At 46.3% G+C, this 133,909-nt stretch overlaps 12 protein-coding genes across 12 annotated transcripts; 7 read left to right on the top strand and 5 right to left on the bottom strand.

The window, feature by feature from the left end:
• Nucleotides 1–2,814: 2,814 nt before the first annotated feature.
• LOC130490025 (sulfotransferase 1C2-like) lies at nucleotides 2,815–5,418 on the top strand. Its single transcript, XM_056863818.1, has 7 exons — nucleotides 2,815–2,983; nucleotides 3,112–3,240; nucleotides 3,333–3,430; nucleotides 3,787–3,913; nucleotides 4,170–4,264; nucleotides 4,794–4,974; nucleotides 5,271–5,418. The coding sequence occupies exons 1-7, from the start codon at nucleotides 2,818–2,820 to the stop codon at nucleotides 5,381–5,383; spliced, it is 909 nt and encodes a 302-aa protein (XP_056719796.1). The 5' UTR covers nucleotides 2,815–2,817; the 3' UTR covers nucleotides 5,384–5,418.
• Nucleotides 5,419–7,342: 1,924 nt separating this feature from the next.
• LOC130490023 (sulfotransferase 1C2-like) lies at nucleotides 7,343–10,681 on the top strand. The gene is made up of 7 exons (XM_056863816.1): nucleotides 7,343–7,514; nucleotides 7,643–7,771; nucleotides 7,864–7,961; nucleotides 8,783–8,909; nucleotides 9,183–9,277; nucleotides 9,658–9,838; nucleotides 10,488–10,681. Exons 1-7 carry the CDS (start codon nucleotides 7,343–7,345, stop codon nucleotides 10,598–10,600), a joined length of 915 nt encoding a protein of 304 aa, XP_056719794.1. The 3' UTR covers nucleotides 10,601–10,681.
• A 4,768-nt stretch (nucleotides 10,682–15,449) lies between these two features.
• Nucleotides 15,450–20,570, top strand: LOC130490024 (sulfotransferase 1C2-like). Its single transcript, XM_056863817.1, has 7 exons — nucleotides 15,450–15,615; nucleotides 15,725–15,853; nucleotides 16,173–16,270; nucleotides 16,662–16,788; nucleotides 17,069–17,163; nucleotides 19,150–19,330; nucleotides 20,458–20,570. The coding sequence occupies exons 1-7, from the start codon at nucleotides 15,453–15,455 to the stop codon at nucleotides 20,568–20,570; spliced, it is 906 nt and encodes a 301-aa protein (XP_056719795.1). The 5' UTR covers nucleotides 15,450–15,452.
• A 3,154-nt stretch (nucleotides 20,571–23,724) lies between these two features.
• LOC130490006 (sulfotransferase 1C2-like) lies at nucleotides 23,725–31,751 on the top strand. Its single transcript, XM_056863798.1, has 7 exons — nucleotides 23,725–23,896; nucleotides 24,006–24,134; nucleotides 24,227–24,324; nucleotides 24,905–25,031; nucleotides 30,716–30,810; nucleotides 31,005–31,185; nucleotides 31,639–31,751. Exons 1-7 carry the CDS (start codon nucleotides 23,725–23,727, stop codon nucleotides 31,749–31,751), a joined length of 915 nt encoding a protein of 304 aa, XP_056719776.1.
• An 8,857-nt stretch (nucleotides 31,752–40,608) lies between these two features.
• On the top strand, nucleotides 40,609–48,190 carry LOC130490004 (sulfotransferase 1 family member D1-like). Its single transcript, XM_056863797.1, is given in 7 exon segments — nucleotides 40,609–40,750; nucleotides 42,889–43,014; nucleotides 43,151–43,248; nucleotides 44,763–44,889; nucleotides 45,954–46,048; nucleotides 46,626–46,845; nucleotides 48,059–48,190. Coding segments are annotated over 7 exon segments (909 nt in total). The 5' UTR covers nucleotides 40,609–40,620; the 3' UTR covers nucleotides 48,172–48,190.
• A 4,082-nt stretch (nucleotides 48,191–52,272) lies between these two features.
• LOC130490003 (sulfotransferase 1 family member D1-like) lies at nucleotides 52,273–60,597 on the top strand. The gene is made up of 7 exons (XM_056863796.1): nucleotides 52,273–52,423; nucleotides 53,905–54,030; nucleotides 54,171–54,268; nucleotides 56,700–56,826; nucleotides 57,805–57,899; nucleotides 59,411–59,591; nucleotides 60,484–60,597. Exons 1-7 carry the CDS (start codon nucleotides 52,273–52,275, stop codon nucleotides 60,594–60,596), a joined length of 891 nt encoding a protein of 296 aa, XP_056719774.1. The 3' UTR covers nucleotide 60,597.
• Nucleotides 60,598–63,523: 2,926 nt separating this feature from the next.
• On the bottom strand, nucleotides 63,524–69,551 carry SGF29 (SAGA complex associated factor 29). The gene is made up of 9 exons (XM_056863547.1): nucleotides 69,476–69,551; nucleotides 69,113–69,188; nucleotides 68,441–68,513; nucleotides 67,479–67,543; nucleotides 67,214–67,343; nucleotides 66,976–67,122; nucleotides 65,757–65,792; nucleotides 65,511–65,673; nucleotides 63,524–63,706 (listed from the first exon to the last, which is right to left on the bottom strand). The coding sequence occupies exons 1-9, from the start codon at nucleotides 69,548–69,550 to the stop codon at nucleotides 63,590–63,592; spliced, it is 882 nt and encodes a 293-aa protein (XP_056719525.1). The 5' UTR covers nucleotide 69,551; the 3' UTR covers nucleotides 63,524–63,589.
• Nucleotides 69,552–79,430: 9,879 nt separating this feature from the next.
• NUPR1 (nuclear protein 1, transcriptional regulator) lies at nucleotides 79,431–83,007 on the top strand. Its single transcript, XM_056863882.1, has 3 exons — nucleotides 79,431–79,558; nucleotides 82,008–82,165; nucleotides 82,889–83,007. The coding sequence occupies exons 1-2, from the start codon at nucleotides 79,456–79,458 to the stop codon at nucleotides 82,154–82,156; spliced, it is 252 nt and encodes an 83-aa protein (XP_056719860.1). The 5' UTR covers nucleotides 79,431–79,455; the 3' UTR covers nucleotides 82,157–82,165; nucleotides 82,889–83,007.
• Nucleotides 83,008–85,576: 2,569 nt separating this feature from the next.
• LOC130490455 (uncharacterized) lies at nucleotides 85,577–95,568 on the bottom strand. Its single transcript, XM_056864283.1, has 12 exons — nucleotides 95,431–95,568; nucleotides 94,705–94,816; nucleotides 92,585–92,678; nucleotides 91,874–91,928; nucleotides 91,175–91,315; nucleotides 90,570–90,730; nucleotides 90,323–90,421; nucleotides 89,997–90,142; nucleotides 88,365–88,539; nucleotides 86,269–86,381; nucleotides 86,068–86,152; nucleotides 85,577–85,633 (listed from the first exon to the last, which is right to left on the bottom strand). Exons 1-12 carry the CDS (start codon nucleotides 95,552–95,554, stop codon nucleotides 85,577–85,579), a joined length of 1,362 nt encoding a protein of 453 aa, XP_056720261.1. The 5' UTR covers nucleotides 95,555–95,568.
• A 4,142-nt stretch (nucleotides 95,569–99,710) lies between these two features.
• Nucleotides 99,711–105,002, bottom strand: LOC130489423 (sulfotransferase 1C2-like). The gene is made up of 7 exons (XM_056863144.1): nucleotides 104,831–105,002; nucleotides 104,376–104,504; nucleotides 103,563–103,660; nucleotides 102,583–102,709; nucleotides 101,620–101,714; nucleotides 101,014–101,194; nucleotides 99,711–99,823 (listed from the first exon to the last, which is right to left on the bottom strand). Exons 1-7 carry the CDS (start codon nucleotides 105,000–105,002, stop codon nucleotides 99,711–99,713), a joined length of 915 nt encoding a protein of 304 aa, XP_056719122.1.
• A 1,970-nt stretch (nucleotides 105,003–106,972) lies between these two features.
• On the bottom strand, nucleotides 106,973–112,943 carry LOC130489424 (sulfotransferase 1C2-like). Its single transcript, XM_056863145.1, has 7 exons — nucleotides 112,772–112,943; nucleotides 112,530–112,652; nucleotides 112,338–112,435; nucleotides 110,939–111,065; nucleotides 110,068–110,162; nucleotides 108,982–109,162; nucleotides 106,973–107,093 (listed from the first exon to the last, which is right to left on the bottom strand). The coding sequence occupies exons 1-7, from the start codon at nucleotides 112,941–112,943 to the stop codon at nucleotides 106,981–106,983; spliced, it is 909 nt and encodes a 302-aa protein (XP_056719123.1). The 3' UTR covers nucleotides 106,973–106,980.
• An 11,650-nt stretch (nucleotides 112,944–124,593) lies between these two features.
• LOC130489422 (sulfotransferase 1B1-like) lies at nucleotides 124,594–130,723 on the bottom strand. The gene is made up of 7 exons (XM_056863143.1): nucleotides 130,543–130,723; nucleotides 128,724–128,852; nucleotides 128,338–128,435; nucleotides 127,954–128,080; nucleotides 127,234–127,328; nucleotides 125,606–125,786; nucleotides 124,594–124,706 (listed from the first exon to the last, which is right to left on the bottom strand). Exons 1-7 carry the CDS (start codon nucleotides 130,721–130,723, stop codon nucleotides 124,594–124,596), a joined length of 924 nt encoding a protein of 307 aa, XP_056719121.1.
• Between the last annotated feature and the right edge of the window lie 3,186 nt (nucleotides 130,724–133,909).

The raw sequence follows: 133,909 nt of genomic DNA, 5'->3' as shown, positions 1-133,909 counted from the left end.
TAAGGCCACACAAGACATCTGTGGCGGAAGTGGGAATGGGTGCCAATCTCTGCGGGCCATTCCAGCTCACAAATGTGTGTTTTCCAGAGCTAAGCAGGGACCTGCCTTTGTTAACGTAATATAAGAGGGAGCAATGTAGACTATCTCCCAGGTCACCCGAGTTCTTCTTTGTGAGGGTATATCTTGAAGACAGTCACGGCATCTGCTGAAGAAGCTGCAGTTCCCTGGCACAGGATACCCCTCTGACAGGTATATCTTGAAGACAGTCACGGCATCTGCGGAAGAAGCTGCAGTTCCCTGGCACAGGATACCCCTCTGACAGCCTGAGAGGGCAGTAAAATCAGTTAAGTGGGCATGCTTTTTATACTAGTGCCCTCAGGTGGCACCAGGTAGTGGAGGGAGGGCGGAAAACTCCCCCCTGTGGAAGAAGCTGCAGTCCTGGCACAGGATACCATTATAAGGGCTTCATCCATTATGAAATTTGTCTGGTGATCTAAAGGGAAGGCCCTGGCAAAATGCCTGGCCCTGTTGTGCAAGATACCTCATCCCCGTGTCCGCCCCTCTCTGCTCCTAATCAGATACATTCAACCTGTTTCATAGGCCCTGTGCAAACCAGAAAAGGATCCAGGAAGCCAGAGCAAGAAAAACTAGAGTAAGGAACATCTGACTGCCTGAGAGGGGAGTAAAATCAGTAAGTGGGCACTGTGGTTTCAAACTCTGGGTAGGGAAATTCCTGGAGTTTTCTTTTTTGGGGGGTGTAACGGGCAAAGTTATAAATTCTACATAGAAGCTTATAGAAATACATGGAACAGATGGATTTGTAGAATTTTCCTCTTTAAAGTTAATGAAACACCATTAGAGGCTTGCTTTTATTTGTAACTAGGTAAGCCTAGACATGCCTGACTATGTAACTCCTTTTGGAATACAAGCCAAGAGACTCTTTTAGAGGACTCTTTTGGAATTCAGACTCTTCTGCAATCCTACACTTTTTGGAACACCAAGTTTCTGGGATCCAACCAAGTTTCTGGAATCCAAGATGTTACGAGCTATGATAGCATAGAGCTGGAAATCCACTGCACAGAGCAGTGACTGATTTAAAACATTATCAAACCGTATTGTATATGTTATATTGTGTTTTAAGTTTAAAAATGAATAATTACAGTAGAATATATTCATGTTAGTATACTCTTTGAAAGATGTAAAATGCTGGTATATTTATTCATTATAAAGGTATAATAAGACACAAACTGTTAAGCATATGTAGTTATGACCAGTAAGAGGAAGTCCTTATACGGTATCCTGGATTTACTGGATTCTTACAGCAGTTGTGCGCAAACTCAGAGAATATCTCACAGATCCGATCAGAGATGAGAAATCAGGAAAACCACATCTCAAAAACATATAAAAGAAGGGCTCTTATAGCCTAGAGTGAGAGTGTTTCTAACAGGTTAGTATCCTCTGGCCTAAATGGATCTCTCCATCCCTTGCATGGGATGTAAGCCCTCAGACCTTGATCCTTGCGTGAATTGAGGCTCTTAGAGCTTTACAGTCCTCATGGACTGATGGAGCTTAGACCCTTCCGAGTCTTTGTGTAGACATGGAGGTTCTAAGAGCTCCCTATAGATCTCTCCATCCCTTGTATGGAGGCACTGAGATCTCCTTACTGGTAATTCTTTCATGGATTAAGGAGCTTTCACTAAGATCTATCTGGCCCTTACATGGACACTTCAGTCCTTATAGACATGGAAGTTCTTAGACTTCCCTTAGACTCTTGCACAGAACTCTTTAGTCTTTGCATAGATTAAAGATTCATGGAGCTTTCTAGCTCTTGCCTGAACTAAAGGTTCACACACAGATCTCTCTAATATTGGCAAAAACAGAAAGACTCCTAGACTCAGTCCTCTCATAGGCTGAGAACACTCAAGAGATTTCTCTATAGTTTCATGGATCTGGTCCTGGCATGGACTGAAAATATGCACTATAGGTTCATGACTTCAATTCTTACATGAACTCATAGAATAATCAGAGATTTCTCTAGCTTTTGCATACACCAAAGATACTTAAAGACTCTATAACAAATAGAGGACCTTAAAGGTCTATTCATCCTTAACATGGATTGGGAACTTTCAGATCTCTCTAGTCCTGCTGTATTGGGGAGGTTCACAAATGATTTGATTGGGTAAAGTATGCCTACTTATTCTTATGATATTCTAGATATTTTGAATTAAGATACTTTTAACTAAATCAGATCTTATTTACTGAAATAACAATTTTTGCAAGATTTCTGTAACTGTTATATTTTCTGAATGAAATATTATTACTGTTTTAAGGGTTGAAACACTCATATAGAGGTATAGAGATTGTTTAAGATTGCTTGCATACATGAACATGTTTAAGACTCATCTGAACTTTTGTAACATTTTAAGACTTTGTAACCATCTACATGCATATATACTTCATTGTGTTAATACTGTACATACATTTACACATTTATTTTATTGTGGCAATTCAGTAAAAAGCTTTCTCCAGTAAGAAAGCAGTTGAGTCCTGCTTATTAGGTGTCTAACTGAATGACATAGTGCTTCTCAGGAAGGGGTTGATTCTAAGAGCATAGGCACTGAAACGCATTGACCCGCGACAGTGGGGTGGGGTCTGGGGAGGGCAGGGTTTAGGTTGGAGAGGGAGCTCAACAGGGTATATTGCTATTAGGGTTGCCAGCTGTGGGTTGGGAAATACCTGGAGATTTTGGTGGTAGAACTTGAGGAGGGCAGAATACTCTCATTATTCATATTATCTCTTTTGTAGGCCCTTCAGGCGATGGATCTCAAATCGGAGCAGGAGGTTTTGTCCTTTATCAAGCGTTCAGAACTAGTGGAGGTTGAGGGAGTCCCTTTCGCCAAGGAAACAGAAGAGAACTGGAGTCTCTTGCAGGCCTTTGCAGCCCGGCCAGACGATCTTCTGATCTGCACTTATCCCAAAGCAGGTAGCGGAGCTAGACATGAAACCTGAGGGCCTGGCAAAGCAAAAGGTGGTGGGCTACAGAGCTGAAGAAACCGAAGGCCAGGGGTTGAATTACAGGGTCTTCATGTCTCTTCCCCTCACCTCCAACAGGGACCACCTGGATCCAGGAAATTGTGGACATGCTCCGACATGGAGGGGACCCACAGAAGTGCGCTCGGGCCCCAACACACAAGCGAATGCCCTTCATAGATTTGTTCCTTCCCAAACCCTTGACTTCAGGTGAGTAGGGGGTGCAGTTTCAGGGAACGGGTGTCAGGTTGTGGGTAACGGTTTCTCAGCGTGAGGCTGTGTCTTGCCTGCTGGTGTTTCAGGCCTGGAAGATGCAGAGGAGACGCCTTCTCCGCGCACAATCAAAACTCACCTCTCGGTTCAGCTCTTGCCTCCTTCCTTCTGGGAACAGAATTGCAAGGTCAGGACAACTGGGATGAAGGTGCTGGTGCGGGACTGAATCGGATTAATCTCTGGGACCTCTTCTGATTATCAGGGCTCAAGGGTATAACAGCTGCAGTCTTAACAAAAGCTACGAATGCCTCTGAGCATATGTAGAGTACAGGGCTTAATTTGGCCCTGGTCTCAGCCTTGGAGTTATGCTCTAATAAATGCGAAATACTCTGTCTGGGACTGCCTTTGCAGACTTCGAGAGTAATATAATCCCGGAACAGATTTCCAAACTGAATGATTAACTCCTTTGTTCATAGTGAGAACATGGAGGAAGGTGGGGGGACAGGTGCTAAGTCTCTCTTGTTTCTCACTGCATTTCCGCAGGTCATTTATGTGGCTAGGAACGCCAAGGACAATGCAGTGTCCTATTTCCACTTCCACCGCATGAACCAGGGAATGCCGGAGCCAGGAAACTGGGACCAATTTCTAGAAGATTTCCTTGTTGGGAAGGGTGAGTGGAGAGGCTGGAGCTGGAAAACAGGAGGGCCAGTCTCCCCCACCCCGAGTGCCACCTCTAGATATAGTAGGGGTATATGGTTTTCTGGGAGGGAAGCTGGGGTTGCCATAACTGGGTTGCTACTGGATGGTTCTTAATTGCAGATAGGTTTTACCCAGGAACCCAAAAAGCTATGGACTTCGACTGGTAGTGAATGAAGTAGGCAAATGGGAATCCAACAAGTCTCTCACTCTTCACCTTGTGTCTGCAGTTATGTGGGGCTCTTGGTTTGACCATGTCCGTGGTTGGTGGGAAGCCAAGGACCGGCACCCAATTCTGTACCTCCATTATGAAGATATGAAGGAGGTGAGAAACTCCCTCTCCCTGTCTCACACACACACACACCTCTGTAGGCAGTCGTTTTACTTACCGACAAGCTCTGCTGTTAGAAATACCTCACTGCAGTGACCTTCTCGCAGCAGTTCCTCCATTGAGCAAGAAACAATTGCTTGAGAACCAGTGCGGTGTAGTGGTTGAGAGCCAGCGTGGTGTAGTGGTTAAGAGCGGTGGTTTGGAGCGGTGGACTCTGATCTGGAGAGCCGGGTTTGATTCGCCACTCCTCCACATGGGTGGCAGAGGCTAATCTGGCGAACTGGATTTGTTTCCCCACTCCTCCACATGAAGCTGGGTGACCTTGGGCTAGTCACAGTCTCTCAGCCCCACCTACCTCACAAGGTGTCTGTTGTGGGGAGGGGAAGGGAAGGGGATTGTAAGCCAGTTTGATTTTTCCTTAAGTGGTAGAGAATGTCAGCATATAAAAAACCAACTCCTCTCTTTCTCTTCTCTCTCTCTTAATGGCAGCCTAACCTTCCCCATCGGTCTTGTCTCCTCCTAGGACCCAGCCCGGGAAATCCAGAAAGTAGCCCAATTCCTTGGTATAGAAGTCACAGAACCAGTTCTGAAACGGATTGTGCAGCACACGGCGTTTGAGAGCATGAAAACCAACCCGATGGCAAATTACAGCACCATCCCCTCTTTAATTCTGGACCAAACAGTGTCGCCTTTCTTGAGAAAAGGTGGGTGCCGCAGGCCGTCTTCTGGTCTCAGTTCCGCGAGGGCAGAAATGTCCTTTCTGGGAATCGCTGGACTTTTGGTTCACTGCTTCACATGAACGGAGGGTTAGTCCCAGAATGCCCCATAATCCTTTGAAATGCTTGGGCATTTGCGGGGCAGAAGTGGCAGGAAGTGGCAGAGAAATGGATTTAGAATGAAGTCCACTGAATGTCAAAAGTTTCAGACCCACTAAGAGATGAGGAAAAGAGGAAAGCAAATTGTTCATTTCTTTTTGGATTGGTTTTTCCCTCACCTGCAGGCACCGTAGGAGACTGGAAGGAACATTTCACAGTGGCTCAAAGCGAACGGCTAGATGAAGTCTGTGCCCGGGAACTGGGGGGCAGCGGCCTGACCTTCCGCATGGAGCTGTAAGCCCACCTTTGTGTTCCTTGGCGAAACTTACACCAAAATGTGGCTGGACTGTTCCTGTTGCTCGTGCTAAATAAAATAAGCCCCAAGCGATGACCAATCAAGCTAAATTTTGTGTACAGATATTTTTTCAAATGTCATTTCTCATAGTTGTGAGTTTTTCTTGTCGTTTGTAAATGGATTTCAATGACTGACAAAATCTAGCTGTATCATTGTTAAACCTATGCAATCCTATCCTATCCTATGCATTGTTATGTAACTATCATTGTTAAATCCTATGCAAATATTGCATTACTATCACTTTTGGAATTTGGTGAATTAAGAGTGCAGGATATAAATGTTTTAAATAAATAACTCACAATGAGACAGAATCCCAATCAATATTGTCAGAGCCTTTTTTAAAATTCCAAACCTCTATCTAGGTAAGTGACTTTCAATTTTTCCAGACCCGGGACATATTGAGAATGGGATTCACCGCCTGCAAGCATGTGACAGCAAGTCACATGACATCAGAGTAATGTTGCCTGCTCTGGGTTGGGAAAAACCTGGAGGTTTTGGGGGCGGAGCCTGAGGAGGGTGGGGTTTGGAGAGAGGAGGGACTTCAATGCTATAGAGTCCAATTGCCAAAGCGGCCATTGTCTCCAGGAGCTGTTGGCTGGAGATCAGTTGTAATAGCAGGAGATCTCCTGCCACTACCTGGAGGTTGTGCAACACAAAAACGTTAGCTTGCTACAGAGTGTGTTGAGAAAATTAAGCAGCAATAATACAAAGCCAATAGAAGAAATTGCGTGTAATTAACAATCAACAGACAGGTGTGAAATCACCTATAATCACATGTGCAGACATATAAAACACAACAATACAATTATTGTGATTCTTATTATTCTAAATACACAAGTTACTAATATTATACAAAGAGAAAGTTTTTTTGCTCAAGTTGGACCTTTAATTCATAAGTGCTTGATCTTAAGGTCATTCAGTTATGTAGAGTAGAGTTCATATCTTAAATAGTTCATCTCATGTGCTGCATCCTGAGTAAGTACTGAGGACCTGAAAGCCCAACCAGGTCAATCAGCTCATGAAGCAAAGCAATCGAGCAAAGCTCTGGATGCAAGCAGCCAGTCGAACGAACCGGCCAAAAGCCCTTCGGACAAGCACAGCAGCGGGTGACACCAACCGGCAACACTACAGGGATCCGGATAAACCCGTTTTGACCTTGTCTTCTTCAGGGATCAACATTGGCAGCTATCTAGCCTGCTCCTGTGATGTTGGGAACATGATGGAGCCTGAGGAGGGACGGGGTTTGGGGAGGGGAGGGACTTCAATGCCACAGAGTCCAATTGCCAAAACAGCTATTTTCTCCAGGCGAACTGCTATTGCCTGGAGATCAGTTGTAATAGCAGGAGATCTCCAGCTAGTACCTGGAGGTTGGAAACCCTAAGCACAGATAGGAAGCCTTAACACACACACACACTCAATCCTCCCTGGCCACTATCTCAATCTGAATCCGGATCCTGGGTCCCTGCTGTTTAAAAAGGGGAGGGTCTTGGAAGCAAAGTCAAGGAACCCTTCCAGCTTCAGGTATGGTTTGGCCACACAAGGGGTCTGTGGCAGAGGTGGGAATGGATGCAAGTCTCGGTGGGCCATTCCAGCTCACAAATGTTTGTTTTCCAGAGCTAAGCAGGGACCAGCCTTTGTTAAAATACTACGAGGGAGCAAAGTGCAGACTATCTCCCAGGCCACCGAATTCTTTTCTGCGGGTGTATAGCTTGAAGAAAGTGACGGCATTTGTGGAAGAAACTGCAGTTCCCTGGCACAGGATACCCCTCTGACGGCCTGAGAGGGCAATAAAATCAGTAAGTGGGCATGCTTTTTATACTAGTACCCTCAGGTGGCATTGGCACCAGGCTGTGGAGGGAGGGCAGAATACTCTAATTATTCATAGTCTCTCTTTTGTAGGTGATGGATCTCAAATCGGGGCAGAAAGCTTTGGACTCTGATCTTATCAAGCGTACAAAACTAGTGGAGGTTGAGGGAGTCCCTTTGGCCAGCAATATAGCAGAGAACTGGAGTCTCTTGCAAGGCTTTGCAGCTCGGCCAGACGATCTTCTGATCTGCACTTATCCCAAAGCAGGTAGAAGAACCAGATGTGAAACCCAAGGTCTTGGCAAAGCAAAAGGTGGTGGGCTATGGAGCTGAAGAGACTGAAGGCCACGGGTTGAATGACAGGGTCTTCATGTCTCTTCCCTTAACCTCCGCCAGGGACCACCTGGATCCAGGAAATTGTGGACATGCTCCAACATGGAGGGAACCCGCAGAGGTGCGCTCGGGCCCCAACACACAAGCGTATGCCCTTCATAGATATGATCCTTCCAAAATCCATGATTTCAGGTGAATAGGCGGTGCTGTTTCAGGGAACGGGTGTCAGGTTGTGGGTTAAGGTTTCTCTGCATGAGGCTGTGTCTTGCCTGCTGGTGTTTCAGGCCTGGAAATCGCAGAGGAGATGCCTTCTCCGCGCACAATCAAAACTCACCTCTCGGTTCAGCTCTTGCCCCCTTCCTTCTGGGAACAGAATTGCAAGGTCAGGACAACTGGGATGAGGGTGCTGGCGGTGGGGCGGGATAGAATAGGATTAATCTCTGGGACCTCTTCTGATTTTCTGAGCTCAAGGGTAGAACACCTGCAGTCCTAACAAAAGCTGAGCATATGTAGATTATAGGGCTTAATTTGGCCTCAACCTTGGAGTTATGCTTTGGCAAATGTGATATAATCTGCCTGGGACTGCCTCTGCAGACTAGTAATCATAATCCTGGCCAGGACTTCCAAACAGACAGACTAACACCTTTGTTCTTAGACACATGAACACATGATGCTGCCTTATACTGAATCAAACCCTCGGTCCATCAAAGTCAGTATTGTCTACTCAGACCAGCAGCGGCTCTCCAGGGTCTCAGGTGGAGGTCTTTCACATCACCTACTTGCCTAGTCCCTTGAACTGGAGATGCCGGGGATTGAACCTGGGGCCTTCTGCATGCCAAGAAGAGGCTCTACCACTGAGCCACGCCCCCTCCTCACAATTAATCATTTGTGAGAACAATGAGGGAAGTGAATCTTGCAGTCCAGGAGGGAAAGGAGAGGTAGGGTTGCCAACCTCCAGGTACTAGCTGGAGATCTCCTGCTATTACAACTGATCCCCAGCCGATAGAGATCAGTTCACATGGAGAAAATGCTTTGGCAATTGGACTTTATGGCGTTGAAGTCCCTCCCCCCCAAACCCCACCCTCTACAGGCTTCGCCCCAAAAACCTCCCACAGGTGGCGAAGTGGGACCTGGCAACCCTAAGGTGAGGGGGCAGGTGGTAGGACTTCTGTGCTCCCTCTTATTTCGTTTGTATTTCCACAGATCATTTATGTGGCAAGGAATGCCAAGGACAATGCAGTGTCCTTTTATCACTTCCACCGCATGAACCAGATGCTGCCAGAGCCGGGAAACTGGGACCAGTTTCTAGAAGATTTCCTTGTTGGGAAGCGTGAGTGAAGAAACTGGAGCTGGAAAACAGGAAGTGTTTGGTCGGGGGGGAGAGTTGCCCCAGGCGCAGCATCTATCTATAATATTAGTATAAGGTTTACCTTACAGGAACTGGTTGGTGTTGGTTAGCAGAATGTGAAAGGAAAATGAAATCAATCTGCAGAACTGTTCATTATTTTCTTTGCAACCCTGCAAAAAGTTAGAGATTTCAACTGGTTATGAATGAAGTGGGTAAATGCGAATTCTACAGCTGTCCACCTTTTTGTGTCTGCAGTTATCCGTGGGTCTTGGTTTGACCACGTCCTTGGTTGGTGGGAAGCCAAGGACCGGCACCCAATTCTGTACCTCTTTTATGAAGATATAAAGGAGGTGAGAAACTCCTTCTCTCTGTCACACACACACACCTCTTTGAGTAGGTTGCCAGCTCCAGGTTGGGAAATACCTGAAGATTTTGGGGTGGAGCCTGAGGAGGGCGGGGTTAGGGGGAGGGACTTCAATGCCAAAGAGTCCAATTGCCAAAGCGGCCGTTTTCTCTAGGTGGACTGATCTCTATCAGCTGGAGATCAGTTGTAATAGCAGGAGATGTCCACCTAGTACCTGGAAGTTGGCAACTCTAACTTTAAGGTAGTTATTTTACCTTCTGATGAGCTCTGCTGCTAAAAAAGACCTAAGGAATTACTTTCCTGCATTGAGTTCTAACAGCCGTTTAATGGCAGCCTAACTTTCCCCTCATCGGTCTTGTCTCCTAGGACCCAGCCCGGGAAATCCAGAAAGTAGCCCAATTCCTCGGTATAGAGCTCACAGAAGCAGTTCTGAAACGGATTGTGCAGCACACGGCGTTTGAGAGCATGAAAACTAACCCGATGGCTAATTACAGCAGCTTACCTTCTTCCATTCTGGACCAAGCTGTGTCACCTTTCATGAGAAAAGGTGGGTGTTGCAGGCTGGCTTCTGGTCTCAGAAGAATGTCCTGTGTAGGAATCACTGGATTTTGGTTCAGAAATGTCAAGTGGCTTCATTTTTGTTCGTGTTTCCGAAGCAACAAAAGTAAGCTGTAAGCTTTAGAAACGTAAATAGTAATTTTGGACTCCGAACATTGTCAAGGGAGGTGGGGCTGGGGCTTCATCCCTCAACGAAGCAGTAGTGAGAGTCAGGTGTGTGGGAATGCCCTGATGACACCTGATCTATAAGGTGGCTTTGGCACATAATTCTGAGTGGCTATGGGCAAACAAAGTAGAAGGTCCCTCTTTGCCACTGGCGGGAGGTTTTTGGGGTGGAGCCTATGGAGGGCAGGGTTTGGGGAGGGGAGGGACTTCAATGCCATAGAGTCCAATTGCCAAAGCAGCCATTTTCTCAAGGTGAACTGATCTCTGTCAGCTGGAGATCTGTTATAATAGCAGGAGCTCTCCAGCCACCACCTGAAGGCCACCCCTATTCCACTTTGCAGGGCAGAAGTGCAAGGAAGGGGCAGAGAGATGGATTCAGAATGAAGTTCACTGAATGTCAAAAGTTTCAGACCAGAAAAGGAGGAAACCGGATTATTCGTTTTTATTTCGATTCGTTTTTCCCTCTCCTGCAGGCACCGTAGGAGACTGGAAGGAACATTTCACAGTGGCTCAAAGCGAACGGCTGGATGAAGTCTGTGCCCGGGAACTGGGGGGCAGCGGCCTGACCTTCCGCACGGAGCTGTAAGCCCACCTTTGTGTTCCTTGGAGAAACTTACACCAAAATGTGTCTGGACTGTTCCTGTTGCCTGTGCTAAATAAAATAAGCCACAAGCAAAGGCCAATCAAGAAAAATTTTTGTGGGCAGTGTTTTTTGAAAAGTGATTTCTCATGGTTGTGGGTTTTTCTTTTCGATTGTAAATGAATTTCGATGACTGATAAAATCAAGATCTGAGATTAACTATCATTGTTCAATCTTATGCAAATGTTGCATTACTATCACTTTTGGAATTAAGTGAATTATGAGCGCTGAATATAAATATTTTAAATAAATAATTCACAATGGACAGAACTACAACCAATACTTTCAGAGACTTTTTTTTAATACCGAAAATCTGTCTAGGGAAGTGTTCAAAGGAAGAGCCAGCGTGGTGTAGTGGTCAAGAACGGTGGTTTGGAGCGGCGGAGTCTGATCTGGAGAACCGGGTTGGATTCCCCACTCCTCCACATGAGTGGCGGAGGCTAATCTGGTGAATTGGATTTGTTTCCCCACTCCTACACACAAAACCAACTGGGTGACCTTGGACAAGTTACCGCTCTGTTAGAGCTCTCTCAGCCTCACCTACCTCACAGGATGTCTGCTATGGGGAGGGGAAGGGAAGGTGATTGTAAGCCCGTTTGAGTCTCCCTGAAGTGGTAGAGAAAGTTGGCATATAAAAACCAACTCTTCTTCTTCAACATTTCCAGACACATGACTCACTGAGCATGGGATCCATACCTGCAAGCATGTGACATGGGATCCATGCATGTTTATGACACATTATTCCATACGTGTTTTCTTCCACCAAAGAGGGAAAAAAGCTAAATAAATGTGGGTAGGGCCACAAGACAAAATTTAGCAGTGTCTATGGGTAGTGTCTGAAGAGGGGGGGGGGTCTGCTAGATTCCCTGTTCTGGCGCAAGAACTTTTTAACAACCCCAGAGTAGCAAATAGAAATTCTAAAAGTGAACCAAAAAAATGAACTCACTGCTTTCAGGTTTGAGAAAGTAACTGGGGCTTTGTGCCTTAAACTTAATTGACAGCTCCTATTTTACACATCCTCCCTCCTTGCAAGCTGGAGGGTGTAGAGTGTAGATTATGTTCCTCAAGATGGCCACTAGTGAGTGGACTTTCCAGCATTTCATGGTGAAAATAGGGTCATGCTTGTAACACCCCACCTGCAGATCAAGCGACACTTTGTGAGTTCCACAACTTCCACTACTGAGCATTGCTGAAAGGGTTTTACTCCATGGCAATAAGCTGCACTCTTGTACCCTGCATAGGGTTGCCAACCTCCAGGTACTAGCTGGAGACCTCCTGCTATTACAACTGATCTCCAGCCGATAGAGATCAGTTCGCCTGGAGAAAATGGCTGCTTTGGCAATTGGACTCTATGGCATTGAAGTCCCTCCCCTCCCAAAACCCTGCCCTCCTCAGGCTCCGCCCCAAAAATGTGGTGAAGAGGGACCTGGCAACCCTAACCCTGCAATAGGCCCATTCTACACAGATTTAAATGGCAGGATATTGTTAGTTCTTTTGGATAAAGTTATGCTAGAAAAATATAATTTGTCCTTCTATATGTTATGGATAGTCCAATAACAGCAGATCCTGTGTGTGAAATGGCAGGCTGTAAATTACACAATGCCTTAGTGTTCATGCACCCGCATAGACAGATTTGGATCAAGTCTATGACGTGAGTGGAAGGGGAGGGTTTAGTTTTCCTTCCCAGTTCTGTTTGCCCAATCTGAAACAACCGTGGTGAATCACCATTTGTCTGCTGAGGAAACATTACAGGTATCCATAGCAAGACCTGATCAGAACCTTTATTCGCCCTAGTAAGACCAATTCATTTTGGAAAAATAGCACAGATAGGGAAGCTTAACACGCACATGCCAGTCCTCCCTTGCCACTATGGGCGAAAATGCAAGGTTGCTTTAGCCTCCTTTATTCCCTGTTTCAGCCAGGATTCAGCCAGGATCGAATGCATGCATTTCACCAAACGTGCGTTCGATCCTGGCTGAATTCTGGCTGAAACAAGGAATAAAGGAGGCTAAAGCGACCATACGTTTTCACCCTATCTCAGTCTGAATCGGGATCCTGGGTCCTTGCTTTTTAAAAATGGGGGGGATGACTTGGGAGCTAAATCAAGGAACCCCTCAAAGTTCAGGAATACTTTGGTCCTAAGGCCACACTGAGGCTATTGTATTTTGGTCACATTATGAGAAGGCAAGAGTCACTAGAAAAGACAGTCATGCTAGGAAAAGTTGAGGGCAGCAGGAAAAAAGGAAGACCCAACAAGAGATGGATTGACTCAATAGAGGAAGCCACAGCCCTCAGTTTGTAAGATCTGAGGAAGGCTGTCAAAGATACAACATTTTGGAGGACTTTCATTCATAGGGTCGCCATGAGTCGGAAGTGACTTGACGGCACTTAACAAACACACAAGGCTACACTAGAGGTCTGTGGCAGAAGTGGGAATGGAACCCAATATTTGTGGGCCATTTCATCTCCTAAATGTGTGTTTTCCAGACCTGCCTTCGTTAACATAGTATAAGAGGAGTTAAATTGCATACCATCTCCCAGGTCACCCGAATTCTTCTTTGCAAGTGGATATCTTGGAGAAAGTGACACCACCTGTGGCAGAAGCTGCAGTTCCCTGGCTAGGGTTGCCATCTCCAGGCTGGGAAATACCTGGAAAATTTTGGGGCAGAGAACTGAGCAGGGCAGGGTTTGGGGAGGGAAGGGGCTTTGTGCCTTAAACTTAATTGACAGCTCCTATTTTACACATCCTCCCTCCTTGCAAGCTGCTGGAGGTTGTAGATTCCAATGGCCAAAGCAGCCATTTTCTCCAGGTGAACTGATCTCTATCAGCTGTAGATCAGTTGCAACAGCAGATCTCCCGCTAGTACCTGGAGGTTTGGAAATCAGCACAGGAACGAATATAGTAACAAAGTGCAAAAAGTGTATAGGAAAGCTACACAATTATACAATGAACTATACTATACAACCTAATACTAATGCTATATCTATCCTAAACTAAAGTGCAATCAAATTTACGACAATGACATTGAAGTCTATACAATACAAAGTTAAAGTACAGTATCCATAGAGGTAAGGAAGTTAATAGTATCCATGCTGGTAAGTATCCAGATTGGTAAAGTAGGATGTTGTCTCTTCTGCTGTGATACCTCTTGGAAGGATCCTTGTGAATGAAAAATAAGAACAAATAGTTACATCAGCATTGTACTTTACCAATATGGATACTTACCAGTGTGGATACTATTAACTTCCTTACCTGTATGGATACTTTAACTTTGTATTGTATAGACTTCAATGTCATTGTAGTAAATTTGATTGCACTTTAGTTTAGGATAGATATAGCATTAGTATTAGGTTGTATAGTATAGTTCATTGTATAATTGTGTAGCTTTCCTATACACTTTTTGCACTTTGTTACTATATTCGTTCCTGTGCTGATTTCCAAATCTCTGTGATATATGCACAGTGGTGTCTATTTTTCCAGCAGTACCTGGAGGTTGGCAACCCTATCCCTGGCACACGATACCATTATGAGCCTACTGGCTTCATCCATTATGAAATCTACCAAGTGGCCTGAAGGGAAGGCCCTGGCAAAATGCCTGGCCCTATCGTGCAAGAGACTTCATCCACGTGTCCGCCCTCTCTGCTCCCTCTCATAATGAGATACACCCAGCCTGTTTCATAGGCCCTGTGCAAACCAGAAAGGGTTTCAGGAAGCCAGAGCAAGAAAAACTAAAGTAAGTAACACTGACAGCCTGAGAGGGGAGTAAAATCAGTAAGTGGGCACTACGCTGTAAACTCGGGGGGGGGATTCCTGGAGATTTGGGGGGGCTGGGGAGGGCAGGGTTTCAGTTGGAGGGGGAGCCCAGTAGGGCATACTGCCACACAGTCCACCCTCCAAAGCAGCCGTTTTATCCAGGGGAACTGATCTCTGCCGTCTGGCGATCAGTTGTAATTCCTGGAGATCTCCACGCCCCACCTGGAGGTTGGCAAGGGGAGGAGAGTCTCTGGGCGAAAACGCACGGGAGGTTTTGCCTTGGATTTGCCATTCTCTAAATGCACATTTCCCCCAGCCAAATTCTCAAAACTCAAAAATAAGCCCCCCGTGTGGAGTTTTGATCATTCAGAAGGGGGAAATGTGCATCTAGAGAGCGGCAAATCCAAGGCAAAACCTCCTGTGCGCACTGTTTCTTTAGAAGAGGAGAAGGCAGAGTACTCTTGAAGGAGAAACAGCGTGTTGGCTAAAACAGATATCTTTCTTTCTTGCTCAGCTGAAACAATGAACTATGGCACAGTGGAATTGGCCAACTCCCACAAGCTGAGTACAGTTTTTTTCTGGAAGCTAAGACCCTATAGCTAAGACTACAAGAATGTGAAAATAAGCCTCAGAGGTGCAACAATTAACTATTCAAGCAGCAGTCACACCCCAGGATGCATAGACCATACTGGTCATGAATGTACATGTGCTTCTCATTAGGAAAAGATCTAGTCTAAATATTGTAGGAATAATCCATTCTGCCTGAATCATATGTGCAGTTAATTTGTAACTGAAGTGCAAGCTATAAAAGGAGTGCTCCATTCTTTTTTCGAAGAGACTCGCTGAAATCTAAAGGTTCAAATGTGATTCTCCTGGCTGATCTAATGCAAGCGAAGACAATGCTTTAATGAAGTTTTTCTTCTGCTCTACTCTGCTTGGTGTTTCGACCCCCAGCTGGTGAACCCAGGGGGACTGATCATTATCAGCTATTCCCCCCCCCCACTCTCATTATTCAAATTATCTCTTTTTTAGGCCATCTAGGTGATGGATCTCAAATCGGAGCAGGACTCCAACTTTATCAAGCGTTCAAAACCAGTGGAGGTTGAAGGAGTCCTTTTGGCCAGAGGAACAGCAGAGAACTGGAGTCTCTTGCGGGCCTTTGCAGCCCGGCCAGACGATCTTCTGATCTGCACTTATCCCAAAGCAGGTAGCAGAGCTAGACATGGAACCTGAGGGCCTGGCAAAACAAAACGTGGTGGGCTATGGAGCTGGTCGTATAACAGGGTCTTCATGTCTCCTCCCCGCACCTTCACCAGGGACCACCTGGATCCAGGAAATTGTGGACATGCTCCAACAAGGAGGGGACCCAAAGAAATGTGCTCGGGCCCCAACACAGAAGCGTATGCCTTTCATAGACTTGTTCCTTCCAAAACCCATGACATCTGGTGAGTATGGGGTGCTGTTTCAGGGATGGGGTGTCAGGTCGGAGAGGATGGATTTCTCACTATGAGGATGGGTCTTGCCTCCTGGTGTTTCAGTAGGGTTGCCAACATCCAGGTTGCAGCTGGAGATATCCTGCTATTACAACTGATCTCCAGATGACAGAGATCAGTTCACCTGGAGAAAATGGCAGCTTTGGAAGGTGGACTCTATGGCATTAATACCCCCTTGAAGTCACTGCCCTCCCCAAACCCCACCTTCCTCAGGTCCACCTCCAAAATCTCAAGGTATTTCCCACCCAGAGTTGGCAACCCTATGTTTCAGGCCTGGAAGATGCAGAGGTGATGCCTTCTCCACGCACAATCAAAACTCACCTCCCAGTTCAACTTTTGCCTCCTTCCTTTTGGGAACAGGATTGCAAGGTCAGGACAACTGGGGCGAAGGTGCTGTTGGTGGGGTGGGATTCAATAGGATTAATCTATGGGGCCTCGTCTGATTTTCTGAGTTTAAGGGTGGAACACCTGCAGTCCTAATAAAAGCGGAGAGTGCCTCTGAGCATATGGAAGGCTTAATTTGGCTCTGGTCTCAACCTTGGAGTTACGCTTTGGTAAATGTGAAATAATCTGTCTGGGACTTTGCCTGCAGACTTCCAGAGTAACATAATCCTGGCCAGGACTTCCAAACTGACAGAGTAGCACCTTTGTTCTTAGTGAGAACATGGAGGGAGGGGAATCTTGTAGGCCAGCAGGGAAAGATGAGGGGACAGGCAATAGGTCTTCTGGGCTCCTTCTTGTTTCTGCTGTGTATCCACAGGTCATTTATGTGGCTAGGAATGCAAAGGACAATTCAGTGTCCTATTTTCACTTCCACCGCATGAACCAGATTATGTCAGATCCAGGAAACTGGGACCAGTTTCTAGAAGATTTCCTTGTTGGGAAAGGTAAGTGAAGAGGCTGGAGCTGGAAAACATGAAATGTTTGGTCTGGTGGAGGGCAGTTCCCCAGGTTCCGCCTCTAACTATATTATCAATATAAGGTTTACCACAGGAACTGGTTGGCGTTGGTTAGTAGAATATGAAAAGAAATGGGAAATTATATCAATCTGCATAGCTGTTTACTATCTTCTTTCTAACCCTGCAAAACGTTATGGCCTTCAATTGGTTATGAATGAAGTGGGTTAATGCGAATTCTACAGCTCACTCACTCTTCTTGTGTCTGCAGTTTCGTATGGGTCTTGGTTTGACCATGTCCGTGGTTGGTGGGAAGCCAAGGACCGGCACCCAATTCTGTACCTCTTTTATGAGGATATGAAGGAGGTGAGAAACTCCCTCTCTGTGTCACACACACACACACACACACACATACACCTCTTTGGTCAAAAACGCATGGCTGTTTTTTCTTGCGATTCTCCCGTGACTTTAGCGAATTTCCGCTGTCAAAATGCATGGTCATGTCCTGCCTGTGGGATCAACCCACCTCCTTCTGAAACTTCCCCAGGTTTTCCAATCCCAGCTTTTTCCTGATTTAAAATAAAGAATAACAACAGTTGCGAGTGTTTGCTGGTGCGTTTCAGCATTCGGGTAGACTTCCCTTCTTTCCAACACTCCCCTATTCCACTTTCCCCTCCCACTTCTCCTCCCACTTCCCTCTCAGTAGAACACCGGAAAATGTCCGCCTTCGCACGAATGGCCATACATCTCAGTGCTCCTTCATTCCCATATTTTAAAATGATTTTTTGGCCGGTATATCACTTTACCAAAGTATTTTAATGGCGGGGCGGGTGGTGCTTCAGTTTTTGATAAGACACAGCAGCAAAAAGAAACATGGAAGTGAAGCGTTTTTACTGGGAGTTCTGCCATTGCTCCAGCAGAGGCTGGGGCGCAGAGAAGGGGCACACGATGCAGGTAAGAGAGAAGGCTTCCCTCTCTCCCTGCTGTCCTCCAAGCCTCCTCCCTGCCATCCGTGCTCGTTCGCCAGCCAGGGTCACCCACACCTGCCTGCTCGTTTGCCTTGCTGCACCCTGAAAATCATGGCACCAGCTGTTTTTATTTTTGCAAAGGAAGGGGGAAATCTAAAACCCCCTGCTTGCTTTAAAAAAGAGGGTTTAATTTTAAAATGATGGTACACCGTTAAAAAATATTTTAAAAAACCCTTGTCATTAGGTCAGCTCTTAACCGGCATCAGCAATTCGCAAAGCACTGACGAGAATGATGAGTATTTCCCTACTATCCCACCTTTCTGATTTTTGCAGGATTGAGTTCACCATGCGTTTAATTTTTGGATCGCAGGATAAAAAAGCGTGAAACATGAGAGGGATAATCGCAAGAGAAAATGATCATGTGTTAATGGCCTGTGAGGTAGTTATTTAATTTGTTTGTTCAATTTCTATCCTGCCCTCAATCCCCGGCCAAGGCCCGGCTCAGAGCGGGTAACAACAGAAGTAAATAGCATACATATAATAAAACCATAAAAATACATTACATCTACATTAAAGTTCTAAAAATACAAAGAAGTTAATAAATAAATCAAATACAACATACAACAAAATGGCGCTCATTCAGACCATGTCAGATACTGAAGACCGACGGAGCAGACAGCGTCCCCCACATAATCCTATTCCAAAGAAGAAGGGAGATAGGTAGCTCTGCTGCTAAAAATGCTCTGAGGAACTACCTTGCTGCATCGAAACTTAACCCAGCTCTACCATCCATCTGTTCTCCTGCGGCTTTAGGCCTTAATAACGATGTGGGTAAAATGGCTAGGTATTTGGATAATCTAGAGGTACCTTCTCAACGCCGCGTTTTTTAATTAGCTAGGGTTAACGCATTCCCATATAGGATGCTCTCAGGCCGATATCTTCAGATCCCCAGGCACGAACGCTTATGCCCATGTGGTTTAAATTTGCTTGATACAATTGATCACATCCTCTTAGATTGTCCCCTTTATGTGACTGCGGGATAAATTGTTATTTACTTTGCTCCGTCTATGAGATACAGGAGCAATGAAGTGAAATGTAAATTTCTCTTGAGTGATCAGGATCCTAAAATTACTGTGGCTGAATTTCTTACAGGAGTTCTTAAAGAACAAGAAAAGTTTTATTAACCCGAATTGTGAATTATATGTATTGTCCTTTGGAGGTATATTGTTGTTTTATTTTTGTTCTCTGGCATGCCAATAAAGGTTAATGATGATGATGATGATACCTTGCTGCATGGAGTTCTAACAGCCACACCTCCGTTGAGCAAGAAACAACCATTTAATGGCAGCCTAACCTTCCCCTCAGAAGTCTTGCCTCTTCCTAGGACCCAGCCCGGGAAATCCAGAAAGTAGCCCGATTCCTCGGTATAGAACTCAAAGAACCAGTTCTGAAACGGATTGTGCAGCACACGGCGTTTGAGAGCATGAAAGCCAACCCGATGACAAATTACAGCACTTTACCTTCTTTCTTTCTGGACCAAGATGTGTCACCTTTCATGAGAAAAGGTGGGTGCCGTAGGCGGGCTTTTGGTCTCAGTTCTGAAAGGGGAGGAAAGTCCTTGGTGGGAATCGCTGGATTTTTGGTTCAGAAATGTCAAGTGGCATAATTTTTTGGCGATGGCCCTGAAGTCACAAAAGTAAGCTGTAAGCTTTAGGAACGTAAACAGTAATTTTGGACTCAGAACGTTGTCAAGGGACGTGGGGCTGGGGCTTCATTCCTCAACAGAGCATCAGTGAGAGTCAGGTCTGTGGGAATGCCCCGACGACACCTGATCTACAGTGTGGCTGTGGCATATAATTCTCAGTGGTAACGACAAGTAAGGGCAAGCTTGGAAGTACCTTTCCCTTCATAGATATTGCTCCATACACCTTTCCTTTAGAGAGGAGCAGAAGGTGTGAGGAAGTCGTGCTAAAGAACTGCTATTAAGGACAGAGGCGGTGGATGGTCTAAATAATTTAAAATAAATAGATAATAGTTGAGGTATGGGGATAGATCAATGTGTCACTTAGGGTTGCCAACCTCCAGGTACTAGCTGGAGATCTCCTGCTGTTACAACTGATCTCCAGCTGATAGAGAACAGTTCACCTGGAGAAAATGGCTGCTTTGGCAATTGGACTCTATGGCATTGTAGTCCTTCCCCTCCCCAAACCCCACCCTCTTCAGGCTCCACCCCGAAAACCTCCCAATGGTGGCAAAGAGGGACCTGGTAACCCTAGTGTCACTGCTAAGGTTTCAAATGTGTAAATGAACAGCAGTGTGATTCTGATTACAGTTGTCATGCTTAGAGAGGAACACAGAACAGCAAGGGAGAACACAGAGTTTGTGTAATGTGTATTGCCTAGAGTGTTTGTTGAGCAAGGCGGGCTAGAAAGGCCACAGGGAAACCCAGCAGTGAGGCCCAGGAGACCCCAATGGAGCAGTGTTTCACATGAATGGCGGGTTTGTCCTAGAACACTCCCATAATCCTTTGCAGCGCTTGGGAATTTGTAGGGCAGAAGTGCAAGGAAGTGGCAGAGAAATGGATTTAGAAGTTCACTGATTGTCAAAAAGTTTCAGACCCATTAAGAAATGAAGAAAAGAGGAAAGCAAATTGTTCATTTCTTTTTGGATTGGTTTTTTCCCTCACCTGCAGGCACCGTAGGAGACTGGAAGGAACATTTCACAGTGGCTCAAAGCGAACGGCTAGATGAAGTCTGTGCCTGGGAACTAAGGGGCAGCGGCCTGACCTTCCGCACGGAGCTATAAGCCCAACTTTGTGTTCCTAGGAGAAACTTGCACCAAAATGTGCCTGGACTGTTCCTGTTGCCTGTGCTAAATAAAATAAGCTACAAGCAAAAGCCAATAAAGCTACATTTTGTGTTCAGGTTTTTCTGAAATGTGAGTTCTCATGGTTGTAGGTTTTTATTTTCGTTTGTAAATGAATTTCGATGACTGATAAAAGCAAGATCTGATAGTAATTATCATTGTTAAATCCTATGCAAATGTTACATTACCATCACTTTTGGAATTAAGTGAATTAAGAGTGCAGGATATAATTTTAAATAAATAACTCACAATGGGACAGAATTCCAATCAATATTTTCAGATACCTTTTTTAAAATACAGAAAATCTGTCTAGGGAAGTGATCTTCAACCTTTCCAGACACGCAACTCACTAAGCATGGGATCCATGCCTGCAAGCATGTGACAGAAAGTCACATGACATCAGAGTAATGTGATAGGAAGAGGAGGAGCCAGAGTTATGATGTCATCATTGTCAAGGCCCAGACGATGGGCAGCCTACCAAAGCAGATGGGTTCAGGAACCTCAAACTGAGCACCAGGAAGTATACAATAATGTACAATCCAAGGATCAGATTCTGGAAGAAATCCTCTCCACATAGTGACTTCAACTCCCCAACCTGTTGTTCTTCTCTAATTCAAATTACATGCATACCTCAGAGATATTGCGAGTTCAGTTCCAGACCACCGCAATAAAGCGAATATTGCAATAAAGCGAATTACACGAATTTTTTTGTTTCCCGGTGCCTGTAAAAGTTATGTTTGCACTATACTGTAGTCTAGTAAGCTTGCAATAGCATTACATCTTAAACAATGTTTACTATAATAATAATGAAAAAGTTGGAAATACTGTGAGAATTACTGAAACGTGACACAGAGTCACAAAGTGTGTTCACGCTGTTGGAAAAATGGCAATAAATAGATCTGCTTAAAAGCATAATATCTGTGAAGTGCAGTAAAGCGAAGCACAATGAAACAAGGTATGCCTGTATATTAATGGAGAATGATCTTGATAACATCTTACAACAGACATGCCTGATGTCATTTTGCTGTATTATGCATAAGTCACATGTCATAGTCAATATTTTTAAAAGTTTGCAGGGAAGGGCATGCTGAATCTTCCTTTTGGCTACCACTCTGATCCCCACAATCCTCTTCTCCTCTATTGGGCTCCTAAACCCCTTTGTTTCCAGTCAGTTGAAAAGTGGCCAGACTTATGGTGATCCCATAGGGTTCTCAAGATGGGAGACGAACAGAGGGGGTTTGGCATTGCCTGCCTCAGCTTAACGGTCCTGGACTTTTTCGGTGGTCTCCCACCCAAGTACTAACCAGGGCCAACTCAGCTCAGCTTCTAGATCTGATCAGATTGGGCTAGCCTGTCCTATCCAGGTTGTGGGCTTAGCCTGGAGTAACTCTGCATTGGATTTGTTTCGGTGGGCTTACACTGGACTAACTCTGCAGTGATTTGATCTCACAGCATGGGATGAACTGTCGGGGCAGACTGGATTTTGAAGCCACAGATGTGTGTCGCCATGGGCCTTTGAATCCATACCTATTTCTTTTGTCCCAATTTCCTTTGGATCCATACCTATTTCTTTTGTCCCAATTTCCTTTGGATCCATACCTATTTCTTTTGTCCCAATTTTACTTTCCGTTCAACATTTGTTTGCAGTCCTGGGAACAATTGAAAAACCCGAGGGTAGGACCAAGTGGAACTGTGAGTAAGGTTGCAAGCTCCAGGTTGGGAAATACCTGGATTTTTTACAATTCTGGGAACAATTGCACAATCTTTGTGGGCCATACTATCTCCTAAATGTTTTCCAGAACTAAGCAGGGACCTGCCTTTATTAACATAGTACAAGAGGAGGCAGACTGTCTCCCAGGTCATCTGAGTTCTTCTCTGCACGTGTATATCCTGAAGAAAGTGACAGCATCTGTGGAAGAAGCTACAGTTCCCTGGTACAGGATACCCTTATGTGCCTACTGGCTTCAACTCTATTATTCTATGATTCATCTATTGTAAAATCTACCAAGTGACATGAAGGGAAGGCCCTGGCAAAATGCCTGGCCCTCTCTTGCAAGATAATTCATCCACGTGTCTGCCCTCTCTGCTCCCTCTCATAATCAGATACACCCAGCCTGTTTCATAGGCCCTGTGCAAACCAGAAAAGGTTTCAGGACGCCAGAGCAAGAAAAAACTAAAGTTGGGAAATCTGACTGCCTGAGAGGCGAGCAAAATCAGTAAGTGAACATGGTTACTAGGGTTGCAAATTCTGGGTGGGGAAATTCCTGGAGATTTGTGGGTGGGGGGTGGAGAGGGCAGGGTTTAGGTTGGAGGGAGAGCTCAACAGGGTATACTGCCATAGAGTCCACCCTCTGAAGCAGCCGTTTTATCCAGGGGAACTGATCTATGCCATCTGGCAATCAATTGTAATTCCCGGAGATCTCCAGGCCCCACCTAGAGGATGGCAAAACTAGGTGGCACCAGGAAGGGGAGGAGAGTCACTGATTATGTAGAAGAAGAAGGCAGAATACTCCTGAAGGAGAAATTGCATATCAGCTGAAACAGACATCTTTCATTCTTGCTCAGCTAAAATGATGAACTATGGCACAGTGGAACTGGCTAAATCTCACAAGCTGAGCACAGCTTTTTCTGTAAAAGACCCTATAGCTAAGACCACAAGAATGCGGAAATAATTCCCAGAGGTGCAAAAACGAATAACTATTCAAGCAGCAGTCACACAACAGGTTGCATAGATCAGGTACTGGTCATGTATGTACATGTGCTTCGAGTTAGCAAAAGATCTAGTCCATGTATTGTATGAATAATCCGTACTGCCTGATAATATGTGCAGTTAATTTGTAACTGAGCTGCTAGCTATAAAAGGAGTGCTCAGTTCTTTGTTCGGAGAGACTTGTCGAAATCTAAAGGTCCAACTGTGATTCTCCTGGCAGTACAGACGCAAACGAAGGCAATGCTTTAATAACGTTTTTCTTCTACTCTACTCTGCTTCGTGTTTCGACCTCCAGCTAGAGAACCCAGAGGGGCTGATGATTATGAGCTATTTTCACCGACACTCTCATTATTCATATTATCTCTTTTGTAGACCCTCTAGGTGATGGATCTCAAACCAGGGCAGGAAGTTTTGAACTTCAACTTAATCAAGCGTTCAAAACCAGTGGAGGTTGAGGGAGTCCCTTTGGCCAGAGGAACAGCAGAGAACTGGAGTCTCTTGCAGGCCTTTGCAGCCCGGCCAGACGATCTTCTGATCTGCACTTATCCCAAAGCAGGTAGCGGAGCTAGACATGAAACCTGAGGGCCTGGCAAAGCAAAAGGTGGTGGGCTATGGAGCTGGTCGTATTACAGGGTCTTCATGTCTCTTCCCCTCACCTTCACCAGGGACCACCTGGATCCAGGAAATTGTGGACATGCTCCAACAAGGAGGGGACCCACAGAAGTGTGCTCGGGCCCCAATATATAAGCGTATGCCCTACATAGATTTGTTCCTTCCCAAACCCATGACTTCAGGTGAGTAGGGGGTGCAGTTTCAGGGAACAGGTGTCAGGTTGTGGGTAACGGTTTCTCAGCGTGAGACTGTGTCTTGCCTGGTGGTGTTTCAGGCCTGGAAGATGCAGAGGCGATGCCTTCTCCGCGAACACTCAAAACTCACCTCCCGGTTCAGCTCCTGCCTCCTTCCTTCTGGGAACAGAATTGCAAGGTCAGGACAACTGGGATGAGGGGGCTGGCGGTGGGGCGGGATTCAATGTGATTAATCTCTGGGACCTCTTTTGATTTTCTGAGCTCAAGGGTGGAACCCCTGCAGCCCTAATAAAAGCTGAGAGTGCCTCGGAGCACATGTAGAGTTCACGGCTTAATTTGGCCTTGGTCTCAACCTTGGAGTTATACTCTGGTAAATTTGAGATAATCTGTCTGGGACTTTGCCTGCAGACTGTGTGTGTGTGTAAAGTGCCGTCAAGTCGCAGCTGATTTATGGTGACCCCTTATGGGGTTTTCAAGGCAAAAGACTAACACTGGTTTGCCAGTGCCTTCCTCTGCATAGCAATCCTGGTATTCCTTGGTGGTCTCCCATCCAAATACTAACCAGGGCTGACCCTGCTTAGCTTCTGAGATCTGACAGAGTAAAATAATCCTGGCCAGGATTTCCAAACCAAAAGACTAGTACCTTTGTTCTTAGTGAGAACATGGAGGGAGGGGAATCTTGTAGGCTAGCAGGGAAAGATGAGGGGACAGGCAATAGGACTTCTGGGCTCCCTCTTGTTTCTGCTGTGTATCCACAGGTCATTTATGTGGCTAGGAATGCGAAGGACAATGCAGTGTCCTATTTTCACTTCCACCGCATGAACCCGATTATGCCAGAGCCAGGAAACTGGGACCAGTTTCTAGAAGATTTCCTTGATGGGAAGGGTGAGTGAAAAGGCTGGAGATGGAAAACAGGAAATGTTTGGTCTGGGGGGCGGTCAGTCCCTCTAGCTATATTATCAGTATAAGATTTATCACAGGAACTGGTTGGTTAGCAGAATATGAAAAGAAATGGGAAATTATGTCAATCTGCATAGCTATTGACTATTGTCTTTCCAGCCCTTAAAAAAGTTATGGACATAGGGTTGCCAACCCCCAGGTAGCTAGGGAGAATAAACAGCACCACAGCTCATATAATTAATAGTATGCAATACAATTCTTACAGTTTTTAGAATTAAACTAATAAACAACCAAATGCAGAGAGACAAGTTCTATGACTAATTTAATGCAAAAACAATATATATATGGCTTGAAGTAAATATCAGCCTAAAATAAATTGAGGAGTCCAACAGAAAACTGGTTGAAATTCACCAAATAACTGTCCAATAAAGCTGGTTAACATTCACCAACAGTTCCTCCTGGCAACACAGTTGCTTTTCCAGTTCTTCAATCTAAATAATCAGATTCCAAGGCTCCAAAATCAATCATAGAAGGTCCATATGAAATAAATATGAATGTGAAGAGTAACGAACAACAAAACGCCACTTCCGGAGTCTGTGTACGTTTCGCAAACTTGCTTCATCAGTTGTGCATTTGTTTGTTAAGGAACAATATTTCTACGGGTACAAAGACCTCTGAAAGAAAAACATTACATGAAGGAAACAACAATCGCGGAAAGAGCTCAGCATTTATACTTAAAATACAAAAAAATGGCATCAGTTCTAGCTTACCAATAAGCTGACCAGCGACCCTCACGGGTATCACACTTAACTCTGAAGGCTGGTAAAGCAGTAAATCTGCTTCTTAGTTTTAAAAGGTATTCTAGCCCTGCCAGCTGAGGAGAATCTTATACTTTACAAAAAGCTAGATAGGTCGAACTCATTGTTCAATCCTGAGGGGGACAACGTCTTAAAGAGATAGATGTACCTTAATTCTTGCTGGTGTAATATTTTCATAATATTCTCCTGGTAGTATCGTCTGGATCGATACTGCCATAGTGCAAAAAAGCGAATGTCATTTTCAGAATGACCGAGTTTAAGATAATGTTCAGTGAGCGGAGCCTCCATTATCTTAGAGCGGATCCTCGTACGGTGTTCATTAATACGTATTTTTAATTGGCATGACGTTGAGCCAATGTACATTTTTGAACACGGGCAAAGGACCGCGTAGACGACGTTTTTAGACAAGCAATTTGTAAAATTTTGGAGAGTAAACTTGAAATTATACTGTGAGGCACTCAGTTCTTTAATAGGAAGACTCAATGGACATAAGGCGCATGCGCCACATCTGAAATGGCCCCGGATGTTAATTCTAGGTTTCTCCACTAGCCTATCTGTCCTAACTAGATAATTACGTAAAGACTTAGTTTTTCTTAGGCCAAATGTTGGTAAAGCTGTACAGCCCGGAACACCGTCCAAGATATGCCAATGACGGCGAACTATTCGTTGTATCTCATGCGTAAGATGGTTAAACTGTAAGGACGCAAAAATGCCAGTAGATCTCGGGTTTTCTTTTGCAGATGGCCGAAGTAATAATTCTCTCTGTTGGCTGTCAACTTTATCAATGGCCATAGAGATAGTGGCCTCATCATATCCTCTCTGCATAAGATTAGAACACAAGTCCTGTGCAGCTACACGAAAGTCGTGCGGGTCAGTCGAATTCCTTTTTAGCCTCAATAGTTGGCTGTATGGTAAATTACGCCGCAAGTGCAGCGGATGACAGGAAGTAAAGTGGAGGCCAGCTCCAACATCAGTTGGCTTCCTATATGGCTTTACGGCAATGGTATCTGAGTCGGTCCTAAAGACCATCAGATCTAAAAAAGAAATCGTCCGTGCATGGTAGTTCCCCGTGAATTTGAGGTTAGGGTCCATTGAGTTCAGATGAAGCAGCAAAGTATTATAGGCTTCCACGGAGTCAATCACACAAAATAAATCATCAATAAACCTGAAAAAATATAATACATGATCCTGAAAGATCGCATCTTGAAACAAAAAATCCTTTTCAAAAGAAATCATGTAAGTATTTGCCACAGACGGGGCGCAGGCGGCGCCCATGGCTACCCCCCGTGTCTGAAGATAGAACTGATCACGATATCTAAAAAAGTTGTTCTCGAAAATGATATCAACTAAACTTAACAGAAAATGTGTGGGCACACTCTGGTCCGGTCTCTTGTGGAGGAGTTCCTCAATGATATTCCGAGCCTGCTCTAGGGGAATGTGGGTATAAAGAGAAGTAACATCAAAGGTGGCAAAGATAGCTTCTGCTGGAATTTCTTTGTGTTCAATTTTATTGATAAAATCTCGTGAATCCTTAATGTAGGAACTAGTATTCTTGCTAAAGGGTTGCAGGAAGTAATCAACAAATCTGGAGATAGGTTCCAACATACTACCAATTGCCGAAATAATTGGGCGACCCGGTGGGTTAGTCAAAGACTTATGCACTTTTGGTAGTGAATAAAAAATGGGAACCCTGGGATACTGTACTATAAGAAAATCGGCCAGAGCTTTGTCAATGTAATTAAGAGATAATCCCTCAAAGATCACAGTCTTTATTATCTTCATGACCCTACTGGAGGGATCCATAGGCAAAGGTTTATAAAAATTACTGTCTCCCAATTGTCTCAAATTTTCTAAGTCATAGGACGACGAGTCCAAAATCACCAGGGCTCCGCCTTTATCAGCCGGCATATAAACAATAGAAGGATCCACAGAGATTGTTTCCAATATTTTAAGTTGCTGTGCAGTTAGATTCAATTTATCATTATGCCACCTCCTTCTTTTCTCAAGCTTATCGACGTCTCTCAGCACAAGGGACTGAAAGGTGTTAACCAAATGCCCAGGATTTTTTGGTAAAAAGGTGGACTTATTCCGAAATGAACTGAACTCCTTAGAACCTCTGTCTTGCCCCTTAAAAAATTCCCTAATCTTAATATTGCGAAATAATTTGTATAGGTCAACCCGCGTCTGAAAACCTGAATAAATGGGTGTAGGGACAAACCCTAACCCTAAATTGAGAATCTTCATTTCGTCAGTGGAAAAATCACGTGAAGATAGATTAATCACGAAGTTATTTGCTGTTTCCTTCGCGGACCCCGTTGCGGTCCCGGGGCATAAGAAAAATCCCGTCGGCCAGACCTTAAATGGTACGAGGAGGAGCCAAAGGATCCGCCACTCGAGATACTTGATCCGCCTCTTTCTCCAGAGGAACCTTCTGAGTCAGACTGTCTATCCTGGACCCCACCCTTAAAGGGACGGGGTCTGTTCTCCTTATTGGTCCAAAAGTAGACCCTATCCTTCAAGTAGTCATCCTTGTCCCTAAGTAGTTTCCGTTTTTTGTACATTTCAATATCTGAACTATATTTACCCAAATCCTTTTCTATCTGTTCTATTTGCTCAGTAAAAACCTCCTCAGTGACAGAGGTCTTTAATTCGTTTTTAAATTTCTCAGCCTCCATTCCAGCAATATCAGCTTCTTTAATAGACCTTTCGATAATTAACATCATTAGATCATAAGAACATTTGTTTAAAATTGCCATCCATTTACTATTGAACTCCTTATCCCCACGGTATAATGCCGGTGATTTTTGAACTCTTAAACCTCTAGGTATAATCTTATTTTCAACATATTCAGAGAGTGTTACAGCATGTGATTCAGATCGGATTTTGCGTTTCAAAGAATTCCAAACTTTGGTCATATCTACATTTGCAGTTTTTTGTGCCATGCTTTTTTTAGGTAACATTTTAAAGATTCTATCTTTATCAGCATCTGAATAACTAAACATTTCCATATTAAAGAGCCAAAGTATAGATATACTAAACAATTGTTACGTATGCTGAAAAACGTTAGTTAGGGAGAATAAACAGCACCACAGCTCATATAATTAATAGTATGCAATACAATTCTTACAGTTTTTAGAATTAAACTAATAAACAACCAAATGCAGAGAGACAAGTTCTATGACTAATTTAATGCAAAAACAATATATATATGGCTTGAAGTAAATATCAGCCTAAAATAAATTGAGGAGTCCAACAGAAAACTGGTTGAAATTCACCAAATAACTGTCCAATAAAGCTGGTTAACATTCACCAACAGTTCCTCCTGGCAACACAGTTGCTTTTCCAGTTCTTCAATCTAAATAATCAGATTCCAAGGCTCCAAAATCAATCATAGAAGGTCCATATGAAATAAATATGAATGTGAAGAGTAACGAACAACAAAACGCCACTTCCGGAGTCTGTGTACGTTTCGCAAACTTGCTTCATCAGTTGTGCATTTGTTTGTTAAGGAACAATATTTCTACGGGTACAAAGACCTCTGAAAGAAAAACATTACATGAAGGAAACAACAATCGCGGAAAGAGCTCAGCATTTATACTTAAAATACAAAAAAATGGCATCAGTTCTAGCTTACCAATAAGCTGACCAGCGACCCTCACGGGTATCACACTTAACTCTGAAGGCTGGTAAAGCAGTAAATCTGCTTCTTAGTTTTAAAAGGTATTCTAGCCCTGCCAGCTGAGGAGAATCTTATACTTTACAAAAAGCTAGATAGGTCGAACTCATTGTTCAATCCTGAGGGGGACAACGTCTTAAAGAGATAGATGTACCTTAATTCTTGCTGGTGTAATATTTTCATAATATTCTTCTGGTAGTATCGTCTGGATCGATACTGCCATAGTGCAAAAAAGCGAATGTCATTTTCAGAATGACCGAGTTTAAGATAATGTTCAGTGAGCGGAGCCTCCATTATCTTAGAGCGGATCCTCGTACGGTGTTCATTAATACGTATTTTTAATTGGCGTGACGTTGAGCCAATGTACATTTTTGAACACGGGCAAAGGACCGCGTAGACGACGTTTTTAGACAAGCAATTTGTAAAATTTTGGAGAGTAAACTTGAAATTATACTGTGAGGCACTCAGTTCTTTAATAGGAAGACTCAATGGACATAAGGCGCATGCGCCACATCTGAAATGGCCCCGGATGTTAATTCTAGGTTTCTCCACTAGCCTATCTGTCCTAACTAGATAATTACGTAAAGACTTAGTTTTTCTTAGGCCAAATGTTGGTAAAGCTGTACAGCCCGGAACACCGTCCAAGATATGCCAATGACGGCGAACTATTCGTTGTATCTCATGCGTAAGATGGTTAAACTGTAAGGACGCAAAAATGCCAGTAGATCTCGGGTTTTCTTTTGCAGATGGCCGAAGTAATAATTCTCTCTGTTGGCTGTCAACTTTATCAATGGCCATAGAGATAGTGGCCTCATCATATCCTCTCTGCATAAGATTAGAACACAAGTCCTGTGCAGCTACACGAAAGTCGTGCGGGTCAGTCGAATTCCTTTTTAGCCTCAGGTAGCGGCTGGAGATCGCCTGCTATTACACCTGCTCTCCAGCCGACAGAGATCCGTTTACCTGGAGAAAATGGCCGCTTTGGCAACCGGACTCTATGGCATTGAAGTCCCTTCCCTCCCCAAATCCTACCCTCCTCAGGCTCTGCCCCAAAAACCTCCCACCAGTGGCAAACGGGGACCTGGCAACCCTATATGGACATCAACTCGTTATGAATGAAGTGGGAATATGTGAATTCTATAACTCACTCACTCTTCATCTTCTTGTGTCTGCAGTTTCAGGTGGGTCTTGGTTTGACCATGTCTGTGGTTGGTGGGATGCCAAGGACCGGCACCCAGTTCTGTACCTCTTTTATGAAGATATGAAGGAGGTGAGAAACTCCCCCTCCCTGTCACACGCCCATACTTCTTTGAGGTAGTTATTTTACCTACAGATGAGTTCTGCTGCTAAAAATGCTCTGAGGAAGTACTTTCCTGCTATGAGTTCTAACAGCAATGCATGGAGCAAGAAACTACCTTTTAATGGCAGCCTAACCTTCCCCTCATCGGTCTTGTCTCCCCCTAGGACCCAGACCGGGAAATCCAGAAAGTAGCCCGATTCCTCGGTATAGATCTCACAGAACCAGTTCTAAAGCGGATTGTGCAGCACACGGCATTTGAGAGCATGAAAGCCAACCCAATGACAAATTACAGCACTATACCTTCTTCCTTTCTGGACCAAAATGTGTCGAATTTCATGAGAAAAGGTGGGTGCTGTAGGCTGGCTTTTGGTCTCAGTTCTGAGAGGGGATCCCTTGGTGGGAATCGCTGGATTTTTGGTACAGAAATATCAAGTGGCTTAATTTTTTGGCAGTGGTCCTGAAATCACAAAAGCAAGCTGCAAGCTTTAGAAACATAAACAGTAATTTTGAACTTAGGATCTTGCCCAGGGAGCTGGGGCTGGGGCTTCATTCCTCAACAGAGCATCAGTGAGAGTCAGGTCTGTGGGAATGCCCTGAGGACACCTGATCTACAAGGTGTCTGAGGTGCATCATTCTGAGAGGAAACGGACAAGTAAAGGCGAGCTCAGAAGTACCTTTCCCCTCATAGGTAGATGAGTTGTAATAGTAGGAGATCTCCAGCTGGTACCTGGAGGTTGGCAATCCTAAGGAAAGCAGATTGTTCATTTTTATTTGGATTGGTTTTTCCCTCACCTGCAGGCACCGTAGGAGACTGGAAGGAACATTTCACAGTGGCTCAAAGCGAACGGCTAGATGAAGTCTGTGCCCGGGAACTGGGGGGCAGTGACCTGACCTTCCGCATGCAGCTGTAAGCCCACCTTTGTGTTCCTTGGTGAAACTTACACCAAAATGTGCCTGGACTGTTCCTGTTGCCTGTGCTAAATAAAATAACCCACAAGCGATGGCCAATCAATCTAAATTTTGTGTGCAGGTATTTTTGAAATGTCATTTCTCATGGTTGTGCCTTTTTCTTTTCACTTGTAAATGTATTTCGATGACTGATAAAATCAAGATCTGATAGGGGTTTAACGCACAGCCAATTTGTCTCACCTTTTTGCCTTAAAAGTAGCGGATCCCCATGGTCCACACACATGACCGTCCAAGGGCTGCGCATAGGACCCACCTTAGACGCGAATTAAGGCAAAAAAAAAAAACGGGTTAAGCAATCCCTGGTTTCTAGCGATCTTTTCGGTGCTAAACCGCTACTTTTTTTTTATTTCGCCACATTACCGGAACGCCGACATGCGTGTAATGACTCAACTAGCTCTCTACTAATGCCCCTTACCGGTCTCCTCCGTCCCGCCCCCTTTCCTGCACGAGCAATTGGTTGAGACAATGGTATACCTGAACGCTGGTGTTCCAAGAAAAAAAAAGGGGGAGAATCGCCCTTTGATTGGATAACTCCTCAGCCAATCCTTGGGCGATGTCACTCCCCTGCTATCCCACATTGCGAACTATCCCACATTATATGGTTGGTTCAAATGCAGGGAGCCTCCAGCAGCTACTTGTTTCAGACTTATAGTGGGATGGGCTGGCGTCATGCGTTTGATTATCTAGTCTTAAATATTGTGGGATTAAAATATTGTGAGATAACAGAGGAGCGAACCAGGAACATTCTGCCCATGTGTTAATCCCCATAGTAACTATCATTCTTAAATCTTATGCAAACGTTGCATTACCATCACTTTTGGAATCAAGTGCATTAAGAGTGCAGGATATGAATATTTTAAATGAATAACTCACAGTGGGACAGAATCCCAACCAATATTTTCAGATATCTTTTTTGAAATACTGAAAATCTGTCTAGAGAAGTGATTTTCAATCTTTCCAGACACGCAACTCACTGAGCATGGGATCCATGCTTACAAGCATGTGACAGGAAGTTTACATGACATCTAGGGTAGCCAGGTCCCTCTTCACCACCGTCAGAAGGTTTTTGGGGTAGAGCCTGAGGAGGGCGAGGTTTGGGGAGAGGAGGGACTTCAGTGCCATGGAATCCAATTACCAAAGCAGCTATTTTCTCCAGGGGAACTGATCTCTATCGGCTGGAGATCAGTTGTAATAGCAGGAGATCTCCGCCGCTCCAAACCACCGCTGTTATCCACTACACTGCACTGGTTCATCACTTCCTGTCCATATGCACAGTTTTATGATGTTTAAAGCCTAGTTAAAGCCAGTAAAACCCTCTCACCTGCTTGAGCACCTATGAGATTTTTATACATGACTTTAAAGCAATGTGACCAAAGTTGCACCCTTGGCTAATCTCCCTCACTGGTGTTTATCCAGCCTTGCCCCAGCTGGGTGATCCATGACTATTAAACTGAAAACAGGTTCACATCGCAGGGAACTGTACCAACCAGTAGCAACTTGTGGTGTATGCCTGCATCAAGCACCAGGTGCGGCAATGCAGGGATTTCCAGCCTTGTTGGGCCGGCACTTTAGGGATTTTGGGAAAGGGTCATGGATGCTACCCCCAAATGGCTGCTATGGAGGGCAAGGCCAAAGGTCTGCCATGGGGGGGGGGGTAGGGTTGCCAGCTCTGGGTTGGGAAATACCTAGAGATTTTGGGGGCGGAGCCATAGGAGAGAGGCATTTGGAGAAGGGAGGGACTTCAATGCCATAAAGTCCAATTGGCAATGCAGCCATTTTCTCCAGCTGAATTGATCTCTATTGGCTGGAGATCAGTTGTAATAGTGGGAGATTTCCAGCTGTTGTGCCCATGTATAAGGGCTAATATAGCACACACACCATGAATATTTGGGAAAGTTGGCATCAGAAGACTATAAGCTGCAACACCTTTCCTGTCTGGTAGGGCCCCTCGCAACTTAAGCATATCCGTCCTTGGGTTAGCGAATGGATTCTCTTATCTGTAGTTAGGAATGTAGTTTCCGGTTTCCTCTTTCTAAGAACGCCTTCGGGCTACATTATAGGCTATGCTAATTAATGTATTCAGGTATCTAATTGTGTATTGGCTCTTTTGTCTTTTTGTTATATGAACTGTTTCTTTGTAAGGTGATGTACCTGCCCCTGATCCTAAGGCATAAAGGATCCTTCCCCTCCTTTGTTTTCTTGTGGTGGCTCTCCTCTCTGGTATTAGCGGTTAGCCCACCCGGCTCGATTATTTAGCTAAATAAAGAACTGACTGCTTTAATTCTAACCTCCTCCTAATTATCTGTTTATTGGACTATACGGACGATTAGGCACTTCGCAGCCACCACCTTGGGGTTGGGGACCTTAGGGTGGGGTCATCACAAATGGCAGCCACTGAGGCATGGGGTGTGTGAACTCAACTCTTTGCTATTTGGTTTTAGTTTCCAAAGACAGGGCAGAGGGTTTTCTCCCTCCTAGGATTGCCAACCTCCCGGAATTACGTGAACAACTCTATGTGAACAACTTATTGTTTGTTTGTTTGAAACATTTATTCCTCTTCTCCTGGAGACAATGGCTGCTTTGGAAGGTGGATAGCATAGCCTTATACCCAACCAAGATCCTTCACCCTACTCTCCCAGCCTCTATCCTCAAATCTCCTAATATATCTGAACCCAGAGTTGGCAACCCTATGAGGGATTGCTGAGCTCAGAAACACAGGAAGTCTGTGTCTAGGGTCAAGCAGAAGGCCATGCTGTCCCTTTTCACTGGGGGAGTGGGGGGGGAGGTAGATGTGAATTTCCTCCATTGTGCAGGGGGTTGTTGACCCTTGTTGACACTTTCAGCTCTCCATTTCTGGGTTTCTATGTTTTTTTTAACCTGTCAATCAGGTGGTAGGGAATGACCCTGAACTCCCTGGATCTTTTTTTCTGGTCCTTCCAAGACAATTTAGGAATTTTTTTTGCCATAACTCAAGAAGAAAATGGACTTCAGGAAATGTATCAGTGAGAACCATGGTCCCTTTATGTGCCATGCTGGGAATTGATCTAATATTCCATGGTTGAAAATAAGGACACTGCTATAACCTGGTAACATTCCTATTGTATTGGAAAGAAAATTGCAAGACCACGGTTACACAACCCGGATAACCTACAAGAACCAATTCCTATTCTCTGATCAAAAAACATGGCCTGGGCTCTCATTCTGTTATTGTAACATAGCTGAAGTCTCTTTTTCTGGCCCTTTCTTCATTGACTTTGCAAAGGCTTGTTCTTGGTTTGACTTCTAAAGCCTTGAGTGGTAGTCAAGTGACCCAAACAATTTCTTAAGAATGCTCAGCGGAATGCTTGGCCTCTCGATTGATCTCTTTGAACTTTTTAATACTAAACACAAACTAGGGTTAAGAATGTCAGAACATAAGAAGAGCCACGCTGGATCAGACCAAGGCCCATCGAGTCCAGCAGTCTGCTCACACAATGGCCAACCAGGTGCCTCTCTAGGAAGTCCACAAACTAGACAACAGCCAGCTCTGGTTTGGGAGATACCTGGAGATTTGGGGGGTGGAGCATGGGGAAGGTGGGATTTGGGGAGGGGAGGGACCTCAGCAGGGTGCAAGGCCATAGAGTCCAGCCTTCAAACCAGCCATTTTCTCCAGGAGAACTGATCTCTGCCATCCGGAGATCAATTGTAATACCGGGAGGTCTTCAGGCCCCGCCTGGAGGTTGGCAACCCTAACAAACACACATCAAACCAAATAAAACACAAGACATCACTTCATCTCTCTATCTGTTATGTTTATTTTTATTTATTTACTTAATTTATTATAGCCCGCCTTTCTCACTGAGACTCAAGACTGATTACAACCAGAGCTCTCTCTCTCTCCCCAGTGTGCGTGTGGGGGGTAGGGATGCCACGTCCCTCTTTGCCATTGGCGGGAGGCTTTGGGGCAGAGCCTAAGGAGGGTGGGGTTTGGGGAGAGGAGGGAATTCAATGCCATAGAGTCCAATGGCCAAAGCGGCCTTTTTCTCCCGGTGAACTGATCGGCTGGAGATCAGTTGTAATAGCAGGAGATTTCCAGCTAGTACCTGGGGGTTGGCAACCCGGGGAGGGGGCAGTATTAATTGGTACTGAGTACCAGCACTTTTTTTGAAGGCTACCCAAAGTTGTGATGGGGGAATTGGTGGAAATATATATATGAGTACCAGCACCATTTATTTTGTACCCCCAAAAAAGCACTGAATACAACCATATATATGAGTACCAGTGCAACCATATATATGAGTACCATCACCATTTATTTTGTACCAAAAAAAAAGCATTGAATACAACTAGAAACCATGCAGAAAGCAGGAGAGAGCATACAACCAACAGTTACTCCATAGCAATAGGTAAACAAATTAGAGAATAGTTGAACTAAAAAAGAGTATAAAACAGATAATAAAGCAGGGGTTGCAAGACTAGAGAACCTTGCAGTAAAACAATATATTACATACAATAAAATGTGTAATAAAGCTATAATGCAATAAACAGGGCAGCATACACATGCAATAAAGACTGCCTACAATTTCATAGACATTAACTATGACCTATAACTTGTTCCCTTTATAAAAAGGCCTCCAGACCGATTCTATTTGATACGTTCTGCAGGAATATGAGACTGTGGAGACCTTCCTGATGGGAGGTAGGGTTGCCAGGTCCCTCTTCGCCACCGGCGGGAGATTTTGCGGGCGGAGCCTGAGGAGGGTGGGGTTTGAGAAGGGGAGGGACTTCAATGCCATAGAGTTCAATTGCCAAAGCGGCCATTTTTCTCCAGGTGATCTGACCTCTATTGAAATGCCTGAAATCATTATGTGTTATTGAAAATATATTCTTTCACTGAAGAAATGTATTCATTCACTAAAAATGTATTGGAAACGTATTCTCTGGTTTGAAATATATTCTTTGTACTCAATAAAGTATATCTGCACTCATGAACATGCCACACTCAGCATATTAGAGGTGGCTTGTATAGTGACACCAAGCACTTGCATATGTTACAGGTCTCAAGTATAAGAGGCCCACTGTTGCTCCTTAGTTAGAAGCTAATTAAAGAATCCATAGATGGCCTTAGCATGCTTGCATAAGCTGGTTTTCCAGAGATAAGAACCAGCTAGGAACCCTCTTAGTTAGCCTTGGCAGCTTCCAGGGTCCAAGATAAGAAGAACTGCAGTAATTTAGGATCAAATAGAGAAGCACCTGGGAATATGGGTCTTCACTGCTCATTAGTGAGAATGAGATCACCATTTCTATGTAACGCCTCCAAATCTCTAATAGGGTATTCAAATCCTTAAATATCTATTATTGGTGCTATGTACTGACGCCATGTATTTCGTCTTTTGTACCTCCCATTACCAAAGATTATATCCGTGCTTGCACTCCTTTGATGTTTGTGTGAATTGTTCTGCGCATTTTGGGCAATTTTCACCCGGTGTGTATATTGGGCCTAATAAAGAAACTGATTTGAACTATCATCCTCCTACTGTGTTATTGTCATTGGGAATTGATACAATAATACAGGCTTATCACTATCGGCTGGAGATCAGTTGATTAGCAGGAGATTTCCTGCTACTACCTGGCAGTTGGCAACCCTAACGGGAGGCCATATGAGAGAACAGAGATTTATGAGGGAGAACTATTGATTTAGGTGCCGATGGGGATTGAAGGAAGGCAAGAGGGCCGCATTGCCCTCTTCTCTTTCCCTGGATGTGTTGGCTGAGTGATTAACTCAACAGCGGTGCACAAACTGATCAAAGGAAAGCTTTATTCGGGAATGAACATACTTGATAGCAAAGAGTAGAGATTAGAGACAGGTTTCTAGCTACATCACTAGCTGAGGGAGAGAGATGGAGAGTACATATGAACATATGAAGCTGCCTTCTACTGAATCAGACCCTTGGTCCATCAAAGTCAATACTGTCTACTCACACTGGCAGCGGCTCTCCAGGGTCTCAGGCAGAGGTCTTTCACATCACCTACTTGCCTAGTCCTTTTAACTGGAGATGCTGGGGATTGAACCTGGGGCCTGCTGCATGTCAAGCAGATGCTCTACCACTAAGCCACAGCCCCTCCCCATCTAGGGTTGCCATCTCCGGGTTGGGAAATACCTGGAGATTTGGGAGGTGGAGCCTGAGGAGGGTGGGATTAGGGGAGGGTAGGGACTTCAAGGGGGTATGAATGCCACAGAGTCCACCTTCCAAAGCGGCCATTTTCTCCAGTTGAACTGATCTCTATCGCTTGGAGATCAGTTGTAATAGCAGGAGCTCTCCAGCTACTGCCTGGAGGTTGGCAACACTAACTGACAGCTGCAGAACTTTAAAGAAGAAACAAGATATTGCCCTAAGAAAGAAATCTGGAGACAGACAAGGGATGATGCTTATCAGGGAAGAAGATGCTTCTGACCACACTACCTTCTAACTGGCTTTTCCTCTTGCTGCCTGGGAGGACTTCATGTACAAACAAACAAACAAACAAACATCTTGCCTAGTTTGGGCCAGAATAAGCCAAGAGACTTGTTTTGGATGTCTTTGAATATAGAAACTAATAATACAGAAAACAGCATTCCTGAGCATGCACAGAATGCATGTCTTAAGTGAAAGAGTCACGTTCAGAGGGGATATCTTCCAGGCAGCTGAGATCCCTGGCGCTTTGTAGAAAGGCAGGTTTGGCCCACACACTCCCTAACCAAGATTGCCCTGAAATATCGCGGAATGTGAGTGTTTCACAATGCAAGATTGTCCTGGCAACAAATCCGAAGAGTTGAATTAATGCCAGCAGTGCTTCGGCAAACAATGTTCCTTCCCCCCTCTGCCTATCAACTTTCCACAAACTCTTTCTCCACCCACTTCTGGCCAGAGCTAGTTAGGGAGAGAGGCTTGTCCTTTGGCACCCAGCTGCAAAGGTCCCCAGTCAGCCAACCTCTCCAGGTAAGTGCCGTGACACCTCTGGGAAGCAGAAGAGCTGGGGAGGAAGGTTGCCCCCCTTCTGAACAGGTTTCTAGGGCTGTGCCTTTAACAGCAGGCAGTGAGCCCGGGTGATGAAGTTAGCTGCATGCTCTGAACAGCTTCACGGGCGGATTTCTACACAAAGGAGCAGACGTGGATGGGTTTCGTGCTGTTTTGTTTTGCAGGTTAGGTCCAGGGAGGAGGCAGGCGTGACTCTAGAGTGCTCTAGGAAAGCCTGTTGTGTGTGTGTGTGTGGGGGGGGGGGAGAATATAGTCCCATTCTTTCCTTCTTTAAAAAAAAAACGTATTTTACATCATATTCTGCGATACAGGTTTACAAAACTTAACTACATCTGTCAGTCATCCTACAGGATGTTGACATTATAGCAAGAGGAGTCACATTTCATCTACCCAAACATAGCATGAAATAGCTCTGTGTGTGCTTGCGCTGTCAAGTCACAGCTGGCTTATGGCAACCCTGTAGGGTTTTCAAGGCGAGAGTTCAGAGGTGGTTTGCCATGGCCTGCTTCCGCATGGGCTGAGAGAGTTCTGAGAGAACTGTGACTGGCCCAAGGCCACCCAGCAGGCTTCATGTGGAGGAGTGGGGGAATCGAACCCGGTTCCCCAGATTAGAGTCTGCCGCTCTTAACCACTACACCACGTTGGCTCCTATGAAGTAGCTAGCATACAGTATATTGTGTGTGTATGTGTGTGTAAAGTGCTGTCAAGTCGCAACTGACTTATGGCAAACTTAGCAAGGGGCTTTCAGGGCAACTGGGAAGCAGAGGTGGCTTGCTATTGCCTTCCTCTGCAATCTTCATTGCTGGTCTCCCATCCAAGTCCCAACCATGCTTAGCTTCTCAGATCTGACAAGATCGGGCTATACCATGCCGCCTTCCCTCCATACAACATATTATCTACAGCATGATGATACAGTTTTACATTACTTTTTGGAAGACTAGGTTTCAGTCCTCTTTCTCTATTCCTGGTTCACTCTTATTTCATCTCCCCACCCCACCAGTTCCCAGCCCCAGAAGGAATTTCTTTTTAAAAAATGCAAGAGGTTTTACTTTTCAGTTGTTTCCTAACAGGTGCTCCCCTTGCCGATATCCATTTCAAACATGCACTTCCTGAACAAATTTTAGCTGCTGATGTCCAGGGGGGAGGGGAGGTTTGCTAGGCTGCAGTTTGCTAGGCTGGCTCAAAAATGTTCAGCCATCCTCTTTAACTCTTTCTGTCAGGATGAAGCCAGATAGGGTTGCCAGGTCCCTCTTCGCCACCGGCGGGAGATTTTTGGGGAGGAGCCTGAGGAGGGCCGGGTTTGGGGAGGGGAGGGAATTCAACACCATAGAGTCCAATTGCTAAAGCAGTTTAGAGCGGAGCAGCCTAGCGGGCGCATGAAATTTAGTAATTTTGTGAAACTTTGTATTTCATCTGAAGGAGCTTTGACTCCAACTTGAAAGGAGAGCTGATGAAGCTGCCCACGTGGTAGTGAAAACGCGAAGCATCCGGACAGCGTTCCTCTCCATTTCTCTCCAGTCTTCTTCTTCCTGCACCTGTGGGATTTATAAGCATATGAACTGTACATAAGTCCTAAGGGACTACAAGCGATTGAATGAGATAAGAACTGAATCCTTGCTTGTCGTATATTGTCGTATTGTGTTTGTACTCTTAGCATTTTGTAAGTTTCCTTTTGTTAATTTTTGTAGTTTTCACTTTGGCACTAAATTCACTTTTTCATTGAATACTCGTTTGTGTACAATCTTTTTAGAGCCATTACTGCTCTTTTCCTTCAACTACCTGGCAGTTGGCATCCCTAAAGCCAGAAGAGGAGATGGAGCGGCCCCCTTTGGTTCCCATTAAAGGCATTCCCATGATCAAGTACTTCGCTGAGGTCTGGAGTGAGGTGGAACCCTTCGAACCGCATCCAGATGATTTGCTCATCTCCACGTATCCCAAGTCTGGTGAGTAAAGTCTGGGAGCTGCATCCGTCTGCCAGGAGCTCGAGTGTGGGCGTGGGGTGCATGTGTGTTTCTCACTCTCCCCTTCAAGCTGTGAGAGGTTCCAGGACAGCTTTACAATTTGCCAGAGGAGAAGTGGGGGGAAAGGACGAGTGCTTCAGGATTTCCCCATGGTCTGTTCTTCTGCACAAAAACCACCCCTTTCCAAACTGATTCCTTCCCACAGAGTTAGATGAACTCCACATACAGAGATGCAGCTATGTGTGTGATTTTTGAGTGGGAAAAGTACCAATGGGGAAAGAGTTAACCATCCCTTCCTTTTTACCCTGTAGTAAAGGTAAAGGTCCCCTGTGCAAGCACTGGGTCATTCCTGACCCATGGGGTGACGTCACATCCCGACGTTTTCTATGCAGACTCTGTTTACGGGGAGGTTTGCCAGTGCCTTACCCAGTCATCTTCCCTTTACTCCCAGAAAGCCGGGTACTCATTTTACCGACCTCGGAAGGATGGAAGGTTGAGTCAACCTTGAGCCGGCTACCTGAAACCGACTTCCGTCGGGATTGAACTCAGGTCCTGAGCAGAGCTTGGACTGCAGTACTGTAGCTTAACACCCCTGCACCACGGGGCTCCTGTAGCACCATTCAAAATTACCTCTTCAGAAGGGTGCTTTTCAACAGGACAGTCCTCAAAATATCTTCATCATCTATTTCAGACGCATGGAAGAGTCGAAGAAGCTTCTTGTCATGAGGAAGTTCAAATGATTGTTTTTAATAATAATAATAATAATAATAATTCAGATAACATTTTAATAAAAACTAAGGGTTTACCCCTCCAACCAGAAACAACAGGAAAGTCTCCATTTCTGTATACTCCTTTTATTTCACAGAGGACAGTGATTTGGAATTCCTCCTTCCCTGTATTTTCCCCTACAGACTTCTCAATGGTCTCAGCGACTGAGCAGGCCAATTTAACTGCCTCTGAGTGGCTTTTAACTTTCATCAGGCTGTTTGGGGTTTTTAAATGTTTTCAGCACGGGAAACCTCACCTGGCCCGGACACAGAAAGGACTGACAGATTGATAGCGCTTTCTCAATTCTGTGGGTGGTGGTGCACGGCCGTTCTTAGTTGGTGGAGTGATTTGTCTGGTTAATTCCAATAACGAACGAGACTCTGGCATGCTAACTAGTTAGGTGACCCCTGAGCCTCTGTTTATCTTTTTCCACCTTGAATTCTCCGAGGTTCTCCTTGCACCCGATGGATACGCTTCTGTGGACCACAACGGGTCCCTCTTCAGGTGTTATCGCAACTTCATTTGAGGCTTTGTGCCCATGAACTATTGTTGTGCTGCTATTGAATTGCAATTCTGTATATCTTTTTGGTTGTTATAATGTATGTATATATATATTTTTTGACTTTGCATTTTGGTTCATTCTAGGGCATGACGTTAATGCCTAGTAAATATTCTTGAATGTTCTATGACTACGCGGTGTATGTCAGTTTTTGCACCGTGACTAATACTAGAGCCTTCGTGCTGTTTATTTCCTAAACTAACCTAACCTCCAGGTGGTGGCTGGAGATCTCCTGCTATTACAGCTGATCTCCAGCTGATAGAGATCAGTTCCCCTGGAGAAAATGGCCACTTTGGCCATTGGACTCTATGGTATTATTCCTCCCCTCCCCAGACCCCACCCTCATAGAATCATAGAGCTGGAAGGGAACACCAGGGTCATCAAGTCCAACCCCATGCACAATGCAGGAAATTCACAACTACCTCCCCCCCCCCACACACACCCTTGTGACCAGAAGATGGGCAAGATGCCCTCCCTCTTATGATGCCCTCCTCAGGCTCCGACTCAAAAATATCCAGGTATTTCCTAACCTGGAGCAGGCAACCCTACCTGACCTACATTTTAAAAGATCTGGGCCATTCCAGGCAGGTTCATGCAAATAGGCAGTTCAAAAGATCGGTAAATATTCCTCTTTAGAGACTGTAGGGATGACTCCCTCCAAGAGTCAGAGTTAAAATGCATGGTGGGGGGATGAAATTGAAGTAGGTATTTGTGAGAACCTGGTCTCAGACTGAGTTTTCCTCTTGGACCACCATTTTGAAGTGCCCAAGACTGTCGATCAACATTTTTTCAGGAACCACCTGGATCAGCGAGGTTATAGACATGATCCTTAAGGAGGGTGACACAGAGAAATGCAAACAAAATCCCATCTACGCCCGAGTTCCTTTCTTGGAGTTTAAAGTCCCTGGAGTCCCCTCAGGTAAGACACCCACACCCTTGCTCGCCATGCCAGGTAATGAGGAGTCGTTGCGATTTGCTCTAGGGCTTCTGTGGGGATAAAGAAGGAATGGGAAAGGGCGGGAGAAACCCCTTCACTGCCTCTGTTTCCCCTTCAGGTATTGAGCTACTGAGAAAATCATCCCCCCCACGTATGATTAAAACCCACCTTCCTGTCCAATTGCTCCCTGAAGCGTTCTGGACCAAGGATTGCAAGGTAAATACAAAAACTACCCGTCCAAACCTTGTCGGTAGTACCTCACCAGCCTGGGTGATTTTAATACCCCTGTCCTGTTCCTGGACCCTGGAATTCAACCCCCTAGTTGTGCATTTTGTTCTGTTTGTATTTTTGCTTATTTCACCTTTTCACTTTCCACTTTAATATATTTATATTTATATCACATTGTTCTTGCGTGCTGTTTCTGGTTTGCTTAACCTTCAGGTACTAGCTGGGGATCTCCTGCTATTACAACTGATCTCCAGCTGACAGAGATCAGTTCACCTGGAGAAAATGGCCACTTTGGCCACTGGACTCTATGACATTGAAGTCCCTCCTCTCCCCAAACCCCGCCCTCCTCAGGCTCCACCCCAAAAACCTCTTGCTGGTGGCAAAGAGGAACCTGGCAACCCTAGGCTCTCCTCACATTCAACAGGATGTTGACTCGAGTTTTATTATTTGACCAAATACTCTGTGTAACCTTTGATATGTTTAGATAATGGGTTCACAACAGGGGGGGAATTCCCCCTGGGGGGGTTAGGGTTCAAGGGGGGGATTGGGTTCACCATTCAGCAAAGTGTGATGTCCTGTAGATTATGTACAATCTGTAAAATTGTAGGGGTTTTTTTATATATAGTTAGACTATCTTGGGAAGAGGGGAATTATATTCTGAACAATGGTGAAAGGGGGGAATGGAGCAAAAAACGTTGATAACCACTGGTTTAGATGGATGCATTTGGGGATGTTTATCTCTTGACAGTAGAAAAGAGCAAGGGTCCAGTAGCACCTTAAAGGCTAACAAAATATTTGGCAGGGTATGAGCTTTCGTGAGTCACACTCACTTCTTCGTATCTGAAGAGGTGAGCTGTGACTCACTAAAGTTCATACCCTGCCAAGTATTTTGTTAGTCTTGAAGGTGCTACTGGACTCTTGCTCTTTTCTGCTGCTACAGACAGACTAACACGGCTACCCATCGTGATCTATCTCTTAACAGTATCAAAAGTGGGAACAGGTAACAAAGATTTTCGCCTTTGCAGTCCATGTAGAAACATCTAGTGTTTCGGCATTTGGAAATGTTCGTTAAAAAAATAAAAAAATAGGTCTCTAGTCCTTCCAGCTGAGAAAACAAGCTTGAAAGTGTATGGATAATGCCTGGTGAAATCTGAAAAGCCAGAGGAAAGGGCTGACTTGGATTGGGTTAGGGTTAGGGTCCATTCATAAGAACATAAGAAAGGCCCTGCTGGATCAGACCAAGGCCCATCAAGTCCAGTAGTCTGTTCACACAGTGGCCAACCAGGTGCCTCTAGGAAGCCACTAACAAGACAAGTGCAGCAGCACCATCCTGCCTGTGTTCCACCGCACCCAAAATAATAGGCATGCTCCTCTGATACTAGAGAGAACCGGGTTTCAGGGGACCGGATTTCAGATCCTCCTTTGTTCCTCCACAGAATCCACGAAGTTTTAATAAACTATGCAGAGCTACTTAATTTGCATAACCTTCTCCACCCTTACAGATGATCTATGTGGCCAGAAACGCCAAAGATGTGGCCGTCTCATATTATTACTTCTACCAAATGGCAAAAGTGCACCCCGAACCTGGAACCTGGAATGAATTCCTGGAGAAGTTTATGGCTGGAAATGGTAAGGACTGAGCAGTGAAACATGGGGTGATATTCCTGTAGGGCTTCCTCAGGGTCTTCTCAACACCAGTGATGTGATGCCTACCCCCAGCTTGCTTCACCAGATCTGGTTTACCTTTGGAAAGAAGGTTCACAGGGGGTGGGGGCCATGCTCCTCTAGTTGCCCATCTTGCTGGGGAGGGAGGAAGTTGTGAGGGATTGGAGCCCATGAACAGTGTGAAGCTCCCTTATTCTGAGGACCCAGCTGGGCAAGAGGTGAAAGATGTGTTGGGGAATAGATAGCGAGCTTCGTTACATGTCAGTCAGACAAGGGTTAAAATGGATTGTATTGATGCTGACCAGTTCAAGAAGGTGATGTAATCTCCAATGCGTCAATTAGCTATTGGTCAGTAAGGATCAGTTGTTACAGCTCTTTCTTTGTCTAAGAAGGAAGAGCAGTATCAGTTACCTTTTGGATCTCAACCAGAGAGGATGGGGCAACTCTGTATTTTAGAGATGCCATGTGCTTAAGTTTAGATTCCTGCCAGTTCTTTTCTGGCATGTTTAGGAAACTAGAGATGTAGTAAGGATTTATTGTTTAAAACTCAAGTTTACCCTACCCTATTTTATAGTGAGTAAAGTTTTGCTTTTGCTAAGACAAAGGACTTTGTCTATTCATTGTGTACGTGTACTTTAATTGACTTTCACCAGCCATAATCATACAATTCATAACCTCTGATAAAAGAATTTTCCTAACAAGATGTAATCAGGATCTTCCACATATTTTAGAAGTTAAAAGGAACCACGGGGAGGAGCGGGAGTGGAATGGACATAAAGATTTCTACAGGTGTCTTTTAAGTTTTCACTGTGGTGTGGGATCTTATGAGCACATGAAGCTCCTTTATTCTGAGGGCCAAACTTGATGAGATGTGAAAGATCTGCAAATCAGGATCTTCCACATATTTTTAAAAAGTTGAAAGGATCTGTGGCTGCTTTGGCTCAGCTGCTTTGGCCTAGGCAGACCATTGTCTATTACCCTGGCTTTCCCCCACAGACCTACTATTATCTGGAAATTTCTCTTCTCAGTTTCTTTTGGATCCTGGTACGATCACGTCAAAGGCTGGTGGGACAAGAGGGAGGAATACAGGATGCTCTACCTCTTCTATGAAGATCTGAAAGAGGCAAGACTCTTCCTCTCCTCAGCTCCCAATTCTCTGACCTTTCAGTTCGGCTTGTTTCCCCTGTGCCGGCACCACTATGGCTCAAACCATCTATTCGAGAGCCAGCATGGTGTAATGGTTAGGAGTGGTGGACTCCTGGATCTGGAGAACCGGCGGGTTCAATTCCCCACTCTTTCACATGAAGCCTGCCTGGGTGACCTTAGGCTAGTCACAGTTCTCTTAGAACTCTCTCAGCCCCACCTACCTTACAATGTGTCTGTTGTGGGGAGGGGAAGGGAAGGTGAATGTGAGCTGCTTTGAGACTCCTTAAAGGTGGAGAAAAGCTGAGTATAAAACCCAACTCTTCTTCTTTTCCCAATATTAGCCATCCAAACACTTGTGGAAGCTCACAAGTAAGAGGAAAGAGAAACTGGTGCAAACCTAGACCTACTGTTTCATTTCTCTAAATGGGGTAGTCAAATTGAACCTGCCAGCATTCAAAATTTGGTCTCATCCCTAATTTTAAACACCCAGCAGGACAGAAATGTAGAACACTTGACACCACATTATTCTCCCCTGCCTCCCTTTCTCAATCTAGAAGCCGGGTTTTAATCCCCACCGTTACTTCCCCTTCTAGGATCCACAGAGGGAGATCCGGAAGGTCATGGAGTTCCTGGAGAGGTCCCCTGACGCCCAGCTGGTGGAGAAGATTGCCCACCACACCTCCTTCAAAGAGATGAAGCAGAATGAGATGGCCAATTATAAGACCATTCCCACCTCAGTCATGGACCATAGTGTCTCCCCTTTCATGAGGAAGGGTGAGCTGGGTAGACAGCTGGAGGGGTGGTGTGGTGGTGGGATTGCTCTAGTGCCAAGACTAAAGGCAGAGACGACAGAGGTGACCATCACAAACTTAGCAGAACATTCGGTATCTCATGGCTCTGCCTCCTAACCCCTTATGTGTGAACCAGGCCTGAGTGTTTCTCCTTATCCCATATACAGCTTCTGGGCTGGGAGATAGGATGCAAGCATCCTCTTCTTCAGGGCCCAAAGGTTTCTGGTTGTTTGGAGGAACAAAGAGGAGAACCAGCACTGGAAAACCAAGTCTTGCTGTTGAAGGTTAAGTGGTGTAGTTTTTAAGAGCTGCAGACTCTAATCTGGAGCTCTGGGTTTAATTCCCCACTCCTCCACTTGTGCAGCGGACTCTAATGTGGTGAACCCGGTTGGTTTCCCCACTCTTACCCATGAAGCCAGCTGGGTGACCTTGGGCTAGTCACAGTTGTCTCTGAACTCTCTCAGCCCCACCTACCTCATAAGGTATTTGTTGTGGGGAGAGGAAGGGAAGGAGACTGTAAGCCAGTTTGAGTCTCCTTAAAAGGTAGAGCAAGTCTGCATATGAAAACCAACTCTTCTTCCTCTGTTGTTTAGCCTAATAGCAAGAGCTAATCTCTCTTCACCTGATGTGAGTCACTGTTGTCTCTGAACTCAGCTCCACCTACCTCACAAGGTGTCTGTTGTTGGGAGGGGAAGGGAATGTGATTGTAAGCTGCTTTGAGACTCCTTAAACGTAGAGAAAAGCAGAGCATAAAAACCATCTCTTCTTCTTCGGTGGAAGGGAACCAGGAACTCTTTATTCCCTCTTCCCTCAAATGTGATAGGTCTTCCTTTCCCCTCTCTGAGCCCTGCCTGGTTGGGAATGAGGGCAGGCTATAAATATTATAAGTAGATAAATAGGGAGGGTTTTTATAAACCTCGTCCTTAAGGTTGCCATCCTTCAGGTGGGGCCTGGAGTCCTCCTGGAATTAAAACTTATCTCCAGAGTAAGAGATGAGTTCCCCTGGAGAAAATGCCGGCTTTGGACAGAGGATTCTATGGCCTCATATCCCTGCTGATCCCAATCTCCTCTGCAAACTCCACCTTCCCCAAGCTCTGTCTCCAAATCCCCAGGAATTTCCTAACCCAGGGTAGCCAACCCTCCTTGGCCTTGTTCCTATTTAGTCATCGTTGTCTTGTCTCTTCTCTTCCACTCAGGAATCACTGGCGACTGGAAGAACCTTTTCACAGTGGCTCAAAATGAGAGGTTCGATGCACATTACAAGAAGGAAATGGAAGGAACGACCCTCCACTTCCGGACAGAGATCTGATCGCTCCAGCTTCATATGGGCTATTTTCAGACTCTGCCATCTTATTAATTTTAGCTTCTTTAAATCCACCCACTCAGGTTCCCATCGGATGATTAAATTTTCGGCTAAGACATTGGAGAAGAAGTGAAAAATGGAAGCGAAGATTCCTGGATTCTCTCACATTCAACTGCTTCTGCACACACAACATTGCTGCTGCGAAGACAACCATGCATTGCTCGTGTGGATCTGCATTCACCCGTTTTTGGACAGACACACGTACTCCCAACCCTCCACCCCAGCAGAGAAGTTACTGATTCTTTCTGTTTTCTAGAAGAGCTGGCTGTGTTGAGTGTTGATTGGCTGGCCCTTGTGGCAATCATGGAGCCGCTGCCACACTGTGCAGAGTTCTGATTGGTTGGCCTCCAACAACAAAACCCCTCCCCTTTTTCAGAACTCTGCTTCCAAGTGTTTTGTTCAAATGTCAAAACAGAGAGAGACAGTGTGGTGTACTGGCTAGAGTCACTGGAGTCAAACCCCTCGTTTAGCTATGAAGCTAATTGAATCTTTGGCGAGTGATCCAGCTTAGCATACATTACATGGTTGTTGTGAGCATAAAATGGAAGACGAGAGAACTATGTATGCCACACTGAACTCCTTGGAGGAACATGGGATCAAAATGTATGAGAGATAAATTGAAATAAACATTGAAGTGGATAAACATACTAGACTCTTGGAGAAAAGGGCTAAACAAAGCCCTCGGCCTTCTTAATAGGGTTGCCAGCTCTGGGTTGGGAAATACCTGGAGATTTTGGGGGTGGAGCCTAAGGACGATGGGGTTTGGAGAGGGGAGTGGCTTCAATGCTGTCGAGTCCATTTGACAAAGTGGCCATTTTCTCCAGGGGAACTATCACTGTCGCCTGGAGATCAGTTGTAATAGCGAGAGATCTCCAGCCACTACCTGGAGGTTGTGTGAAATAATAGTATCAAGCTCACTAAGTTATATGCAAAAGTGTGATTATATTATATACAAGTGCAAGGAGCCAACAATGATAAGGATACATACATGAACATATATACAAAGATAAGGATACATACATGAACATATATACAAAGATAGAATGTAGCTAGCAAGCTACCAAACAAGATGGTCAGTTTCAACAATTTCAACAGTTTCAACAATTGTCTTTCAAAGGTAAGTACAATGTATTCTATATATTTCTTTCCAGGGAAGAAGATGGAGCCTGGAGCACATCAAAGCTGGAAGCGCCCTCCAGATGGTTTCAACGCTTTCACTGTCAAAAGACAGCTTCCTCAGCCAAAAGCCTCAGGACGTTTCTCCTTATAATCACAATGTATTCTTAAAACGAATATAATATAATATAATATAATATAATATAATATAATATAATATAATATAATATAATATAATATAATATAATATAATATAATATAATATAATATAATATATAATATAATATAATATAATATAATATTAATATAATCACACTTTTGCATATAACTTAGTGAGCTTGATACTATTATTTCACACAGTTGTCTATTTAGTATCGGTGCTTTATTTTTGCTAAACTACCTGGAGGTTGGCAACCCCACTTCTCAAAGCAATGGCCAAGTGGCTAAAATCTACATTTGCCATTTCTGGGTTGGGAAATTCCTGGACATTTGAGGGTGGAGCCTCAAACGTCAGTGAACTCAGTGAAGTATAATGCCGTAGAGTTCATCCTCCAAAGCAGGCATTTGATCTCTGTAGTCTGGAGACCAGTTGTAATTCCTGGAGGTTGGCAACCTAAGTCAAAACCACATTTATGTATCAGAAGTCTTCCCTCTGCAGCAGAGAAACTCTCAGCCACTACTGAAGTGCCACAGTCTGTCTTCATCTAACTCAGTGGTTACACTTTCTTTCTCTTCGCTGTTTTGAAGAAATGAAGGCTTGGCCCACACACTTCCTAACCAAGATTGCACTGAAGTATCACGGATAGTGCTCCCCGGTCCCTCTTCCCTACCGGCGGGAGGTTTTTGAGGCAGAGCCTGAGGAGGGCGGGGTTTGGGGTGGGGTGGGACTTCAATGCATAGAGTCCAATGGCCAAAGCGTCCGTTTTCTCCAGGTGAACTGATTTCTATCGGCTGGAGATGAGTTGTAATAGCAGGAGATCTCCAGCTAATACCTGGAGGTTGAGGAAATAAATAGTACTGGGCTCTTGCAATGCAAACAAACATCTATTATACAAAACTGTGCAATAAGTGAAAGTGCAAACTCTTACAAACGGAACAACAACATATACAATACAGCTCCAAAAGGCTGCTCAATGTTCTACAAGAATTATCACAGAAGTGTTGTAATCCGTCAAAATTGACTTGAATTAATACGTAAATTATCTCGAGAATGAGCGCAAGACGAGAACGCGGCCCGGATGACCCTCGCGTTTTCGCTGCTGCGATAGCAGCTTCTTCAGTCATTCCTCTTGAATTTCACATGCAGTTGCTTCTTGACTATAGAATAAAAATTCTCAAAAATTGGCTCTGCTCTCTCTGCACCACAAGGCTGCTCGCTTCCAAAACGCTGGTACTTGTGCCTATTTCTCCAGTTTAGTACCTGGAGGTTGGCAACCCTACTTACGGAACGGTTTCGTAATCCAAGATTGTCCTGGCAACGCATCCAAAGAGTTGAATTAAGTGCTTCGGCAAACAACGTCCCTTCTGCCAATCAACTTTCCACAAAGTCTTTCTCCACCCACATCTGGCCAGAGCTAGTTAGACAGAGAGGCTTGTCCTTCGGCACCCAAAGCGGAGCCAGCTGCAAAGGAAGCCAGGCAGCCAACCACTCAAGGTAAGCGCAGTGACACCTCTGGGAAGGAGAAGAGCTGGGGAGGAAGGTTGCCCTCCTGGGAAAGCCTGGAGGGGGGAAGGGGGAGGGATACAGTCCTGTTCTTCTTCTTTTTCAAAAAACGTATTTTACATCATATTATTCAATACAGGTTTAGAAAACTTAATTACATCTGTCAGTCATAATACACAGGGTTGCCAGCCTCCAGGTGCTAGCTGGAGATCTCCTGCTATTACGACTGATCTCCAGCCGACAGAGGTCAGTTCACCTGGAGAAAATGGCCGCTTTGGCCATTGGACTCTATGGCATTGACGTCCCTCCCCTCCCCAAACTCTGCCATCCTCAGGCTGTGCCCCCAAAATCTCCTGCTGGTGGTGAAGAGGGACCTGGCAACCCTAATATTACAGGATGTTGACAATATAGCAAGAGAAGTCACATTTCAACTACTCAAGCATAGGATGAAATAGCGGTGTGTGTCATCGAGTCACAGCCGATTTATGGCGACCCCGGAGGGTTTTGGAGGCAAGAGGCGTTCCGAGGTGGTTTGCCACGGCCTGCCTCCCCGTGGGCTGAGAGAGCTTAGAGAACTGTGACTGGCCCAAGGCCACCCAGCAGGCTTCACGTGGAGGAGTGGGGAATCGAACCCAATTCTCCAGATTAGAGTCCACCGCTTATAACCACTACGCCACGCTGGCACCTATGAAATAGCATACAATATATATATATTGTGTATGTGTGTGTGTAAAGTGCTGTCAAGTCACAGCCGACTTATGGCGACTCCTGCGAGGGGCTTTCGAGGCAAGTGAGAAGCAGAGGGGGTTTGCCATCGTCTTCCTCTGCAGTCTTCCTTGGTGGTCTCCCATCCAAGTCCCGACCCTGCTTAGCTTCTGATACCATGCCTCCTTCCCTCCATACAATATATTATCTACAGCATACAGTTAGTTTTCCATTACTTTTACATTACTTTTACATTTACATTACTGTAGGCTTCAGTCCTCATTCTCTATTCCTGGTTCACTCTTTCTTCGTCCCCCTCCCTCCCAGTTTGGGGCTGGGGCCCGAAAAGGGATTTCTTTAAAAACAAGGCAAGAGGTTTTACTTTCCAGCTGTTTCCTAACAGTTAGGCGCCTCCCTCGCCCTGATCTCCATTTCAAACATGCACTCCCTGAACAAATTTTAGCTGCTGATGTCCGTAGGGGGACTGTGGCATTCAGTCTTTTTGCGGTTTGCTAGGCTGGCTTTAAAATGTTCAGCCGTCCGCTTTAACTCTTTCTGTCAGGATGAAGCCAGAAGAGGAGATGGAGGAGCGGCCCCCTTTAGCTTCCATTAAAGGGATTCCCATTGTCAAGTACTTTACTGAGGTCTGGAGTGAGGTGGAACTCTTCGAACCGCATCCAGATGATTTGCTCATCTCCACGTATCCCAAGTCTGGTGAGTAAAGTCTGGGAGCTGCATCCGTCTGCCAGGAGCTCGAGTGTGGGTGCGGAGTGTGTATGTGTGTGTTTCCACTTCAAGCAGTCAGAGGTTCCAGGACAGCTTTACAATTTGCCAGAGCAGGAGGGGAAAAAGGAAGAGTGTTTCCGGCTCTGCGCTTCTGCACAAAAACCACCCCTTTCCCAACGGATTCCTTCCCACAGGCCATTTTTGCATGGTCAATTTTGATGCTCACTCAAAGCTCTTTTTTAAAATGCGACTTTAAAAATGCCTTTTTCCCCCCCATGCAAAAGGAGAAGTTCTACTCCCCCACTCGCCTGCTCCTTTGTTCCTGTTTGCATAGCCATTAGCATATGAATAGCTAACGCGCCTCTGTTGTTTTGCATGGTTCCTTGAGGGGGATTCTTTGCGGCAAACACCAAAGGTCTTGTTAAATGGGCTCTTTTGTAATGAGAAGCAGGTATGCGCTGGCTTTGTAGTCACTTCCGGAATGACAATTCACGGTGCAAAATTCAAAAAAATATGCGGAGCAATTCAGCCAGGAACGTGCTGCTAATTACCATGCAAAAATGGCCAATGAGTTAGACGAACCCCATATATAGAGATGCAGCTATGTGTGTGGGTTTTTTTGAGTGGGAAAAGCGTCAATGGGGAAAGAGTTAAAGCATCTCTTCCTTTTTTACACTGTGCACCATTCAAAATTACCTCTTCAGAAGGCTGCTTTCCATCAGGACGGTCAAAATACCTTCCCCTCCATCATCTACTTCAGACATATGGGAGAGTCAGAGAAGCTTCTTCTCATAAGGAAGTTTAAATGATGGTTGAAAAACACAATAATTCAGATATCATTTTAATAATAACCGTTTTACCCTGCAGCCAGAAACAAGGGGAACGTCTCTGTATACTTTTATTTCTGCATACTTTTATTTCACAGAGGACAGTGATTTGGAATTCCTCCTTCCTTGTATTTTCCCCTACAGACTTCTCTAGGGTCTCAGGGACTGAGCAGGCCAATTTAATTGCCTCTCAGCTCCTCTACAACTTTCTGTGTTTTCTAATGCATACTCAGTCTTCATCGGACCATTTGGGTTTTTAAAATATATTCTTCTTTCGTTAATTTACAAAGTCATACTTTTCTGCATGCGTGGGGAGTTCCCCAGTTCTCTCAAAATCCCTGCCTAGTCTGTGGATCGCTAGGTTTTGTGGCTTCAAAGCACAGGCCATACATTTTACTATTAAGCATAACAATGGCGATACTTCCCTACCTGACCTACATTTTAAAAGAGCTGGGCCGTTGGGTAAATATTCCACTTTAGAGACCGTAGCGATGACTCCCTCCAAGAGCAGGAGTTAAAATGCATGGTGGGGTAATGATACTGAAGGACGTAATTGTGAGAACCTTTTCTCAGGCTGAGTTTCCCTCTTGGATGATAATTTTGATTTAAAGTGCCCAAGACTGTTGATCAACATTTTTTCAGGAACCACCTGGATCAGTGAGGTTATAGACATGATCCTTAAGGAGGGTGACACAAAGAAATGCAAACGAAATCCCATCTATGACCGAGTTCCTTTCTTGGAGTTTAAAGTCCCTGGACTCCCCTCAGGTAAGACACCCACACCCTTGCTCGAAAATGCCAGGTAATAAGGAGGAGTTGTTGCGATTTGCTCTAGGGCTTCTGTGGGGATTAAGAAGGAATGGGAAAGGGTGGGAGAAACCCCTTCATCGCCTCTGTTTCCCCTTCAGGTATTGAGCTACTGAGAAAATCATCCCCCCCGCGTATGATTAAAACCCACCTTCCTGCCCAGTTGCTCCCTGAAGCCTTCTGGACCAAGGATTGCAAGGTAAATACAAAAACTACCTGTCAAAACCTTGCTGGTAGAACCTCACCAGTCTGGGTGATTTTAATTCCTCTGTCCTGTTCCTGGACCCTGCAATTCAATCCCACTTTAAAGTAGCCATGGCCAAGTCTGGGTTGGACCCTTGCAAACAGCAGAACCACACCTGTCAAAGATTTAGACTCAGATAGAAGCAGTATTCAAGTAATTTGGTGTAGTAAACATAAAAAAATCTAACTCCTAATACACACATAAGAAGCCCCGTGGCACATAAGGAGCCCCGTGGTAAGTTGCAGTACTGCAGTCAAAAGCTCTGCTCATGACCTGAGTTCGATCCCGACAGAAGTCAGTTTCAGGTAGCCGGCTCAAGGTTGACTCAGCCTTCCATCCTTCCGAGGTCGGTCAAATGAGGACCCAGCTTGCTGGGGGTAAAGGGAAGATGACTGGGGAAGGCCCTGGCAATCGACCCAGTAAAACAAAGTCTGCCTAGAAAACGTCGGGATGTGGCGTCACCCCATGGGTCAGGAATGACCTGGTGCTTACACAGGGGACCTTTACCTTTAATACGCACATACATGAAGATAAGCATACATAAAGTCACATGGCTTCAATGTGTGTTAGTGTGTGTGAGCAAGAGCTGTCTTCTTGGTTCACTCTGCCTGTCTTATAGAAAAAGGCTGCCCCATCCCCACCCTTTTGCCATTTAGTCTAGGTCAGAGGTAGGCAAACCGCAGCTCAAGAGCCGCATGTGGCTCTTTGGCCCCTTGAGTGCGGCTCTGGGCTGCAAGATCGCGGCCGCCCACCTGAGAGAAGCCACCTTCCCCAGGCGTGGCGGGCGCAGGGGGGGCTGGCTTCCTTCAGCGGAGGATCGGGGCTGCACGTTGCAGCGGAGGAGAGCCTGGCATCCCTTCCCTGCCCCGGCCGGGCTCTGCGCGCACACAGAAGTCCCGCAAAAGTTCTCCGCCTTTCCGCCAGCCCAGAACTGCCGCCGCCGCACCTGGGGGCGGGGGCGGATCTTTGCAACGTGCTGGCCCGAGCACCGGGGAGAAGGAGGGAGGCCCCAATCCAGCACACACACACCCTTCCCCGCCTTCCTCACCGGCAAGCTCCAGCACGTCGCCCTCGTGGCCTGCCCTTCCCTTCCGCCACTGGAGAACGCCCGCAAGAGGGGAGGGGGGGAGGACACCCCTCTGCCTTCCTCCTCCTCTTCTTCCTCCTCCTCCTCGGTGGCCGAGGCGCTGAGGAGGGGCGGAGGGGCGGACGGCAGGCCAGCCGGGGAGGGAAGGAAGGAAAGAGCCCAGGTGGCGGCGGTGAGGAGGAGGAGGCCGAGAGGCGAGCGCGGGAGGCCGAGGCAGCCGGGATGCGCCAGGGCGGCCGCCGAGAGGTCAGTGGGGGTCGGGGAGATGCAAGGCCATTGTGCACATTAAGTGTTTGTCAGTCATTGTCATGGTTTAATTTTATGGATACCTTACTTACAATTTAATTTTTATCAATAAATAAGATCATTATTAAGTATGATATCAAGCTTTATTCAGTGTACCTATAGTTTAATTAAGACTTAAAACTTTAATTAAAGTTTATTAAGTTAATAAACAGTGTACCTACCTATGTAGTTTAAGTTTAAGAAATTTGGCTCTCAAAAGAAATCTCAATCGTTGTACTGTTGATATTTGGCTCTGTTGACGAATGAGTTTGCCAACCACTGGTCTAGGATGTTAACCCTCAGGCCAGATCCTTTTGTTGTGCAAAAGCGTTGAGGTAGACCGAGGCTCTCCTCACATTCAGCAGGATGTTGACTCAAGTTTTATGATTTGGCCAAAAGCTCGGTGTAACCTTTGATCTGTTTAGATGGATGCATGTGAGGATGTCTCTCTCTTGACAGTAGAAAAGAGCAAGAGTCCAGTAGCCCCTTAAAGACTAACAAAATGTCTGGCAGGGTGTGAGCTTTCATGAGTCACAGCTCACTTCTTCATATGAAGTGAGCTATGGCTCACGAAAGCTCATACCCTGCCAAATATTTTGTTAGTCTTTAAGGGGCTTCTGGACTCTAGCTCTTTTCTACTGCTACAGACAAACACGGCTACCCATCGTGATCTATCTCTTCACGGTATCAAAAGTGGGAGCAGGTAACAAAGATTTTTGCCTTTTGTAGCCCATGCAGAAACTGCTAGTGTTTCGGCATTTGGAAATGTTTGTTAAAAAATAAAAAAATAGGTCTTTAGTCCTTCCAGGTGAGAAAACAAGCTTGAAAGTGTATGGATAATGCCTGGTGAAATCTGAAAAGTCAGAGGAAAGGGCTGACCAGGATTGGGTTAGGGTTAGGGTCCATTCAGGGGACTGGTTTTTAGATCCTCCTTTGTTCCTCCACAGAATCCACAGAAGTTTGAAAAAATTATACAGAGCTACTTAATTTGCATAACCTTCTCCGCACTTGCAGATGATTTATGTGGCCAGAAACGCCAAAGACGTGGCCGTCTCGTATTATTACTTCTACCAAATGGCAAATTTATACCCCGAACCTGGAACCTGGAATGAATTCCTGGAGACGTTTATGGCTGGAAAAAGTAAGGACTAAGCAGTGAAAGATAGGGGGTGTTATTCCTGTGGGACATCATAGAATCGTAGAATCATAGAGTTGGAAGGGACCACCAGGGTCATCTAGTCCAACCCTCTGCACAATGCAGGAACCTCTGAACTACCTCCCCCCACACCCTGAGTGACCCCTACTTCATGCCCAGAAGATGGCCAAGGTGCCCCTCCGTCTCATGATCTGCCTAAGGTTATAGAATCAGCATTGCTACTGTTTCCCAGGGTCCTCTCAACACCAGTGATGGGATGTCTACCACCTGCTTGCTTCACCAGACCTGGTTTACCTGTGGAAAGAAGGTTCACAGGGGGTCCATACTCCTCTCGTTTCCCATCCTTGCTGGGAGGGAGGAAGTTGTGAGGGACTGGAGCCCATGAATAACGTGAAGCTCCCTTATTCTAAGGACCCAGCTGGGCAAGAGGAGAAAGATGTAATCAGGATCTTCCACATATTTTAGAAGTTAAAAGGAACCACGGGGAGGTGTGTGGGTGAAATGGACATACAGATATTTAAGTTTTCAACTGTGTGGTGTGGGATTTGGGTTGCCGACCTCCAGGCACTAGCTGGAGATCTCCTGCTATTACAGCTGACCTCCAGCCGATAGAGATCAGTTCACCTGGAGAAAATGGCCGCTTTGGCCATTGGACTCTATGGCATTGAAGTCCCTCCCCTCCCCAAACCCCACCCACCTCAGGCTACGCCCCAGAAACCTCCCAACGGTGGCAAAGAGGGTCCTGGCAACCCTATGTGGGATCTCATGAGCCCATGAAGCTCCTTTATTCTGAGGGCCAAACTTGGTGAGATGTGAAAGATCTGCACTCAGGGACTTCCGCATATTTTTAAAATTAAATGGCGCTGTGGCTGCTTTGGCCTAGGCAGACCCTTGTCTATTAGCCAGGCTTTCCGCCACACACCCGCTATTTGAAACCCGTTATCTGGAAATTTATCTTCTCAGTCTCTTATGGATCCTGGTACGATCACGTCAAAGGCTGGTGGGACAAGAGGAAGGAACACAGGATGCTCTACCTCTTCTATGAAGACCTGAAAGAGGCAAGACTCTTCCTCCTCTCCTCAGCTCCCAATTCTCTGTCCTTTCAGTTCGGCTTGTTTCCCCTGTGCTGGCACCACTATGGATCAAACCATCTATTCGAGAGCCAGCATGGTGTAATGGTTAGGAGTGATGGACTCTAATCTGTAGAACCGGGTTCGATTCCCCACTCTTCCACATGAAGCCTGCCTGGGTGACCCTGGGCTAGACACAGTTCTCTTAGAACTCTCTCAGCCCCACCTCCACATGAGCAGAGGACTCTAATCTGGAGAACCGTGTTAGATTCCCCGCTCCTACACATGAAGCCAGCTGGGTGACCTTGGGCTAGTCACAGTTCTCTCCAAACGCTCTCAGTCCTACTTACCTCACAAGTTATCAGGGAGCCGGCTCAAGCTTGACTCAGCCTTCCATCCTTCTGAGGTCAGTCAAATGAGTACCCAGCTTGCTGGGGGTAAAGGGAAGATGACTGGGGAAGGCACTGGGAAACCACCCCATAAAACAAAAAGTCTGTCTAGTAAATGTCGGGATGTGACGTCACCCCATGGGTCAGGAATGACCCGGTGCTTGCACAGGGGACCTTTACCTTTACCTATTTTTCTTATCTTATTCACATCATAAGTCAGCTTGAGTTCCGTAAGGAAGGCAGCTAATAAGTGTTCTAGATGATGATGATGATGATAACTGGAAGGGTCATCATTGCATGGGGTGAGCTGCAGGATTCACAGCAAACTCTATGGTCTAACCATAGAGTTTTGGGCGAACCCTAGAGCATCACCCTGACATCATGATGTCATTTCTAGTTTTGCTCTGGAAGTGACATTGCATGTCGTTATGATGCTGAAGACATTGTTTATGCCCCACAATTTCTCCCAGTGAGATGCCAGCTGCATCTGGCAATCCTGATAACAAATCAAATAAAAACAGCAGCCTACCAACTCAGTGTGGAAAATGGTGATGAAGAGACATATGTGTGTGTGTTAAGTGCCGTCAGGTCGCTTCCGACTCATGGCGACCCTATGAATGAAAGTCCTCCAAAATGTCCTATCTTTGACAGCCTTGCTCAGATCTTGCAAATTGAAGGCTGTGGCTTATATATGTGAAGAGACATATATAGGGCCGTTAAAAGTAGGATGTTAGAATGCTGTCATTCTAGTTTGTTTCCTTTCACCTTGATCTCGGTGATGGTTTTGTTTCATGTCACCATTGATACTACTGATAAGCCCTTGCTGGGCATCTGACACAAAAAACAATATTGGGAAAATGTGTTCATTTCAAGGGTAAACATTTAGTGCAAGGAAAGAGAAACCTGCACGAAATTAGACCTACTATTTCCTTTCTCTAAATGGGGTAGTCAAATTGAACCAGCCAGCATTCAAAATTTGGTCATATCTCTAATTTTAAAAACCCAGCAGGGCAGAAGTCTCGAGCACTTGACCCCACATCTTTCTCCCCTGCCTCCCTTTCTCAATCCAGAAGGCCAGGTTTTAATCCCCACCATTGCTTACCCCTCTAGGATCCACAGAGGGAGATCCGGAAGGTCATGGAGTTCCTGGAGAGGTCCCCTGACGCCCAGCTGGTGGAGAAGATTGCCCACCACACCTCCTTCAAAGAGATGAAGCAGAACAAGATGGCCAATTACAAGACCTTTCCCATGTCAATCATGGACCATAATATCTCCCCTTTCATGAGGAAGGGTGAGCTGGGTAGACAACTGGAATGGCGGGGTGGTGATGGGATTGCTCTAGTGCCAAGACTAAAGGCGGAGACGACAGAGGTGACCTTCACAAACTTAGCAGAACATTCAGGATCTCAGGGCTCTGCCTCCTAACCCCTTATGTGTGAACCAGGCCTGAGTGTTTCTCCTTATCCCAGATACAGCTTCTGGGCTGGGAGATAGGATGCAAGCATCCTCTTCTTCAGGGCCCAAAGGTTTCTGGTTGTTTGGAGGAACAAAGAGGAGGACCAGCTTTGGGAAACCAAGTCTTGCTGTTGACGGTCATGTGGTGTAGTGGTTAAGAGCGGTGGACTTCAATCTGGAGTACTGGGTTTGATTCCCCACTCCTCCACTTGAGCGGTGAACTTTAATCTGGCGAACGGGGTTGGTTTCCCCACTCCTGCAAATGAAGCCAGCTGGGTGACCGTGGGCTAGTCACAGACCTCTCAGAACTCTCTCAGCCCCACCTACCTCACAAGGTGTCTGTTGTGGGGAGGGGAAGGGAATGTGGTTGTAAGCCGGTTTGATTCTCATCAAAAGGTAGAGAAAAGCGGGGTGTAAAAACCAACTCTTCTGCTTCAGTTGGTGGTAGGAGGAACTCTTTATTCTCTCTTCCCTCAAATGTTCCAGGTCTTTTTTTAGGGAGCGGTTTAATAAACCTCGGCCTTAAGGTTGCCAGTTTCCAGGTGGGGCCTGGATTCCTGGACAGATTATTCTATGGCATTACTTCCTTGCTGAACCTCATCCCCTCTGCTAACTCCGCCTTCCCCAAGCTCTGCCCACAAATCTCCAGGAATTTCCCAACCCAGAGTAGGCAACCCTCCTCGGCCTTGTTCTGATTTAGTCATTGTTGTCTTTTCTCTTCCACTCAGGAATCACTGGCGACTGGAAGAACATTTTCACAGTGGCTCAAAATGAGAGGTTCGATGCCCATTACAAGAAGGAAATGGAAGGAACGACCCTCCACTTCCGGACAGAGGTCTGATCGCTCCAGTTTCGGCTGGGCTATTTCCAAACTCCGCCATCTTATTAACAGAAAGACGGTGGTAGTTTTCGCTTCTTTAAATCCACCCACTCGGGTTCCCATCGGATGAGTAAATTTTCAGCTAAGACATCGGAGAAGGGAGAAATGGAAGCGAAGATTCCTGGATTCTCTCTCACATTCAACTGCTTCTGAACACATTGCTTGAGTGCTGAGCTTGTTGTGGATCTGCATTCACCCGTTTTTGGACAGACACACGGACTCCCAACCCTCCACCCCAGCAGAGAAGTTACTGGTTCCAAGTGTTTTCTTAAAATGTGAAAACGGAGACAGTGTGGTGTACTGGTTAGAGGGTCACTGGAGTCAAACCCGTTTAGCTATGAAGCTCATTGAATCTAAAAACAGCAAAAAGACATCTGCAGCGCCTTAGAGACGAACAGTCCTGCTGTTTATTAACTTCCCTTGTCAGCGGAAAAGGAGATTGTGAACACCTGGAATCGTTACATTTCCAAAAGAAATGCATTTTGCCTTCTGTTTACACTTTTAGGTCCTGGAGAAATTTTGGAAATCGGAATTGAACATTTCTTTGTTTTGTCTTTTAACAGAATTTTAACAGCTTTTGTATGAAGACATATATTCACTTCAAAAGACGAGCATTTATATGAATGCCATGGATACTTGGATTTACAGTTACATCTCTTATTCTAATCATGAAATAAAACAAACATTTCCCCCTTGAAGTTGTTTCTCTTTGTCTCCGTTTATGGAATTTAAACACAGTCCTCTGAGCGTTATCCAATTGTTATTAAATCTCTTTTTTTTTATAGATTTTATTGGGTTTTATATTACAAATTTTCCATTGCAATAATCAACATCTATAACAATATAAAATTTCAATTCTGACTTAATGTTGTTATAATTCCATACAATATATAAAGAAAAAAAAATTTGGAAAATTTATGACTTCCCCTTCACCTCTATCTGCCTCTTAATAAAAAGTTCATCCCGTCGTAGTTGATCTAATCTTAATAATCTATTAATACCATTTAAAAAAATTTAAAACCATAATCTGTTAGTAAATATAATTATACTTATTCATTATAAAAAAACAAAAATAACCTCTGGATCAGATTAGAAAATATTCTTCCATTCTTCCCAATTTTAACTCAAATTCACAATAATTCATCCACGCCTCCCATCCCCCCAAAAACTGAACATCATTTTCTTCATTTAAGATAGCTGTGAGTTTTGCCATTTCTGCCACTTCAAACATTTTAACAATCCAGTCTTTTTTCTCGGGAATTTCGGTCCCTTTCCATTTTGCTGCATAAAGCAGTCTCGCAGCTGTTGTGGCATAAATCAAAAAAGTTCTTTGTGTAAATAAGTCATCAGGAATCATACTCAGTAACATCATTTCTGGTATTTTGGGTATATTTTTTTGTAGTATTAGTCTCAATTCATTGTAGATCATGTCCCAAAAGTCTTTAGCTTTGTCACAGGTCCACCACATATGATAAAAGGAACCAATTTCCTTGTTACATTTCCAGCAGATAGGGGACATTGTTTTATAAATCTTTGCAATCTTCTTGGGTGTTAGATACCATCTATACATCATTTTATAAATGTTTTCTCTCACTGACTGTGCTTTTATTCCTTTTAGGTCTTTGGACCATAGTCGTTCCCATTTATTTAAAGCAATATCATGTCCCACATTTTGAGCCCAGTCAATCATAGTTGGTTTAATCGTATCCTGCTCACCATATATTGTTAAAAGGAGATTATACATTTTAGAAAGAAAAAAAAATGTTATTAAATCTCTTAAACCAAATATTAGTAGGTTTAGCTGTAAGTTGATTTCCATGTTTAGGGAAAGTATGTGCTCAGTGTCTTCTAGGGTCGCGCTATTTCAGCACGAAAGTAAGGGGAATTGCATGGTTGAACATTTCCCCCAGTAAAATGTTCAAAAACCTCCCCTTTGTAGAGAGACACAATGTCTGTATCATGGGATACAGCACAGCTTCTGCCCTGATGTGGGACTTTTATTATTGAAACAGTTCTTCCTAGGGTTGCCAACCTCCAGGTACCAGCTGGAGATCAATTCAACTGGAGAAAATAGCCACTTTGGCAATTGCCCTCTAAGGCATTGAAGTCCCTCCCCTCCACAGGCTCCGCCCCAAAGATCTCCCACCGGTGTCAAAGAGGGACCTGGCAACCCTAGTTCTTCCTTCTGAAGTAGTACAACCCATGTTCTTTTCCAGAACTCTATAATGGAAGCCACAGCCCTCGATTTGCAAGACCTGAGCAAGGCTGTTAACGATAGGATGTTTTGGAAGACGTGGATTCATAGGGTCACCATGAGTTGGAAGCAACCTGACGGTACTGAACGCTCACACAGGCTGGAATAGAAGATGCATATGTAGCCTAGAAATGACACGTCAGTCAAGGTGCATCTGGCTTTTGAGTCAAGATAGGGCTAGCCAGGGATGTTCAGGTCAGGGGCTGAAGACCCTAGTGCCACTGTGAAGAGCTGGTGCACACCCAAATGTTCTGTTGTGGGTCTCCATTTGTAGAATCAGAACAGCAGCAAAACCTTTCTGGCTCCCAGGCCTGCCAGGAGGCCACATGAGACAAACCCTTCAATGTATGATAGAAGTACTCAAACCCATGAGGCCCCACCCACCCTCCTTTTCCAAGAAACCAAACACCCCACTCTCCTTCTTTTAAAAAAATTATAACTCCACTTGTTAAAACTAGGTCCACAAATCCAGTTTCACGTATTTCCATGACAAATTGCGAGACACTGAAGCTGCCACACCGCCTCCCCCCCCCACTTCGGTTTTTCTGGTAGAAAGAAGTGCTCAAAAAGGGATTCAAACTTCTCACGTTACTTTATTAAAACCTGATACTTTATTAAAACCTGAAAACCCACAACACCCCATTCTCCAGAGCTGGTCCTTTGTTATGCCTACACCACTACCAGCCACTAGAAGGCACTGTCATTTCTTCTTGGTTTCTTTGCAAGCCACGACGTAGCGCTGGGCCACGTTCAGGGGTGGAGAGTAGCCGTCTGCGTAGCTCGTATCTTCGAACAGCACCGAGTAATCGTCCTGGGGCTGAGAGAGGAGGGACAGAGAGTTACACATTAGCCCGCTGAAGGGGAAAGGCCGTGGGTCTGTTTCCTCATGCCCCTTGACCCCGCCAGTTTGGCCTCAGATTAAAATATACCTCAGGGGTGTCAAACATACGGCCCGGCGGGCCAAAACTGGCCCCTTGAGAGCTCTTATCTGGCCCACGAACCAGCTGCCCCCCTCCCCCAGTCCTGATCTGGGCTGGCAAGGCAGTGCCCGGCCAAGTGACATTTATGTCACATCCGTCCCTTGTAACAAATGAGTTCGACACCCCTGATCTAGACCAGTGGTTCTCAACCTGGGGCCATATGGTCCCCCAGGCGGGGGACCAGGATATTCCAAGGGGGCCACAGGTGAACATTGTGTAAATGGGGGGCCACAGCACGAGACTAGGGGTCCACAGAGGGAAGTGAGAAGGGAAGAAAACAGAGAAGTGACCAAAAGCCTAACACACGACTTTCTTCATTGCACTTCTATGCATCGTTTGCAACTGTGGATTTTTGTATCGCTGTAATCTTGTGCAACCGTGGTAGAGGCTTTGTTCTCTTATATGTGGTTGTTTATTAGCGTGTTGTATTCCCTTTTTGTGGGGATCTTTTTTGTAAATTTCAGTTTCCCAATAAGAACTGTGCATGTGTGCATTTTGTGTGGCTGTTTATGCTTCTTGGTTCCTTGGCTATTTACAAACAAAACATTTAAAAAGCTACCTTTGGTAGGACAGGGGGGCCACAGGAAGGAAATAAGGTCGGAAGGGGGTCACGGTCAGAAAAAGGTTGAGAACCACTGGTCTAGACTAATGCTACTCGATTAAAAAGTGGGGTGGAAGGACACACACCATTAACTTGCCACCTGGGTTCACCTGGGCTGTGTCCATTCACAGCATCTGTTGGTATCTTAGCACACAGAATCACAAGGTCACATGTTAGGTCACCCCATGTGACCTGCTGGCTGGGATTTGACTGGCTAAGTCAAACCGATACAGTTAACGTTAAAAAATTCCAAATGGCCCGCCCAAAAAACATCCGAAGTATGAACTGTCGTTGTAAGTACTAACAGAATAATCGTAAATTATGCATTGCAGTACAATTATAATGAACAGAAGCATGAGTTATAGTGCTCAAAAACACAACAGTGATGGTACGTGATGGCTGTGCTTGTTAATATTCTTGTTTGCTGTAGAATCACAAGGTCACGGTTGGAAGAAGAAATGGAACATTAGCCTGGCTAGCCATTTGGAAATTTTTAATGTTAACATTACCGGTTTTACTTTGAACCTTTATAACAACTACATAGTATGTTTTTGAATTAGCTAACCTATGATAAAGAGCCCCGTGGCGCAGAGTGGTAAGCTGCAGTACTGCAGTCAAAAGCTCTGCTCATGACCTGACGGAAGTCGGTTTCAGGTAGCCGGCTCAAGGTTGACTAAGCCTCCCATCCTTCCGAGGTCGGTAAAATGAGTACCCAGCTTGCTGGGGGTAAAGGGAAAATGACTGGGGAAGGCACTGGCAAACCACCCCATAAACAAAGTCTGCCTAGAAATCGCTGGGATGTGACGTCACCCCATGGGTCAGGAGTGACCCGGTGCTTGCGCAGGGGACTACCTTTACCTATAACCTGCGATATAAACACCTTGTAACTCTTTTTTTTCTTCATAATTCAGAGGTTCCACCCCTTTCTTTTTATTCTGGGATCAGGGATCAACTGGAGGCCAGCTGGAGGACGAGAGACGATGTTCGGTATGCGTGTGGTGGACTGAAGCAGAGAAACGATCCCCAGGCCTCTTCCTTACCCGCTGCGGAGGGGTGTGAATAAGCGCTCGGTAGAAGCAGGTCGTCTGTGGGTATAACGCCAAGACCAGCTGGTCTTTCTGAAACAAGGCCTCCGGGTCAGTTTCGGGGTTGGCTTTCCACTGGGGCAGGGGGATGATGCGCCTTCGGCTCAGGGTGTGGCGCCTATTGAGAGGAGACAGAAATTTAGGTGGGGCAACCCCAGTATCAACCATCCTGTGATGAAACCCTCCTCTGCCATCACTTACTCTTTCCCTTCTTCATCAATGTCGTCCACTTCGTACCTGAAGAAGAGAAGATGTCAGATGAGAATTCAAGAGTCATCTAAGCCTTACCAAATATATCTGGAGTCAGCGGCAAAGTTAAGATTCTTCTTACTTTAGTAAATATTTTAAATATGTTAGACGAAGAAGAGTTTGGTTTTCATATGCCGACTTTCTCTACCACTTAAGGGAGACTCAAACCGGCTTACAATCACCTTCCCTTCCCCTCACCACAATAGACATCCTGCGAGGTAGGTGGGGCTGAGAGAGCTCTAAGAGAGTTGTAACTTGCCCAAGGTCACCCAGCTGGCTTCGTGTGCAGGAGTGGGGAATCAAACCTGGTTCTCCAGATCAGAATCCACCACTCCAAACCACTGCTCTTAACCACTACACCACACTGGTTATGTCCCAAACACAACAAAAGCAGCAGCTCTGGCCTCATAATCCTCTATAATCATAGGGCTCCAGAGTCAAAATGTTATCTGGCCAAGCACGGTGGTGTAAAGTGCCGTCAAGTCACAGCTGACTTATGGCGACCCCGTAGGGTTTTCAAGGCAAGAGAGGTTCGGCGGTGGTCTGCCATTGCCTGCCTCTGCGTGGGTTGAGAAAGTTCTGAGATAACTGCAACTGGCCCGAGGTCACCCACCAGGCTTCATGTGGAGGAATTGGGAATCTAACCCGGTTCTCCGGATTAGAGCCCACCACTCTTAACCACTACACCACGCTGGCTCTCCCCCAAAATGATAAAAACAGTAAATTAGGGGATGCCTCCCTCTCCTTTGAAGACAATGGCAAACCACTTCTGCTCATCTCTTGTGTTGAACGCCCAGCGGACAGGGTCCCCATGAGTCGGCTGCCACTTGACGGCACATTATTCATTCATCCCCTCTCCTCTGAACACCTCACCCAAACGCCAGTTCTTATTAAGCCGGTTGCTTCCGGCCCTTTCATCCAAGCTCTCTCTCCTGACCCAACAATCAGATAGTCAGTTGTCAAGCGGTATCCCTCTTTACTTCCTCCCGCCCCCCTCGGGACTGCAAACCTTTTTACTGTCCCAAGGCAGAGAGGGAGGGAACCACGCTACAGCAGTGCCTCCGCTGAGAGGGAGGGAACCACGCTACAGCAGTGCCTCAGCTGAGGTACCGAATGACAGCCGTCAACAGTCAGTGGCCAGGCGGTGCCAACCGAAGCCGGACGAACTCACTTGTTGGTGGCGTGGTTGTAGCTCACTGCCTCAGCCAAGATCCACTGCTCGTCTCCGTCTACTGCTTTGACACGGGCAGCCACCTTGTCCCCCGGTTTGGCCACATAATCGCTGGAGGCAGGGATAGCACCACAGAGCGGGGGAGGCCTGAGGGGAAGAGAGCAGATGGGAGGCTGTGAGCAAGGCGGAACAAGCCCTAGGAGACCCTCGGCATCCGCAGCACCTGAGTAATAATCACTTCTCTCCGGGTTTCCCGATCCACAGGGGAAGAGTCATGGCCGACTGCTGGAGGAGCGTCATCAGCACACCTCGGCGCATGGTTTTGCGCGGTGGCTCCGAGTCATTGTAGAGACCGGCAATTTTAGCGGCTGTACGGGAAGGAGAAAGAAACAGATCAGGAGTTGGTTATTCTCCAAAGTCCTTGGGGGTGGAGGGGGGTTACAATTATCCCAGCAATGACTTGACTCCGAACTCCACCCTAGCCATTCAAAGCCAGCACTCACCAATCCGCCGTTCTTCTAAAAGAGACTTAATCTCTGCAATCTTGTCTAAGGCTTTCCGTAGGATGCTGGGAAGGGAGGAAAGAAGGAAACGTGAGCAGATGGAAATATTAGAAATAACTGGGAACAAAACACATGGAGATCATCAGATAAGGCGCTGGTCCGGTCTGAGCGCTCCAACATTCAGTGATTGATCACCTCCGATCAGGGACGGGGCTTTTTTTGTGGCAATGCCTTCACTGAACGCAGACGTTTTCATTGGGCATCTAGAAACGAAGAGCAGCCCTCCTAGATCGGGTCCCAGGGCCATCTAATCCAGCATCCTGATTCCCCCTTCTGCCAATTCATTGCAGTCAGTTTAATTTATTTGTATCTCGCTTGTCAGACTACATGCATCTTCCTAAGTGCTAGTGTGGTGTAGTGAAGAAGAAGAGTTTGTTTTTATAGTGAAGAAGAAGAGTTTGCTGACTTTCTCTACCACTTAAGGGAGACTCAAACTGGCTTACAATCACCTTCCTTCCCCCCCCCCCCCCGGCACAACAGACACCCTGTGAGGTAGGTGGGGCTGAGAGAGCTGTGACTCTCCCAAGGTCACCCAGCTGGCTTCATGTGGAGGAGTGGGGAAACCAACCCGGTTCACCAGATCAGAGTCCACCTCTCCAAACCACCGCTCTTAACCACTACACCACGCTGGCTCTCATGGTTAAGAGTGGGGGACATAGTGGGTCAAGTGTTCTAGGGGCTGGGAGAACCCGGTTCGAATATTCACTCTGCCCTGGATGCTTACTGGGCTGCCTTGGGCCAGTCACTCTCTGTCAGCCTAACCTTCCTCACAGGGTTGTTGTTCTGAGGATAAAACGGGGGAGAGGAGAATGATGCTGTAAGCTGCTTCAGGTCCCCATTGAGGAAAAAAGCAGCGAGTTACCCGAACTGATTTAAATTTTAAAAAAATTAATTCCGCTCACTTGCACTCAGCTTCCGCATCAGCCTTGGCTGTGGTGTAGAGGCCGCGTAACTTGGTCCGATAATACGGAGAAACTGAGGAAGGAAAAGAAAGGATGAGCAGGTATGACTGTTCTGGAGGACAATGATTCATAGGGTTGCCATGAGTCGGAAGCGTCTTGGCAGCACTTAACACATGACTAGAACCATAGCATTGGAAGGGACCACCAGGGTCATCTGGTCCAACCCCCTGCACAATGCAGGAAATTCACAACTACCTCCCACCACACAAACCCAGTGACCCCCTACTCCATGCCCACAAGATGGTCAAGATGCCCTCCCTCTCAACATCTGCTTAAGGTCACAGAATCAGCATTGCTGACAGATAGTCATCTAACCTCTGCTTAAAAACCTCCAGGGAAGGAGAGCTTACCGCCTCCCGAGGAAGCCTGTTCCACTGAATAGGGTTGCCATGAGGTTTCACACACAGCCAGTCAACTCTGATCCTAACCCTCTTCAGCCCAATCTTACACGTGCTTCCCTGGAAGCAAGTCCCAGTAATTCCAGTGGGACGTACGCTCAGGTAAGCATCATAGGATTGTAGTCTTAAAGGTTTTGAAAGGGATCTTAAGGTCAGCCAGGAAGGCACTGAGAGGACAAGGCAGCTTGACACATCCCAAGGAATCCTGACTCACTTTTGTTCTCGGTCTGCATCCTCTCGTGCGTTTTCTGGATGTTCACCAGGTTGTGTTCACTCCTTGACCGCTCCTCCTGGTGAAGAAAGGGGTTCTATGTAAAACCTTACAGGCAACCACAATTTTCACCCAAAGTTGTTTTCTCTCACCCAAACTGCTGCTTGACCCTTCCTCAATCAGTCTTAACTACACAGACCCTCTGACATGTCACGACACAAAATGGCAAGCGTAAAAATGCCCTCTATCCTACTAAGCTGCTGGACTTAATTTCTCCCATCCAGAAAAAGCCCCAAGGAGAAAACAAAAGCACACCATCTGTCCCAGCCAATCCAGTCCTTGCAATATCAAATATTGTCTCATTACCTGGGTCTGTTTGATAAGCTGATGCAATTCTCCCAGAAGTTCAGCAATGCGGGAGTCAGCCGATACCAGAGCCATGGAGCTGATGGGAACAAAAAGAAAAATTAACTCAGATACTCCATTTCCATTTATTTACTAGCTCCTTTGACCAAAGGTCTTGAGCTTAACCATGACAATAATACATAATACAACAGCAAATAATCAATTTACAATACCGAACATATACTTAAGGTCAAAACACAGTAAAATATAATTACTAAGCATAGTTACTGAACATCCTTAAACTATAACAATCAATATATTCCCCTGAACACCTCATTGAACTAAGATCATTCAAATCACAAAGTTTGATACAACATTTAGCTTGGCCTACACACTTATTTTATTTTGATGTTTAAGCGACATCACCTCCGCCAAAGATCTTACAACAGAACTAGTAATATCAGGGTGAATATCTCCCATTATGTGAGATATCACCCAGGGCTCTAAGGGAAGTTTGTATTTAGACAATATTGGAGAGATCCAACGCAACCCAGGAGCTGACCAGTGCTGACAAAACAATAAGAGATGGTGCAGAGTCCCTACATCTCCAGATATATCATGGGAATTCATTATCTGAGTTTAAAAAAAGAAAAATTAACTCAGATACTGAATTCCCATGATGTTCTCCAGCTTGAGTCAATTCAGTTTTTATTTCTGTATCAGCCATAAATATAAAAAATGCAGCACATATTTCCAGCTGCCACTGCAGTATAAGGGTAAGAGTGTTGGACTAGGATCTGGGAGACCCAGGTTCCAATCCCCACTCCGCCATGGAAGCTTTCTGGGTGACCTTGGACCAGTCACACACTCTCGGCCTAACCTACCCCCATAGAGTTGTTGTGAGGGAGGAAGAAGAGTTAGTTTTTATATGCCGACTTTCTCTACCACTTAAGGGAGAATCAAACCAGTTTACAATCACTTTCCCTCCCAGCAACAGACACCTTGTGAGGTAGGTGAGGCTGAGAGCTCTAAGAGAACTGTGACTAGCTCAAGGTCACCCAGCTGGCTTCATGTGTAGGAATGGGGAAACTAACCTGGTTCACCAGATTAGCATCTGCCGCTCATGTGGAGGAGTGGGGGATCAAACCCGGTTCTCCAGATTAGAGTCTACCGCTTATGTGGAGGAGTGGGGAATCAAACCTGGTTCTCCAGATTAGAGTGCACCGCTCCAAACCACTGCTCTTAACCACTACACCACACTGGCACAACAATGCAGGAGAGGAGAATGATTTAAACAGCTTTGCATCCCTACTGGGGAGAAAGGGGGTTTATAAAGTCAACATTAATTAAAATTCAATGGGCAAGAAGTCCACTAAAGAGTTTTAGTCACAATAATCGCTGTTAACAGTTTACAATATGAGACTTGATAAAGGGAGCTTGAGATTCTGATCATGTTTAACCATAAGCTATGGATTTTTATCCCACTGTTCCTCCAAGGCATTTCGGATGGTGCACATACTCCAATTGCATTATAATAAACTTCTGAATTCTGCATTTTTGAATTTTGTTTCTAATACCCCCATAAGGCTGCCAGAATTTTTGTCTGTTTTAGAGGAGGAAGCATGAGGGATTTAGAAGGCTGACATATCTACGCTAGCCTCCAATGTACACAAGCACAGTAGCCATTCTGACTGAAGTCACTGGCCATAACCCAATATAATAATTCTGGAGCAGTTGCGGAGTTAAGTCTGTTGCCTCAAAACCAAACAGGTGCCTTGCGCTAGAAGAAAAACATGTTGGTCTCGGAGGTGTCACAAGACTCCTGTTTATTTCTCTAAGCTTCTGTAAGGCAAGCACAAATCAGAGAGTCAGTGTAAACAGACCTTGAGGTTAGTGAAGACACTCTTAATTCAACCCCAGTGAGGGCGAAAACGCATGGGAGGTTTTGCCTTGGATCTGCCGCTCTCCAGATGCACATTTTCCCCATCTGAATTCTCAAAACTCTGCATGGGGGCTGATTTTTGAGTTTTGAGAATTTGGCCGGGGAAAATGCGCATTTAGAGAGCAGCAAATCCAAGGCAAAACCTCCCGGGCGCATTTGCTCCGCCAAGCAACCACACCGGGCGGATGCCAACTCGCTTTTTTCCCTAGCGAGAAAGGAAAGAGGGGACCCCCTTTGAGAAGCCCTCCAAAAGGCTTCTTTGGGGATGGTTTAGACCTGCAGGTACAAAAGCCACGTGGGCTAGGGATCATGGCAAGGGAGGGAATCGGGGAAGGCTCAGTGACCAACATGCCTGGATCCCACCCATTGCCAAATCAGTGGATCTTCCATAGTCAGGGGAAGTCCACCTTGCTGTCTCAGTAGCTAGCAGCACATAAGGAAACAGGGGGAGTTGCATCCCCCAGGGGGGTGAAAAACAGTAACCAGGTTGCAAAGAGGGAAGCTTTCACTAGTCTTCGTCCTTTCTTTTTGGAGGCTGCCAGTTAATAACGGGGATTGCATGGGATCCAGGCCCTTCTTGCAGGGCTTCCCAGTTTGGAGTTAAAGTCGCTACCTTTGTTTCGGTTTGATGGCAGGGGCTCTTTGGCTGCAAGGCGCCCACGCGTCTCCTCCCCGGCTGCAGCTCAAGCTATCAGGCCTCTTTCCTCGCCTTCCCTTTTCTCACCCAGCTGTCCCTCCACCCCCTCCCCTCTGCGGAAGGCAACTATTGGTTGCATCAGAGGCAGAGGCTCATGGGAAATGTAGTCCCCGATCTCGTGGACCATTGCACTCCCTCGTTTTTGCTGTGCAGCGTTTACACTTGCAGCCAGAGAGCAAAAAACTCTGATCTCGTGGGGGGTGACCGCATTACTGATGTATTCCCAGCGATGTATTCAGAGTTTGAAAATGTTATAAAAAAGTTTGTTTGTTTTTTTAAAAAATTATTATTTTCAAATTGATTTACGGTCTTAAGTATCTTTCCATTCACATCATACAAAATATAAACGATTTCTATCTTCTCTCTAAGCAAGTATGTATAGTTAACTTCCCCTCTCCCCTCCTCAGTCCATTTAATATCCATGTTTCTCTCTTTGTATTCAGTTCTGATTCATTATTATGAACCGTATCTGTCAATATCTTAAAATACATTTTTTTAACTTTGGTAATTTAATTACTTTGAACAATTCGAACTTCGAACAATTACTTCGAAGGCAACTATTGGTTGCATCAGAGGCAGAGGCTGATGGGAAATGTAGTCCCCGATCTCGTGGACCATTGCACTCCCTCGTTTTTGCTGTGCAGCGTTTACACTTGCAGCCAGAGAGCAAAAAACTCTGATCTCGTGGGGGTGACCGCATTAATGATGTATTCCGAGCGATGTATTCAGAGTTTGAAAATGTTACAAAAACATCACTTTAATTTTTTTTTTAATTTTTTTTATTATTTTCAAATTGATTTACAGTCTTAAGTATCTTTCCATTCACATCATACATAATATAAACGATTTCTTTCTTATCTCTAAGCAAGTATGTATAGTTCACTTCCCCTCTCCCCTCCTCAGTCCATTTAATATCCGTGTTTCTCTCTTTGTATTCAGTTCTGATTCATGATTATGAACCGTATCTGTCAATATCTTAAAATACATTTTTTAACTTTGATAATTTAATTACTTCGAACAATTTGAATTAGATCAATTCATATCCCTTAATATTTCCCAATTTAAATTCAGTTACACAATATGTTGTCCATGCCTCCCATTCTCCCAAAAATTCAGTATTTTCTTTTTGATTTATTAATGCAGTTAATTTTGCCATTTCAGCCAGTTCCATCATTTTGTCTATCCAAGCGGTCTTGTCTGGTATCTCAGATGTTTTTCATTTCATTGCATAAACCAGTCTTGCAGCAGTGGTGGCATGTATCAAAAATGACCTCTGAGAACATCGCTTTAAGTTTTTGGATGCCACGGCTAAAAAATGGTTGGAAGACATCTTCACAGCTAAAGGGGCCAAACAAAGTCCGAACAGTATTTTTTAAAATGTTTTCAAACTCTTAATACATCAGTGGGAATACAAGTGGGGTAACCCACCGAACAAAGGGGGTTACCGCACTTTGTATTCCCAGCGACGTATTAAGAGTTTGAAAATGTGATAAAAAAACATCGCTTTAAAAGGGTTTTTGGATACCACGGCTTATAAATGGTTGGAAGACGTCTTCACAGCTAAAGGGGTCAAACAAAGTGCGAACAGTATTTTTTATAACAGTTTCAAACTCTTAATACATTGCTGGGAATACAAGTGGGGTAACACCACTGACACACACCTCCTCCTTGAAATCTTCCGGGAAAGGGAGAGTTTTCAGATACCATCTTTTTTAAAAAGGGGGAAATAAATTGCAACAAGTTAAGGAGGGGTCCTGAGTTAATAGTATAGCAAAAGTTGCTTACAGCCCTCTTTAGTTAGGGTTGCCAGGTCCCTCTTTGCCATTGGCGGGAGGTTTTTGGGGCAGAGCCTGAGGAGGGCGGGGTTTGGGGAGAGGAGGGTCTTCAACACCATAGAGTCCAATGGCCAAAGTGGCCCTTTTCTCCAGGTGAACTGATCTGTATTGGCTGGAGATCAGTTGTAATAGGAGATCTCCAGCTAGTACCTGGAAGTTGGCAACCCTACTCTTAGTCCAAAATCAAAATTTGTACAGCATCTTATTTGCATGCATAAGGCCTAGGGTTGCCAGCGCTGGGTTGGGAAATACCTGGAGATTTTGGGAGGGGAGTCTGAGGAGGGGAGGGTTTGGGGAGGGGAGGGACTTCAATGCCATAAAGTCCAATGGCCAAAGCGGCTGTTTTCTCTAGGGGAACTGATTCCTGTCTTGGCCAATAAAGCAAGCTGTAAGCTCAAACCAACCTCCTTGCCCTCATTTGCTCTCATTAGACTCTATGATAATGGGGGGGGCACTTCACCTGGAGATCAGTTGTAATAGTGGGAGATCTCCATTCGCCATCTGGAGGTTGGAACCCTAATAAGACCCCAAATTCAGTCCTGGGAAAGATGCAGGAGAGCTCTTCTGGCAGTCAGAACAAACAACACTGGCCAGTGGTCTGAGGCAGTATAAAGGCAGTTTCATAAGAAGCAATCTATAATTTCCCAGACAGGGCAGAATTTATAATATTTAAAATCCCCCCAAATCAAAAGGGAAGCTCCAGGTAAGAAGCTGAGACACGGGGCTCGCACATCCCCCCCCCCCCCGCCATCCCATTAACGTATGCACCGTGAAAGAAAACATTCAATTTTATTCTTGAAGTGATACAAAAAGAATATTTCATCGTTATGGACTTGCAACCTGGGCAGGGTGCATCTGGAACACCCGAGGCTTTACAAAGTGTACACATCCTCCCCCGTTAGGGTTGCCAACCTCCAGGTACAAGCTGGGGCTCTCCTGCTATTACAACTGATCTGACCTGGCAACCCTATCCCCGATGCTTTGACTCTGCAAATGGGTGTAGGTAGAAGAGGGAACAGATTAGGGGCCCGGAAATGGCCTTTCTGGGGACTCAGCTCTCATGCTGTGGTTGTCATCCAAGGATCCCCCCCTCCGTGCACCCCCACGCTGCCTCCTGGCTTTAGCTAATCATTGCTCAACTCACAGCTCCAAGGAACAAACTGAACTAGCATGTTTGATCATAGATAAGAATGCACAATACTGGCCGAGCAGGGACAGGCACCAGTAGGGCAGACAGAAGATAACAGAGGCCAAACAGATTAAAAGCACCTAGCTATGTTTTTCATGGGTGCAAACCTTTGAGTTACGCAGAACTATTCCTCAGGCTGGATGCTCAAGAAAAGCTGAAAAGTCCCACTGGGGAGAATGGCGGGGTATAAATGATGTAAATAAAATAAAATAAAATAAAATAAAATAAAATGTAGACTTAAGAACAGCGTAATCGTGGTGTTCAGAGGGATGTGCACATGAAGAGGTACATGTGAGGAGAGAAAGAGAAAATAAAAGAGAGCCAAACTTCTGGCTGAGGGGGAATTCTGCATCAGGGAATAGCTACAAGACATGACAGACAGAAGGATTTAAAGATGGGGAAAGGAGAGTTTTTAAGAGAAACAGGAGTGAACAGAGAAGGCTTCCCTATGATAAATCTGCTAAGCTGGGTAAACTATGTTGTCTGTTTAGACGATCCAGGGATTCAGGGGAATTTGGACAGACTTCCAAAGGTCCCAAGGAAATAATAAGAAAGTTTGCTAGTTCCAAAAGAGTGGAGTGGGCATCCTCTGTGCCAACAGAGGAGCGAGACAGCACAATGTTGGTTGGCAGAACAGCAACATTTATAGGGGCCTGCACAAAAGAATATAAAAGAAATAATTCAGGGTGAGTCCAGGATGAGAATCTGCGGGTTTCCTGACTTCGATTGATTTAGGAAGGGAGGCTTCGAAGAAAGACAACAAATGGAGATTGCATCTAGGCAGAGTGGGCAAAAGGGCTGGCAGTAGGGTTGCCAACCTCCAGGGACTATAGCTAAAGAAGAACCAGCACGCAGCTCTATATGCAAAAGTATCAAACTGTGTATTACAATATAGTGAAGACAACAGTGAAGTGCAAACAGAAACTTAAATACAAACTAAACATTAATTATATACACAATATAAGTAACTCTTCAATTGAGTCAAGGAAGACTTCTAAAGGTTACGCTCGCAAGAATCTTAAACAATGTCCAGTAAGACTAAGTTGCATCTTGGCACTTTGAAATCAGGATTTTTTCCCCTTGTTTTTGAAAAATAAGTGCCAAGATGCAACTGGAACTTCCTGCCACTCTGAGAAACAGGAAAGTCAGCATAATTTCTTGCTACATACTAGTGAGTTTTGCAATGTTTTTAGCTTGCTCAATTCTTCGGTTATTTGTACTAAACGATTGCTGTAAAACTCTTTGGAAAGGTCTGCAGAGCTGATAAGGTGGTTTTGATTTTTGAACTCTAATTGTCAAAGGACTAGCCGCATCCATCGGGTGCCATCTTTACCAACAGGCAGCCATCTGGAGCCCACTCACAGCACCTTCTGCTCCCAACATCCTGTGGTATATCTTTGTGCTGGACTTCAACAATTGTAACCTACATTGGGAACCAACCTTAGTTGAAAATAAGTGGTTGCATATGGCTGCATCCACTATTGTTACACTACAGCAAGAATCCCCAACCTTGTTGAACCTCTGTGGGCATGTTTGAAATTTTGGAAGCAGGCAGTGAGCATAGGGTTGCCATCCTCCAGGGGGTGGCAGGAGATCTCCTGCTATTACAACTGATCTCCAGCCGATAGTATATTTTGTCCATGCATTGGCACAGTATATTGTTGTTTTGTATTAGCACATTGTGTAATATAGTATTTTGATAAGCATTGAGAGCCTTAAACTATTTTTTGATACAGCTTAGACTTATAGTATTGGTGTTTATTTTCTTTAACCTCCAGGTACTCGCTGGAGATCTCCTGCTATTACAACTGATCTCCAGTCGATAGAGATCAGTTCACCTGGAGAAAACGGACCCTTTGGCAATTGGACTCTGTGGCATTGAAGTCCCTCCCCTCCCCAAACTCCGCCCTCCTCAGGCTCTGCCCCAAAAACCTCCTGCCGGTGGCGAAGAGGGACCTGGCAACCCTATGGAAGAAGTTTGTGGACACTAGCAAATGTGCTGGCAGGTAATGTCAAGCCCATGGGCACCATATGTTGGGGATTAAGTGGTAGTTGGAGGTCTCCAGGCAACAAAGATCAGTTCCCCTGGAGAGCATGGCAGCTTTTGGGGGGGGCAGCCTCTGTGGAGTCATATCGCCGCTGAGCGATATGTGGAGTCATATCCCCTCCCCAAATTCTGCCTTCCCCATGCTCCACCCCCAAATCTCCAGGAATTTCCCAAACTAGAGCAAAGCAACCCTAGCTATAACACAGCAATAACATAGTACCTAATGATGTGCGAATGCAATATAATAGGAATTAAAATGTCTGCATGGCCAGTATAGAATCTTGGAAGGAGTTGGAAGGAGCTTTATACGTCGTGAGACCCCCCCTTCAAGTATCTTAAGAGCATAATCACACACACCCCCATTTTCTTCAGGCTAAACATACCATAGATTTAGGCACTTGCTTTCCACAAATCCCTTTTCAAGCCCAAACAACACCTGGTGTTGATTCTTACTGGGTATGTTGAAGAGAATATGCCTGAGAAAAAAATAGTTGCTGGGAACACCTGATCCCAAAATCCTGTTTGACCAGGAACATTGAATATCTTCACTTTCCCCCGTTAATCTCTTAAAACAAACCTGGTTTCTGATACGATCAAATTACTCATACAGAGCAGTGACTTGGATATGGTGGACTGGTAGGCTTTCCTGGGACTGGGCGGGAAAAGGGTGTGTCAGGAACAAAACCATACAAGATAAGTCACCTTGTAAAATAGCAATAACATTGACTCTGTCTCTCTCGTGATCTGGTTTGTTTGCGTGCCTTTGGAGCAGTCCAAACCACACTGACTTGGCCAACATCCGTGAGGGCCCCGTCAAGGGGGGCCGTGAAAGATCACTCAGAAATGTGCCACGTGGAAGAACAGGGTTTGGGGACTCACTGAAGGCAAGAATTCCTTCAGTATCATTGGAAAGACAGAAGAGCAAATTTCCTCACCATCGCGAAGACCCCTTACTCCAAATAAAATAATCTGGAATAGTTACCATTCAATGTGTGTCTCCACAAAGCAGAATGCCTAGGTCAGTTGCACATCGGTTGGTTGGCACAGCTTGGGTGATATTAGGGAATGAGGTTTAATTTTGCTACACCGGACGGACACGGCTACTCCTCTGGAATTAGTCCTCGTCCATTTATGCACAGCTGTTTCCTCGCACTCACCCTGCTGACTACTTCAGTGCTTTGCTTTGATTATGCTTGCATTTTCCGACTGTCAGAGGCCGCGCGTTTCTAGGCATTTTGCCTGCGTTTTCTGGATTTGTGTTTAGCTAGCATCCAGAAAACACGGGCAAAATGCACGGGGAGAGTGAGGCGACCTCTGACAGCTGGAAAATGCAAGCATAATCAAGGCCAAGCCCCAAAGTCGGTCGGCGGGGGTGACCGTGAGGAAACAACCATGCATAAATGGTCCTCATCAGCCACGGATAATTACCAAGATAATTTAGCCATTAGGCCATTCTAACAGAGCGGTTCCTCAGTGGAACAGGCTTCCTTGGGAGGTGGTCAGCTCTCCTTCACTGGAGGTTTTTAAGAAGAGGTTAGATGGCCATCTGTCAGCAATGCTGATTCTGTGACCTTAGGCAGATCATGAGAGGGAGGGCATCTTGGCCATCTTCTGAGCATGGAGTCACTGGGGGTGTGGGGGGGGGGAGGTAGTTGTGAATTTCCTGCATTGTGCAGGGGGCTGGACTAAATGACCCTGGAGGTCCCTTCCAACTCTATGATTCTAACTTTGCCTGCATGTCCCAAAAGCGAGAGGAAAAACCTGACGTTTGTTCCAGGGAACAAGATTATAGAACTGGCTGTTGCAGTTTTCTATCAAGCACAGCCACAGGCAGGATTCACACAAACACACTTACCCCCACCCACCACCCACTTCCCTGCCACAGGGTGAATCCCTTTTGCTAGCTGGACGAGGCCTAAGGCTCAGGATTCTCTGGTGGGATCTAATTTTCCATACACCCCTTGAGCTAAGTTCAAGGCATAGCTTTGACAACCACAGGCTGTGCTGGCCATGCAACAGGGTGCTGGTGTGGGTGGGACTCCGGTGAGTCAGGCAAGCTTGTGTTTTGATCGGTTGTATCATGTTCTGGCTGCCTGTGGCTTTAACGGGTGGAAGGCACATGATGCAATTGCGGGTGTTGTTATGGGGGACGGGGAGGCGGAGGATATATAAATCAGCTCTCAATCCCTCGAGCAAGACACAAACAAACTTGCATTGCAGAAGAGCGCTGTCTGTGCCTGGGTTTTTTTCCCCTTCTCCTGGCCTTTGCACTTAAAGAATCACCTCCCACCATGTCGACCTCCTTCGTCCAAGCGGAGAAGCTACGCCCGACCCCTTTCGAGGTGGAATATTTTGACCAGTATGATTTTTACAGCTTAACGGACAGATACAGCAGTAAGTATATTAGCACAGCTGGATGATGGCAGGGTGGGGGGAGATGTATTCCTATGTCTGGGGCATCTGGCCAGGGATTTAAAAGTACTCTGGTAGGGGTAAAAGGGTGTTAATAAAACATTGGTGGCTTCATTTTAAGTGGGCATTTCATACTGGACTACCTACTATAACAAGCCACGTCCGATTCTAGATTAAAAAAACAACAATAACAACAACCACCCCACACTAATTCAGAGTCACCACCACCGTCTGGTTCTGGACTGGCAGTCACCAATCCTGGTTGCATTTGAAGCGGCCTCTAGTCGATGAAAGTTTATGCCAGAATAAAATTTCGTTGAAACGTTTCAAGATCCTAGAATAGAATCCACACCTCATCCATGTGCAGTAGAAAAGAGCAAGAACCCAATGGTGCCTGAAAGACTAACAAAATTTCTGATAGGGTATGAGCTTTCGTGAGTCACAGCTCACTTCTTCAGATACCATGTGTGTGCAGTAAGAGGCTGGGGGATCCCCCCCCCCCCAGCCACCTTCCCCATTTCTGCAACGGGAAGACTAAAGGGGCGGCCAGAGGTAACGGATCTGCAGTCAAAACCAAACAGCCGCGTAATGCTTATCTGATTCCTGCCATCCAAACTCGATTGCCCAGTTTTTTCAGATGCCCCACGCTGTTGACTGTATTTGACTTGGCACTAGGCAATCTGCCTTGAGACCCAGTGAAAAAGGCAGACTATAAATAATATAAACACAAATGACATCTGCATTAAGCGATCTAGCAGATGCATCTTCCGGCTGTTCCCATTGTACGCTTTTCCTGCATCCGTACAACCTTCAGCATGCCACATGTACTGAGGAGAATGTGAACCATATGGTTCAGATATGGTGCTGCAATACTTTCCGTGACAGCGACGGCCGGAAAAGATACTGTTGGCATGGTGGAAACCAGTTGTTATCACACATGCCGTATCTTATTCCCCCCTCAAAGTGGGCTGTAAGATGCCTAGACTAGGTGCTGGAAAACCAGGATATAAATGGCTATGGGGGGGGGAGGGTTAAGGAGCAGCCCGGCCCTTCTGCATTTCTCTGCTCAGCAGAGAAATGCAGCAAATGGGCTTTTGAATTTCAGCCACCATTTGTTCCTCGTGACTGCAGTTTGAGGCACTCCTGTGGTCAACGAAGAGCAAAACAGCTCACATGCAGGAAAACTGTATGTGCCAGCCAGTCCCTGTCATTATGGAACGTGATGTTGGGCTTTTGGAGAGCCTGGAAGTTGTAAACAACTAAAGATAGCCCACTGCTAGATCCCGGGTTTATGGCTTTTCACTCACAAGTGTCAAAAAAGTCTTAACTGGTAGAACAAAGCAAAGGAGTTGGAGGGGGGCTACCAAGAGAAAGGCAAAAAGAGAAAAGATGTCATAGCCACGCTGTACTCCCGCATTGGTCTGGCCGCTCCTGGAGTAGCGTGTGCAGATCTGGAGGCCTCGCTTAAAAAAGGATGGGGACAGAATGGAGCAGGTGCAGAGAAGAGCGATGAGGATGATCTGGGGCCTGGAGACCGAGCCTTGCGAGGAAAGGCTGAGGGAGTTGGGTAGGTTCAGTCTGGAGACCAGGAGATAGAAGGGGGACGCTATTGCTCTCTTGAAGTATTTGAAAGGCTGTCACTTAGGGAGCTGTTCCTGTTGGGAGCAGAGGAAAGGACTCACAATAATGGGTTTAAATTATGGGCGGAAAGGAACCGACTGGACATTTGGAAAAATTTTTACAATGAGAGTAGTTCAGCGGTGGAATTGGCTGCCTGGGGAGGTGGGGAGCTCCCCTTCACTGGCAGTCTTCAAGCAGCAGCTGGACGGACACTTGTCAGGGATGCTTTAGGCTGATCCTGCATGGAGCAGGGGGTTGGACTAGATGGCCTGTATGGCCCCTTCCAATGCTATGATTCTAAGGAAACTGAAGGCTGGTCCACAGAAAATTTCCAAACGTAATAATAATGTGCTGTGTTTTTTAAAATAAAATCAGGAGCCCTATACCAATAAGCAGGTTTTTAAGTACCTCAGAACTCTTCATCAGGCTGCATGATCTATACAAAGAAAAAGGGAGATACTTCAAGGCATGATGGAGGAACAGTTTGTATATCCCGTTTCAATTGTCCAAACTGTATGCCCTTTCAAGACCTTTCTGTTCTCCCCCCCTTTTTTTGTACTGAACTTCTTGTCTAATAGAGTTCTGCAGAATACAGATGGTCACATTGTTTTGTGATATTTTTGGCTGGTCAGAATAAAAAGGTATTACGCAAAGGTTTTTTTTTCCAAATGAAGAGTAAAATGCTAAGATCACGGGCTGCGCCATGCACCGCACCCAGTTTGCTGGATTGGATTTTGAGCAACTAATCTTCATGGAAGTGATCGTAAGCCTGTGCTTCAAACTACACCTTTAACTGTCCTTGGTCTTGTAGCGCCAGGCGGCTCTTCCCGCAAGGGCCGTTCCAAGCGAGAGGCTGAAGATAACACAAACCGTCCAAATCCTGGTGGCCACGAACGTAAGATCGTCTTGAAGCTGCAGCGCACAGAACAGAAACGAAAAGGGACCCCATCCAAGGAATGAAAACTGCAGGTGAGGGGACCTGTGTTTGACTGACCAATATGGCTGCCTCTTTTGTTGGGTGGCAGGGCACAATCCAAAATGGCTCCATTGTACGAACAGGTAGGGGAAATGTCCACCATTCACCCCTCAAAAGGGGCTTCCCTCATGCAAGAGACAGTGTGAGAATATATATAAATCTGCCACGTGTACCAATTTTGAACACATGAACACGCGAAGCTGCCTTCTACTGAATCAGACCCTTGGTCCATCAAAGTCAGCATTGTCTACTCAGACTGGCAGCGGCTCTCCAGGGTCTCAGGCAGGGGTCTTTCACATCACCTCCTTGCCTAGTCCTTTAACTGGAGATGCCAGGGATTGAACCTGGGACCTTCTGCATGCCAAGCAGATGCTCTACCACTGAGGCACAGCCCCTCCCCAATAGGAACACATGAAGCTGCCTTATACTGAATCAGACCCTTGGTCCATCAAAATTAGTATCATCTACTCAGACTGGCAACAGCTCTCCAGGGTCTCAGGCTGAGGTCTTTCCCATCACCTACTTGCCTGGTCCCCCTTTAACTGGAGATGCCGGGGATTGAACCTGGGACCTTCTGCCCGCCAAGCAGATGCTCTGCCACTGAGCCAAAGCACCTTAATCTCAATACAAACCAGATAACTGAGGTATTCCTCCCCCACCCCTCCCCAGCAACAGGAAAAACCGCATATGGCTCATACTGTTTTCTTCCTCCCTAGCTCTGAGTCTTGACACACTACGCAGGTTCTGGACACAATGGCAATGTCTACGTGGATACGGAGATGGACGAACGGATGGACGCTAGGCGACACGGCAGTTACTTGTGTTAAGGAGGCAGAGTCTACTGCTCTCATAGAATGAGGGTATCAAGATGGCTGCAGCTCGCTCCAAACATGAGGAGAAACTGCCGAGATGGCCACTCGGGGCCTCAAAAGGCCAACAGAACGATGCTTTATTAGGCTGGGAATAAAAAGCCAGCCAGTTTTCATGGAGGAACTCTTCAGCTAGTTAAAGCAGTGGCTCTTACTAGCCTTGGGAATGCCTTTGTTGTTCTCCTTGGGTGGGAAGGGGAGGAGGGAGGGAGAGAAGATATGGAATAGAGCTATCATGTGTGGAGTGAAGATGTGAATAGAGACCTGCTCAGGCCAAGAAAGCAGACATGAAATGCTTAAAGCACCCAATAGGAAGCTTTCAGAAGTAGGCGGAGACCCAGATGTGGCCCTCTAGCCATAACAGTTCCTCTGATCTAGAGGGAATGCATATTACCGGGCAGCCTGAAAGGCGGTATTTTCCAACACTGCAAAGGCCAATATCTTTTTCTGCGCTAAATAAAAATGTTCAATTGTTTCCTAGCGACCTTCATTTGTGTGGAACTGGGCTGTGAGCCCCAGGGAAAAAGCAGCCCCCAAAAGCACCAAGGGACTGGAAAGCCACTTCTAGACAGAAAAGAGAGGGGAGGCAGGTTCTTAAATTGAGCTTTATTAAATGCTACAAATGCATCCTCCCTCTCCCCTACATTCCCAGCTATACTTATTGCAAAGAAGATGGCTGTCTGGCGGGGCCCCCGGAAGAGGGACTCTGCATCACACATGTGGTAACAGAGAAAGGAAACTACACAAACCACCTTTAAGATAACTTCTACCACAGTATGGATTCAGACTGCACCCCCCTCCCAATCTCTACTATAGCTGCAGTTCGTGCTAACCCTGCAGTTCGTGCTAACAGTATGGATTCAGGCTGCACCCTCCCCCCAAATTTCTACTATAGCTGTAGTTCATGCTAACCCTGAAGAGATGACTTAAAAAGGGAGGAGGGAGAGCAAAAGTGAAGTTAGCCAATCATCAATAGCACATCCATCAACTTCGTCTTGTTTCCCAGAACAGCGTGATCTGAAGTCAGACCCAGTCGTCGGCATATGTATTTTCTGCTGTTCCCAATACTGGCTGTTCCGTTAGCATGTGATGGGAGAAAAAAAATGTTTCAAATACAAAAAAATTTGACTTGCACCCCTGGTTCTTGGAAAGCAGAGTTTCACAACTGAGGAACTAGAGCCCTAATAAGACAACTTGGGAGGCCTCGGGAGAGCTACTGAGAACATCAGATTAAGCAAACTTCATCCCTTCATCGTAGGTAGTACCAAATGTTTTCTTAAGGCAAAGAACTGGAAAGACAGACTGATTCCACAATGAACATTTCTATTCCTGGAGATTTGGATTGCTAACTGCTATTTATGTCGCTTACCCCATTACAGGGACCAATTCAAATAGTTGGAATGATGTCATTTCCTGATAGGACTATTCCCCATGCTAGGGTACTGATAAGTTAAAATACAATGGTGGTATCCCACAATTAACAAATGCAGGGAAGAAGAACCAAATTAATTAACAGCCAAAAGAATCCCTCTCGCCAGTCTAAGCTATCTCCTGCCCCTACAGGGGGTTGGAAGGATAAGTCCAGTACACTGCAAAGGATGCTGGGTAAATGACAGCTTATATTAAGCCATAGGTTGAGGGAGATTTCAGTGCTAAATAAAAGCCCAGGTAGGTCTGAAGGTAGAACAGGGGAGGGGACAATAGGTAACCATAAAAAAAATGTGTGTGTGTGTCCCCACCCTTCTACCCAAGAACTGGTAATCAGTCGAAGGCACAAGTTAGTGTGAGAGACAAAGGAAACGCACTTCCTGCAGCACGTCCAGAGAAGTTCACAGGCATGGGGTAGTACACCCAAGTAACAGAAGAAGACTTACTGGTAACACTTCACAGTTAATGGAGAGAAAAGGCATCAGAGTTTACAGTGCTCATCCCTGGCCAGTCAGGGGTGGTCAGTACATGAAATCGGCAGTCACAAAATATACAGAGGTAGGAGGCACACCGCCAAAGATGGGGAGTACCAATCAGGATCAGGGGGGGGGATAGATGCTGCCATCTTATTGGATGAAGATGCCCCCAGGTGCTCATGGCAGTAGCCAATAAAGAGAATCACTGGCCTGTCAAAGACTTCAGCGCACGGCTTTATCTCCTGAAGGATGGAGGGGCGTGCGGTCGAATTGGGTTACACGGCGCAGTAGGACAGGGCTGATATCAGAGAAAAGAACTGAGGAGTGCAACAGACAGGTGTACCGCCGTCTTCGCGGATGCCTGGCATCCCAGCTAGGCTGAATCGGACCACTGAAACACTGGCGTGGGATGTTTGCTGTTCAAAAATATGAGGAGTGGCAAAAGTTGCCACCTGGATCAGAAACCGTCACAGCTGGGGGAGGAGGAAGAATTGCCCCCCTGCGGAGGTTCAATGTCTTATGTTACTGTCCACTCAGAGCCAGTGATCACTCTCTGGCCTAAGGATGAACAGCAGCGCAGCATGTAGGTATAGAGTTGGCAGTCTCACGGGGTTATGCGGGGAAGTAATTTTCAGCTCAGATCCTGCTCGCCGATGCTTTGCCGTAGGTATTCCTCATAGAGCTGTCTCTGCAAGAAAACGGAATCATTGTAACCCCACGCACTGGTCAACCCCCTTGTTGCTCACAATCCCTCATGGATAATATACATGATAAACACATGGACACATGAAGCTGCCTTAGACTGAACCAGACCCTTGGTCCATCAAAGTCAGTATTGCCTACTCAGACCGGCAGCGGCTCTCCAGGGTCTCAGGCAGAGAGATCTTTTACATCACCCATTTGCCTACTCCCTTTAACTGGAGATGTCGGGGATTGAACCTGGGACCTTCTGCATGCCAAGCAGATGCTCTACTACTGAGCTACGGCCCCTCCCCAAAATGCTATTCCCCAAAATCCCACATGGGGCCCAAACACCCCCCTTTGCCACCCCTTTTGGCACAGAATCAAGCCCCAGGGCATAACCCCCTTGGCCACTTCGCCTAATCCCCCACAGCGGTCAACCTTTTTCTCCAGCACCACGTCCAATACGTAATCCCGCCGGTCCTCCAGCTGCCGCTTCTGTTTTTTGGAGAGAGTGGGCTTTGTCCTATGTAGGGCAAGAAAACAGGGCTAAAATCAAGGAAGAAGGACACCCCCACACACACACACACGAAGCATTTCACCCGGGCTGCCCTTAGCTCTACATCACAGAAAGCTTCTTACTGGAAAGCGTAGCTGGCTGACAGAAGGAGGACAATCGAAAGACAGAGAAGGCCGAAGAATACGGTTAAGGTGTAGTCTTCAGGGATGAGGCTCCAGGCGGAGGCAACCGGCCGCTGAAAAACAAGACGTGGGTTTTGAAAAGCATTGGCATTTGTAGTGTTAACTGTGAACAGGGTTTCTGAGCTACCTATATCAACCTTTAATGGCATATGAATTACAATTACAATCGTTAAATATAGTTGTATTCAGATAAAATAATACAGGTAATGTGTAAATAAAATAAATCAATCATATTGAACATATTGAATTTTCATGAAACATGGCATGACTTCATCTCATATACAAACCAGAAAGAAATTCAACATATATCCAAACCATTTCAAAGATTATGAGAAATGAATTAAAGTTATAACAACCCTTCCTCTACCTTTTAAAAAAAATATTATTATTTATTTTTTTCTCTCACTCCTAATTGTATTAACCATCTAATTCGTAATTGTACTCCTCTTATACTTGTATATTTATCTATTTGTTTACAAGAATACTAAGCCACCAACCATAAGTGCGGCAAAGACAGTTTTCTGTTTTTTAAATTGTTTTTGTCTTGTCTGCCTGACAGTCTTATATTGTTTGTTTACATGTTTGTGAATTGTAATTGTATTTATATATGTTAATAAAATTAAAATAAATAAACAAATCATGACAACTCTCAAATGGATTTACACTTGGTTCCTTGAATCCGCAGAGCAGCTAAAAGAAACTTTGCTACCTCCTCTGTGGTACAGGGGTGCTGATAAGCCAGAAGTTTCTGAACGCTACACTTTGATTATTTATTATTATTTTCAATTTCTATCCCGCCCTCCCCAGCCAAAGCCAAGGCGGGTAACAACATTAAAACCAGCCAACAGGCCCAACAAAAATTCATTAAAACACTAAAACCCATCGTCTTTAAAACATTCACAAATAGTGCATTTAAATCAACAGGCGGTGCTAACAGACAGCTACCGCTGAAACTAAGTGCAACCAGGCAGTCCCCCCCCCGCCCCATACATCATAAGCCTAATGAAGTAGCATGGGGGGGAAAGTAGGGAGGAGAGCACAGATGACATAGCGGCCATCCTCAGTTGTAGGCCTCATGGAACAGCTCCGTTTCACAAGCCCTGCGGAACTCCTTGAGGTTCCACAGGGCTCTGATGTTGCTCGGAAGGGTGTTCCGCCAGGCCGGAGCCAGGGCCAAAAAGGCCCTGGCTCTTGTCGAGGACAGCTGCACACTCTTAGGGCCGGGGACCACCAGTAAGTTGTTAAAGAGTGAATGTAATGTTCTTTAGGGGTTGTACACGATAAAACTACTGTGCCTTGGCAATCCAAATTCTGCATCGGGAAGAGGTGAACTCTGAGAATTGTATAAAGATGCAAAATACGAATACGAGAACAAGCTGTGAGGGCAGGTCACCAGTACAAAGCTCAGTTCTGCCACAAATTCACTGTTTGTGTTTACGACTCATGGCGACCCTATGAATCAATGTCCTCCAAAATGTCCTATCTTTGACAACCTTGCTCAGATCTTGCAAATTCAGGGCTGTAGCTTCCTTTATTGAGTCCATCCATCTCTTGTTGGGTCTTCCTCTTTTCCTGCCACCCTCAACTTTTCCTAGCATGGTGGTCTTTTCCAGTGACTCTTGTCTTCTTATAACGTGACCAAAATACGATAGTCTCAGTTTAGTCATTTTAGCTTCTCGGGTCAGTTCAGGCTTGATTTGATCTATAACTCACAGATGTATTTTTTTGGCAGTCCACTCTCCTCCACCACCACATTTCAAAGGAATCTACTTTCTTCTCACTAGGTGGTCTTAATCACGTCACTCAGCCCCTCCCTCCATCTGCAGCATGAGAATACTAGCCTACCTAACAGGGTTGTTGTAAGGGTCATGGAAGGAGGATATACACGAAGTACCCTGAATCCTGAAAACGCTGTATAGATGCTATTAGTAAATCCCTATAGCAAAATTATTTCAAGGAAAAGGTTTACACAATTGAAATACACAACACAATCTTTTTAAAAAGAGCAAGAACGTTAAGTAAAAAAATATATTCACCACGTATAGTTCCAGTGCCTGGCTCTGCTCCTTTCCCAAGATCAGAGACCACACCTGGCGGGCTGCGGCTGTGCCAAAAAGCAGAGTGATAAGAAGAAAGAAGGGCAGCAGGCAGCCGGCTAGCCCCAGTAGGACTCCCCGAAACCGGGAATGGAAGTTATTGCTTCTAGCCTCGCTGTGGGCACAAGAAGGGGAAAGAGTAAAGTACAAACCCCTGCAAATTAGGAGAAAGTCCTCTTTACTACCACCCTATCACACAATGCCTCAGAGGCACAACGTTACTTCGAATTTTCACAGGCCTGACCAATGACCAGCATCCCAGAACTCCCTCTGCCTCCAACCACAGTTTAATAGATTATTCTCTCACAGAAGAGACACATGCCACCTCTCCAGAGAGCTGCTCGAGGCGGCTCCCAAAAGTAAAAACAAACACAATAAAATGATCAAACAGCTGTAAAATGAGCCATAAAAGCCAATATTAAGATTCAAGAAGATACCCAGGGCAGAGAGACTAAGCCCCTGCAAATCCGGGGATTTAGAAACCACTGAACATGTTCTCCTGAACTGTAACTATTACACTATACCCCGTTCTAAGTTTATTGAGCCCCTCATACTGAGAATGGGACCCGTCAGGGAAAGAGAAAAGTTAGAAAAGCTCCTACAAGGAGATAATCCCTCAGTCACCTCTCAGGTAGCAAAATTTAGTCCATATGGCAGATGTAACTCGGATGTTATTTATTTTATTATTTTTAATTTTTTAAGTGACTTAAGACTCGGACTGTAAACCTTTGTCGGTAAGTCCATTTTAGTCCACACATGTTGTTTTATCTGGCCAAGGGCCGCAAATAAACTATCTGAATCTGAATCCAATATTAAGAACCTAAAACGAGTTCCACAAAGCAACTTCCATTACAGCTGTATCTCGCCTTTCTTCCCAGGAGTTATTTTTAGTCAAGCGGAATGATTGTGAGGTAAATCAAGCTGAAAGGTGGTGGCTTGCACTCAGATACCCAATAGATACCCACCCAATCTCCTGCATTCATCTGGATTCCACCTCCACGGACAACCTTTTCTGACTTATCTTTAACTCACAGTTCAGTAGGGCCAGTCCACTGCTCAGGCTGTTTCCTAAAAAGGTAAAGGTCCCCTGTGCAAGCACCGGGTCATTCCTGACCCATGGGGTGACGTCACATCCCGACATTTACTAGGCAGACCTTGTTTACGGGCTGGTTTGTCAGTGCCTTCCCCAGTCATCTTCCCTTTACCCCCAGCAAGCTGGGTCCTCATTTTACTGACCTCAGAAGGATGGAAGGCCGAGTCGACCTTGAGCTGGCTACCTGGAACCGACTTCAGTTGGGATTGAACTCAGGTCATGAGCGGAGCTTGGACTGCAGTACTGCAGCTTACCACTCTGCGCCACGGGGCTCAGTCAGGCTGTTTCCTACCTCATAACAAAATTGTGCTTCAGACTTTCTACTCAAGATCTGATGTGCCCTCTCCTGGCCAGTTTCTCTTCACAACCTTCCCCGAGTACTAGCCTCCTGCATTTTAGCAGACAACCAGCACGTGGTCTTATGAATATTGCTGTTGCCCTTCAGACATTGACTCTTCCAGTTTCTACAAGGCTCTGACCTGTCCTCTTCTAGCAGATTGCACGTGGCCTTGTCAATGAGGTGGCAATCCCGCTCCAGGGCATTGAGCGTGTGCTGTACCGTCTGGCTGATCGTCTTCTCGATGGTTCGGGAGATCTCCTCAATCTGATTGACACAGCGGCTTGGCTGAAGGAGAAGGACATATTACTCCCGTCACCGCTCTCGGATGTTCAACATCTGTCTTTTAAACCACTTTTTCTGTCTTTTAAACCACAGTTCCTCACAGGTCTTAACGAGTCACTGTCCAACATGTTTTCCTTTCTGGAGAAGTCCACCCATCTCAAAATTGCTCTGCTTACCACTCACCTTAGTGGAGTTGGGGATGTAGATTGTGGGCATGTCAAACCCACACTTGTTGAGGCCTGGGCGCTTGCAGAGTTCCTGGACAATCTGCATCAGCACCCTCTGTCAGGGAGAGAAGCAGGGACCAGAGTCAATAAAAATCCACCTAGACGCTTTAGCCTACTCTTAGTGGCTTCCTTCCCACGGAAACGGATTCTGCGTCTCCGTCCTAACTAATTCCCCTCCCATGGGATGCTTTCCCTGGAATTACCTGCCTGTCCCCCTCAGCGCCCGCCTCATCCGCCTTGCTGAGGAAGAAACGCAGTTTGTCTCCATGCCCCTCGTTGAGTTGCTCCACAATGTTGAGGGTGCGTTTGCAAAGGGCCTGTCCCATGGGATCGAAGAAGACCAGGATGAGGTCACAGAGCTGGCCTGAAGCAAGATGGGGGAGCAGGAAAAGGAGGAACTGAATGCCTTGGAGGATGCATCTTGCTAAAATACGATGCCCCTGCCACCGAAGTCCTGCATTTTGCCCACAAATTCCTGTTACCTTACTCACTTTACAGAAAAAAATACCCAGAATTTCTCTTACACAGCCTTTCCCTTGTTATCAATGAAAGACCCTAAAACCCCATGCTTTAAATTCACATTTTCCCAGAGATTCCAAGCCCCCCCCCCATTTTAACCACTATTTCCCCTCTTTATACTTTTACCCTGCTCCAGCTTTCCTTATGAGAAGCCCACCTCCTTTTGGACTCTGAACCACTAGGGTGACGTGGGATGGCAATACATTATCCTTATACTACCGCTATCCAGATCAACAGAATCCACTGCAGGAACCAACGAGACTCCACTTATCTACGTCATCCTGCTCACCAAACCAGATAAGCGCTGCTTCCACATCAAAAGGGTACTTCATGTCACCGTCCACCAAGCCTGGCGTGTCAAGGAAGGTGACCAGAGGGAAGTGTTTCTGTTTGGAGGTGCAGATCTCAGTGCTCAGGTACTCCGGCACTCCTAGATAGAAAGCGGGGGGGGGGGAATTAGTATTCTTGCAGCACAGACAGACACTAAACTCTCTGCCTGCTTGGAGTCTCCCCTAGAAATAGACGACACCCTCCGAATTTCATTACCCATGCCTCTTCGTAACTTGCAAGTTTCAATGCCAAATAACAGCCTTAAGGTACCATTTCCAGCCAGTTCCTAGAATCACAGAGTTGGAAGGGGCCATACAGGCCATCTAGTCCAACCCCCTGCTCAATGCAGGATCAGCCTAGAGCATCCCTGACAAGTGCTTGTCCAGCCTCTGCTTAAAGACTGCCAGTAAGGGGGAGCTCACCATCTCCCTAGGTAGCTGATCCCACTGTTGAACAACTCTTACTGTAAAAATTTTTCCCTAATATACAGCCGGTATCTTTCCGCCCTCAATTTAAACCCATTATTGTGAGTTCTATCCTCTGCTGCCAACAGGAACAGCTCCCTGCCCTCCTCTAAGTGACAGCCCTTCATCTGAGTGTTTGAACAGACTTGTCTGTACCTTATTCTTGTCCAGTTGTTTGCAACAGTTGAACTAACCTTTGAAGCTCTGCAAGGCCTGGAAATGGGGATACAGATGGAGTGTCGCATTACCCTGCATCAACGTACAAGGAAAAAGAGGGGGATTTAGAAGATGGATGCTTCAGCATACCTGTCTAAAAAAAAAAGTTATGCAAACCCATGGAGGAGGAAGGGTCTTTCAATGGCTGTGGCTCAGAGTGATAAGCTGTACTGCAGTCCAAGCTCTGCTCACAACCTGAGTTCAATTCCGACGGAAGTCGGTTTCAGGTAGCCGGCTCAAGGTGGACTCAGCCTTCCATCCTTCCGAGGTCGGTAAAATGAGTACCCAGCTTGCTGCGGGTAAGGGGAAGATGACTGGGGAAGGCACTGGCAAACCACCCCGTAAAACAAAGTCTGCCTAGTAAACGTCGGGATGTGACGTCACCCCATGGGTCAGGAATGACTTGGTGGTTGCACAGGGGACTTTTACTTTACTCACTATAGCCAAAAATAGAGAACTGTTTTCAAAGAGTATACCTCCACCAGGGATAAAGAACAAGAATGGCTATGGCCACCTTGGCTTGCTTCTGAACACTTCTTGGACACCTGTTTATAAGTGACAAAGTGCTGTATTTGACAGGCTTTTGTTTTACTGCAATAAGAATTGCTTAAATTCTTAGTTCAGAGAATTTAGGAACACAGACAGCCAGATTCTCTGGGAGGGGAGCAAATGAGACAGGAAGTTCTCACTGTGAGAGATTCTCGTTTCCTTCCGCTGGTGATGAAGGTGAAACCTTGGGTCTCAATAGCTACTCCGGTTCGTTGAATGTGCTCCTCCACATACCTGCAAGTAAATAGCCAGGAAAGTAAGATGGAATAGACAAATATGTCTGGTTCTACGGTGAGGGTGGGAGATGCAACCAGAACTGATTAAAATCATCCCAAGGATACCAACTGTCTGCCACAAAACCTGACAACCTAAAAGGAGTGGAACTTCAGTTGCTTAGTATATGAAATCAACAAAAAACAAAAAACAAAGCAACATGCCCTAAGTGGCTGCATATGGAGATATTTGTATTTGAATGTCACCTGTGGATTTTGTTGGTATGTTTGTGGAAACATTGTAAGAGCTTAAAGAATGTCTCTTTATGAAAGTTTAGTTACTGTTGTAATTGCCTGAGTTGCTTTGTTTTTTGTTGATTACAAAACCTGACAAAGCAACATATATCACCGCCAGTCGCAAGAGACGGTCTGTGCAGACAACTGCCTCTGAATTTCCTAACATCTTATTGGCATCTACCTTCTAATGCAGTTATTACTGCTGGATCCCATCCGTCAAATGACAACCCAGGAGAAGGCCTTCTCAGTCATGGCAACAAAGCTCTGGAACTCTTTTCAGGGAGATTCGACTGTGCCCTGTTGCCATCTTTTGCCAGTGGGTGAAGACTCCTTTGTTTTGTTGGGCATTCCCTCAATAATCCCTCCTTCATAATCAATGTTTTTAATATTTTGTATGTGTTTTAACTCTGTTTTAAATTGTTTTACCGATGTGTGTTTAGGAGGAGGATGGATGTTAATGGTTTTATAATGTAATTTTATATATGTTTTAAATTGTTAGCCCCCTTGGCGGCCCTTGTAGGACAGAAAGGCAGGATATGGATTTTGTAAATAAATAAACCTCAAGACGCCCTGAGGCTTCCAACTCATCTCCGAGTATTGAAAGATCAGTATAAATGCCAACTTTTCTGGTTACCCAGGATGCTTTGCATAATGCGCAAATAACTTAGGATATACTTAACGTTAATTTTTTTTCTTTTCTACAAGCTAAATACCATTAAATAGATAAATTCTATACCTTTTATTACAGCACACCAAAGTTAAAAGACCACCCTGCAGATACCAGAGCCTCATATGTAGCGTTAACAACCTCCCTGAATGTTCTAACATCTAATGGTTAACTAATTTTGAGTCTGCAATACCTTGCGTCAACACCAACTCCTTGGGATTTTCCCACAATGCTTAGCACTCATGTAGGGTTCCAGCTCTGGGTTGGGAAATACCTGGAGATTTTTGGGGTGGAGCCTGAGGAGGGCAGGGTTTAGGGAGGGAGTTCAATGGGGGTATACCATAGAGTCCACCTTCCAAAGTGGCCATTTTCTCCACTTTCTCTGTTGTCTGGAGATAAGCTGTAATTCCGGGAGATCACCAGGGCCCACCTGGAGGTAGGCAACACTATATCCCTGCCAACTCTTCAAGATTTTCCCACAATGCCTTGCACCCAAGCCAAAGCTCCTTGGTAGGATACCCTAAAGCTGCCTTTATCACTCTCCAACTCCTTCTTGAACACATGGAGCTGCCTTATACTGAATCAGACCCTTTGTCCATCGAAGTCAGTATTGTCTACTCAGACCGGCAGCGGCTCTCCAAGGTCTCAGGCAGAGGTCTTTCATATCACCTACTTGCCTCATCCCTTTAACTGGAGATGCCAGGTATTGAACGTGGGACCTTCTGCATGCCAAGCAGATGCTGTACCACTGAGCCACAGCTCCTCACCCCTCACTTTCATAAGTTAAACTCGGAGAAGAGAGAAAACCTTGTCCTGCAGGTGGGGAGGGAAAGGGACAGTTTTGTCCAACTCCAAGCTGAGAAACAAACTAGCAGCCATTTCCTGAATCAGACCCTTGGTCCATCAAAGTCAGTACTGTCTACTCAGACGGGCAGCGGCTCTCCAAGGTCTCAGGCAGAGGTCTTTCACATCACCTCCTTGCCTGGTCCCTTTAACCGGGGACTGAACCTGGGACCTTCTGCATGCCAAGCAGGTACTCTACCACTGAGCTACGGCCCTCCCCTTCTGGTGTGTCCCTGCTCACCAATTGATGAAGCTGCTCTTGCCAGCACTGTGGTTCCCCATCACCATGACGGTCACTTTGCGGCGCGGTGGGAGCAGGGTCAGGCCCAGCCGCGACCCAATGGTCACCAGCCCTAGAAAGAAAGAGTTGAGTATTTAGTAAATTAAAGTTAAAGGACTGTTGCTACCTATAGCATCCCATGCATGTAGGGCTGCCAACCTCCAGGCATTAGCTGGAGATCTCCCGCTATTACAACTGACCTCCAGCCGATAGACATCAGATGACCTGGAGCAGTGGTTCCCAACCTTTTTTTGACCAGGGACCACTAGGACTTTTTTGTTCGGCGCAGGGACCCCAAGGTTCAAAATAAAAATTCAGAGAATTTGAAAATAAACTTTAGCCATAACTGTTAGTTAAACTAATGTTTAACTAAGTTTAATAATATTTGAATATATATTTTTATAATAGAGAACTTTTAATTGAAAATATTAATTTATTATGGGTTTATAACTTTGTTTCGCGGACCTTAATTTAGTTCTCGCGGACCCCTGGGGGTCTGGGACCAGTGACCTGGAGAAAAGGGCCGCTTGGGCCATTGGACTCTATGGCATTGAAGCCCCTCCCCTCCCCAAACCCCGCCCTCCTCAAGCCCCGCCCCCAAAACCTCCCGCCGGTGGCGAAGAGGGGCCTGGGAGCCCTACATGCAAGCTCCGAACACCCCTCCCCAATTCTGCAGCCCCCTCTCACCATGACCCGGATGTACATAAAGCGAGTGGGCTTCTCGCAAGACCCGCTCGGTCACCGATTCAGCCCCTCCCCCCGCGGCGGGGTTCGCGGCCTCGCGGGGCTTCCCGCCTCTGCCCCCGGCCATGGCTGGCGACCGGGCAACGGAAACGGCAATGGACACCCGGGAAGAGGAGCGCAAAGGCATGCACTACAACTCCCAGGGGCCACCGCGCGAGGAAGAGCCGGCTTCCCAAGCCACCCGCAGGGAGAACGTCACGGGTTTGTAAGACTACAACTCCCATGAGGCAAGCGTGCGCAGGCGCAGTAACGACGCGTTCCTTTATGCGGAGCTGCAGACCCAAGAGTTTAGTTTAGTGTGTGTGTGTGCTGTCAAGTCGCTTCCGACTCATGGCGACCCTATGAATCAAAGTCCTCCAAAATGTCCTATTTTTGACAGCCTTGCTCAGATCTTGCCAACTGAGGGCTGTGGCTTCCATTATAGAGTTAATTCATCTCTTGTTAATTCATCTCTTCCATTATAGAGTTAATTCATCCTCTTTTCCTGCTGCCCTCAACTTTTCCTAGCATAATTCACAGTGGGTAGCCGTGTTAGTCTGTCTGCAGTGGTAGAAAAGGGCAAGAGTCCGGTAGCACCTTAAAGACTAACAAAAATATTTTCTGGCAGGGTAGGAGCTTTCGTGAGCCGCGGCTCACTTCTTCAGATACAGCTAGAATGTGAATCCATCTGTCTTTCACTCTCCTCTACTCAAAGACAGGATATAACCTTTCCCTTCGTCACGCACAAGTAGAAATTGAAACCTCAGAGTCCTTTTATTCTAGTCAGAAAGAGGGAGGGATGTTTTAAAGAATGTGTAAAAAGAATGCAAAGATACCATGCACGCTGAAACCAGCTGTGATAAGAGCAGAGGGGAAAGGCTTGGGAGCTGTGGCTCAGTGGTAGAGCATCTGCTTGGCATGCAGAAGGTCCCCAGTTCAACCCCCAGCATCTCCAGTTAAAGGGACTAGACGAGTAAAAAGGGAAAGGTCCCCTGTGCAAGCACCGGGTCATTCCTAACCCATGGGGTGTCGTCACACCCTGACATTTCCTAGGCAGACTTTCTTTATGGGGTGGTTTGCCAGTGTCTTCCCCAGTCATCTTCCCTTGGATTCAAACATGGTTGGAAGCCAGATACATTCTGATCCGTCATGTTACTGAGAAGAGGGAAGCCGAGAAATTGTGATGAATCCGTGGTAAGTGAAAGGTCTGTTGTTCGGAGGTGGTCGCTTACCTCTCATTACATCTGTCTGAGAGCACAATATTCATATTGCAATCGGATTCCTCGGCTGAGCCCTGAGTGATATCAAGCAGTGTACTCTGAATGGATTCATAGTGCATTTACTGCCTTTACTTCACGTATGACTGGCTTGAGCTTCAAAACAAAGAGGTCCCAGAGAAGAACTCTATTCAATCCTGTCTTCCCAGCAACGTCGCCTCTGTGATACCGACCTTGCAGTTCTGTTCCCAAATGGAAGCGGGCATGAGCTGATCCGGTAAATGAAATTTGAGGGTGTGTGGAGAGGGCATGGCTTTCACCTCTTCTAAGACTGAAATGTAAAAGGCGACATAGAGCCCCGTGCCAAAATACAACCCTTCACCCTCCCTTCACTGTGATTTAGGACTAGGGTTGCCAACTCTGAGTGGGGAAATTCCCGGAGGTTTGGGGGTAGAGCCTGGAAGGGTTGGGGAGTTTCCTTAGTGGGGTATAATACCATCGACTCCACCCTCCAAAGCAGCCATTTTCTTCAGGGAAACTGATGTCTGTAGTCTGGAGATTACTTGTAATTCTGGGAGATCTCCAGGTCCCACTTGGCGGTTGGCAACCTTACTTAGGATACCCTTACTTACCTAAGGGGAATGGTTTTGGAAGAATTAACTCTATGAAGGGCATCCGTATGTAGATGGGCACCTGACAACATTTCTCTGGTTCTCCTCCATGCTGGATCATGCTCACAATTTCCTGGATCCAGGTGGTCCTTATGGGCAAGGAGGGGGGATGAGGAGAAGCACGGCGATAATTCTGCCGACTACCTTTAATATTGTGGATCCATAGACCCCTGTTGCTGTCTTCCCACACCTTCAGGTAGTGGCCAGTACCCCAACATACCTGCTTTGGGGTATGTGCAGATGAGAAGGTCATCTGGTCAGGCTTGGAAGCTCCGTATGTCATTCCAGTGGTCTGCCGTATCTTTTAGCAAAGGGACTCCCTGAACATCTGCAATCTGAGAGCGCTTGATAAACATGGATTCCAAGGCTTTCAGTATGGAGTTGAGCACCATCTCTTGGAAGGGCAACAGAAAGGGTAATACGAGACCCTGTCCCATTTACTCTGGTCCCCCTGGTTGACCTTGAAGTAAAAAAGCAGGGACCTACCTGTGCGATTCCGTCCTCTCTTGAAGATTCGGTGCTCTTTAACTCACTTCTGAAGGAGTGGGGAATCAAATCCCAGTTCTCCAGATCAGAGTCGACTGCTCCAAACCACTGCTCTTAACCACTACACCCCACTGGTGAATAAGGAGAGCAGAGCGATGCTTATAACTCTGTGCGGAACGTCAGGCCACTGCCCTTCAGTTCCCGGGCACAGGCTTCATCTAGCTGTACACTCTGAACGGGTAGACTGGAAGTGTTCCAGTCTCCTACAGTGCCCGAGGGTGAGAAAAACCAGTTCACCAGATTACCCACTCATGTGGAGGAGTGGGGAATCAAACCCGGTTCTCCAGATCAGAGACTACCGCTCCAAACTGCCGCTCTTAACCACTACACCACACTGGAAGGGTCCTTTTGCTCACCGAAAAGGCAATGCTGGGAATCAGGGGACCAGAGTGGGAAAAAGCCACATGGGTTAGGTGCTGCAGTAGAGTACTGAGTAAGACTGAGTGGCTGGATCCCACCCACAGATAGTGTTGATCTCCATACATACATTAAGGGTTACCTCATAGTGAAGGTAGTCAAGCCAAGTCACGTTTATTGTATAATGCCATAGGCTCACGGGGCTCAGGCCTGTATTAGACCGGTAGTGAGGGCAGTAAGGGACCTATACAGGCCTGAACCCCCGTGATTCTCTGGTTTGACGTGAAACATAGCCCTGTCTTCCTTGACCTTATCCTGAGACCAAACTAAGTCTTGACACTCCTAAACGTATAGCATAAGGCAGGGTTCCCCCAACGTGATACCCGTAGGTGTCTTTAGAAACTGGGTAGGACCAGGTGGGGCTCCTGCTCAGCAAGACTTCTGATTGGCCACTGGAGATTTGATTAGCTGTTAAGTTTTATAAAAATGCTGCTTTGGCAGCAGCTGCCACCACACCACAAGGTTCTTCACGGTGTGACTGAAGTTAAGCAGTTGCAGCCTCCTGTGGCCCCCATTTTGTGGCTGCGCCCATCACGCTGTGTCAGTGAACATGACTGATGATTTGGTGAGTGAGTAACTCTTGTATGCAGGAGGCTGAGAGACCATACAGGCTATGCAAGTGAGAGCCGGTGTGGTGTGGTGATTAAGAGCAGTGGACTCTAATCTGGAGAATCGGGTTTGATTCCCCCCTCCTCCACATGAGCGGCGGACTCTAATCTGGTGAACCGGGTTGGTTTCCCTGCTCCTACACATGAAGCCTGCTGGGTGACCTTAGGCTATTCACAGTTCTCTCCGAACTCTCTCAGCCCCACCTACCTCACAAGGTGTGGGGAGAGGAAGGGAAGGTAATTGTAAGCCGGTTTGAGACTACTGAGAAGGTAGAGAAAACTGGGTTTAAAAAACAATTCTTATTTTTCTTGAGCATCCCTGGATCCTAGTCAAAGCCTTCCCATTTTCACCACTGGAAAACTGTTGTTGTTTTTTTAATTGTTTCTAAAACCAGCACACCCTCTCAGAAACGAATAAAGAAGTCACAGTGTATGATATCTTGTGGCCCCATGTAGATGCCTCCCTGGTAGCAGAATTTTTGGAGGATAAAATGGCCATATGTATCACACTGAGCTCTTTGGACAGAAATGTATATCGCTTAAGAAACAGGTAGATTAAGAAATGGGCAACGAAATGGGACTAGTGAGCAGCACCCTTTGTTTCATTAAAATTAATTTGCAAATAATTTGCAAGCAAAACGTGATAAGTGTGAAAAGTCCGCATCCAAATGTTGACGCAGCTGGCCCTTGCTGGTGGCTTCATAACTCCTTTTATCCAGTGCTGGTGAAATCTATAGTCCCGGCACATTTGGGTGAAAGTTTCCTTGATGGACACAAAGATGAGCTTAGATTTGTGTGCGGAAGGCCAGGCCGCTGCCCCCCAGTTCCCGGGCACAGACTTTGTCTAGGTGTTTGCTCTGAACCACTGTGAAATGGTCCCTCCAGTCTCCCACAGTGCCTGCAAGAGGGGAAGACAAACCAAGAAAAAAAAAAGTCAGCAAATGTGTCTCCTGTCTTTGGCCTTTTGAGCAGGGGCGTTTCCCCGCAGTCACTCCACTGGCTGCTTCGGGTCTTTGTTTTGATTATGCATGTGTTTTGCCTGCATTTTCCAGATGCTGCTTTAGCCAGAATCTTCAAAATGCAGGCAAAACGTGCAGGGATAGTGAGGCGACCTCTGACAGGCGGAAAAGGCAAGCATAATCAAAAGGAAGCCCTGAAGCAGTCGGTGGGGTGACTGCGGGGAAATGTCCCTGCATAAAAGGCCTTTCTTTTCTGCTGTTCTAATTTGATGGATTTCAAACTTCCTGTCTTTGGAGAACCCTGTTCCTTGCAAGTTGGTCTGGAGAAACCACCCAGCAACATATGACATATGCCTTGCTGAGCCAGACAGGGCAGCTGAGCGCCACTCAAAAGTAATAACATTTGAATAAAATGAATGGATAGATAAATAATAAAATAGATAATAAATGAATAGATAAATAATAACCCCCAATATGCAACCTGCAACTATAAAGCAGAGGGAGAAGGCTTGGTCTCTACCTGTCCCTTCCCCGAAACCAAAGCTAATTAAGATACTCACAGCGTCTTATCAAAGTAAATGCTGAGAATCACTAAGCAAAAATCTTCACAAATAAAGCTCAAACCTGCTGAGGCAGCTATCTTGAGACAAAAAAAATTCCAAATCATCTGGTCCCCCCAAAAAAACTAAGTAAAAGAAAATAGTAATAAAGAAGGAAAAACTCTTTGGAGAGCAAGGCAAAACACCTCTGCCCAGATAAACGGAAATCGGAAGTCAACCATGGCCTTTTATGCAGGGACGTTTCCCAGCAGTCACTCCTGCCGACTGCTTTGGGACTTCCTGTTGATTATGCATGCCTTTTCCACCTGTCAGGGGTCGCCTCACTCTCCCTATGCGTTTTGCCCGCATTTTCTAGATTCTGGTTAAAGCAGCATCTGGAAAATGCGGGCAAAACGCATACATAATCATAGCCAGGGTGGGTTTGTTGAGGGTGCCACCCCAACCGGAGTACTGGTTTGATACACCTAGAAATGTGGCGGACAGACAGTGAGAATGCTTACTACAGCTGTACTAGTAGACCCTTCCACCCCTACTAGAATTGTGGCTGGAACCCAGCCTCTGGCCCCCACCTTTTCTCATGAAGGGCGACACAGATTGGTCCAAGATGAAAGACGGTATAGTGCTGTAATTAGTCATCGGGTTTGCTTTCATGCTCTCAAACGTTGTGTGCTGCACAATCTGGTTCACAAGCGGGTCTGGAAGCGTTACGCCTAGGAACTGGGCTACTTTCTGGATTTCCCGGTCTGGGGTCTAAGAAAAGAGATAAGACTGTTGACAGTGAGGATTGTGGCTTATGGAAGCAGGACCTCCCCACAAGGACATTTTGCTGCATTTTTAAGAACATAAGAACATAATAAAAGTCATGCTGGATCAGACCAAGGTCCATCAAGTCCAGCAGTGGCCAACCAGGTGCCTCTAGGAAGCCCACAAACAAGACAACTGCAGCAGCACCATCCTGCCTTATTTTCACAGCACCCAATATAATAGGCATGTTCCTCTGATCCTGGAGAGAATAGGTATGCATCGTGACTAGTATCCATTTTGTCCTCCTTACTTCATTTGCGTGCTTCTGTGAGAAGCTCATACCATCGAGAGTCATTGCTTAGAGTGTTTCTAGCAGCTGAGTCCTTGGCAGCGGAAAGGACTACCCTGAACGATGCATGTCAGCAGCTCACCTCTTTCATGTCTTCGTAAAAGAGATACAGAATTGGGTGATGGTCCTTGGCTTCCCACCAGCCACGGACATGGTCAAACCAAGAACCCCAGGCAACTGCAGAGAGACACAAGAGGTGGAGAGTGAACCGTGGCAGCTGGATTCCTACTGGATCCCTTGCTTAATATGGCTTGTATGTATAGCTGGAAAGAAAATAATGAAGAACTTTGCATTTCACCTAGTTGGTCCAATTCTTAAAATCAAAGCAGGATTTATGAACAAGCTAAGTAGACTAGAGTTTAGGGTTTTGGATTACGAGCATCCTCAAAATACAAAACAAAGCAAAAAAGCTAAAAAATACTCAATTGCCATTTGGGGTAATGCTTTGTCCTGCCTCGCCAACCTTCTGGAGTTCTTTCAGCAGGTTAGCAACCATGTGAATAAGAGGGGTCTGGTAGGCATTATATACTTGGACTTCCAGAAGGCTTTTGACAAGGTACCTCACCAAAGACTCCTGACTAAGCTTAACTGTCATGGGATAAGAGGGTGAATCCTTTTATGGATTAAAAATCAGTTAAGCAACAAGAAGCAGAGTGTAGGAATAAATTGACAGTTCTTGCAGTAGAAGGAAGTGAGCAGTGGGGTCCCACCAGGATCAGTACTGGGAAAAGTGCTATTAAATTAATTCATAAATTATTTGAAATTGGGGCTGAGCACTGTGGCAGCCGAGTTTGGAGAGGATACCAAATTATTCAGGATGGTGAAATCCAAAATAGATTGTGAAGAGCTACAGGAGGATGTCTCTTAAATTGGGTGAGGGGGCAACAATGTGGTAAATGAAGTTCAGTGTTGCCACCAAAATCTTCCTGGAGCTGGCAGTCCTATGTAATAACCTAGTACTCATGTTTCTCCCAGAAAGCTGGAGGTTGAACTGACGTAAACCACTGCCTCTTTCTCCTATTTTCGAGTTCCATTCTGTACTCACCCTTCCCAGCAATGAAATTATCTAGAAACTGGTCCCAATTTCCTGGTTCGGGCAACAGGTTGCCGATGCGATGGAAATGGAAATAGGAGACCGCGTTGTCCTTGGCGTTCCTGGCCACATAAATGATCTGTAGAAACCAGGCAAAAGAAAAGAGGAACCCAAGTTCTAAGTCCTTCACTCTTCCAAACTCCACTCAGCAAGATTACCTTCGCCATGTTGCAAGAAAAAAGATGAGGTTCAAAACATATCCAGAAGCCATAAGTTCTGACCCAGCTGGCCCACTTAGGCTTTCTGCCGTCCAGGTAGGGCCTGGAATTCTCCTTGAATTACAACTGGTCTTCGGACTAGAGAGATCAGTTTCCCTGGAGAAAGTAGAGTCTTCCCTTCAGAAGGTAGTCTCTACTGTCTTTTATGCATGTCTGTTTCCCTCGTTGTCAACCCTCCAAAGACTTCAGGTCTTTGTGTTGATTATGCATGCCATTTCCTACCGTCAGAGGTCGCCTCGCTTTCCCCCTGCACCTGCCCGCGTTTTGCCCTCGTTTTCAGAGCCCTGTTTTATCTCGAATTTGAAATGCAGGGGGAAAGCGAGGTGACCTCTGTCCGTCAGAAACGACATGCATAATCAACTAAGACCCAAAGTCATTGGAGGGGTGACAGTCAGTGGAACAGCCATGCATAAAAGGACCTACAGCATCACATCCCTGCAGAGTTCCTTCCCCTCCCCAAAATCTGCCCTCCCCAGGCTCCGCTCCCAAATGTTCAGGAATTTCCCAGTCTGAAATTGGCAACTCAAATTTGTGAGGGCCGGTAGTTTCAAGCCTGAATCATGGGCCAAATTATCCTCTCCGCATTCTCATAGGCAGTGTTTTTTTTATTATTATTAAGACTTTACATGTTGCAGACTAGAGCCCAGAACATTCGAACACAGGTCCTCGAACTGGGCCTTGGCTCACACTAAGCCCTCCTCTAGCTGCCCTTACCTTGCAGTTCTGTTCCCAGAAGGAAGGGGGAATGAGCTGAACCGGGAGGTGAGTTTTGAGCATGCGTGGAGAGGGCATTGCCTCTGCTTGGGCTACACCTGAAAGACAAGGGGGAGACATTCAGCCTTGCACTAAGAAACCCTTCAGCTCGTATTGTTAAGAGAAATTCTCTTAATTCCTCTTTACCCAGTTTTCCTCTGGAACCCAACAACCCATTTCTCTTCCTCTTTTTTAGGAATTAGGAAGCTGGTTTGGATCAGTTTGTTCAAAATTGAAATTTAACTTTTGAGTTTGCAGCAGAGTTTTATTCTACAGCTGCTCAGAAGGAGGCAGTGTTTTCCAAAATGCTCCTATTGTCCTGTTAGAGCGCCATCCTCTGGTGTGTAACATTGAAAGGGCAAGGGCTGAAATTAGGGTTGCCAATCTCCAAGTACTAGCTGGAGAACTGCTATTACAACTGGGCTCCAGCCAACAGAGATCAGTTCACCTGGAGAAAACAGCAATTGGCAATTGGGCTATATGACATTGCCCTTCCCCAAACCCCACCCTCCTCAGGCTCCGCCCCAAAAACCTCCCACCGGTGGTGAAGAGGGACCTGGCAACCCTAGCTGAAGTTACAAAATGGAGCACCATTTTGGTATAACAGAAAACGACAAAGAGATATCAAAGAGAAATTCCTTTTTTGAAAGAGAGTAAGTGGACTGAAGGGCTTTAAAAAGTGAATTTTGGAAAAAGCAATTCCACTCCCCGTACCTAGTCCACCTGCAGCCCACCCCCATACCTCTGCTCCCTGAAGAAAGACAACCTTCTTACCAGAGGGGAAGGGCTTTGGAAGGAACATGTCTATGAAGGGCATGCGGTCGTGCGTTGGGCCACGACCACATTGCCGTGGGTCTCCTCCATGACGAACCATGTCTACAATTTCCTGGATCCAAGTGGTCCCTAGAGGGGTGAGGAGGGGGAAGCACTCAGATACCAGAATGTTGTCAGGGACCCTTAATCTCCTGCCGCCCCTTGTTTATGTGCAATCAAGTCACAACCGACTTATGGCGACCCCTGCGAGAGGCTTTCAAGGCAAATGAGAAGCAGAGGTGGTTTGCCATTGCCTTCCTCTGCAGAGGCTTTTGGCGGTCTCCCATCCACGTGCCAACTCTGCTTAGCTTCCAAGATCTGCCAAGAGTGGGCTTCACCATACCCTCCACTCCAGCAGCCCAGTAGCCTACATCTTTGCAAAAAAAAAAACCTTCCTCTTCAGCAACTCCATTTACCTGCTTTAGGGTAAGTGCAGATGAGAAGATCATCGGGCCGAGCTTTGAAGCCCCATAAGTGACCCCATTCCTCTGCCATGGAGCTGACCAAAGGGACACCCTCGACCTCCATTAGCACAGAGCGCTTGATGGAATTGGGATCCAACGCTTCCAGCGCACCTCCAAGTTCCATCACCTGGCAGGACCGGAAAACAGAGAGATTATTATGTATGACACTTTAAACCTGACTTTCTCCAAAATTACGAATTCCTTGTGCCCCTGCTCCTGGCATCACCTATTAGCAGACCAAAGAGCATAACCACTCACCAGCGTCACTCTCCTTTGCGATGGTCAGAATTCCCTTTTCACCTCTTTCGCTTCTTAAGGTTCCCCTGTGACTCCGGAACCGCACAGGAAGCGTATGTTTCAAAGAAAGCAGCAGGAGGGTGTTTTTCAGGACAAAGTTTCTATCACACAAATCTTGGGCACGAAGCCAGAACCGTCCCATGTGGGCGTCACTGGCTAGATTTTATAACTGGGTAAAACCTCAGTGGGAGACCGGCTTTTTTGTTCAAGCAATATTTCGCTGCTAGAAAACTTTGATTTTTTTTTACACTACATGCTTTAATCCTTAAGTTTAAAGCAGGCCCCCTTGTAGAGAATCAAGGTGTACTGGGGGAGAGTTTAACCTTTGGCCCACCATATACCAAGATAACAAGGGCTGGGCAGGGCCTTTGGTTCAAATAAGAATGACCTCAGGACTGTAACCATTTGAGAACCAATGCAGCTAAGCGAGTGTAAATACATACATACATAAATAGAAGCAATAGTGGGAATTCTGTCCTCCTTGCATAGGGTTGCCAACCTCCAGGTACTCCACAAAAAAACGGAGCAACTTAGGCTACATAATTATGCTTAAGAAATTGTATCCCAAATATTTCAGAATTCATAAACAACCAACTTGGTGGAATTCTCACATGTGTACTTACTATGGGAGTTGTTTATGAATTTTGAAATATTTGGAATATAATTTCTTAAGCATAATTATATAGCCTAAATTGCTCAGTTTTTTGTGGAGAATAACAGTTTGTGCCACTATAGTTCCACCCCTTTGTGTTTTTTGATAACCTCCAGGTAGTAGCTAGAGATCTCCTGCTATTACGACTGATCTCCAGCCGATAGAGATCAGTTCCCCTGGAGAAAATGGCCGCTTTGGCAATTGGACTCTATGGCACTGAAGTCCCTCCCCTCCCCAAACCCCACCCTCCTCAGGCTCCAGCCCAAAAATCTCCAGGTATTTCCTGACCCAGGAACTTCCTCCAGTTACTACCTGGAGGAAGAAAATAGATTCCTTTGAAATGTGGTGTTGGAGGAGAGTGTTACGGATACTGTGGACTGCCAAAAAAACAAATCAGTGGGTTCTAGATCAAATCAAGCCTGAACTGACCCTAGAAGCTAAAATGACTCAACGGAGGCTGTCGTATTTTGGTCACGTCATGAGACGGCAAGAGTCACTGGAAAAGACTATAATGTACCTAAATTTTTCTAGTATATACAGATTTACCATGGGGGAAATTGGGCCCAATAAACCCGAACCCGAAATTTTCTGATTTTTTTGCTTTTGCATAGCCTTATTCCTAGGGTTGCCAACCTCCAGGTAATGAAGGAAGATCTCCTGCTGCTACAGCTGATCTCCAGCTGATAGAGATCAGTTCACCTGGAGAAAATGGCCGCTTTGGCAATTGAACTCTATGGCATTGAAGTCCCTCCCCTCCTCAAACCCCACCCTCCTCAGGCTCCGCCCCAGAAATCTCCCGCTGATAGCAAAGGGGGACCTGGCAACCCTACCTATACCCCACTCTTCCACATGAAGCCTGCTGGGTCTCTTGCCTTGAAAACCCTACAGGATTGCCATAAGTCGGCGGTGAGTTGACAGCACTTTCCACCACGGCCACTGAAAATGGGAACACTAGCAAGCAAGCCCCCTTTGTTTCATTAAAATTATTTTGCGAACGAAAACACCGAAGCGGTCAATTTAAAAAGGCCACACGCAAACTTTGATGCCGTTGGCCCTTGCTTATGGCTTCAAAACTTGTTTTATTCAATGCAGACTCAATCTATGATCCAGCCACGTGTGGGTGAACGTCTCCACGGTGAACAGAAAGATGTGCTTAGAGCTCTGTGCGGAAGGTCAGGCCGCTGCCCCCCAGTTCTCGGCCACAGACTTCGTCTAGGCGTTCACTCTGAGCCACTGTGAAGTTTTCCTTCCAGTCTCCCACATTGCCTGCAAGGGGTGAAGACAAACCGAGAAAAAAAGTCAGCAAATGTGTCTCCGGTCTTCCTTTCCTACTGTTCTAATTCGGTGAATTTCAAATTTTCCGTCTACCGAGAGCCTTGTTCTTTGCAAGCTAGTCTGGCATGGAATCCTGCTTGCGCTGCAGAGGATCCTGGGCAACATTCATGAACAAAAATCGTGTCCCTCATTAGAGGCATACCTTGTTTTATTGTGCTTCACTTTATTGCGCTTCGCAGATGTTGCGTTTTCGAGCAATTCTCTCGGTGCCATTTTCCTAACAGCAGGTTGCTCACCTCGTGTCTCTGTGTCACATTTTGGTAACTCTCGCAATATTTCAAACTTTTAAAATTATTATCACAGAACATTTTTTTAGACATAACGCTATTGCGCACTTAATAGACTACAGTATAGTGTAAACATAACTTTTATATGCACTGGGAAACCAAAAAATTCATATGATTCCCTTAATTGCAATATTCGCTTTATTGCAGTGGTCTGGAACCAAAGCTGCAATATCTCCAAGGTATGCTTGCATTGATTTTCTCGTTGTGGAACTTTTGCAAAGCTTCAGCCTGTGAGGTACCCCAAAATTCCCTACAATGATCTGAAAAAAAAAAACACTGTTCTAACCAGGCATGTTCCAAGATGGCTCGTGGTTTTTTGAACAGCCTCTAAGGTTGCCTTGGATACTGAGAAAGGGTTGCTTTGGCGGGGGAACACAGGATGGTCTTAGCGAATGGGCAATAGAGGCAGCTGCCCCAGGCCCCAAGCTGGGAGAGTCCCTAACTACCCCACACACCCTGAAGGAAGGGGGGGGGGAGAAGAGCAGCCTGCTGCCACCATTTAAGCCGGCCCCCATCTGTAGCTTGGGCAGTCGTCCCCAAGGAAGTCCCCCCAGTTTATTTATTTATTTTTCTATTTCTTCCCCGGCCAAAGCCAGGCTCAGGGCAGGTCGCGTCATTTAAAATGTACATAAACCATAAAAATTTAAACCAATAAAACAATAACATTTTAACTAAAATCAGGCAAGTCTCAAGGTGGTGCTCCAATTTCTACCGACTTGACCGAGTAGACAGACAGGCTACCCCTCAGATGGATTCCAGCATATAATACAGAAAGGGGGGGAAATATTTGCATGGGGCAAGGGACACTCGTTGCTTGGCCTAGGTGGGCGGTAGGGTTGCCAACCTCCAGGTACTAACTGGAGATCTCCCACTATTACAACTGATCTCCAGCCGATAGAGATCAGTTCACCTGGAGAAAAATGGCCGCTTTGGCCACTGGACTCTATGGCATTGAAGCCCCTCCCCTCCCAAACCCCGCCCTCCTCAGGCTCCGCCCCCAAAATCTCCAGGTGTTTCCCTACCTGGAGCTGGCAACCCTAGTGGGGGGCAGTGATTCTAGTGCCCTCATCCTGCCCAGAGACCCATAACCATTAAGATCCCCCCTGGGGAGGGAGCACTGAACCCTTTCTGCCCATGCCTCTACCATCTATGGTTTAAATAGCCCTTGCTCCTTCTGGAGCTTTGTGCAAGGGGGAAAAAAGAGAAGCACAAGTCTTACACCTTTAAATCAGGGAACAGGCACGGTTATAAGCCAGGATTTAAGATGTAGCAATAATTATAAACACCCCACTCCCCCAGAGCCTGTTCCCCACTGCAGTCTCCAAATTAAGTGTTTTAAAAAATTGCACCAGATCCTAATTATGGATCATTTATCTCATGTCTTGTTTGACCTTCTGGAGACAACATGACCAGAAGCGGTGGTTTTATCATAGTTTCTAGCGATTCCTAAAGAGGCATGATGTCACTTCCGGGTTTCCCTGGAAGTGAAGTCACGAAGTCGCCAACGGCGCTCCCTACGTCCCACCTCTCACCTTTCCTCATGAACGTCGACACGGCCGGATCCATAAGGGAAGTAGGTACGGTGCTGTAATTCGCCATTGGGTTGGCTTTCATGTTGGCAAATGTTGTGTGCTGCACAATCTTCTCCAGGAGTGGGCCTGGGAGCTCTACGTCCAGGAACTGGGCCACCTTCCGGATTTCCCGGGCTAGGTCCTAGCAAGGGAGAGAGACCAGATGGCTGATGTGGGAGGATTGCAACTTTTTCGAACTGGGACACTGACAACGTTCTTTTCCTTCTTCATTGGGGTACTGTAGCGAGGAACCCTCACAGGTATTGCTTGAAGCATGACCAGCGGAATACTTCCTTTGTGTGAGACGTCTTGTTGTCCCGACAATATTCCAATAATTCCAGGCACTCAGTAGTTATTCAGCAGATCCCAACCCCCTCATGTCCAGGTGGTTTCTCTTTACTCAGAGGCCTTCAGTGTTATCTGTGCCCCTCAAGGTCACTTTTCTGCATTGCTGTGCAAATTCTTAGAAACCTCCCCTACACACACACAGCTCCACTTTCCCAACTCCTGCCCGGTATTCAGGCTACAGATCAAGCAACCCAACCTTTTGATGTGGTTACCCCCGGGAGGTACGTGGGTGGACACGTACTAAGGCTGTCCTCAGCCTTCCGGGAACGCAGCTGCTGTTTAATGGCTGCTTAATGCCAACCATGTGCAAAGAAGGCTCTGTTATTCATCCTAATAGTCAAAAACTGCCTGTGTTGGAGGGGCCGTTTCTCAGTGGTAGAGCATCTGCTTGGCATGCAGAAGGTGCCAGGTTCAATCCCCAGCATCACCAGTTAAAGGGAGTAGGCAAGTAGGTGATGTGAAAGACCCCTGCCTGAGACCCTGGAGAGCCACTGCCAGGCTGAATAGACAATACTGACGTGGATGGACCAAGGGTCTGATTCAGTATAAGGCAGCTTCATGTGTTCATGTGTGTTCATGTGCACCAAAACAAATAAATTACTTTATACATCACGAGAGGCATTGAAACCAAACAATCCTGACACTTTGGAGCTGAAATCCATACCTTGGAGGGGGTCTGTTTGTACACCAGTTACTCACTTCTTTCATATCTTCATAAAACAGATACAGAATTGGGTGACGGTCCTTGGCTTCCCACCAGCCCCGAACATGGTCAAACCAAGAACCCCAGGCAACTGCAAAGAGACACGAGAGGTGGAGTGAACCGCGCTACCCTGATTTGCCCATGTCCTGACCCCAATAGCATGTGATTTTTCAGGACTGGAAGTACAATTGTGAAGAGATTCACAGGCTCACAAGTCTAACCCCCCACCCCAGGAGCCAGTGATTGAGAAGGGGTTTGGAGATGAGTGGGGTGTGACAGCATGGGAAAGCTGAACCCGAGAATGGAGTCGGCACAATCGGTGACTCCGGAATGAACAAGGATCAATTGTTTAATTCGGGCTAAAAGAGGAATGGGAAAATCCAGGTTGGTTCTGCATTGGAACAGCGTCAAGCGACAAAGCATTGGGATATCGTACATATTGAAAAAGTAGATCCTGGCTGAAACGGAATAAAGGAAGTTACAGCAACCGTGCATAAATAACCATAGTTGTTCCCCTCTTCACATTGTTCTTATATAGGGTTGCTAACTCCGGGCTGGGGAATTTCTGGAGATTTGGGGGTAGAGCCTGGTGACGGTGGAGTTTGGAGAGGGGAGGGACAGTAGGCTATAATGCCATAGAGTCCACCCTCCAAAGCAGCAATTTTCTCCAGGGGAACTGATCTTGGTCGTCTGGAGATCAGTTGTAATAGTGGGAGATCTCCAGGCCCCAACTGAAGGTTGACAACCCTGTATCTTACACCCATTCCTCCTTCCCTCCCAGGAATCCTGGCTGTCTACCCTTGACCAAAAAGGTACTTTGGTGCAGACTCTCTCTCTGTTCTACTTCCAGTTCAAGCATCCACTCACCGTTCCCAGTGATGAAATCCTCTAGAAATTGGTCCCAGGTCCCAGGTTCTGGCATTTCCTGGTCCATGCGGTGGAAGTGGAAATAGGAGACCGCATTGTCCTTGGCATTCCTGGCCACATAAATGATCTGCAGAAACAGAGCAGAAAGAAAAGAGAACCCAGCAGTCCTCATCACCTAGTCTTTCATTCGCTGACACTTCAGCCTGCAAGATTCTCTTCCTTTTGTGTTAATTCTAAAGGTAAAGGACCCCTGTGCAAGCACCGGGTCATTCCTGACCCATGGGGTGACGTCACATCCCGACGTTTCCTAGGCAGACTATGTTTACGGGGTGGTTTGCCAGTGCCTTCCCCAGTCATCTTCCCTTTACCCCCAGCAAGCAGAGTACTCATTTTACCGACCTCGGAAGGATGGAAGGCTGAGTCAACCTGGAGCCGGCTACCTGAAACCAACTTCCGTCGGGATCGAACTCAGGTCGTGAGCAGAGCTTTTGACTGCAGTACTGCAGCTTACCACTCTGCGCCATGGGACAGAGTGTTAATTCTAACAGAACTTAACTCCCCAACTTTTAAAAAATAAAAGTGCAAAGGACCAGGGTTTAGGAGACCCAGGTTCCGATCCCCACTTTGCCACGGAAGCATGTTTGGTGACCTTGGGCCAGTCACACACTCTCAGCCCCACCTATCTCACAGGATGACTGTTGTGAGAAAGAAGAAGAGTTGGTTTTTATACCCCACTTTTCTTTATCTTAAGGAGTCTCAAAGTACCTTGCAATCACAATCCCTTTCTCTCTCCACAACGGACACCTTGTGAGGTAGGTGGGGCTGAGAGAGTTCTGAGAGAACTGTGACTGGCCCAAGGTCACCCACCAGGCTTCACATGATTAGAGTCACCAGATTCACCAGATTAGAGTCCACTGCTCATGTGGAGGAGTGGGGAATCAAACCTAGTTCTCCAGATTAGAGTCCGCCGCTCATGTGGAGCAGTAGGGAATCAAACCCAGTTCACCAGATTAGAGCCCGTCGCTTATGTGGAGCAGTGGGGAGTCAAACCCAGTTCTCCAGACTAGAGTCCGTCGCTCATGTGGAGGAGTGGGGAATCAAACCCGGTTCACCAGATTAGAGTCCGCCGCTCTTAACCTCTACACCAAACCAGAGGAGGGTAGAATGATGTTGTAAGTCATTTTGGGTCCCCATTAGCGAGTAAAGCATGATACAGACATATAAATAAATAAATTCTGGTAACCTCAGACCTGGCCCAGTCAGCGAGGGCCTTCTGAATATCCTTAGAGCCATTTTCTTGGTTTATTAACAATTTGGCAAGCTGAAACAGCTCTCCGGTGAGCCTTGTCTGCTGTTAAATCATGCCCATTCGGTACTCTCTCAACTCTGTTGTCCTGACCTTGCATTTCTGTTCCCAGAAGGAAGGGGGCAGGAGCTGAACTGGGAGGTGAGTTTTGAGCGTGCGCGGAGAAGGCATCGCCTCTGCATCTTCCAGGCCTGAATCATCAGAAAGGAGCAAACGTTCAGCCTGGTGTGCAGAGATCTTCCACCTCCTCCGAATTCTGTAACCCCGAGGGACCCCCCTCCTCACCTGAGAGGACCTGATGAACAAGCTCTATGAAGGGTATTCGGTTATAGATAGGAGCCCGGGCACATTTCTGGAGGTCTCCTCCTGACTGAACCATCTCCACAATTTCCTGAAGCCAGGTGGTCCCTATTGGAGGAGAGAAGGAGTGCTGATGGAGATTCCATTATTTAGTCAGAGATCTTCCGTTTCCCCAACTCCATAACCCCACCCCCGTTTCCCCCAGACCCTTCTTTTCTCCAGCCCACCTGCTTTGGGGTAAGTGCAGATGAGAAGGTCATCAGGCCTGGCTTGAAAACCCCACAAGGGATCCCAGATTTCTAAAGTATTGCTGAACAAAGGGACTCCTTTAATGTCCGTTAGCGTTGAGCGCTGGATCGACTCGGGTTCCAAATCTTTCGCCCCAGAGCCACGATCCATTATCTGTCAGGGCAACGAAAAGGATATGAGAATCTGATGCCCCGTCCCATTCACAAACAGCGGTCACACCCTCTGCCGTGCTCTACTGATGCGGCCGTAAAAGGGCATGTCCAGCTACCGGCTTCACTCCTCTCCTGGACCCTCAGAATTCCTTTCTGGCGCTCTGTCTTTCTCGCGCTTCCTGAGATTTCTGCTTCGTTCAAGAAAAAAAAAGTCATAAGAAAATTAAGTTGACGATCAAATCTATTTCGTTAATAAATGACTGTAATATTGAACCTTATAAGGGGGTAGAATTATGCATTTTTTTAATGTCAAATATTGTTTAACCAACGGTTTCCCCTTTACCTTTTCTTTTTCCCTGTATCCTTATTTAATACTGAAAACTAATAAAAACATTTATAAAAAAAAGAAAGAAAGAAAATTGTGTGTGAGTAAACAGGGTGTGTTTTCCTTGTTCAGGATTCTCCCAGGCCGGAGCTGGGGGTTAAGCAGCAATTCCCTGGCAGGCCCCGGTATCATTTTTCTAAAGCATTAAGCCTCTGTGAGAACAAAGGCGCAAAGGTATTTTGTGACCGCCTCGCCCTGATTTCCTCCCCCTTTTGCCTTTAATCCCTCAGAGCATTTACTTTTGGGCCCAGGTGCCTCGGCAATCTGTTTTGATACAGTATGATTTTTGTCCCACTATATTCCATGATAACAAGGGCAGAGACTACATTTAGTGTCCTTGGATGGCTCAAAGCACAGTTAGGAACTTAGTGACCTTATTTACTAGTGGAACAGCAACCTCTCGGACCGATTAAAGCATGCAAAGTAGAAAAAAACTACTTGGGGGATCTTCCCTTCCCTTTCACAACTGTGTCAGTGTAGAAGAATCAGCTTTGGTTTTTATACCCCAATTTTCTCTATGGCGCAGAGTGGTAAGCTGCAGTACTGCCATCCAAGCACTGCTCACGACCTAAGTTCGATCCCGACGGAAGCTGGTTTCAGGTAGCCGGCTCAAGGTCGACTTGGGCTTCCAGCCTTCCGAGGTCGGTAAAAATGAGTACCCAGCTTGCTGGGGGTAAAGGGAAGATGACTGGGGAAGGCACTGGCAGACCACCCCGTAAACAAAGTCTTCCCAAAAAACATTGGGATGTAGTCATCACCCCATGGGTCAGGAATGACCACCGGTGCTTGCACAGGGGACCTTTACCTTTTTAAGAAGTCTCAAACCGGGTAACAATCCCCTTCCTCTCCCCACAACAGACACCTTGTGAGGTAGGAGGACTAAAAGAGTTCAGAGAGAACTGTGACTAACCCAAGGTCACCCAGTTGGCTTCATGTGGGGGAGTGGGGAAACCAACCCGGTTCTCCAGATGAGAGTCCACCGCTCTTAACCACTACACCACGCTATTGTGACTCTGAGCTAAGAATCAGGACATCTCTGATGGAAAGTAAGTTTGAAGGGACATTATGGAGAAAAGAGGGATGTTTGCTGAATAAGCAAACATGTTTACTTCAAAGCAAACGGAACAAAAGATCTTGCCCTTGGAGTGTGCCCGCTGTTAGATTTTTAGGCAGAATATGTCTGGAGTTCCTGTTTCAATTCTGCTTGCATCTCGGAGGAAAAGTACAAGGTGTTCATGCGGAACTGACCTGAGGTCAAAGAAAGCGTACGGGAGAAAGGGTGAAATACGGTTCCCCCTCACCTCCTTTCTGAGCTTTACGATGGAAGTATATGGCGTTTGTGAGGGTTATATAATGCTGTGTATGTGTTACACATTACTTTTCCTCCAAAGAAAACAGTACACATCTCAGCTGGGGTGAGGGGCAGTCAGTACTAAACACAGTTAGATCCTTCCAAGTCCTTGAAGTCAACGGGCGTTGAAGAATGTACCTCTGTTTAGAAATGCATTGTGAAGAACCCAACATTTCAGTTGCCCAGGAAACTGGGCAAGGGGCCACTGAGGTATACAGTGAGGGGAAAAAGTATTTGATCCCCTGCTAAATTTGCCCGTTTGCCCTCTGACGAAGAAATGACCAGTCCATAATTTTAATGGTAGGTTTATTGTAGCTGTTAGAGACAGAATAACAACGTAACAACGGCGTAGTGTGTTACCAACTGTTTTCATGGTGACTATGGTCCCAGCTGCCCTGAGATCATTGACAAGTTCCCCCCGTGTAGTTCTGGGCTGCTTCATCACCGTTCTCATGATCATTGCAACTCCACGAGATGAGATCTTGCATGGAGCCCCAGACCAAGGGAGGTTGACAGGGTTAGGGTTGTCACCTTCTCACCAAACTGCTTGGCCAGTCTTGTAGCCCAGTCCAGCCTTGTGCAGGTCTACAATCTTGTCCCTGACATCCTTGGACAGCTCTTTGGTCTTGGTCATGGTGGGTAGTTTGGAATCTGATGGATTGATTGCTTCTGTCGACAGCAGAACCCTAACCCTAACCCTAATCTGGCTGGTTGATAGGGGATCAAATGCTTATTTCATTCATTATAATGCACATTAACCTCTGACTTTTGTCTTCTGGGTTTCTGGAGGTTTTCCTGTTGTTATTCTGTCTCTCACAGCTACAATAAACCTACCATTAAAATTATGGACTGGTCATTTCTTCGTCAAAGGGCAAATGGGCAAATTTAGCAGGGATGAAATACTTTTTTCCCTCACTGTAATAGCAGTGTGTGTGTGCGCGCGCACGTGTGTATTTGTGTGTGTGTGTGTGTGTGTGTAAAGTGCCGTCAAGTCGCAGCCGACTCATTGCGACCCCTTATGGGGTTTTTAAGGCAAGAGACTAACAGAGGTGGTTTGCCATTGCTTTCCTCTGCATAGCAACCCTGGTATTCCTTGGTGGTCTCCCATCCAAATACTAACCAGGGCTGACCCTGCTTAGCTTCCGAGACCTAACGGGATCAGATCTGGCTAGCCGGGGCCATTCAGGTCAGGGTAATAGCAGCATACCTGTTCAAATCAAACATATTATATGTATTCTTCTTAACTGGGCAGGGAGCAAGAGGAATCTTTGTCTAGAGGACCATGGTGTTCCTCGGCAGTCCTGCATCTCAGTAATCCTTACCCACCACACTGAAGGTCACAATCATCCTGTGAAGGCTGGGAAGCCCTTCCCTTTTCCTTCTGATTGTACTCCTGGGAGGTCAGAAGAACCCGGCAGCAGCCCCAAATCTTTGCCCTTTCCCCTCACTCCCGAGGTTGCAGTTACAAACTGGATAGCCACCAACCGCCTCCAACGACTCTTAGGAGTACCTCCTGCTTAAGGTTGCCAGGTTCCTCTTCGCCACCTGCGGGAGGTTTTTGGGGTGGAGCCTGAGGAGGGAGGGGTTTGGAGAGGGGAGGGACTTCAATGCTATAGAGTCCAATTGCCAAAGCGGTCATTTTCTCCAAGGGAACTGATCTCTATCGGATGGAGATGAGTTGTAATAGCAGGAGATCTCCAGCTAGTACCTGGAGGTTGGCAACCCTACTCCTGCCAGATGGGGTCATATGTCTAACACTCTGTTCGTAGTTGCTGTGACCTGTGCTACTAGGGTTGCCAGCTCCAGATTAGGAAATACCTAGAGATTTTTGGGGCAGAGCCTAAGGAGGGTGGGGTTTGGGGAGGGGAGGGACTTCAGTGCTATAGATTCCAATTGCCAAAGCCTCTGTTTTCTCCAGGTGAACTGAGCTCTATCGGCTGGAGATCAGTTGTAATAGTCTAGATGTAACCAAATGGATCACTGAGTCTAGCTCTGACTACACCAGGGACGGGCGTAGGGTTGCCAATCCCCAGGTACTAGCTGGAGATCTCCTGCTATTACAACTGATCTCCAGCCGATAGAGATCAGTTCACCTGGAGAAAATGGCCGCTTTGGCAACCGGACTCTATGGCATTGAAGTCCCTCCCCTCCCCAAACCCTGCCCTCCTCAGGCTCCGCCCCAAAAACCTCCCGCCGGTGGCAAAGAGGGACCTAGAAACCCTAGATGGGTGCAGCTGATACACCAGCTGAACCTGGGCTAAAGTTGCAGTAAGTTAGAGTCCATCATTACCTTAGACCTCCAGGTTAGGATTCCCCTCCAATAGCTCCCAGTTCATAGACAGAATGGAGGCCCTTGGTGAAAGCTTAGACCATCATGGCTTATGTGTATCCAAAGAGCTGCCCTACATGGAAGAGGCACCTTGCCCCCGTCTCCAGAGTTTTTATAACCTCTGTGGCATAGTGCAGCGGCAACAAACAGCCAATTTCCTTTAACTTAATGGTTTATTTATTAACACTGAAACTTCAAGGCAGATAACATGGCTTGGAAAAGGAGATATAGCAATGTGTGTGTTGAGTGCCGTCAAGTCGCTTCCGACTCATGGCGACCCTATGAATGAAAGTCCTCCAAAATGTCCTATCTTTGACAGGCTTGCTCAGATCTTGCAAACTGAAGGCCGTGGCTTCCTTTATTGAGTCCATCCATCCCTTGTTGGGTCTTCCTCTTTTCCTGCTGCTGTAAGCTCCTGACCCTTCGAACCAGAAATCACCACAGAGTCATATAGAATCCAAGCAGATGGCTTTTACTGGTCAAAAAGGCAATACAGTTCATACAGGGAACTATGACAGCTATGAGAGTCTCACTAGCTGAACGATAATATAAGGCAGTAAATGGCGGGTGATTACACAGCATCAGCATACATAAACAGAGTACACTTTCCCAGGAGCAGCATTCCCAGGCCTTGGTATGCGTGGTCGACCTTGAGGCTAGACAGTACAGTACAGACACAGAAACAATACTGAAACCGAGATAGCAGCCTGACATCCTGCTCCCCTTAAGGCCCCCTCCCAGTCTGTAAGGGGGATGGTCTTTCCGGGTAGGCAGTGTGAAAGGCATCGACGAGTTTGGGGGCGGAGACATCTCGTGCGCGAACCCATTCGTCGTAGGCAGGGGGGAAGTGTTTCCAACGGACTAAATACTGTAGGTTTCCATGGTGAATACGGGAGTCAAGGATTTTGGAGACCTCGAAGTGCTCCTCCCCCCCCCCCACCATAATGGGCTGTTCGGGAGGTGGATCGGGATGCCATTGTGGAGAGGCAGTATGGGGCTTCAGGAGGCTAATGTGGAAAATGGGATGTACACGCCTCAGGGCTTTGGGGAGAGCTAGTTCCACTGTGACAGGATTTATGATCCGTGTGATGGGGAATGGGCCAATGAATTTAGCATTGAGCTTAAGGCATGGACGGGTGGAACGTAGATTTTTGGTGGAAAGATAGACCAATTTACCCACTCGCAGATCGCCCCCGGGGGAACGATGTTTATTGGCTTGTGCTTTGTATTTGCGCTTGGCTCGGTCGAGATTGCTAACGAGCCAAGGCCAGGTGGTACGGAGGGTGTGTGCCCAGGAAGCAACATCAGGATCTCCCTCCCCCTCCACATTATTTCTGGGAGTAACAGGACCGAAATCCTGTCCATACACTGCATAGAATGGGCTAAAACCTGTAGATTGATGTACAGCATTATTGTAGGCATATTCTGCAAAAGGTAATAGTTCCACCCAGTTATCTTGGTGGTAGTTAACATAACAGTGTAAATAACATTCAAGTACAGCATTGACACGTTCAGTTTGACCATCTGTTTGGGGATGGTATGCAGTAGACAATCCTTGTTCTACCCCCACCAACTTGAGAAATGCTTTCCAAAACTTGGAAACAAAGCCACTGCCGCGGTCACAGATTATTTTGCGCGGAAACGAATGTAATTTGAAGATATGTGATACGAAGAGGCGGGCCAGTTTCTGAGCAGAGGGGATCCCTGTGCATGGAACTAAATGGATTTGCTTGGAAAACAAATCAGTAACAACCCATAATACAGTTTTTCCCCCGCTGAGGGGGAGATCAGTCATAAAGTCCATAGCAATCACTTCCCAGGGTTTGTTGGGTGTTTCCAGAGGTTGCAGTAGCCCCGGGGGTTTGCCCTGTGAACGTTTCACTGTGGCGCAAACAGGACAGCTGCGAATAAAAGAGTCAACATCGGAACGCATTCCCCCCCCCACCAAAACTGTCTGCGCAATAAGTGGAGAGTCTTTAGAAATCCAAAGTGTCCAGCTGTTTTTGCTCCATGAGCTAGGTGTAAAACGTCTTTTCGGAGTGCTTTGGGTACATATAATTTTGAGTCTTTGTACCAAGAGCCCCCCTGTTCTATTACCTCAGGGGGTATGGTGTGATTAGAGCGTTCTGAAAGGCAGTGGTCCCGAAGGGTATTTAAAAAGGATTCGGAGATGGGAACCTTGGCGGGTACCCCCCCCCCCCGCTACAGTGGTTTTAGGAATTGCGATGGGGGTAGTGCTTACGTGCGGTGGTGCGGAGATTGCAGGCGGCAGGGTAGCCGGTGGGGTTGGAGGGGTGGAATCGCCGGTTCGTTGTTGTTGTGGAGGTGGTTGGGTAGTCGATCTGGTTGGAGGAGTTGGAGAGCTGGATCTGGGGTGTTGTTGTTGAGATCGAGTTTGTACGGCTAGTACAGGAAGGGCTCCTCTTTGCGTAGGGGTGAACAGAGAGTCGGTTGGCCTCTCGAGTTTTACCGGGTATTGCGGCAAGCGGGAGAGGGCATCTGCGAGAACGTTTTGTTTTCCAGGAACATGCTTTAGGACGAAACGAAACTGAGCGAAGAATTCCGCCCAACGTTGTTGTTTCGCTGACAGTTTATGGGACCCTGTGAGGGCAGCTAGATTTTTGTGATCGGTCCAAACATCGAAGGGGATTTTGGAACCCTCCAAGAATTGTCTCCATAGAGTCAGTGCATGGTGAACGGCCGCTGCCTCTTTCTCCCAAATGGGCCAGTTCAATTGTGCGTGCGCAAATTTTCTCGAAAAGTAAGCGCAAGGGTGAAGGAGACCATCCGGACCTTTCTGGAGGAGGGCCCCTCCCATAGCTACATCGGAGGCATCGACTTGCACAATAAACATTTGGTTTGGGTCTGGGTGCTGTAGTACGGGTTCGGATGTGAAGAGACGTTTGAGGGCCACAAACGCGGCTTGACATTGATCAGTCCACAGGATTTTTGCAGAGGGTAAGGTAGACGCGTTTGCTTTTCCTTTGGTTTTTAGCAGATCAGTGATGGGTAGGGCCACTTGGGCGAAGTTAGGGATGAACCCTCGATAAAAGTTCGCAAACCCCAGAAACTGTTGTACTTGTTTGCGGTTGGTGGGGGGAGTCCAATCGAGAACGGCTTGGACTTTGACAGGGTCCATGCGAAGACCTTGATGGGAGATTATGTATCCTAAAAATGTGAGCTGGTTTTGATGGAACTCGCATTTAGCCAGTTTTGCGAAGAGTTGGTGATTGCGCAGGCGCTGCAGAACTTCTCGGACCAGAGTTACATGCTCTTCTATGGTTTTCGAATAAATAAGAATGTCATCTAAATAAACCACCACCCCGCGATACAGTAAGTCATGAAGGATTTCATTGATAAGTTGCATGAAGACCCCCGGGGCTCCTTTTAATCCGAACGGCATCACGAGGAATTCATACATTCCAAAACAGCTAGAGAAGGCAGTGAGGTGTTCATCTCCTTCTCGGATGCGGACTCGGTAGTAAGCTTCCACCAAGTCTAACTTGGAGAATACCCGGCCCTCCTGTAACTGTCCCAAAATATCAGAAATTAATGGGATAGGATAGACGTTGGTTTGGGTGACCGCATTGAGTTTTCTGAAGTCAATGCACAGACGAAGGTCACCCTCCTTCTTTCGGACGAAAAACGCAGGGGCCGAGTTCGGGGCATTCGATGGACGAATGAACCCTCTGGCGAGGTTTTTGTCTAGGAAGTCCCGGAGGACAGTGCGCTCGGAAGCGCTCATGGGGTAAATCTTGCTTTTGGTTAATGTGCAGTCCTTGACCACCTCAATTGCACAGTCTGAGACCCGGTGGGGGGGCAAGGCATCACATTCTTTAAGGTCGAAGACATCCGCAAAGTCCCGATATACGTTAGGTAGGATTGGAGGTGCTGGGACCTCGGAGGTTAATGCTGGGACGGGCGGATATAACAGCGCAAAGTTTTGCCGGTGTTGGTCGCACATGGGACTAGCGAAGGAGATAGTGTTCGTTTCCCAGTTAATACTGGGACTATGTCCTTTAATCCAGTTAATACCTAAGACCACTTCAAAACGGATAGGGGCTATAGTGAAGTCTATTTGCTCCCAGTGGGAGCCAATTCCCATTGCCACCCCTATGGTGCGGTGATCAACTGGACCCCCCTGGAAATGGCTCCCGTCCATTTGGGCAAATTGGACAGGGGCGGGTAAAGCCTCAGATTCGGCTCTGAGTGCAGCAAAAGTGGCTTCGCTTATGAGAGTGCGACAGCAACCGGAGTCGATGAGTGCTTTGACGGGTAGTTGGGGGCCACCGTTAAGGTGTTGTAAAACTGCATCCACGTAGACGGTGGAGTCCACTTCTTTGATTTTGGTAGGAGCATTCGGTTTAGCAGGAGGATCTGGAGAGGTCTGTGGAGACGCTCCATTCACCACAGACCGGAGCCGTTTTTTGACAAGTCGAGGGGAGATTCCAGGTTTAAGGCTGGAGAATTCCATGGATTTTCCTCATCCGAAGAGGGAAAGTTGTCCCCCAATGGGGCACTTCCGAGACCCGGCGGGGTCGTTTGTAGTAGGCAGGGAGGCTGGGTCTCCAGCATGGAGTGCAGAGGGTGTGGGTCTTCCCGGAGCTGCGCTGCGGGTGGCCGCGGTGCCTCTGCGTGGTGGACGACCTCTGGCTCAGGTTATCGTGCTGGGACGAAATAATTCATGGCGGTGCGGACAAACAGCTGCAAAGTGGCCCATTTCTCCGCAAGTAAGACAGGCACCTCTCTGAAATCGGGCTTCACGTTCCTGGGGCGGACGTGGAGGATTTCGTGGGACGGGCGGTGGTGCCTTGGATTGGGGCTTTTGGGTGCCTTTTTCCTTGTGCTTTTGACGGACTAGAGAAATAAAGCGTCGGCGGCTTTCCACTTCCTCGGCCAATAGAATCCAGTCTTCAAGGGTATCGGGATCACCCCGCATGTATGACCAGTTCAGAACATCAGGGTGCAAGGCTTCCCTGAAATGGTGAATTAGGGTGGTTTCGGGCCAACCTACAATTTTACTTGCTAGTCGTTGGAATTCATCGGCAAATTCTCGAACTGTAGCAGAGCCTTGTTTTAGTTGTAAGAGTTCCGCTTTAGCTCTTTCTCCCAGGAAGGGGTCCTCAAACCTCCTTCTCAGAGCAGTCATGAAGTTGTTGAGGGAACGGATAGCACGAGAGCGGGTGTCGAACTGGAGGACCATCCAGTCAGCTGCTTTACCTGTCAGAAGGGAAGCTACATAACGCACCCGGCTATCCTCCGTGGGGAAAAGCTGTCCTTGTTCTCGCATATAACTGTCCACTTGATTCAAGAAACAAGGTAGAGTCTCGAGAGATCCGTCGTACGTAGTCTTCAATTTGAGTTGCTTCCAAGGGCCGGGCGCAGGTTGGCCCGGTTGCACGGGTGGTCCGGGCGGAGGAACAACGGGAGCTCCGGGAGGCAGGGGTGGAGCAGGCACATTAGCGGGTGGCTGGATGGGCACCCCCTGACCCGGTATCGGAACGGGCTGTGCCTGGGCTATCAGGGCTTGTTGTAATTGCCTGTTATCCTGAAGCATACGTTCCATTAGCTCTTGGAGTTGATCAACACGGTCGGAGAGCTCCCGATTCTGGGCTCGTAAGAGGTGAACATCCTCACTTGGGCCACCAGTAAGATGAGGTTTACTGGTCCGGAAGCTCGTGGCCCATTGAGAGCTGTCTCCATATAGATCCTCGTCTTCAGACTCTCCTGAGTCTCGACGTCGGTCAGCCAGACGGCGTGCGCGTTGGGTCGCGCGCGACGGGACAAACGCCGGGGAAAAAGACAGACCTGATAGCCCTTGTACAGTGTCCTTGGGGCGCGTATCCATTTTCGCCCGATCCCTAACCCTTGCTGCTGCCGCCTTGGCTGCTTCAGCAGCTTCTCTCTCTTTTGCGACCTTAGCCGCTTCGGCTGCTTCCTTATCCGCAAGAACTTTGGCGTTCTCAAGTCTTAGGGCAGCCTCCGCCGTAATGCGCGGTAAAAGTTCTGTTTCCAGGAGTGTGAGTATGGGGTCGGGTTCTCCGCCCAGCAAGGGTTGTATTCGGACCGCCAGTGCGGGTGCATCGGTTCCAAAAGTCGAGGTCAAAGCTTGAGCCAAGGTGGTTACCGGGGTGTCCTTTGTACATTCCACAAGGAGAAGAGCGGTGCGAATAGCGACCCGCTTGGCTTCAGCCTGACAGCTGGCCGCATCCGGTATTAGGGAAAAACCCTCTGGCGGGGCTCCTGCCATGGCAGAACTAGAGGAAAGAGTCTCTCGAGAAATAAGATTATCCAAAAGTCCAGTTAGTACTTGTAAATCCTCAGTTGCCAACCGGGCATTGTCCAGTAATTGATCTAAGTCTTGAAGATCTAAACGAGTATCAGTATCCTCCGACGTCAACATCCAGAGAATCCCTTTTAGAGATTGCCACTGTTCCTGTACCAGTCCCCTCAAGCGGCAAACCTCTAGGGTAGTCCTGAAGAGTTCAGCGACTATGTCCTGTAACAGGGTGGGATCCTTCCGAGAGGAATCCAGGGTAGTAGGTCACTCGGAGAGCCTCTCAGCTCTCATCCAAGTGGCAGGCGAACCCCCCTGGGCTCCAGCCTGACTATTAGTACAATGAAGAAGGTGAGAGATAGCTGCCATAATGTAAGCTCCTGACCCTTCGAACCAGAAATCACCACAGAGTCATATAGAATCCAAGCAGATGGCTTTTACTGGTCAAAAAGGCAATACAGTGCATACAGGGAACTATGGCAGCTATTAGAGTCTCACTAGCTGAACGATAATATAAGGCAGTAAATGGCGGGTGATTACACAGCATCAGCATACATAAACAGAGTACACTTTCCCAGGAGCAGCATTCCCAGGCCTTGGTATGCGTGGTCGACCTTGAGGCTAGACAGTACAGTACAGACACAGAAACAATACTGAAACCGAGATAGCAGCCTGACAGCTGCCCTCAACTTTTCCTAGCATGACTGTCTTTTCCAGTGACTCTTGTCATCTCATGATGTGACCAAAATACGATCGCCTCAGTATCTCAGTATATTTAACTTAACTAAAAGATATTTCTTGTCCACTCAGCCCAGGACTGTCCCAGCCTGGTTCTGAACAGTTTGCATAAGCCCAGCACTCCTAGGGCTTACCAGCAGAGAAGTGAATCTGTCTCTCCTACTCTCCTGCCTGTACTGACTTCCTGTCCCAAAGGAAGAGTTTTTCTTCTGTCACTTTAGCCTTGTCAGCTTTATGGCTTTAGGTGTGACTTCCTAGCAGGTGATGGGGTAGTAATAGGGTTGCCAACCTCCAGGTACTAGCTGGAGATCTGCTATTACAACTGATCTCCAGCCGATAGAGATCAATTCACCTGGAGAAAATGGCCGCTTTGGCAATTGGACCTCAAACCCTGTATTCCTCAGCCTCTGCCCCAAAAATCTCCCACTAGTGGTAAAGAGGGACCTGGTAACCCAAGACATTTCACACTCTCGTTTCAGAAGTACCCATATTTATTTTAATAATAGTACAAAGGGAAAGAACCATTTTGGTCCTTCATAGAATAGTCCCAAGAAGAAATTTTCTCAGCCTATAACACATCCCGGAATCGCAGAGTTGTTCCTTCCATCTTTTGCAGGTAATCAGCATCAAAAGCTTCTTTTTGAGCCACCGTGAAATAATTTTTCCAGTCTCCAACTTCACCTGAGGGAACAGAAATGTAGAAGAGGGAAATGAAAAAGCAGAGGATGGTGGGTAGCTGCAAAATCGATTGTCAAGACTCCTGACACTGTGGCGGCCAGGTTCACTAGCCCCTTTTTGGGGTGGGGTTCCTGTCCACCAACTGTGGAAGGTAATAGGGCTGCCCATTCTGTAGACATAGAGGAATACGTTCTGGTTAATAATCATAATCGTGTACCATGAAGTCGCAACCAATTCATGGTGACCACAGGACCTCTGGTTTTCAAGGCAAGAGATGGGGCTGAGAGAGAGTGACTTGCCCAAGGTCACCCAGCTGGCTTCATGTGTAGGAGTGGGGAAACAAATCCAGTTCACCAGATTAGCATCCGACGCTCATGTGGGGGAGTGGGGAATCAAACCCAGATCTCCAGATCAGACTCCACCGCTCCAAACCACCGCTCTTAACCACTACACCACGCTGGCTCTCTTACTTACATAATGACTAGGCAAAACTGTTGCTGACAGATAAGCAGGATGGAGCTTAACACAGCAAAGGTATGGCGCTCGGATGTAATAGTTTGCACAGATTTACAGGGTTCTATTATCCTCTCTTTTGGAAATGAACTGACTAGAAGGGAACGCCAGAAGCTGGGAACCATCTTTCATAGGTTCTCAGAGGGATAACATGCATACAGGAACACATGAATCTGCCTTATACTGAATCAGATCCCTGGTCCATCAAGTCAGTATTGTCTATTCAGACCGGCAGAGGCTCCCCAGGGTCTCAGGCAGAGGTCTTTCACATCACCTACTTGCCTAGTCCCTTTAACTGGAGATGCCGGGGATTGAACCTGGGACCTTCCGCATGCCAAGCAGATGCTCTACCACTGAGCTACAGCCCTTCCCCAACATCACCTACTCACCTTTCCTCATAAAGGAGCTTTTCGTCCTGTCAAAGATGATGCTGGCAACAGTGTCATAATTTGCCATTGGATTGTCCTTCATGACCTGGAAGGAGGTGTGATGGGCAATCTTCTGAACTACGTCCTCAGGTAAGTCAACCTCAAGGAAATCCTTGACACGCCGGATCTCACGAGCGAGGTCCTGGTGGAGACCGGAGATTTGTATTACATCAAAGACTGACACTTTTTTTTTTTTAACCTCGGCTTTGGTGGACTATAGGAGCCCCATGGTGCAGAGTGGTAAGCTGCAGTACTGCAGCCCAAGCTCTGCTCACGACCTGAGTTCGATCCCAATGGAAGTCGGTTTCAGGTAGCCGGCTCAAGGTTGACTCAGCCTTCCATCCTTCTGAGGTCAGTAAAATGAGGACCCAGCTTGCTGGGGGTAAAGGGAAGATGACAGGGGGAGGCACTGGCAAACCACCCCATAAACAAAGTCTGCCTTGGAAACGTCAGGATGTGATGTCACCCCATGGGTCAGGAAGGACCTGGTGCTTGCACAGGGGACCTTTACCTTTTTTTTTTGGTGGACTAGAGCTTAACTGATGAAAAGGGATGCTAGAATAAAAACTGGGTCATTTTTCAATTGTCACCAGACTCCTATTTAAATAGGGTCATGTAGAAAGTTGCCCAATGCTATGAGAAATGTGCTTGCTGGGAAGATAATAGCAAATGGACCCTCTCAGAGCAGGCCAGAAAATTACTAGCCCACAGAAGTCTTGACTAGCTTACATGAATGAATACCAATGCTGTTTTGTAGGAGATTGGCAGCCTGAGAGAAAAAGACACCAACTCTCTTAAAGAACTTTCACGGCCTGGTCACTTAAGATGTAACTTTAAGACACAAGAAGTGATTGATCAGATGAGGGGCTGATTCAGTGCATGAACAGAGTTCTCCATGAATTCTACTAGATGGGAACTATAAGCATTAGGGCTAGGGTTGCCAACCTCCAGGTACTAGCTGGAGATCTCCTGCTATTACAACTGATCGCCAGCCAATAGAGCTCAGTTCACCTGGAGAAAATGGCCGCTTTGGCAATTGGACTCTATGGCATTGAAGTCCCTCCCAACCCTCCTCAGGCTCCATCTTAAAAACCTTCCCCTGATGGCAAAGAGGGACCTGGCAGCCCTAATTAGGGTCGCCAGATCTCCTGCTATAGCAGGAGACCCCCTAGAGTCAGCTTTACTCAGTAAAGTGGCAGTGTGTGGGGGGGGAAAATAAGCCAAAAATCTCAGTCAGTGTGACACTGTCAGTAAAACCATAAAGTTTCCAGTGAATCTAGAGCACCGCACCTGTGGTGTGACTTCACTTCCAGGTTCGCCATGGAAGTGGCATCGCGCCATTGATGCCATGGTCACCCAGATCCTAGTCCAACACTCTAACCACTAGACCACATGTTGTTTCCCCAGCAGTGGAAATCAAGATTGTATGCTCATTGAGGACAGGGACTCCTTCCCCCTAAAATTTGCTTAGGACACTCCATAAAATGTCACACATGTCAATGATGCTTTATAGCAAGGATAGAAATGAAGAAGAATGTCTTATGTACCTTTCTGAACAACCCCTAACAAGCTACAGTGCTCAGACTAACCTCTTTCATGTCCTCATAGAAGACATACAGGATACGGTGATTTGCTTTCTCCTCCCAGTAACTCCGGACATGGTCATACCAAGAGCCCCATGGAACTATGTTGAATAAGGCATTGTTAAGAACAGAAGTGTGACATCCAGCCAGCTTTTGCATTCGATCTTACTCAATTCTTCTTCTTACTACAGTACCCCTCCCACATGGATTTTGTCCATACTGGTTCCATTACCCTGGTCATAGCCACTTTGTTGGTCAAAGGAGAACGCCCCCCCCTTCTCCCTTTTTTACCAGTAGAAAAGCTTAGTGGATCCAACCCTACGATTCCTGTCCCCTAAGACAATTATAGCTCCTCTTTTTAACAGAGAATGTAGCAGTCAAGGTTTCCTGCATTTCCCCTACAGTTGGTACAGGGAGGCTCCTGACCTATTTTTGGCTTTATCCGAGGGTTGCCAACCTCCAGGTGGTACCTGGAATCTTCTGAAATTATGATTATCCAGAAATCAGTTGCCTTGGAGAAAATGGCTGCTTTGGAGGGTGGACTGTATGGCGTCATGTTCTGCTGAGGTCCCCCCTTCTCCAAACCCCATCCTCCTCAGGCTCCACCCCCCCAAATTCTCCAGGAATTTCCCAACCCAGAGTTGGCAACCCTACTTTACCCACAAAGCCCAAGTGCTATGCAAGGGTTGAGCACTCAAGATGTGGCGACATTGTTCTAGAGCTGACCTGTGCCCTCCATGAATTTTTTCACGTATCTGTCCCACGGTCCTGGGTCTGGCTGCATCAAATTCATCTGGTCGAAGAAGTAATAGGAGACCAGGTTGTCCTTGGCATTGCGGGCCACGTAAATAATCTGGAAGAGGCAAAAGAGAACATAAGAAAGGCCATGCTGGATCAGACCAAGGCGCATCAAGTCCAGCAGTCTGCTCACACAGGGGCTCACACAGGTGCCTCTAGGATGCCCACAAAAAAGACGGCAGCAGCAGCATTGTCCTGCCTGTGTTCCAAAGCACCTAATATAATAGGCATGCTCCTCTGGTCCTGGAACCTTGTATAATGCTGTGGATTCGTACCGAGGAGGGCGAGGGGGACAGCGCAGTCTCGTTTTACCTTGCAATTCTTTTCCAAAAAGCTTTTAGGAAGAAGCTGGAATGGCAAGTGAGTTTTCACCAGACGAGGAGATGGGGCATTCACTAGTTTATCAACCCCTGGAGGAAAACCAGAAAAAGCATAGGGAAGTTAATCTAGGAGAACATATGTAAGTGCCATCAAGTCAAAACTGATTTATGGTGACCCCATCAAGGGGCTTTCAAGGCAAGTGAGAAGAAGAGATGGTTTGACAGTGTCCTCTGCAGAGTCTTCCATGGTGGTCTCCCGTCCATGTACTAATCCTGCTTAGCTTCCAAGATCTGACAAGATCAGGCTATACCATGCCACCTTCCCTCCAATCTAGGAGTAGGGCAAGAATTAAGAATGCCAGAATGCTCTGGACTCACCTGAAGACAAAGGGGGTGGGGCACAGTATTCTAAAAATGGCATTCGGACATGCATTGGGACTCGCCGAGATTTTTCTGTGTTACCATCAGCAAGAATGAGATCGACAATCTCTTGCATCCATGTGGTACCTGAAGGAACATAGGGAGAGACACAATGAGGAGCCAACGGATAGGTTTGCCTACTTTCCACCTAGCATCTGATGGACAGTTCATCCACCATATCAATACGTAAAATAAGAACGATATCCAAAGAATTATTACAACCAACATATGACATACCCTCCAAAATGTCACAGGTGAAAATATGGACATTGATTATGCATGGCCACTTTAACCTCCTTTATTCCCTGTTTCAGCCAGGATCAAATTTTTCAGTATGCACGCTACCTCATTCCTTGGAAACTCAAGATCAGTTAAAGTTAGAATTCTGGAGCATAGTTCCAGGATCAGAGCGAAGATAATGGAAGCCCCTTTAACAGACTAACATGTTTTAGCACAGAAAGAAATGTGCTTTATACATGTATTCAATTCCATGGAACCCTGTGGCCTAAATTCAGAATTTGATTTATCCTGTTTTCTTTAAGTTCAGTCAGGAACAGTTCCACTCAAACAGTTACACCTGGAGAGATTCCATTATCTAGCAGCATTTTCGCTGCGTTTCCAAACACGCCCACTTAGCAAGACGGAATACGCTGGTAGCCTTCAGACACACAATTATGTGTAAGCTTTTGGAATAATATGTTAAGGTAAGCTTATATATTGGTAGAGCTGGTTAGCATCAATATCAATGTATTTTATATATGTAGAACCCGCCAAACATGAATATATCTTGTGTACTTCTATAATTAGGAGCCCCGTGGCGCAGAGTGTTAAGCTGCAGTACTGCAGTCAAAAGCTCTGCTCACAACCTGAGTTTGATCCCGATGGAAGTCGGTTTCAAGTAGTTGGCTCAAGGCTGACTCAGCCTTCCATCCTTGCGAGGTCGGTCAAATGAGTACCCAGCTTGCTGGGGGTAAAGGGAAGATGACTGGGGAAGGCACTAGCAAACCACCCCGTAAACAAAGTCTGCCTAGAAAATGTCGAGATGTGACATCACCCCATGGGTCAGGAATGACCTGGTGCTTGCACAGGGGACCTTTACCTTTTTTACTTCTATAATTGCAAATGTTATTGTATGTTATATTTATTACAGTGCACACTGAAGAAAGATTTTGATTGAAAAGGCTAGATATCCAGGACTGCCTTTTGTGCATTGAGAATCATTGAACCAATTTGTGGCATTCTTCTTTTCTTCACGCCAGTTTGAAATTGACACGGAATTCTTCTCAGACCTCAGGGCTGTAAAGATATATTGTTCTCCAAATTGGGAGAGGCTGTCAGATTGTAAACCACGTTATTGGTTTCCCTTCATTTTTTTGGACTATACTGCATTGTGCAATTCTCCAGCTACAAGCTGTGTATGAGAGGTTATATATTTTTGTTGTAATGTCAATATTTGTATTTACATATATAGGGTTATGTAATTTATTTTTGACATTACATTGTACTGTATTAGTTGCTGTCCCTCCCCTCTCCAAACCCAGCCCTCCTCAGGCTCCGCCCCAAAAACCTCCCGCCGGTGGTGAAGAGGCTTCTGGCAACCTTATCCTGATGGTATCACCTTCCATAGTTTATTTGCCTTGACAAAAAATAGAGAGACACAGTAAGCTTTGTATGGATGACTGAAAGGGCTCCAAACATGCTTACAAGCATGACATTCGGGTCCCTAACCCTACAACCCCCCCCCCATTTCCTACCTTAATCGGTGCTGACATCTCACCTGCTTTGGGGTAGGTGGCGACGACCAAGTCATCTGGCCGCGCTTTGAATTTTTCAACCGAAGCCCATCGTTGGGCAATGGGTTCCATGAGGGGGATCCCATGGACCGGCACTAGTGGATACCTCTTGACTACTGCCTTGAGTTGCTGTAGGGCTTCGTCATTGGCCTTGGTATTAGCCATGGTGCCTGGTCCAGGCTCCTCTGATAAACGGAGTATCCTTTGTGGAGGTTCTCAGACAGGAAAGGCTTTTTAAATCGTTTCCGGAAGGGAGTGTCTGAGGCTATTGCTCATATGTTTCCCTTTCAACCGAGAGGGAGTTGCTTCAGAGGGATTTTCTCTTATGTCACAATGTTAAAGACCAGGAAATAGAATTGCTTTGCTGATGCTTCGGCCCTGCCTGTTGCTCGTCAGCTGGTTGAAGCCACAGCATGGCAAAAAGCGGAGCTGGATTAGACACCCTGTTCTTTTCCTGGGGATTTTCCAAACTTTTGTTGATTACAAAAAAACAAAAAACATTTCTTCACCTTGTAGAAAACATCTTCATACAGAACTTCCAAACTTTTCTTGATTTGAAAAAAGATGTTTCTTCACCTTGTAGGAAACATCTTCATACAGAATCCAGGAATCTTGGCTTCTTGCCCTGGCCTAGAAAAAAAAAATCAGTTGCCCTCACAGGAAGTTGTAGAAGCAAAGAACATGAAGAGTCCTCTTTTTCTCCTTCGAGAACTGTCGACAAAGTTTAAGGTAGCAATCCTAAATAGGTCTACTCAGAAGCGTCTCATGTTGAATCAGAGGGGCTTACTCCCAGGGAAGTATTTTTAGGATTGCAGCCGAAAGATCCTAGTTGAGGGTCTTCCATGTGGGAATTGGGAGAGTGAAGACAAAGACTCGGTGTCAAGGAAAACAGACCTCTGGTCACAGAGCTGCCTTTTATTTATAGGAAGCTGTAAATAAGTAACTTGTAGCTTGCAACTGTTGTGAGTAACCATGGTAGCGGCAGAGATAGCAAACTAGGGCAGCCGAGCAAATAACACCTTCCATATATGGTGCAGGAAACTAGAAGCCTTTGTCTATTGTTCTACACCCCTCTGCAGAGGGGCAGCCAAGATGACGTGGTGTGCCAGCTATCACCTGACTGCCCCAAGGCCTTGCATGGTATGGCGGCAGTGTGCCAACTCGCCAATAGCAAGGCCTAGTGGCTATGGCGGTGGTGTGCCAACTTTGCCAATGGGCCACAACCCTACACTTCCATTTCAGTAACAGTACACTGGGGTTCAGCCCAAGAGCCCAGGCTCTGCACTGGAACATGTGAAGGAAGGACACAGGGTGCTTCTGAGTAGGTGAACAGCCCATTTTTCTCACTTTAAAAAGGATGTGGACAGAATGGAGCGGGTGCAGAGGAGAGCGACGAGGATGATCAGGGGCCTGGAGACCAAGCCCTGCGAGGAAAGGCTAAGGGAGTTGGTGATCAGGGGCCTGGAGACCAAGCCCTATGAGGAAAGGCTGAGAGAGTTGATGATCAGGGGCCTGGAGACCAAGCCCTATGAGGAAAGGCTGAGGGAGTTGGTGATCAGGGGCCTGGAGACCAAGCCCTATGAGGAAAGGCTGAGAGAGTTGATGATCAGGGGCCTGGAGACCAAGCCCTATGAGGAAAGGCTGAGGGAGTTGGTGATCAGGGGCCTGGAGACCAAGCCCTATGAGGAAAGGCTGAGAGAGTTGATGACCAGGGGCCTGGAGACCAAGCCCTATGAGGAAAGGCTGAGGAAGTTGGGAATGTTTAGTTTGGAGAAGAGGAGGCTGAGTGGGGACATGAGTGCTCTCTTTGGTTTCTGGTGTGATACTACAGGACGCTCAAGGCCGTGCTCCGTATCTGGACTGCTCTCTTTTAAATATTTGAAGGGCTGTCACTAAGAGGAGGGCGGGGAGCTGTTCCTGTTGGCAGCAGAGGATAGGACTCGCAACAATGGGTTTAAATTGTGGGCAGAAAGGTACCGGCTGGATAGTAGGGATTTATTTATTTTTTACAGTAAGACTTGCTTGACCAGGGAATCAGCTACCTAGGGAGGTGGTGAGCTCCCCCTCAGTGGAAGTCTTTAAGCAGAGGCTGGACAAACACTTGTCAGGGATGCTCTAGGCTGATCCTGCATTAAGCAGGGGTTGGACTAGATGGCCTGTATGTAGGCTTGCCAACCTGCAGGTACTAGCTGGAGATCTCCTGCTATTACAACTGATTTCCAGCCGATAGAGATCAGTTCCCCTGGAGAAAATGGCCACTATGGCATTGCAGTCCCTCCCCTTCCCAAACCCCGCCCTCCTCAGGCTCCACCCAAAAAACCTCCCACCAGTGGTGAAGAGGGACCTGGCAACCCTAATGAAGCTTAAGCTTCAGGGGCCCTAATCCCGGAGGGGCTAGGGTTGCCAACTGCCAGGTAGTAGCAGGAGATCTCCTTCTAATTCAGCTGATCTCCAGCCGACAGAGATCAGATCACCTGGAGAAAATGGCCGCTTTGGCCATTGGGCTCTATGGCATTGATGTCCCTCCCCTCCCCAAACCCCACCCTCCTCAAGATCCGCCCGAAAAACCTCCCCCCGGTGGTGAAGAGGGACCTGGCAACCCTACTTATTGACCCCATTAGCCGTGACCTATTTCTCCATCCCCCAATTCCCTATCCCAGGGCTGCTTGAGGGGCATCATAACAACGGTTTAAGGAGCCTGCTAGGGTTGCCAAATCCGGGTTGAGAAATTCCTGGACATTTGGAGGGTCGAGCTTGGGGAGGGTGGGGTTTAAGGAAAGGAGAGACCTCGGTGGGGTATAATGTTGTAGAGTTCGCCCTCCAAAGCAGCCATTCTCACCATGGGAACATGTTGCTGTAGTGTGGAGATGAGTTGTGTAATTCTGGGCGATTGCCCTTGCGCACCCTTTCCTGTGCTCTTTTTGTCTAATAATAGACTGCACCATATCAACCTCAAGGAGCTCATGAAACTGACACGAAACGACAGAATAATGTACTGTCTTCAGATAGCTCCTTTCCAGCTTTACAAGTTTGGGAGACTTGGCTCTGCATCTCCACACCGTAGAGGGGGATACTTAGAGAGTTGAGACTTCTTTTGCTTGCAGAATTTGGCTCTCATTGTATTATTGAGATTTATGAATATTGGAGGATCAACTTTATATCCTTTGTTGCATACTTTTGAATTAGCTATTTGTTTGATTTATTGTAGTGTTTTCCTATTCTGTTTTTGTACAACTCCCTATTGGTATAGAGATGTGAATTTGTATACATACACACCACCTGGAGATTGACAACCTGAAGCCTGATGCTCAGCTCCTGGATTTGAGCAGGGCACATGTCAAGAAGGGGCCT

This window comes from Euleptes europaea, chromosome 18 (assembly GCF_029931775.1).
Source record: "Euleptes europaea isolate rEulEur1 chromosome 18, rEulEur1.hap1, whole genome shotgun sequence".
NCBI lineage: Eukaryota > Metazoa > Chordata > Lepidosauria > Squamata > Sphaerodactylidae > Euleptes > Euleptes europaea.
The sequence above is the reverse complement of the archived record's forward strand: the minus strand, read 5'-3'. Positions and strand labels throughout refer to the sequence as shown.

Coding starts and splice junctions, on each gene's coding strand:
- LOC130490023 (XM_056863816.1), top strand. CDS start 7,343: ATGGATCTCAAATCGGGGCAGAAAGCTTTGGACTCTGATCTTATCAAG. Junction 7,962..8,782: donor TCTGGGAACAGAATTGCAAG/GTCAGGACAACT, acceptor GTATTTCCACAG/ATCATTTATGTGGCAAGGAA. Junction 8,910..9,182: donor AGATTTCCTTGTTGGGAAGC/GTGAGTGAAGAA, acceptor TTGTGTCTGCAG/TTATCCGTGGGTCTTGGTTT.
- NUPR1 (XM_056863882.1), top strand. CDS start 79,456: ATGTCGACCTCCTTCGTCCAAGCGGAGAAGCTACGCCCGACCCCTTTC. Junction 79,559..82,007: donor CTTAACGGACAGATACAGCA/GTAAGTATATTA, acceptor TTGGTCTTGTAG/CGCCAGGCGGCTCTTCCCGC.
- LOC130489424 (XM_056863145.1), bottom strand. CDS start 112,943: ATGGATCGTGGCTCTGGGGCGAAAGATTTGGAACCCGAGTCGATCCAG. Junction 112,436..112,529: donor TGTTCATCAGGTCCTCTCAG/GTGAGGAGGGGG, acceptor CTGATGATTCAG/GCCTGGAAGATGCAGAGGCG. Junction 111,066..112,337: donor TCTGGGAACAGAAATGCAAG/GTCAGGACAACA, acceptor CTGTTTCTGCAG/ATCATTTATGTGGCCAGGAA.
- LOC130489423 (XM_056863144.1), bottom strand. CDS start 105,002: ATGGAACTTGGAGGTGCGCTGGAAGCGTTGGATCCCAATTCCATCAAG. Junction 103,661..104,375: donor TCCAAAGCCCTTCCCCTCTG/GTAAGAAGGTTG, acceptor CTTGTCTTTCAG/GTGTAGCCCAAGCAGAGGCA. Junction 99,824..101,013: donor GTCGCCCTTCATGAGAAAAG/GTGGGGGCCAGA, acceptor CCCCTCTTGCAG/GCACTGTGGGAGACTGGAGG.
- LOC130490003 (XM_056863796.1), top strand. CDS start 52,273: ATGAAGCCAGAAGAGGAGATGGAGGAGCGGCCCCCTTTAGCTTCCATT. Junction 52,424..53,904: donor CTCCACGTATCCCAAGTCTG/GTGAGTAAAGTC, acceptor ACATTTTTTCAG/GAACCACCTGGATCAGTGAG. Junction 59,592..60,483: donor CTCCCCTTTCATGAGGAAGG/GTGAGCTGGGTA, acceptor TCTTCCACTCAG/GAATCACTGGCGACTGGAAG.
- LOC130489422 (XM_056863143.1), bottom strand. CDS start 130,723: ATGGCTAATACCAAGGCCAATGACGAAGCCCTACAGCAACTCAAGGCA. Junction 127,329..127,953: donor AAAATTCATGGAGGGCACAG/GTCAGCTCTAGA, acceptor TATTCAACATAG/TTCCATGGGGCTCTTGGTAT. Junction 124,707..125,605: donor AAGCTCCTTTATGAGGAAAG/GTGAGTAGGTGA, acceptor CTGTTCCCTCAG/GTGAAGTTGGAGACTGGAAA.
- LOC130490455 (XM_056864283.1), bottom strand. CDS start 95,554: ATGGCCGGGGGCAGAGGCGGGAAGCCCCGCGAGGCCGCGAACCCCGCC. Junction 91,929..92,584: donor GGAAACGAGAATCTCTCACA/GTGAGAACTTCC, acceptor ACGTTGATGCAG/GGTAATGCGACACTCCATCT. Junction 90,143..90,322: donor ACATCCCCAACTCCACTAAG/GTGAGTGGTAAG, acceptor CTTCTCCTTCAG/CCAAGCCGCTGTGTCAATCA.
- LOC130490006 (XM_056863798.1), top strand. CDS start 23,725: ATGGATCTCAAACCAGGGCAGGAAGTTTTGAACTTCAACTTAATCAAG. Junction 23,897..24,005: donor CTGCACTTATCCCAAAGCAG/GTAGCGGAGCTA, acceptor CACCTTCACCAG/GGACCACCTGGATCCAGGAA. Junction 24,325..24,904: donor TCTGGGAACAGAATTGCAAG/GTCAGGACAACT, acceptor GTGTATCCACAG/GTCATTTATGTGGCTAGGAA.
- SGF29 (XM_056863547.1), bottom strand. CDS start 69,550: ATGGCTCTGGTATCGGCTGACTCCCGCATTGCTGAACTTCTGGGAGAA. Junction 67,344..67,478: donor TTTAGAAGAACGGCGGATTG/GTGAGTGCTGGC, acceptor CTTCCCGTACAG/CCGCTAAAATTGCCGGTCTC. Junction 65,793..66,975: donor TACAACCACGCCACCAACAA/GTGAGTTCGTCC, acceptor TCTCTTCTTCAG/GTACGAAGTGGACGACATTG.
- LOC130490025 (XM_056863818.1), top strand. CDS start 2,818: ATGGATCTCAAATCGGAGCAGGAGGTTTTGTCCTTTATCAAGCGTTCA. Junction 4,265..4,793: donor ATTATGAAGATATGAAGGAG/GTGAGAAACTCC, acceptor GTCTCCTCCTAG/GACCCAGCCCGGGAAATCCA. Junction 4,975..5,270: donor GTCGCCTTTCTTGAGAAAAG/GTGGGTGCCGCA, acceptor CCTCACCTGCAG/GCACCGTAGGAGACTGGAAG.
- LOC130490024 (XM_056863817.1), top strand. CDS start 15,453: ATGGATCTCAAATCGGAGCAGGACTCCAACTTTATCAAGCGTTCAAAA. Junction 15,616..15,724: donor CTGCACTTATCCCAAAGCAG/GTAGCAGAGCTA, acceptor CACCTTCACCAG/GGACCACCTGGATCCAGGAA. Junction 16,789..17,068: donor AGATTTCCTTGTTGGGAAAG/GTAAGTGAAGAG, acceptor TTGTGTCTGCAG/TTTCGTATGGGTCTTGGTTT.